Source organism: Oryzias latipes, chromosome 19 (genome assembly GCF_002234675.1).
Source record: "Oryzias latipes chromosome 19, ASM223467v1".
NCBI classification, from domain to species: Eukaryota; Metazoa; Chordata; class Actinopteri; order Beloniformes; family Adrianichthyidae; genus Oryzias; species Oryzias latipes.
In genome coordinates this window covers 11,475,237-11,611,113 of record NC_019877.2, presented here as the reverse complement: position 1 = coordinate 11,611,113, position 135,877 = coordinate 11,475,237, and the positions used below count along the sequence as shown (strand labels likewise).

Here is a 135,877-nt window from a genome sequence, read left to right as displayed (position 1 = left end):
TGCAAAAGAGGAGATGGAATTTTAGTGATAGCAACATAATACCAAAGCTGAGTGAAACAGTAATACTTGCAAAACAGTTTAATTTCTGGACTGATTTAAGATGACAGGGATAACCGGTGGCGAATTGAGGCAGTGCATGAAAACTAAAAGGAAAGAATTAAAGATGGGTGAAAAAGGCTAATAAAAGTGAAACTGATTGAGGTTAAAATACGAAAGAAGTCAAAGAAGATGCACAAAGAACAATAAATTGTAACAATAATTTGTATCTCCTGGTTTGATGGATTAAACGGAGAAAAGGGGGATGATAGTCCTGTTCAACTGAAAAGTGTGCCTTCCTCTTCCTCGTTTGATTGTTAGAAATGGGGGAATTAGACAGTCAGAACATAATTTGTGTGTGCATCCTACGGGCACCTGCGTATTACATGCAAACCTTTTGTGTGCAGCGGTCAGTAAGGATCCAGTGCGCACACCTTACTATTGACTCAAGTGCTACATAAAGGGCACCGTATGACAGCATTATCTGTACAATTACTTCACAATACACTTACCACACACACGACAATGGTACGTTCCATTTTCATGACGTCTCTTAAGGTGGCCGCACGAGCCTTTAGGGAACTCAAAGACACACCCGTGCTCCTCTCTATGACCCTCTATGGACCTGGACAACTCAAAAGCCAGCAGCACCTGTACAGGTGAACCTCCGTACAGGTACTGTGTTTCAATTCCCTCACTACTCACTATTTGGTGCACTTTGTGGGGCGTTCGCCATTTTTGCCTGTCTGAATTTCAAAATTCCAAAATCCAGTTGCCTGGGAAATTTCCAGAAAAACTAGTGTCAATGCTCAATAGATTAGTGAATACAGACTACAATGCATGGTGTTTGAATGATTTGTCACCTGAAAAAAATGTACATTTATTTTATTTAAATCATCCAAGTTTTCCTCAGCATAACACAGTGGATTCATAAATAGTATTGGTAAAAAATTTATTAGGTATTTACTTTGACTAATGAGTTACGTCATACATGTTTGCTGCGTGGTTGTATTAAAATCCAGAACACTAGACAATATAGTCTAGTGAAATTAGTAAAACTAAGTTATAAACAAGTTTAATATGATTCATTTTGCCTTTTAAGCCGTTTTCTTTTCCAACAAGGTCTTTGGATTAAAGGTTTCCCTGTCACAATGTGCTACAGCTCTGTTAAGAGGTTCTGAAGGTTCGTGTGCAATACCCAGGACGCCGGGGCCACGTTAACAAAACCCATCCCTGCATTTGAGGCTTCAATATACACCAGTGACTCTTTAAAAGACACTTGAGCTGCAGACAGCATCAGCACCTGCTGTCCTTTTCTTTAAAGGTCAGTGGAAGTGCTTGTTGAGTGACTCATTAGAGGCCTTGCACAGTTTGATGTGTCACTATGGCTTGACACCGCAGACTGACCGCAACAGCTGCAGACAAACCCTGAATGTTTACATACTGGATGGAAGATGGAGGCAACAGATGAAATGTCTGAAGGGAAATACAAAAAAAAGTGTTTAAATTTCTTGAAACCAACAAGAGGCATGTCAAATGAGAGGGTTCTGACAAAGTTTGTGTAAGAAGGTGGAAGGGGAGGAGAGAGCCAAGCAGTTCATGAGCAGTGCACTGCTTCTGTGTAGTTGGAGTCCAAAGTAGTGAAGGGCAGTAGTGGGCAGAAGAAGCCCAAGAAGACTGGCAACTGAATGGATCACAGCAGGACTTGCAGGGACAAGGACAGTACGAGCTCATCCTGGCGATCTGCCACAGAAGCTTTCAGCGTCAGAAGGGATCCATCATGACTTCAATCATCACAGTGGCCTCCTGTCTGAAGCCTCCTTTTTATGAACTACCGAGCTCTGCGAGCCTTTAATGTGCCTTTTCTTTTACTTACTTCTGTGCTCAGCTGCAAGCCTTTCGCAATTTGCCTTACACAGGTGCAGTCATTTGAAAGGTAGCAGTTAATAAAGCAGGATGTCCTTGCCCCAAGGGTGAACATTTAATTTTAAACAGCCTGAAGGGAAGTCGCTCTGTTTTGTTGTTCTTGTTCATTGTCTGATCTATTAACTGCTAATGAGAGATGTCAAAGTTAATTTCATTAACCCGATCGTCTTCAGATTAAAAGAGGATTTGAAGGTTAGAAGAAAAAGGCTTTTTCAGTGGAGGTATTTTGATATTTAAACAAGCTATTTAAAAAAAGAAAATGGAATCATTTTAAAATTGAAACAAAAAATGACATGAAATTAAGATAATTTCATCATATACAATATGTGTGTTTTTTTATTTCATCATTTGAGACATGATAAATGTGTGTATAAAAGTTTAGCAGGAGAATTGAAGTCTTTAAAGAAACATAAAACAGTCCAAGAAAACAAAAAGAAAGAAAAAAATAGTTTGTGTCTATTAAGACATATTTTTTTATATATTTTCTTTTTCCGGGGTTTACGTCAGTCCCTTTCATGTTTTCATTTTATTTCCATCCATCCCTTATTTTTTCTTACTTGTTTAACACCCAGTTACAGTTTAAAATTGCTGACATAGTAACTGTTGGACGCCATCAGCTCCATTTCCAAATGTGAGAACTACAAAGTGGTCTTCATTAGGCTATTTTATGCCTTATTTTCTATAGTGTTGGACGCTATTATAGATGCTGCTGTTATTCTGCCATACTAGGCACAATGCTGATGAAACGCTGTAACAGTCAAGGTTTTTTCTCGGTGCTTCATGCAATGACATCAGAGCCTGACAGAAGCACAACCAAAGGCTGAAGCTTTAATTAAAAGTAGGATTTCTTTTTTCCTCCTGACACGTGTGTGTGTGTGTGTGTATGTGTGCTCACATCCACATATATACACACAAATGCCCGCATGGTGGAAAAGTACAAAGCAGCTGACAGGAGTTTTTTTTTTCCAGTTCCAAGATTCCTTCCTCGTGTGAGCGAACCTGTCAGACTTGATACAAACCATGCAGACACCTTATCAGCAAATTGTTTGATTGAAGTACAGTCCAGCAGATTTTAGCTGCCTAATCTTTGCCTGCATGCAAATGCACCATAAGTTAACGTTGATGAATAAAGTCAAATGTAGTGTAATTGTTTCATAGCTTCAGAGCTGCACACTTTTACAGTACACTTCCAAAACACAGCATGCTCTTTTCTTCACCTGTTCCTCAGGGAAATGTTAAAGCAACCTCACATCCGACTTCGTCCGGGTTAAGCCCAGAGTGGTTTGACATCTGACAGCTCAGCAGTAGAGGAAGTCAAGCACCATGAAATAAAGCTTTCCATGCGGGTTCAACCCTTTTGAAAGACTTTTTTGTAAACAATGTGGAGTTTTGCCACCATGGCCACATGTTAAATGCAGTAAGATTTCATTTAATTCCAATTTTAATTTTTAAAAACGTGCATATTGCTCTATATGCTACATTTCAATAAATTTCCATCTTAAAATGGCTAACAACCTTCTTTTTTGTACTTTCAACTGTGCTGAAAGCGGTGCAAGCAGACCTTTAATAAACAATCACCACTTCATGGGCTTCACATACTTTGTTTGACAGCGGCCTGCCGGATGCCCAGTACCTAGTATGACAGTATTTTGACCTGCTTGACGAAACATATCATACACAGGGGTTTTGTAACTCAACACTCCTTGGATTGTGATTTTTTTTTAGCCAACATGTCCAGCAGTGATTGTGCTTTCACCAGTCGGGTCTGGTAAAGAACAAAATAGTTTCATTTGGTTCACATCTTGTAATAGATACCAAATTATGTGTATTTTTAACCAAAAACATCTTTGTTTTTCAATCAAAAAATTAGAATAATGAATTTGATAAACTTCACCGACCACTTCACTAAATATGTGTTTTTTAGTCTTTGCTTGTCAACCAAGTCCTTTTACAACAATACAAATAGATTTTTATAGTTTTCTTTGTCTCACTGATTAGTTAGAATTTCATTAGTTTGAGCTAACAGAAGAATTCTGCATTTAGTGTATGTTTCTGCAAGTGGCATAACTCTTAATCTCCACATTTACTACAGCAAGATCTACTATGCATGGACAGAAGTTGTGCTCTAAATGTAGCAGTGTAAACAAACAAACAAAAAAATCAGAATAATAAAGGATTAACAAATTTGTACTGCTGCAAGTGTGGGACTTTGTTTTAACTTGAATTTATTTATTCAGCAGCATAATTATTCAAAATTGGAATTAATTGAACTTTTTTTTTGCCAAAAAGGATTTTTGTTAAACAGTCAGGAGAAAAAAACAATCATGACATCATACTCCTGGTTTGCCCTTTATTATCTTTGATCTAGAAGACCTTTTCCCCGTAGCTTCTAGTTTTGCTATTATTTGGATCAAACCTCTATTGAGTAAGTTAAAGGAAATATGTTAGTCAAAATGTTTTGCTGTTTTAAAGTTGCTCTATTGTCTCAAATTATTATCGTTTTAGATGAAATGACATAAATCACTATGAATGACTATCGACAGCAGGCTGAGCTGGAGGCGCAACAGTACTGCTGTGTACAAGAAGACCTGCAGCAGACTCTACTTCCTAAGGAAGCTGAGGTCGTTTAACCCTTGTGCTATCCAAGGCACTTTGACTTTGGGTCAGTCGGGTCATGTAGACCCAATAGACAGTGCGCTGAACTTTTTTCTTCAAAGGTTTGTGATCTTCACTGGTGTCCATGGATTACATGAAATCTTTCCACCTTTATCTACCTTTGTCATGGTAGGGCGAACACGTCAATGTAAGGGTGGGGTCATAAGATAGCACAAGGGTTAATGTGTGCAGCAAGATGCTGGAGATCTTCCACCAGTCTGTGGTGGCCAGCACCTTCTTCTCTTCTGCTGGGGAAGCAGCATTGCAGTCAGTGACGCCAACAGACTGAGTAATCTTATCAGGAGGGCGGGTTCTGTCACTGGCTGCAAACAAGAAACAATTGAAGCGGTGATGGAGAGGAGGTCACTGAACAAGATCTTATTCAACATGGACAACCAAGACCATCCTCTCCACCCTGTTCTGGACAAACAGCGGAGCTCCTTCCCTGTGAGGCTCAGACAGCTCCACTCTAAAACTGCCCGACACCGGAAATCCTTCATGCCAAACACATTTACACTTTACAATTACTCACAGAGTTAATTCTGCATGATGACTTTTGCTAATTTTTTTTGCACATTTTCGCACATCCTCTCCTGTACTGTTACCTGTACCTGTACCTGTACTGTACTTTAAATTGTTTTTTTAAAATATACCACCTTATTTGTTAACATTATGTAACATTTTAGTTTTTTATATCATTCTACTTTTTCTCTTATGTTTACTATTCTTTTTTTTTTAATAGCTACGGTTACAAACAAATTTCCCACGTGTGGGATCAATAAAGTATTTCTGATTCTGATAAATATTGTAAATTTTTGCCCAAAAAAGTAATCCTAAAACTAACATATAACCTTGACTTCCATACATGTGGGTTTGCTAAATGATAAAAAAGGATGGTCTTCCCCAGTTCACTGTTCCTGTTTTTAGTTTTTTCTCTCAATACACTGAACTTTCTAATATTGCTGTTTGCATGATTTATTCACATCATGAAAAATGGAACAATCACTTTGTAAAAACTTTTTTTTTACCCTGAGCACTGTTCTAACTAGAAACATACATATATTTGATTTCCGAATATTTAGAGCTTTTATTGACTGTTTTAGTGTCTAGTTGAGGAAAAGGAATATAAAGACGAGTAAGATAGGAAAAAGGGCTACAAAAATTATTTTTTACTATTCCTACATAAGTTGACATAGAAATCAATTGGAATATTTCCCCTAATTAAAGAAAAATAATATGAGGGAACCTGCAAAAACTAAATTCATGTAAATAGCTGGAATAAACAATTCTTTGGGTGCGAAAAAAAAAAAAGTCTAAATCAAAAAGCTATGAAGGCACCTTGAGCCATTTTTTAGGCTGAATAACATGACCAAACACCAAAGAGGCGGAATTCTCTTCGGGGCCTGCTCTTTGGCTGCTTCACCTTCATAGCATCCATTCGGTTTGTCAGCTCCGTAATATTTCCCCATCAAGCTTTTGCATTCTGGTGTGCAAAATGGCTGGACTGAGCTGGTATTAGTATGCTGTGGGTGCAGCTCAGCGACAGAAGCTGGAGCTTACTCTCTATTCCTTTCTGCCTCATTGCCTGGTTTCAGATGGAGACTTTTGAAATGTACTGGCGCTCTACGGCAAACGGAAGCTTTTACACTTTTTGTCAAATGTGACAATAAGAAGAAATAATCCATTAAAAAGCATTATACAGTGAAACATTTCAAGGTAAAAGAATCCAGATTCAAAATCTGCTAAAAATGTAGAAAAATGTTAGAAAAATATGGAATTTGATTTCAAATCTCCCTATGCAGAATTTGAATGGGATCTTTTTTGTAATCAGTGTGATAATTCCAACTTGTGTGATGGTGCCTCTAACAGCCACCCCACTCTGCACATGGCTAATGTGCAATTTGTGATGGAGGTGACTGCCAACTGCTGACATTGTTTTGTATCAGCTTTGCATTTTCACACATTCATATTCACCACATTTTAAAGGTCTTTTTAATCCTGGCTCTTTTTCTTAACTTTTTTTTTGTGCCAAATTTGGATCTAAACTTACCCAAAGTTTAAAATTATTTATTCAAACTGGCTTAGATATGGGCATGCTTGTTTTATGTGCCACTGGGGTTCAATAAACTGTGTGTTCCTTGATATTCAGAGAATGTCTTAATGAATAGAACCTGGTTCAGCAATACAAACTGAATTCAGGATGATCCCTTCTCATTTCTCATTTCAAGTGTAGACCATGTCACAAGTCTCTGGGCTAATTTTCCCGCCTCAGAGAGGCAAATAAAATTCAACACTCGAGTGTTAAATCAGTGGTTACTGATCCAAGTCAAGCGCTAAGTTTTAAATTAAAATTCATTTGTGATCATAGAAATGGACATGTTGAAAACAACAGCAACTGGTGATGACTGCAATAAACAGTGTAGGGTTTTTTTTTCTTCTTTTTTAACTAAAACAAGGTTAACATGTTTCTTAAGGTGCTTAAGTATAAGTATTTTACATAGAAGTCCCATCACATTTTCAGGAGATTTAGGTGAGATTCCAGTTAAGTGCACATTTCAACTAAAACAGACAAAAACGACAAACTTGGAGACTTTGTTGTTTGTCTAAGACTCTAAAGGGGATTCCTTCACTGTCATTAGAAAGCTCCTGATATCTTCTGGACTCTATGAATGGATTTAATACACTGAGCAGACTGACCGCCGGCCTGGCCTCAAAAGTAAAGGTTGTCACAACTCGTGTCCAAATGATCACAATTCTGTGGCAACTTTTGACAGGTAAGAGTGCAAAAACCACTGAGGTGCTGTAGCTCTGTGGCCATTCCAACACAAAAGCAAACACCTGAACAATGCATGTTTTCTCACACTTGATTCTAAATTCCAAATCCACCTGCCTTTATTATTTCTGGACATGGGAGGAAGACACATCAGTATATTAAAAAAACTAGGAAAAATATGGTTAAATATGTCTATGAAGACTCTCATTCATCCAGGTTGGTTCCATTGTAGTAGTTTTAGGGGATGTCATCTGGACTTGGTTTTAAAGTTGGAAGACGTTTCACCTCTTATCCAAGAGGCTTTGTCAATTCTGAAATAGCTGGTCTAAGAGCTGGTATATATGCGCTCATGGGGGAGGAGTCAGACCTGAAACTGGAGGTGTTGTCCACTTAGCCTACGTGGTTTCGGGCCGTTAATAGTCCTTTGTCCTCAGGTGGGGGCAGTGTTAATTTTGACACAAAATTTAATTTAGTTTTAGTCTTAGTCCTTTGACTATAATTCTTTTTAGTTTTAGTCAAGTTTTAGTCATCTGATTTGTTTTAATTTTAGTCTTATTTTAGTCGACTAAAATTGCTTGGTATTTTAGTCGACTAAAATAAGACTAAAATCAATAACAGATTTACTAGACAATCTTTTACAATATTTTGAAAGTTTGGTATAGGAAACAAACTTAACCAAAATATATAAAACACAAATTCAACTTTATGTCAATACAACGGTGTCTTTATTTCAAATCAAAAGTTTTTTTGCAGCAACAAACACTGTCATGGTAATTCAAACAACAACTAGCTGCCAATTCACCATCAATAAAAGAAAAATAAAGTTAGGTCCATGACCTTAAAGCTTACAGCTGCGCTGAACAATAACTGCAAACATTTTTAATTTAGAATCTAAAGTGCACTGAACGACATTTTCTTCTTGCTACCATAATGCTGGCAATTCAACCACAGAATAGCAACACTTATTTACCTCTATTCATTTTCAAGAAAGCACTTCGTGCTAAAGTGACTTTTGCTCTGTTACGCTTTCCCCTGGTTAGGTCACCTGTGACACTGAAAACTCTCTCTGCAAAAGCTTGCGAAGCCGGCATAGCTAACAGATCTAATGCTAATGGTTTCAAGCTGTGATAAAATGTGTCACATTTCCCAAGGCAAAACTGGATTCCTGAATCACAAGTAATGGGCTGTGAGAGCTCCTCCTTATACTTGCTCAATTGCTGCCTGATGCTACATGTGGATAACTTCGGTTTAGGCTTTGCACGGCATTTGGACAGAAATCTGAAGACTGGCTGCCTTGAGGAGGAAGATGGTGGTTCAGGGTCAGGCTCTGGTCTATTCAGTTCCTCCACATCATCATCAGGGTGAGTCTCTTGACTCTGAGTGCACTGGACCACATACCCCTCTGCCTGCTTAAAAAGTTCCTGAACACTGTCATCAGCGGCATCAAGGAGAGTATCACACACAGTAGGGTTGAGAAAGAAAGCAGCGGCAACAAGTGGAGAGAACTTTTCATCTGATGAATCCAATACCCAGGCAAAGCGCTGGTTTAAATTTACTTTCATTTTTCGTGCTAGAGTGGCAAAATCCCGATGACTTGTGTTTTCTTCAAAATCAGTAAGGTGGCTATGCAAATCCAAGAGGGCAGGGACGATCAGTGACATAGACATTGTGTCACTCTGAAGAGTCTGTGTGTGTTCGGCAAAAGGCAACAAGAGTTCATGCAATGAGCTGAGCTTCTGCCACTCACTAGAAAGTAAGTTGTCCCACCCCATCTCATTTGCTATTTCACAAAGAGGATCTTTAACTTTGAGGAGTCGTACAATCATGTAATATGTACTGGACCAGCGCGTGGGACAATCATTCAAAACAATTAGGCCGCACTTATCCAAAATCTTCTGTGTTGCAACAGATGACTTGCGAAAGAGCTTCACAATTGATCGTGCTTTGTCAAGGATTCGCTTCACACTTGACTCCTTGTTTAGCATGTGGACCACAAGCTGCAGTGTGTGAACCACACATGGCATCCTTTCCATATCCATCTCCATGTTTTGATAGCTACCAAAAAGAAAGTAAATACGTATCAGGTAAATGAGGTAATACATTAACTTACTGTCAAATGAAATTATGAATAAAAGTGACTTACTTATGGTCTTCAGTCTCCTCTGAATCACTTTCACCTTGGGGGGACTCCTCTTGATCCTCTGAACTAGCCTCTTCTTCTTCTTCTTGAAAAGAGTGTTTAAATGCTGCTACCATATTGCTACCATTGTCTGTTATTACAGTCAGAATTTTGTCATTTGAAATGCCCCATTCCTGCATGCACTTATCCACGCAGGCTTTAATAGACTGGGCAGTGTGTGGATGGGCAACTTGTTCAAGAGCGAGCAGGATGTGTTATGGATTGTTTTGATCAACACAAAAAAAGCAACAACTTATGCCAAGGAATGATGCAGACAGTCCCTTTTTAGTCCATAGGTCAATTCCAATTGACACTTTACGAGCACCACACAGTCGTTTCTTAAACTTTGTCATTTCTTCCTCATAGTGTTTTTCAATCAGATTGTTTATCTTTGTTTTCTTTGGCACTGTCAGCTTCTTATCAAATACTTCTATCATGAGAATGAAGTCCTCATCTTCTACTGTAGTCAGTGGTAACCCCGACCGTCCAATCCATTTTGCTATAGCCTCCTCTTTTACTTGTTCTCTGGCATTGCTTTTGTACTTGTACCTAACAGTGCTTCAGCAATGTTTTGATTAGACATTTTTGCCTTTTTTGCGCTTGGTTCACCGCCTTCATCAGGAGACTTCTGGAGCTGTGACATAAAAAAGGAAAATAATTTAAATATGTTTATATTATGTATTCATTTTAATCACTTTATTTGTGCAAGCAGTAAATATTAAAGCAATAAAAGCAAATAAAAGCGTGAAAAGAGTAAATATTTATTAAGTTGGCAGCTAGGTGGATAAAAAAAAAAGATTTTATAAGGTATTCATTTGTCTATCAATATTGTATGTTTTAAATATCACAATATTGCTAGATTAGTATGTATGATGATAGGATGTGAACAGTTACGTTACATGACTAATCTAGAAATATATCTATGTCTATGAAGAGTCTCATTCATCCAGGTTGGTTCCATTGTAGTAGTTTTAGGGGATGTCATCTGGACTTGGTTTTAAAGTTGGAAGACGTTTCACCTCTTATCCAAGAGGCTTTGTCAATTCTGAAATAGCTGGTCTAAGAGCTGGTATATATGCGCTCATGGGGGAGGAGTCAGACCTGAAACTGGAGGTGTTGTCCACTTAGCCTACGTGGTTTCGGGTCGTTAATAGTCCTTTGTCCTCAGCTGGGGGTTGGGGAGTCAGTGACTCCCTCTCCAAATGGTCGTCTCTTTCAGCGGTTAATGACTCAGGTGGAACTGGTTTGGTTTGTTTAGGTTTCAAAACACTGCCGTAGATGGATGGAAGAATAAACCTGGAAGAATAAACCTGAGACCACCATTCTTATTAAGAGAAGGTTTATCCTTCTTGACAAAGATGGCTTCTTTCACTCCTTTCACTCCTCTAGAAATATATGTGATATTGTCAACAAGTAGAACATTATAAAATATACTAAACATTAGTATTAATCTATTGTATATAGCAGGGGTCGGGAACCTTTTTGGCCAAGAGAGCCATAAATGCCACATATTTATGGCCCGCAGCAGTCATAGACTGCAAGGACCATATTGTAACTGGTACGAGGGTCGAACACTCAAAAAGTCCAAAACGTCAAAAAAACGCGTCAAAACGCCAAAAAATGGGGTCAAAAGTCGCCCAAAGCACAAAACGACACGACAATTGTGTAACGCAACAAAAATACACACACACACGCACAACACCAACGCAAAAACGTCAAATTTGTAATCGCAAAAATGACGACAATAACACGAAAAAGCCCCAAAAAGCCCTCAAAAGAAGGGTTTAAAGCCAAAAAGACCTGCCCAGCCTATAGTAAAAGACAGGCCGCATTGAAATACATAGGAAATCCTAACCGCAAAAACTTCTATATTGTTTCTGCTTCGTTTCATTTTTATTATTATTATTACGTTTCTTCTTTCTTACTGCGTCTTTGAGCTCAAATTTGACCCCCGCCACATACTCGAAAACTCACCAAAATTGGCACACACCTGGGATAAATTGAAAATGAATTTTCGGCAAAGAGAACGTCACCCCCCCGAAATCGATGACATCACAGCGAGCGTTCCCGTAAAAAAAATGAATGGGCCGAAAATCGCTTATGGGGCCAAAAAAAAATATTTCGGAATACAGTTACGAAACCAAAACACGCGTGTTGGAGATATCCCCAAGAAGTTTTGAAATCATTATGGGATGGCCACACGACCTACGGCTTGGCAGCCATTTTGTGGCGAACTCTGAGAAATGGCGATTTTTGTGTTTTTTGACAATATGGTAAAACAACACTTTTGTTCAAGCGATTTTCACGAAATCGGACACACATGCCACTAGCAGGATTCTACAATAACCAAAGAAGTTTCGTTGACCTTTGACCTTGGCAAGGGGCGGCCATCTTGAATTTTCATAAAAAAGCACTTTTAGTAACGGATACAAACGAAAACTCGTCCTAGGGATTTTTTCCGAGCTTTTTGAAACTTCTCGGGCATCAATGGCAAGCTACTGTGGACAAAATGTTGGAATTAGAAGTTGTAGAATTTGAAACGCGTGCGCGTGGCGAATTCGGAACCGTCGCCATTTAAGCTAGCACGCACATATTTTATCGGAATGTCGTGAAAATGAAATATACGATTCCCTGGCCCACACTGAACAAAACGATGTCAGATACGACAAAATCGATAAAGGAATGTGGCCGTGGTAAACAAAAAACCGTCGCAAAAAAAAGTGCTGACTCGGCAAAAAAAAATATTTTCGGATTTTATTTTTAAGAATCGGCTAACGAAACCCAGATAACTTTGTCGGGTATATCCATAGAAAGTTTTGAAATCATTACGTGATGGCCACACGACCTACGGTTTGGCGGCCATTTTGTGCCAAAATCTGCCATTTTGCGTTTTTCGCGATTTTACACGATATGGAAAAATGAACTTTTTTTCGAGCGATTTTGACGAAATTTGACTCTTATGTCCCTAGCGTAAGTGTACAATCACCTCTGGAGTTTCGTCGACTTTTGACCTCGGGAAAAGGCGGCCATCTTGAATTTTCTATAAAAAACACCTTTACCACCGGATTCAAACGTAAACTTGTCGTTGGAATTTTCTTCGATCGTCTCAAAACTTTTTGGGCATCAATGGCAAGCTACTGTGTAAAAAATGTTGGAATTAGAAGTTGTAGATTTTGAACGGCGTGCGCGTGGCAAGCTAGCAAAGTGGCGCACTGTTATAACTCCCATGCATTTCAATACAATACAGTGAAAATTGAATGCATGCATTAATGCCTGAAACTGAATACATTGAAAAACACTGGATATGGACATATAAGGAATGTGGGCGTGGTTAGCATAAACCACTGTTGCTAAGGACGACAAAAAGTTTACTTTTACCGATTTGTCCGAAACTGACGTCAATCTGTTCGTCCTCCCGAGGGCACCAAAACATAAAATGGTTGCTATGGAGATAAAATCAACAGAAAAGCCGCCATTTTGGAAAGTGTTTTTTTTTTTATCAACTTATGACATATAGCTCTCACCAATGGAGGAATGTGTTTTTCTGAGTCAGTTGATGATGCTGATCGCTATGCTAGCACTTTTAGCTATGTTAGCATAACTAGCATAGTTAGCATAATTAGCATTTTTGGTAATGTGTTTTTCTGAGTCAGTTGATGATGCTGATCGCTATGCTAGCACTTTTAGCCACATTAGCATAGCTAGCATAGTTAGCATAATTTGCATTTTAGGTAATGTGTTTTTCTGAGTCAGTTGATGATGCTGATCGCTATGCTAGCACTTTTAGCCACATTGGCATAGCTAGCATAGTTAGCATAATTAGCATTTTGGGTAATGTGTTTTTCTGAGTCAGTTGATGATGCTGATTGCAATGCTAGCACTTTTAGCCACATTAGCATAGTTAGCATTGTTAGCCTAATTAGCAAATCCAGCCTTGATTAGCTTTTAATTTGCGGGCTGTGAGGGCGTTGAGGTCAGCGGTGGTACGTAGAGTTGGGCGTGGAAGGCGGGTTGCGTCTGCGGGCCATACAACGCCGCTTGCGGCTTTATTATTCTTCTTCTTTCTTTCTTCCACTTTGAGTGAAAATTTGACCCCCGCCACATACCCGAAAACTCACCAAAATTGGCACACACCTAGGATAAATTGAAAATGAATTTTCGGCAAAGAGAACGTCACCCCCCCCACGATGATGACATCACGGCGAGCGATCCCGTCAAAAAAATGAATGGGCCGAAATTTGTTTATGGGGCCAAAAAAAAATATTTCAAAATAGACTTATGAAACCTAAACACACGTGTTGAATATATCCCAAAGACGTTATGAAATCATTATGGGATGGCCACACGACCTACGGCTTGGCGGCCATTTTGTGGCGAACTCAGAGAAATGGCGATTTTCGTGTTTTTTCACAATATGGGAAAACGACACTTTTGTTCAAGCGATTTTCACGAAATTACATACACGTGCCACAAACACGATTCTACAACTGCCAAAAAAGTTTTGTTGACCTTTGACCTTGGGAAGCGGCGGCCATCTTGAATTTTCATAAAAAAGCACCTTTAGTAACGGATACAAACGAAAACTCGTCCTAGGGATTTTTATCGATCTTTTTGAAACTTCTCGGGCATCAATGGCAAGCTACTGTGGACAAAATGTTGGAATTAGAAGTTGTAGAATTTGAAACGCGTGCGCGTGGCGAATTCGCAACTGTCGCCATTTTAGCTAGCTTGCTCATATTATATCGGAATAGCCTGAAACTGAAATATGCGATACCCTGGCCCACACTGGACAAAATGATGTCACACACGACAAAATCGATAAAGGAATGTGGCCGTGGTAAACAAAAAACGATCGCAAAAAAAAGTGCTGACTCGACAAAAAAATTTTTTTTTGGATTTTATTTTTAAGAATCGGCTAACGAAACCCAGATAACTTTGTCGGGTATATCCAAAGAAAGTTTTGAAATCATTACGTGATGGCGACACAACCTACGGGTTGGCGGCCATTTTGTGCCAAAATCTGCCATTTTGAGTTTTTCGCGTTTTTACACAATATAGAAAAATGAACTTTTTTTCGAGCGATTTTCACGAAATTTGACGTGCATGTCCATAGCGTAAGTCTACAATCACCTCTGGAGTTTCGTTGACCTTTGACCTCGGGAAAAGGCGGCCATCTTGAATTTTCTATAAAAAACACCTTTACCACCAGATTCAAACGTAAACTTGTCGTTGGAATTTTCATCGATTGTCTCGAAACTTTTTTGACATCAATAGCAAGCTACTGTGGAAAAAATGTTGGAATTAGAAGTTGTAGATTTTGAACGGCGTGCGCGTGGCGAGTTAGCAAAGTGGCGCAGTATTATAACTCCCATGTATTTCAATACAATACAATGAAAATTGAATGCATGCATTAATGCCTGAAACTGAATACATTGAAAAACACTGGATATGGACATATAAGGAATGTGGGCGTGGTTAGCATAAAACCACTGTTGCTAAGGACAACAAAAAGTTTACTTTTACCGATTTGTCCGAAACTGACGTCAATCTGTTCGTCCTCCCGAGGGTACCAAAACATAAAATGGTTGCTATGGAGATAAAATCAACAGAAAAGCCGCCATTTTGGAAAAAGTGGGTTTTTTATCAACTTATGACATGTAGCTCTCACCAATGGAGGAATGTGTTTTTCTGAGTCAGTTGATGATGCAGATCGCTATGCTAGCAATTTTAGCTATGTTAGCATCACTAGCATAGTTAGCATAATTAGCATTTTAGGTAATGTGTTTTTCTGAGTCAGTTGATGATGCTGATCGCTATGCTAGCACTTTTAGCCACATTAGCATAGCTAGCATAGTTAGCATAATTAGCATTTTAGGTAATGTGTTTTTCTGAGTCAGTTGATGATGCTGATCGCAATGTTAGCACTTTTAGCCACATTAGCATAGCTAGCATAGTTAGCATTATCAAAAATGGGCAGTGAGGGCGGTGAGGGCGGTGGTGCGTAGAGTTGGGCGTGGAAGGCGGGTTGCGTCTGCGGGCCATACAACGCCGCTTGCGGCTTTAATTTGAAATTTAATTTCGAAAGAGCCATACAATAATGTAGTGTCCTTTCCCCACACTGAGGCACGGAGACTTAACCTCTTTTAAAGTTCTTTATTCCGATTACTGCAGACCGCAACAAACGCCCTTCAATTAATTCAGCAACTCCTGAATCTCTCCCGCCGACACGAGAGCGCTTCTCCCAACTTTATATTCCCCTGCTCCCGCTGCAGCCCTCCCATTTCCCTTATTCGGGCCATAGCTGAACCCCATTGGTCCAAACTACCTAACAACAGGCTGAACGACAGAACTGAGGGCCAATCAGATCTCTGCTTGACGCGTTCAATGAACTCCAGAACTTTTAACGCGGCCCAACAGCCATCCAAGTCAGTCCGCGACAATTTGTTTAAAACTAAATATACAAATGAATGTGTGCATTTGATTTAATTTTAACATTTTTAAAGTAAAATAAGTCTGTGGATTCTTTTTAATAACATTGTTATTCTGTTGCTAATAAATGATGAGTATTTCTCGTGGTAGTTTTGCTGATGGTCTAGTCTGGTTGATACGTGGTGAGTTTCTGCTTCGTTCAGGCGTTGAGACTTTAAACGTCATCGTAGGTCTGAATGTTCTGTAGATGTGAGACAGACTGCTCACATGCAGACGGGGAGCCAAACACACACTCACACGCTGCAGTGAGTGATGGGAAGCGGGTTTTACGTTTTTACAATCCCTGCGCGATTCACCTGCTGCCTGTCCCCACAACCCCCCACCCTCTGCTTTCTCCCTCACACATCCCGTCCCCGCATCTGCGCGCTCTTTCTCAGAGACGGGAGCGCGCAGTTTTAGGCACGTCAATTCACAGGTTTCCAGCTGGTACAAACTCTGTGAAATAATAGATAATAGTAACTGATAGCGCTGGCGCAGATTTCTCTCTCTAAGCACTGCTACTACTGCGCGCCTCTGACATCGCATCGCGCCCGAGAAGGACTGGTCTAATGAAAAAAAAAAAACTATAATTAAAGATTTGTCTGCGAGCCACATGTGACCATCAAAAGAGCCATATATGGCTCGCGAGCCATAGGTTCCCGACCCCTGGTATATAGCATACTATTACATATTAGTATATGGTGCTCTCATCTAACTTAAAGAAGGGGCTATCTTACAGTGCTTTTCAGTTCGTAATATTTAATGCTTCAACATCTAGCAACTGCAGTCTTCCTATTTGGCTTAGCTCAATAAACAAAAAAACATCGTTGTGAATTTACCTTTGAGAAAATGTCCGGGTGGCTCGTCTGTAAATGCCTTTTTAAATTCGTTGTGTTCTTGCCGCGAATGATCGCTCCGCATGCTTCACACTTTGTTTTTTTTTCTTCTTCGTCAAATGTGAAGTGAGCCCACAAGTCTCCCCTTCTTTTTCTCCCAGCTTTGGACTTTTTGTCGCTCTTTAAATGCCGTCTTCCCGGGAGCTCAGTCAAATAAGTCAAGCTGTGATTGGTCTCTTCTCTCATGCAGTTCCGTCTGTTCCGTTTTGCCACTTGGTTCTTTTGTTCATCTCTCCCGTCTGCTGATTAGATTTTCGTCACAGTCTATTATCGTCTCGTCCTTTATTCGTTGACGATAATGTCAATCAATTTAGTCATAGTTTTAGTCTCCATCATTGACTCATTTTCTAGTTTTCGTTTAGTTTTCGTCAGCAAAAAAATATTCGTGATGAAAATAATGACGAAAATATTTAGTCAACGAAATTAACACTGGCTGGGGGTTGGGGAGTCAGTGACTCCCTCTCCAAATGGTCGTCTCTTTCAGCGGTTAACGACTCAGGTGGAACTGGTTTGGTTTGTTTAGGTTTCAAAACACTGCCGTAGATGGATGGAAGAATAAACCTGAGACCACCATTCTTATTAAGAGAAGGTTTATCCTTCTTGACAAATATGGCTTCTTTCACTCCTCGCTCAAACCATCCTTTCTCTCTGGCTAGAATTCGGACTTCACTGTCCTCGAAAGAGTGGTTTGTGGCCTTCAGGTGGAGATGTACTGCAGACTCAGGTCCACTTGGGTTGGCTCTGCGATGTTGGTAAAGCCGCTTGTGTAGCGGTTGTTTTGTTTCTCCTATATACTGTTCATTGCAGTTCTCTTTGCAGTGGATAGAGTACACAACATTACTCTGTTTTTAGCTGGGAATTTTGTCCTTTGGATGAACCAGTTTCTGTCTGAGGGTATTGACTGGTTTGAGATGAACTGGGATGTTATGTTGTTTGAAAATCCTTTTAAGTTTTTCAGACAGGCCTGAGATATATGGAATTGAAATACTGTTCCGTTTTGTCTCTTGTTCCTTCTTGTCTTGTTTTCCTGTATGTTGGGATCTGGTGAATGCCCACTTGGGATATCCACAGGTTCGGAGGGCTTGGTGGATATGTTGCTCTTCCTTCTTCTTTCCGTCAGAGCTTGTGGGGACCTCCTGGGCTCTGTGTTGTAATGTCCTGATGACGCCTAGTTTGTGCTGTAAAGGGTGGTTTGAGTCAAATAACAGGTACTGATCTGTGTGAGTAGGCTTTCTGTACACTTCAACCTGGAGCTGTCTGTCCTCTCCAGTGATCACAGCACAGTCTAGAAAGGCTAGGGTGTTGTCCTTTGTGTCTTCCCTGGTGAACTTGATGTTCTTGTCTACTGCGTTGATATGATCTGTGAAAGTCTCCACTTCCTGGCTTTTGATCTTGACCCAAGTGTCGTCCACATATCTGAACCAGTGGCTTGGAGTTGTACCTGGGAAGGAGTCCAGGGCTCTTCTCTCAACTTTTTCCATGTACAAATTGGCCACAATGGGTGAGATTGGAGAGCTCATAGCCCAGCCGTGTCTCTGCCTGTAGAAGTTTCCCCTGAATTGGAAATATGTGGAGTTGAGGCACACTTCCAGCAGTTCGCAGATGTGGTCTGGTGTCAGATTTGTTCTGTCTTGTAGCTGAGAATCCTGTAGTAATCTCTTCCTCACTGAAATCACTGCCTCCGTGGTGGGAATGCAGGTGAAGAGGGAAGTTACGTCGTAAGACACCATCGTCTCGTCAGAATCCAGCTGAAGATGTTTGACTTTGTTTGCAAAATCTTGTGAATTCCTAACATGATGCTCTGTGTTGCCAACTAGAGGGGCCAAAATAGTAGCCAGGTGTTTAGCCATGTTGTAAGTTATTGAGTCAATGCTGCTGACAATGGGTCTCAGTGGTATTCCTTCCTTGTGGATTTTTGGGAGGCCATAAATGCATGGAGTGGTATTACCCGGGTACAGTTTGTAATAAAGAGGCTTGTCGATGACTTGATCTCTCTCCAGTCTTTGTAGGCAGTCTATAACCTTTTTCTTGTAGCCGCTGGTTGGGTCTCTTCTAAGTGCTTCATAAGTGGTGGTGTCGCTGAGTAGGTTGGTAACTTTGGCTTCATAGTCCGCCGCATTCAGGATCACAGTGCATCTCCCTTTATCCGCTGGTAAAATGTTGATACTGTGGTCCTTCTCCAGGGCTGTCAAGGCCTTTCTTTCATCTGAGGAAAGATTGGAAGGTGGTGGTTTGGCACTGGACAGTGCCGCCGAAATTTTGAGTCGTAATTCCTCAGCTTGAGATCCAGTCAGATTGTTCCTCTTTATGGCCATTTCTGTAGCTGTGATGAGGTCTACCACGGGGATATGATTTGGTGTAACCGAGAAATTCAGCCCCTTGGATAATACCTCGTTCTCTGTTTGGGTCAGTTCACGGTCGGAAATATTCTTAATCCACCTCTCTCTATCAATCCCTGCCTTAGTATGGTTTCCTCTATTCTCCCTGTTGAGCCTGTCCTTAAGGATCTGTTGTTGGTTTGTGAGAATCTGAAATTTCTTGATTTGCCGTTGCTTGCTTTTGTGGTGTTGTGCCAGTTGTGCTGTCCGGGTGAAGCCGACAATCTTCTCAAGAACTTCTTCCGTAACAGTTGTGGCCAAGTTGTCCTGTAGCTTCTTCATTTTACCTTCCAGGTTGTTGATGATGAAATACGTCTGTCTGATTCTGTCCTTTAAAAGTTGGGTTCTGGCTCTGTGCATGATGTTTTCGGCTCTGTGTCCTTTAACCCCTTTGCCCATCTGTAGGCTTTTGGGAATCACGTTGCTTTGTCTGCATCTCATGTTGAACCTGAGGGGGTTCTTGTAGTCCGCCAATTTCCTAGCTGTCTTCTCCAATTCACGTACCAGCTGGAGGGTATCCTTCCCAAAGTTAGAAAAAACATGTCTATGAAGACTCTCATTCATCCAGGTTGGTTCCATTGTAGTAGTTTTAGGGGATGTCATCTGGACTTGGTTTTAAAGTTGGAAGACGTTTCACCTCTTATCCAAGAGGCTTTGTCAATTCTGAAATAGCTGGTCTAAGAGCTGGTATATATGCGCTCATGGGGGAGGAGTCAGACCTGAAACTGGAGGTGTTGTCCACTTAGCCTACGTGGTTTCGGGTCGTTAATAGTCCTTTGTCCTCAGCTGGGGGTTGGGGAGTCAGTGACTCCCTCTCCAAATGGTCGTCTCTTTCAGCGGTTAACCACTCAGGTGGAACTGGTTTGGTTTGTTTAGGTTTCAAAACACTGCCGTAGATGGATGGAAGAATAAACCTGAGACCACCATTCTTATTAAGAGAAGGTTTATCCTTCTTGACAAAGCCTCTTGGACAAGAGGTGAAACGTCTTCCAACTTTAAAACCAAGTCCAGATGACATCCCCTAAAACTACTACTATGGTTAAATATGTTTAAAATACAAGAGAAAATTGGCAGAAATCCACCGTTTATATGCTTTTATTTGATGTAAAATTGAATATTTTTAAACAATAATTATTTTCAATATTTGTAGGTACATCAATATCACCATACGCAAATACCCAAAGCGATATTGAAAACTATTTTATGATTGAAGAAACTTTTACATTAAAGAAACTTTTTGAAATGTTTATTCTGCTCATAAGACGGGTCAAATGTTATTCGGTTCAGGAGCTAAAAGCACTTTTATTGAGAAAACACATTAACCCTTCCAGTGATTTCATCTTCTGAGCTTTTTTTAGTGAAATAGTTTTTAGAAGGATTTAGGTTAACAACATACGTTTTCTTAAAGACCCAATCCAATGAAAATCGTGTTTTTGATGTTTTAAGATGTTTTTGCAGCATTTTTCTCATGATGGAGGACATATAAAGAAAATTAACATTGAAACTGCTTTTCTGAGTATTCCCTTATTCAAATCAATGTGAATCAGAAGCACCCAAAGAAATACCATATGAAAAAGCTCATAGTTGTTATGTAAAATTTTAAATCTACAATCGGCAGGCCACAGGCCCCCTGCTCTTTTCCATTTTGATCCATTTGCAAACAAATAGATTTGTGGACACCTTTGTTTTCCTCGTCCGAGCTGGCTGTACAGCTGGATAGCTCCAAAATAACAATCCCATTTTTGTTGCACTGGTTATATGAGGTTGGGGTTGTAAGGGGCTGTAAGCTAGCAGGAGAAAGTTCAAACAGAGGATGATGGGAAATAAAGCCAGGCTCACTTTCACCAGCAATCCTGCCCACAACGCAGAGGCAAATATTTGATAAACTCCTGTCGCTTTGCAGAAAATATGTCCAAGAAAATGAAACTTTTTTATTTTATTTTAACTAAAAACAGCATAATCATAACTAAAATACCACTGGAAATGCTTTGAAAAAAGTTAAAAAGATGATTGGAGTGGGACTTTAAAGCTCAATATTTGTTAGCAGCTCATGCAAACAAAGACTGACTTGCATGGACTAAAAAATCTAACAATGCTGAATCTTTAAGCCTTAAAAAGAAAACACTGCACCAAAGTGGCATTGCAGTGAAAAGCCCCCCCAGCTCTTATTCCTCTTGTCCATCCATTAGAAGTGAATTCATGGGTTGCCAAGTTTGGTACTGAACCCTTGATAGAAAGCAGGTAATGTTATCCACCTTGACATTTTCCCAGTAAAATTTAATCTGTGGAATTCAAGCCACATTTCTTCAGAGACAGTGTCCCCCGTCTCTCCCTCTTTGAATCGATTTAATACTGAGACGGGAGCGGTAAAGGCCAGGATGGAGAAGGGCGAAAGCATTTCGGAAACATGTTCTCACCATGTTAGATAAAGATTTATGGCGACAGGACATAAATGGGCTGCATTTAGGGAGGCTTTTCACCTCAGCACAGCACTGTATTCTTCGTTGTTGCTCTCCAAGTGAAGGGAAGGCTGAGTGACAGAGAATGGAAGGGGTCAGTAACTAAATGGACATCACTGTCTGCAAAGGGTGAAGAGCAGAAATAAACAGACAGCTGTTGCCAGAGTTTCTGTCACTCACTGTTGTCAAAAAAAACTTTCATTTCTGCCCTGAAAATGATGATTTATATTAGACAGCAATGCATATTTCAGAAATTTTTTTTTTAATCGCTTGTACTGATGTTTATATTCCTTTTTTCAGTTAAGAAGGGTGCAGGCAGAGAAAATATACAGTTACAAATAACTTGTCAAGGTCCTTAGAAGGAGAGAATAAAGAAATCTGTGGAACTCGTGTGGGCAGACAGTAGAGGTTTTTAAGAAGAGGCTCAAGACCCACCTTTTTAATTTAGCTTTTAGTTGATTTTAACTGCTAATTTATTCTATTAGTTTTAGTATAGGCTATTTTATTTATGTATTTATTTTAATTTTATGCATCTTATTTTCAATTTTATGTTTTTTTTTCTTCTTTTTTATGTTTTTAATTTTAGCATCTTATGATTTTAGCCCCAGTGTTTCTTGAGGGGATCTTTTCCTCCAGGGATTGCCGGCTTGGTCAGCGGTTGTTGCTGCAGTTGTTGCCCTTGCTGGGGCGGCTGGGGTCTAATTTTACAGCTTTTGGCTGTGAAGGGGACCCTGGTGTTGTCCCGGTCTGGGTGGGCACTGTGGCGATGTTACTGTTTCCTCACAGCAGAGCTAAGCCATACTTATTTATTTATTTATTTATTTATTTATTTATTTATTTATTCTTTTACAGTTACATAGTCATATTTCATTGTACGTGGGAGCCATGGGTCATGTGGTTTAATGGAGGGGAGTGGGAAGGGTGAAGGGTGGGTTGGGGTTTTTATTGTAATGTTGTGTGTTTACTGTTTTTAGTGTTAAAGCGCTTCGAGCTGCACAAAGTGCATGAGAAGCGCTATTTTATAAATAAAGTTTGATTTGATTTGATTTGAATTAGCCCAGCATTCATCCCTGGAGGAGAAGGGGTGGAGGGTTAGACCACAAAAGACCTCAGCTCTTTGTTGGGATGTGAAAGATTGACAATGCTGCGACTGTGTGCTGGGAGCAGGAGGCATGCTGTGGCTGGCTTCGAGAGACTGCCAAAGCCTGTCACAATTATGCCTTTTTTGCTGGGGTCTCTCAAAGATTTTGCCCTGACTGCCCCCCCCCCCCCCTTCTTTTTGCTGTCAGCCTCACCTTTCTCAGCCTTGATTTTCTTGTTTGTTTACATGAATGATGAGAATCTGTCCTGCAGAAATTAAAATGTGCCTCAATTTGACTTTAAACGTCCAGGATTTTGTGATTTTATTTGATTAAAATTTAATCTGCTGTAATTGCACCTCCTGATTTGAATTTCTACATTTACTTTAGTTCAACTGGCAGGATATCAATATCAACCTCATATCAAACCGGCATTACATTAAAAATCTTAAAAAAGGCTCTTGTTTCTTTTTTTGGCTTCGTTTTCCATGATTTTCCATGTCATTTCCATGTAATTTGCATTTTAAGCACCTTCTTCTGCTTCCTTTTTATAGGGTTTCTTATTGGTGTCCCAAATGATAAGGAAGGATTTGAGAGATGGGTGTGTGGACTTGTTTCTTTTGCCAGGAACAATCAAATGTGTTTAAACAGACACAATCTGATAGAAATTGGGTATTTGGTGTTTTTAACATGTTCTTCTAGAATTTTTATGGTGATGGAGGACATATGTTCATAAAATTAAGCTTAAAACTGCATTTTGGAGTAATTTGTTTTAATTCAAATTGTTGTGAATCAGGAGCAGAAGAAAAAATGCAGTTGGAGAAAACTTGAAGTTGTAGAAGCTACAATCCGCAGGCTAACATTTCCCTGCCCCGATCTGATGCATCCACTTATGGGATGGATCGCTTCAGTGGTGCTCACCTTTACTACGTTAGATTGGGGGTGTGAGGGACTGTAAGCTAGCAGGAAAGCACATAAACACATGGGTGAAGAAAAGTGGGATCTGGGTTGCTCTGCGCTAGTGATCCCGCCTACAACTCTAATGACCTCTAATGAACTCCTGCCGCTCTGCAGAAACTATGTCCTAGAAAACGACACAGGTCTTTTGATTTCGGCTGAAATAATCCTAATTAAAACACAACTGGGAACGCTTTCAAAATGCTCCATAAAAATACAGAAACATACCAGCCATGGCTTCAAAGAAGCGTTTGTTGACACACATCAGCCTGGAAAGAGTTTCATAATTTAGGGTTTCTTCTGCAGTGAGAAAAATGATCGACAATTGGAAAGCATTTGTGACAGTTGTCAGTCATTTTCTGGAATAGATGTTATTTTGAGGTCATACTGTGAGAAACAAAGAAAAACACAAAGAATCCACAAGCTAAAACACTGCAGGCCTCACAAAGCACATATGTGACAGCAGAGTTAGGCCTGAACCAGCTTGTCTCAGAGGGGTGCCATGAAAAAGCGGCTTCTGTCTACAAAGGACACCAGCTAGAGTCAATCAAAGCGCTTCGAAACAAAGAAACAAACTGCTGGAACAAAATCCCACGAAGAGGTTCTGTTTGGAGCTGGACTCCATTGAGGAGGCGGTGGAAAGCTAAGCTGAGATCCTTCATGAATTACACCTCCCACCTTCATTCTGCATCATGCCGAGGAGGCCCCAAGGGGCTCCTCCAGGACCAGACGGCAACCTCAATGCAGTAAAAAGTGCAAACATTTCTCCCTCTTGAACAACACTACACACATTGAAGTCAGCCTCACACCAATGAGTCGTTTTACACTAAAGCTAAAACAAAAAAATGAACACTTAAAGTAATGCACTGCAATCTCTTTTCATTTATTTTATGATCCCAGTTTCAACTAAAGTTTGTTTATTGTACCTTCCAGAGTTTTATGACACGTGCAGATTTTATTTTTAGCTTTCAATTTTTTTACTCATTTGTGTTCCATTTCTATCCATCTCATTTCATCTAACTGTGTTCAATTTTTTCTCAGACTAAACCAAAAATATGTTTAAAGAAATAACTACCCCAATCTTTCTGGTTTATTTGTGGTTAAGTAAAAAAAACACTATTTATTTTGATTATTTTAAAAGTACCATATTCTTAAAAGACTGGCCTTGCAGATTTTTTTACCTAATTGTGCAAACTGTAGAATCTGGGTAATTCTTCCGGCTCTGCTTTAAAAATGATTCAATTTTGAAAGTTCTGAAAGTTTAAATAGGTCATCTCTGAAGTATTTTTACTCTGTACACTGTTGAATAGAAGTTCAACATTTATTTAAACTGGTAAAGGGGATGAACCTAACGAGAAAGTCTTGGGAACGTACTGTATTAAAAAAAAAAACTTCAATATCCTGTTGTTTTTATGAAGATAGTCTTTAATAAAAAAAAATAACAATAATTGACTCAATGAGAATTGTCACTTTGTTGTGCATCAAAAATTAAAAGCAAAGCTACAGGACAATATCTGTCAGTCTAAATAACTTTAAAGTTTTTTCTTGTCTTCTAATAGCATCATAGGGTTGTTGGAGCCAACCCAGCTGCTGTTAGGTGAAGGTGGGGTTCCCTGAACAGGTTTCCAGTCTTTTGCAGGCTCACACACATACATTAGGGCATAGTAGAGTAACTAATTCACCTACAAAGCATGTTTTTGGACTGTGGGAGGAAGCCAGAGTGCTTGGAGAAAACACACATACATAGGGAAAACATGCAAATGTCACACAGCTGGGATTTGAACCAGGGCCTTCTCATAATGGGTTGAGAGCACTACGCCACAGGGCAGCCTCTTTTAAAAAGACATTATCCAAAAAATGACATAACTGCTGGGTTTCTTAGAAAATCAGGCATGTTTTTGTTAAAGGTTAATAGCTTCTGTTATTATAATCTTTGATCAAAATCACAGCTTTGAGGGTGATTGCTCTCTTTTTAGAGCTCCCCAGAACATGTGTTCTAACATCTTGGAAAAAGTCTTAAAAAGACACGTTTTCATACAGATTTGAAAACTTAACTTTGTTAGTAATAAAGTATGCAACAACCGAAAAATGTAAAATTAAAGTAAAATCATCTTCCCCCTGTATTAAAGAGTTGTATAATGACACATTATTATCTTTTTAAAACACATTTTTCTTGCTAGGCTGCGCGGTGGAGCCGTGGTTAGCGTTCTAACCTCATAGCAAGAAGGCCCCATGGGGTTTCTCTGGGGACTCTGGCTTCCTCCCACTGTCCAAAAACATCTTTCATAGTTGTTTTGATCTCTCTAAATTCTCCCTAGGTGTGAGTGTGTATTGTTGTGAGCTTGTGGCGACAGACTGGTCACCTGTCCAGGATGTCCCCTGCCTTTGCCCGCAAATGGCAAGGATATGCTCCAGCAACCCTGTGACCTCAAAATGGGGAAAAAAAAAGATGAATGGTGAATTCCTCTTGCTAAATTTTACAATACTGGGGATTAATTCATCCAAGCCTGCTCAGTGACATTTTTGAAAAATACTCATCATCTTGATACTAAATCCATTCATTTTCTATTTTTCATTCATTCATTTTCTATTCCGTTTAGTCCCTTTCGGGGTCACAGGGATGCCGGAGCCTATCCCTCACACTCACACCTATGGACAATTTGGAGTTGCCAATTAACCTATGAAGCATGTTTTGGGATGGTGGGAGGAGATCCCGGAAAAAACCCACGCTGATACTAAATCATTTTGTTTATTTATGAGATTTAAGAATAAATCCCAAATTTGCCATTACTGTATCTCATCTGATCAGGAGCCTGATATAAACCTGTCCTAGCTTTCATGATTCCTGATTCATGCTGACAGAGTCTGCACAACCTGGATTCGACTTTGGCAAATCCCAGGAAGCACTGATAGCCAATATTACTGGAGAGATGTCTTAAAATAAACTCATCTGGTGTGATTTGTCACCTACGAGGACGCAGCTTGACCTTGTCTGAGCGTAAATCTGCCAACCAGCAAGTGAAACAGCAAAGTTTTTGAAGAGGTTTGCAGAAAATTTTGTTTGAAAATGAAGTAAAACCGGACAAGATGCTAAATATAGCATGTAATGATTCTGACTTGTTTCTGTTGCTGCTAACATATGTTTTGCTGCTGACCCTGCTGACAGAAGCATAAAGCCTAGCATGTGTTCTGGCAACCTTGCTTGCTTTTCCTAACTCGGGGAATGCTGATGCAATCTGCTGCAGGTAGCACACCAAGCATGGATAAATACCTAAAATTGTACAAACCCCACTTCAAAGAATTGTTTTACAATCCCTTAAAACAGCTCCAGGCAGCTAAGAATTGGATCGTAATAGTGTGCAAGCTGCAGACGAAGCCATTCAAAGCTCTTGAGGAGACCTGAAATAGAATGCAGAGTGCATAAAATGATGTGGAAAAATGTGCTGTCAGATTCACGTGAAGTGCTGATGAAAAAACATGCAGACATAAAGGGCTTTCATGTGAATGTAGCCAAAGAAATCTATGGAAAATGACAGCCTATTTTATAGGTCATAATAAAAAACAAAAAAACTTGAAAATTCAACAATTTACTTAGGGCCTAATTAATGGATCTGAGGTTGCTGGAGCCTATTGCAACTGCTGACATTTAAGACTCCAAATACTGTGACAAACAACTACACACACTTCCTGCAGTTTTGAATTACCAGATTGCATTTGAAACATGTTTTTTGGCTGTAATGGGAACCTGGAAAATCTGCAAAAAAAAACTTCACACGCTGTGAAAGAGCATGCAAACTCCAAGTAGAAATTGGATTGGAACCAGCAACATGGTCCCTTGTACGAAGGTTAAAAAAAGAAGTTGTGTAACATTAAGATGTATTGGAGAAAACAATTTAAACAAAATATGAAAGAAATCTTGAGCCTGTTGGAGAAGGAATGAAGTCTTTGTGCTTCTGCTTTGTTGTTTCTGAGATGAGCAGAAACACAGCTCAGAGCCATCGAAAGGGAATAAAGAGCAAAACAAGGCTGAAGGACATTTGTGTGAAAAGAAAGTGTGCCTACTTTAATTTTCTAGAATTTTCACATTTTGGCCAAAACTACAAGAAGAATGCATTACAGTCTAAAGCAGTCTACAATTCAAAAGCTTGTATGGTCAAAGGCAATTTTTCACTGCAGGAACTTCGGCAATTTCCAAAAAATTTTGAGTCTATTATTCCGTGGACAGAAAAATATATTTTCAACACAATAAAAGCACAAAACATCCAGATCTAAATTGCAATGATTAGAGACAAATAAAGAGTTTTTTAGTTGTAATTCTTATTCATGAAAACACAAAACCAAACCAAATTAAAGCTACAAGTAGCATTTAGCGGGCCCGAGCACGTGCCACCGCCTGGCACGAGCGACCGCCCCGTGAGCAACGCCCTGCTCGAGCCATTCTCGTCGTTTTTTCTTGTCCATTCTGGAGCTCCAAGCTAATGTTAATATGACAGCAGCCTCTGGGGGGGGGGGGGGGGGGGGGGGGGGACTATAATCTGTTGCCTTAAAGGACAAAGACTTTTGCATATAGCATGAAAAAAATTCTTAAATCTAAGCCTCGTTTAGACCTGCTCATTTTCTCTTCAAGTAGAAGAAGGTTTTTATCAGATTAAGAAACAAGCAATGATGATAATTGCTATCACTGTTCCTAAGAATGAGAACAATAGAACTCATTCAATTTCCACTACAATGTCTAGATGAATGTCAGCTATGTCTGATAACTTGGCCAATTAGCTGGACCGGGATCTTACAAAGTGCAGGTGGTTAACGTCCAGTGTGATGAGTCTGTGGACGGCAACAGTACAGCATAGCTTTTGGTTTCCACAAGAGAAGAATTCCTGACACATCTGCCCTAACAGACAACTACAAGAGGAGTTGAAATGTATAACACGGTGAAGGAGTTTTTGTGCAGAAAAAGGTACCATTAGAAAAGCTGGTAGCCATACCTGCAGACGGGGCTCCTGCTATGATTGACCGACAAACAGGTTTCATCACTCACTGTAAAGCTGACCAAGACTTTCCAAAATGTCTGCATTACTGCTGCTTCTTTCACCAGTAGGCCTTATGTGCAGAAGTGATTGGCTCTGGACATATAATGACTCCTATTGTGAAAATCATAAAAAACCTCAGCTGCAAAGCAAAACAGAACAGGATTTTTAAGGTGCTATTGGTGGAGATATCTGCTGAATATGGTGAATCTGAACTTGTATTCTTGACTGACATTACTGGAAAACTAAACCACTTGATCTGCGAGCTGCAAGACATTGGTAAAACTATATTTTTTTATTGACCAGCCTGCCTGAGCCAGTGTTTTTCTTGTGGGGATCTTTTCTGCCAGGGCTTGCCAGCTTGGTCAGTGGATGTTGCTGCAGTTGTCTCCCTTGCTGGGACAGCTGGAGTTAAACACAGCAGCTCACGGCTCTGAAGTGGACCCCGTTGCTGTCCCAGTCTGGATGGGCACTGTGGTGATGTTCCAATGTTCAGGCTGGCTCCTGGTATGAAGAGATTCCCAAGTACCATTTCCTAACCGCAGAGCCAAGGATGTGTTTACATGTTTAGGTCAAAAATGTGATGAACAGCTTCATGTTGTCTATTGATGTAAGTTTAAACCTAAACATGTTTCCCTGTTACTAATCCAGTTGATATGGTTCTCCATCTGTGTCTAGGTGATAGAAAAGCATTTTTTTATATTTAGAGCTCCAAGCAAACAAACAGTTGTCTATATAAGAGCTTTTACAATTGTGGACTTTTAGCCGGTCTCTGAATACATGTGACCAATGTATGGTGGATTTTCACAGACTTTGTGTAAAACTGAAGGTGACAGAGACTTTGGAGAAGTGGCTACATTGCTCTGGACTTCTTTGTTTCATCCACAGAAGAGTAAAATATGTGATTGATTTTGAAAAGCTGCTGAAAAATGTATCTTTTTAAAATTGCAATTTCTAATTTGGGTTTTACATTTTGTGTTCCATTTTTTGTGATTGTATTAGAAAGATTTGTTATTTATTTGGTGTTTAAAGGTGGTACATAATGTATATACACAATCTTCTTAGAGACATTTGCTATATGTTGTGTTTGTTGTCGTTGTAGTTTAATTTCTTTGGATGTATTGAAAGGAAATGAAAAGAAGTTGCAGCATTGATTAAAAAAGCATAAAAGAGACATTTACTGTCTGATGTTACATCTGTAGGAGTGTACTGAGACTGGGTTTTGTTTTGGAGCACATTCATATATTTTGTTTGTAAAAAAAAAAAAAAGATAAAATATAAAGTTAATTGTATTTTGGATGAATAAAAAAGCAATGATTAGTGCTAAGGATGTATAAAAGACAAACAAAACAAAGGAAATTGCTGTATTTTAGTGTTGAACTAGGCTTTCTAACTGTTCTACTTTCTGTCTGCCACTCGTGGCTAATTTACATGTGAGCACACAGCCGGGGGGGGGGGGGGGGGGCTAACTCCACTCCTGCAGCAGGGGAGACTGATGAAAAGCTTGAGGATGTAAGATTGAATAAATAAAATCCTAGAGTTGACCAGTTCATTTTATAAATGTAAATATTTTTTATTTTGGTGCTGATAAACTAAACAGATGTTATGATAAAAATATTTGCTTGAGTCAAAATGTCCAAAAATTTGCTTTCAGCACAATAGGGTGATTAAGGTGGTTAAATGTTTCTCGTACGTATAGTGCTGCTTTTCAAACGTGGAGCTTTGTAAGACGCATCTAATTCTGAAATCTCAGCTTCCTGAGACAAACGGCTGATTTCCTATGAAGCTTGATTATATGATCATGCTTCATGATCATTTATGAACATATATAGCTCGTCCAAAATTGTCATATCCATGGGTTCAGAATGGAAGTTTCATCAAATCTATTTAATTTCAGTGAGATCAGACAAAGAATGTGAACGTGAGAGCAACATTTGTGCATGGCGAGATACCCAACTTCGCCGCTCTGTCACGACCACACCCCCGCGTTGAAAGATTTGTTTTTCATCAGAGTAAACTTCAATGGTTTTTCAACAGGTGGACGTCATTTTGAGGTGTGTTTGCTCATCCTACTTGGAGCAGTGATGCTCCAAGTAAAACATGTCATTTCCTGTTGCCAACAGGTGGCGCTACACCTGTTTCGGATTTTTCCACTGCAGATGTGTTCAAAGTCAGACTACAATCATGCACAACAAATTTGGATCAGATTAGATTATTTATGGCTGAGTAATGGCCATTTTTCTTTTCATGGCGTGATTTCGAAACGACCTCAAATTTTGACGCGCCGCCACGGTCACAAACAACCGTAAAAACTTAAAAGCTTCGCAATTTAAGATCAGACATGTGTTTAGTTTACAAAACCAAAGTTTGGAGTCATTGTTCAAAAATCTCTAGGAGGAGTTCGTTCTAGAACGAGGCCTGCAAAGGACCAAAATAGAGCAAAACTGACATATTGACATCAATATAGCAGACTGCCTGTGCGACTGACAGCTTGGTCCCAAGAGACTTTTTTGTAGGTTTCCATCTGATGAACATGTCCTGTAAATATCAAGCTTGTATGTTAAAAAACATGGCGGGGCTCTCAAAAACAAACATGGTAGGTGGCGCTATTGAGCCGTTTTTTGTTCACCCATGCAAGTGCTGTGTATCTAAGTTGGAGATATGTAAGAGGCCTCTCATTCTGAAATCTCAGCCTCGTGATACAAACGGCTGATTTTTTATGAATTTTTAATTATCTGACTGCAACGCAATCAACCACTTCCTGTTTGGTGGTGGCTTGCGCAGGCACCGTCAGGTGTACACCCATGAAACTTTAGACGATGAGAGAAGACCCTTATGAGTATCTCCTGTTGTAATTTTATGAATGTCGGACAAAGCACAGAGAAAAGATAGGTCAGAATGTGACATAAAATGTATTTGTCAATATCTAGGTGGCGCTATGGAGCTCGTCCAAGATTGTCATATCCATGGGTTCAGAATGGAAGCCTCATCACCTCTATTGAATTTCAGTGAGATTGGACAAGGAATGTGCACGTGAGAGCAACTTTTGTGTGCATGGCGAGACGCCCAACTTCGCCGCTCTGTCACGACCACACCCCCGCATTGAAAGTTATGGCTTTTTATCAGAGTAAACATCAATGGCTTTTCAACAGGTGGACATCATTTTGAGGTGTGTCGGCTCATCCTACTTGGAGCAGTGATGCTCCAAGTAAAACATGTCATTTCCTTTTACCAGCAGGTGGCGCTACACCTATTCCAGATTCTTCCACTGCAGATGTGTTCAAAGTCAGACTACAATCATGCATATCAACTTTGGATAATATTGGATTTTGCATGGCTGAGTAATGGCCATTTTTCTTTTCATGGCGTGTTTTCAAAATGACCTCCATTTTCGACGCGCCGCCACGGTCACAAACAACCGTAAAAACGTAAAAGCTTCGCAATTTAACATCGGACATGTGTTTAGTTTACAAAACCAAAGTTTGGAGTCATTATTCACAAATCTCTAGGAGGAGTTCGCTCTAGAGCGAGGCCTGCAAATGTCCAAAATGAAGCAAAAATGACATATTGACCTCAATATATCAGACTTCCTGTGCGAGTGACAGGTGGGTCCTTTCAGACTTTTTTGTAGGTCTCCATCTGAAGAACATGCCCTGTAAAAATCAAGCTTGTACGTTAAAGCGTATGCGGGGCGTCGGGACAAAAGTCACTGTAGGTGGCGCTATCAAGCCGTTTTTCTGCGCCCATGCCAATCTCCTATAAAATACGAAATTTTTCGCGACTCCTGATGTGTGTGCCAAATTTGGTGAGTTTTGGGGTATGTTAAAGGCCTCAAAAAGGCGACTCTTCCGGTAGAATAATAATAATAATAATAATAATAATAAACATTCGAATTACAATAGGGTCCTTGCACTCCGTGCTCGGGCCCTAAAAAGTGATCCTTGTACATTATGCCTGTATTTGTAAACGAAATGCATTATAACAACACATTCACATTCAGAAAGGCTGACATGGTGGTGAAAGGGTAATGATATGGGTTCTCTAAAAAATCTGAGTTTTAGCTCCTGAGCAAAAATTCAATGTTTAAGAAATTTACATTCATTTCTTACAATGAAACTTATTTATAATTGAATAATGCTTTATTACACCACTAAATGATCAGACTGGCTTTGAGAGAAATTAAGTTAAGGGTAAAAAGATTTAGAGAGCTGCTTATAACTAAACTAACTCTCTCAATAAAGTGAAGTGACATAAAAAAGACAGATGGGTAAAACTTAGTAAAAAATTTGGAGAAATTAAGAGTGTCACTTTGTTTATGTTTTTACTATTTACCGTGACTTTAGCTTTTATGCCAAATCATGGGATGCACTTTTTTGAATCAGACTGCAGGTTAAAAAATAAGAAATGATTGTTTTATGTGATACTCTTAAATGTAAGAGACAACAAAGATGTACATTTGTATTGTTCTTCAAACCGTTTTTGTCCTTGAAACGGTATTTAGTCTAGAAAGCAGCTCCTTACATGGGGTTTTATCTCAAACCTCTGCACACCACAGCTGGGCTGTGGAGGTTGAAAAAACAATAATGTTCAGATTTTTCTTTCTTTCTGCAATTCTGGAGGAATCCTTGTTGTGTTTTCGTTTTCCCATTTAGCTTGACCACAAACATTGATGCATGGAGGTAATTATCATCAGCTGTGAAATGAACCGTGCATGCCGGCACTGATGAACAGACTCCAGGCATTTTGCCTCGTTTAATTTAGTCATTTGTGGGTTAATGGAGTTGCAATTCAATAATTAAATCATGTGACACTTTGTGATAAAATGGAATCAGTAGTTTGTTCACCTCTTCATTCACGCCCACGCTGTCTGTGCGTGTTCAGTATTCATAATGGATCAGTGTCTGCAGAAGTGCTGCCTCAAGGGCAGTTTCTGCCTTTGTGCTGACCTGCAGCAGATGGTAAAGGAGAGTAAGTTTGCATTAAACTCAAACCTGTTCAAACCTTTGAATCACTAAACTTTAGCTGCACTTTAAAACTACTGTGCACACTCATCAAACTTCAGCTGAAGCAATATCAAACACAGAATCAGAATGGTTACGGGTCGTGTATCGGCAAGAGTCTGGCGATGATGCGTATCCCGAAACGCATCCAAGGACACGATACACATCGCAATACTGTACCGGAACACAATTGTTTTTTTAAGAGTATGACTTAGAAAAAGCTCTACCTTAATATTAACACGCCTTTCATTGTAATAAAATGATAAAATTAATTAAATTTAATGATTACAATGCTAAGCACTGCAACTGTATTTTATATAGAAGTTGCTTTTACCCAAGAAAATTCATGGCGCTTTTATTTTGGTAACTTAAAATTTATTTGTTCTTAAAGGGAACAGTCAACATTGTCAGATTTTCACAGCAAACATTTTTCGGTATCAGAAAAAAAATAGAATGAATGTGCCTTAACCTTAAGGTTCTAAAATTGTGATTGCTGTTATTTTTCAATATTGCTTAACGTAGCTTCTCCAGTACTTTTAAACGGTTCAGGAGCCTGAATGGTGCTTCAAAAATAAAGGGAAAAAAAACACCAATTCTTTCCAGAAACAATAAAGTGTGATGAGGCAACACGACAGGGTGCAGGAAAGCGCTTTAACCCTTGTGCTATCTTAGATGACCCCACCCTTACTTTGACGTGTTATTCCTACCATGACAAAGGTGGATAAAGGTGGAAAGATTTCATGTAATCCATGGACACCAGTGAAGATCACAAATCATTGAAGAAAAATGGTTCAGAGCACTGTCTAGTGGGTCTAGATGACCCAACTCCCAATGTTAACGTGCCTAGGATAGCACAAGGGTTAATGTGGCCAGGATGCATTATTTGCATGACAGTCTGCACTGCAACTCTGTTTTCTCACACGCGGTCATAAACAGGTATTTCACAGCTCATCGCTGCAACGTTGGCCTTTTTCAGACCGTTGTACACATCACTCTGATCCATCAGGTCGCTGAACTAGAATCTACTGCTGTGAGTTTCCGCAGAACTTTGACCCACTTTGCTGACAACATTTTGGCTGCTTCACTGCTGCACTGCTGCACTGCTTCACTGCTTCACTCGTTCTTTTCTAAACCCGCTAAAAAACACTGTTATCCACGTTTTTATATGATACTGGCAGTAACTAAGCACAAAGATTTGGTTTGGTACCCTGGGGTTTAAGTGGAAAACAAGGGTCAGACGCTGAAGAATGCTCACAAATTATTAAATAAATATCGTTATGACAGCATTTTAAATCAATAGTGCCAAAAAATATCGCAATACATCGCCAAAAAGATTTTCTCCTACACCCCTACTGGTTACATTTAGTCAGTAACCAAAGGTGACAGTTTTCTTTTTGGGCGTGTGTGAACTGTAAACTGTAATTTTGGAGTGAATTACAGGTAGAATGTCATTTTTCAGTAGCACATTGCAGGGTGAACATTAGAAAATAACAACAATCTAATTTATCTTAGTCTGAGTAAGGAAAAAAGTTTATGCAAATGAAACAAACACTTTTGTGATACCTATTTAGAAATACCGGTAGATACAGGATAAATAAAATATGCATTTCATTTTTTGGTGATGCATTTTTACAGGGAACAATGAAGCTTACCTCATGAATAAGAATCAGGCACCATACAGATACTCTCTGGCTGCTTTGAGTCAGAGCACTATCAGCCGATCAAATGAAGCCAGAGATGTTTCTGAACAACCATGGAGTGACCATCATTCATGCTTCCTCCCCCCTCCACGATGTCATAATGGACAAAAAACAGACTAGCCCATCTTTTATATGCCGCCTGTGTTGGAACCACACAGAGAACTTCTCTCCCAGAACCTACTACAATATAATTGAGGAGTGGACCGTCCTGCTGTGCTGCTTGCCGAAGTGGGAACACACATGGAGGATTTTCCCATCACCTTTTGCCATTGCTGCCTGATTAGCTTTGTTAAGCAAGAAACTCAATCAATAAGGTTAAAGGGAGTAGGTTGAAAACATAAGAAGTGGAAAAAGGTGAATAGTTCAAGATGCATTCAAGTAAATTAGGCGATTAATTAGATTCACTGCAAAAAGCCAATTATTTCCCATTGACAAAGATACACACATTGTTAAACTATTTTTGAATAAAAGCATTAAAGTGTTTGATTTCTGGAGTCCTGTGTGTCACATTATTTTTATTATTTAAGCATAAAAAGTAAAAAATACAAACAAATAAGTTTCTGAAGACAAACCTAAATACAAAGTGAAAATGAAAAGGTTTTCATGCACAGAAGTGAGAAAAAGCTGCAATGTTGCATTGAATAGATACAAAAGAGTTCTTAATTAGTTCTACAGAGTTCAGAGATCATGTTCTGTCTGTGACACCTGAATTGACAGAGGTAAAACAATAGGAACATTTCAAAGACATCTGGATGACATGTCTGTGTGAAATGAGTCCGTGGAGAATGAAAAATGGAGCTGGAGGAAACGGTCGATGTAGAGTGATGGATGAAAAAGAGTTCATCCCAGTGTGAGTCATCATGGGTAGTGGGCAAGCAACCCTTGTGTCAATAAAGAAGAAGGAACTCATATTCTCTAATCTTGAGAAATACCAAGATACCACCACTTCTGAGGTGAAACTTAAAATGTTTCTGTTAAATTGACCTTAAAAAAGAGGTGGGTTTTAATGTTGGATTTTATTAGGGTTACCCCCACCTTGAAAGCAACCCACAACCTGACAGCACAGAGGCGTCTGACTCAAACCTCCTTATTGACTTTAGGTCAGTATTAAGGTGCAGCACCAGCTTTCACTTCACATAGATCACCAGGGTTGAATACCATTTCTAATTAACATCTGCACCACAGTGCAGGCCTTGTGGAAACACTGTAATGCATTATTCTGTTCCAGTAAAAACAACAAACAAGGTTCTGGAGTGACAAAAAAAAAAGAACTGAATACAAAGCCAGGCCAGAATAATCCAGTTGATGAATAAAACATCAGTGGAGGGTTTTGCATTGAGTCTTTATGGACTTCAAGCACTCGCTCTGGTTCAACGCTCTGGTTTTATAGACTTATGCAGGTCTGTTTCTCGCCAGACTGGCAAATGTTGCTACATATACCCCATCACCACAACTTATGGGATAACTGCTCTGTTTGGACAACTCAGAAATCTTTGTACTTATTCTACTTCATGACTGTCAGCATGTTTTTTGTCTTGTCTTGATATGTGTGAGGCATTTTTTATGTTCTGCAAAGCAGGAACCTGCTGAAAAACCTGCAGACACTAATATCTCTCCCAAAACAGTTTAACAATGGGTCAAAACCATGTTTATTTCTCACATGAACAGTCAGTGCCCTCAAAAAGCATTGTCCCTTAGGCAGTGTGTGAGCACTGCAGGTCAGAATGCTTAGGTGTTTTGTCACTATTGAGAGAATTTCATCTACATTGGACCACATATTTTCCTTGCAATGCAGTGAGGGAAGAAACAACGTGAATGTCTTAACCCTCCCTTGCACTGGTCCCCTGTGATGTTCTCACTTGCAACATCCATCCCTTGCAGCAGGAACATTTTCTTCCACCACCACCACACATCCCCACTCCTCCTGCTCCTCTTCTTCTTCTTCCTACAGCTGCTTCTCTTCCCCTTCCTCCAGCAGGAAGTTGACCTTGCTTATGTTGTTGGTGAGGTACCTTTATGTTCATGCTACAAATGGTAGTGGTCCTGGCCCATTTTTACATCTTTGAAAGCATTCAGAATCATAGACAGCACCTGTGAGGTAACACATCTAACTGGTTAATTGAACATGTGAGATATGGAAAACTCCTTATTTGTTGCTATGCCTGTTAGTCATAGAGATTTTTTCAAAGAGAACGGCCATTAGACCGAGAATTGTCTAATCAGTTTAGATCAACGGGATCTAAGTAATCATCAAATATTCTAAACATGGGTTTATTCTGCTAACTCTATGCTACTTGACCAAAACCACTTGGAAAGTTCTCCTACACACTTAAGACATATATTAAGACAATTGACATTGGATGAAATCAATGAGAAATTACATTCTGTTCTGAACATGCACAAGTTAGTTTGGAGATTTGTACATGCAGTTTTGAGAATATCATTTCAATTTCAAGAAATTAGCCAAACCAACTGAGAAAAACTGTAAACTGAGTCAGGCCAGGTTACTTTAAAACCGTAATAAATTGAAAATAAATAAACAGATATGTTTCAGTGAGCTGCTAAGTGTGTTCTTTAAGGTTTTCCTGCAATTAAAAAATGCATGTACAGTATGTAAACCAAGACTGAACAATGAAAACAGTGTGACTGCTGGAATGAAAGCTCCTCACCTCATTGTATACAGTAGAGGACCATGATGCCTCCCTGCAATTTTCCTGCGGCTCAGAGAAATCTTTGAGAGCTTTGCCGTTCCACTCAGCTTGCCTTCACCTTGGTGACCTGCCAAGCCCACAGTTTACATCTATGAGAGGCCCCAGGTTTTTATATTACAACATTAGACATTCCTGAGGGTTTGTTGCACAGTGCTCCAACTGTTCAGAGCTCCTGCCAAGTCCATAGTAACAGACCAGCCTATATTTAGCTGTGTTTACAGGCTGTTGGAAGGCGCTTAAAATAGTTTGGGGGGAGACACTTGTATAAAGCTGCCCCTCAGGGGTCCATCAGACCTTAGAATGTCAAAACTGCATTAACAGCTCTGCATGCCAGCATGCATGGATTGGGGGGGGGGGGGGGGTTAATGTAACCTGAAAGCAAACGTCTAACGATGTCTAATAATTCTTGAACAGGTGAGGGAACTTCCCCTCAAAAGGAATCCTTACAGCTTTATGGAAAATCTCTAATAAAAAAAAATAAAGCTATTGTGACTGACAGGTCTTCACCACCAAAGGTCTAACCTCCTCGTTGGCTCGGTTCTGGATGTTGTGTGACATAAACAGAGCAAAAGCAAACCTCCAGAGAGTGTGCTCCTGAAATTCTCAGACGAGCTTGGAACGACAGCTTCAATGAAGTCAGTCATCTCTCTGCATTCTCAATGAGACTTTGAAAAGCCAGCACAATCTAAAGGCTAAAAGATAATTATGGCATCAAAGGCTGCAGCTGCATTATTCACGAAAAGACTTTGAATAAGCATGCAGAGCTTCTTGAATATTATTGAAATAAAATGCAGCACTTTCCAGGGTGTGTTTAAGATTGGGTGTAAGATTAGGTTTATGACATCTGATAAAAGACACAAAAAAGGAAGAAAATTGCGCACTAGTGCATCCAGAAAAGGGACTGTTTCTGTTGTTTTTGGGACATGAGAGTCACATGTTTCTCCTTTTTGTGTCTCCCAGCAGGCTTAGAGTGACTCGGTATGTGACCCTTTTGTGTGATGGTGTTGGAGGATGTATCAGACAGCTCCTAAATTGTAATAGACTGAAACAGTTTCCTGCAGAGTTCTGGAATAGTTCAGTCTGCTTTTCCCTGCCAAGCCATTGCCCTGATTGGACTCTCCAACCCCTCCGACTCCTCCACATGCTTTGGACTTAAAGAAGTGCTCCAAGGAAGCACGGAGACAGCGATTATGCAGATCATCGTGCGCTGGAAGGGCACCAATTACCCTGAGGTACCTTTTCATGTCTGCATTGGTTGAGCAGAACACAGACTGGTGTCCTACTAATGCGCAACAACGTTGATGTCAGTGAAGGCAGTGCTAGGGAAGGGATCTGAGCCCAAACATTATATGTGTCCTAACAAGCACAACATTTCCCTGTTGTGTCTTCTTATTTGTTCTAGACGGTTTTACAGCAGAGTAAAGGAAAATGATCTGCTCTGAAATGTTAGTAGTTTTGGAAGAATTTTATTTTAGGATCAAATAAGGAATTATTTTACAGAACAAGATCCATCAATGGCATTTTTGAAAAGCTTATAGCTTGAGTTAATATTCTTTTCTTTTTCCACCTACGTGGTTATGTCATGTCAGCCCCGCCTCTACTCTGCTGCTTTGGAGTGTCCACAGCAGCAGCAACACTTTCTCTGGACAGAAACACAATTTCTGTAGTTCATGAAACCAAAACAGTGTCAAATTAGAATATTTAGTAAAACCTGATACTGATGCTGTTTTCCAATCAGACAATTCATCACAATTTGATTTGATCTCATTGATGTTTAGTGAATTCTCCTTTTTTATGCTTTTTATTTACATTTAAGGTTTAAGCAAGGTTTGAGTTTCAATTGTGAGAATGTAAATAAACGTGTTTAAAAAAAAAATACATATATGTACACATATATATACAAAAATATATATATATACACATATATACACATATATATACATATATATATCAAAAGAAAACCTGCGATAACTATGCCCTAACCAAAACATTCAACGCTACTCTGGAGTTCGATCGCTCAATGGAATAAGAAAGTTTATTTTGCAGCTATCTAAGATTAGTTTTTCCTTTTTTCTCAGCACCTTGAGCTCACTTTCCTGCTTTCATTAACTCACTATCTACTTTTCCAGCCAATCAATATCCATTTCCTTCCCTTGCAATTCCTCCGTTGTTTGTGTCTCCATGTTCCTAGCTGTTGCGGAACGCCTCCTCCATCCCATTCTTCACTCTTTCTTGCTTTTGGGAAGCATCATCTGTTCCATCATCTGATCAGAGCCTATCAATCCAAGTACCAGAGTCTAACCTCCAAAAGGACTTCAAATATTGGAATATATTTGAAGTACCATTCCATGTCCTATTGTTCAAATAAATCTAGCTTCATTCTCCTAAGATCTCCACTTACTGAAATGCTTATTGACAACGAAATAGTGGGTTAGCGTAATTAATATTTACAAATTCAGCCCTATTTAACTCTTTAAATGGAATAAGGTTTTGCTTACAACTTTTGACAAACTCTTGATTGTCTTAACATTGATCTGTTGCCAGAGGAACTAGCAGTTATAAAGCTTCATGGTGCCTCTGGCCTGGATCCAGCCCAAAGCACCTCTACAGAGCCATCCAGCCTGAAAAACAATCACGTGTTAGCCAGAGGTCCCCGAGCATCTGCCTCCAGTAATCACACCTGCGCCTGCCCACAAGAGATTTACATGCCGGAGCCATTTTGGATTCCCTTAAAGTATCTTTACTTTTCCTGTCCTGACCCAGTAGGATCACAGGGATAAAAATGTGTTCCAGTTTCAGACAAGACTGAATTGTGCAGCCATAGAGAAGACAGGGTCTTACCCTTGCATTGTTTATTTTGTAAAAAAAAAAAAGAGATTGGTGGAGAAAAATCAGAGAAGCTGCATGAACTCTTCCTGAACTGCAACACATCAAATGTGTGGGAGTTAACTTTTTTTTCGTGCCAAATAGATTATACTCTCAACTACGATACTTTGGAAGATATTTAACATTTTTGACAAATTACTTAGAAAATAATCTCTTAATTTTTTCATTTCTTTTTTTCTTTAAAGCTTTGTAATCTTAAAGATATTTTTGCAGCAGTGCATTAAATACCCACTGTTATAATCTTTTGATCTGAGAAGAGAAAATAAGAAGAGAAATTCACCTCTGAGTTGTGAGTGGGACTGCTGCTTTGAAGCAACCCCCTTCCCCTCACCATTGCTGAGAGCTGTTTTCTGTCACAAAGACTTTTTTTTCTCAAAAGTATTTTTTAAGATGGTTCTGATTTATAAAAATATGAAGAAAAAATACGTAGAAACATAATTTTGAGCAGAATTCCATTAAAACGTGCCATCTATCATCAGGAAAAGGCCAAATGAACATGATAAAAACACCAAAAACATGATTGTCATCAGAGTGTGTATTTAAGAGGACTACACAAAGTGTACAATCCAATTGATTGCAACAGAAACTCACAAAAATGCAATAGAGTTTAAAATATGTTTAGAGACTAAAATTCAAGCAAAAAACTCTGAAGGTCTGAAAAGAATTTGTGTTTGCTTTCAATGAGAAAAGAAAAAATCATTTTAAGAGCAAACAAGAATGTGTTCATTTGCAAATAATGACTCGGCAAAAATGTTATCTTTAAACAGATAATTTTCTATTTGATACAAGCTTGACAATTTTCTTTTGATCCTGCTGGTCAGTTCCCACTTAAAGACTTTTTGGAAGAAAAACAAAATAATGTGGTCAAGCGAGAACATTCATCAAATGAAATATTGTGAAACAAAAACTGGCTGCAAGGACTTTGTGGGTGATGGATGAACCAGGCCTCTGCCCTGTCCCATGTGTTTTAGCCAGAAATAGAGTGTTCTAAACACTACACATTATTACTAGAGAAGGTTTACATTACACTTTAACTCATCAATATGTATGGAATGAAAAAAATAAAACACAAAGACTCATAAAATACCCTTATTTTGGGAAAATAAATCTACTTTGTGGGCCTAAATTTCCTAAATAACCCAAAAACTGTCTCAACTAGACTTTTCCGATTTTTAAGTGCAAGAAATATATTAATGTCTGCTTTCATCTGATCTGTTTTATGGCTGCATCCTGAATGTTTTAACCAATGCTGCGCGTACAAGCAGAAACATAAACCAGAAACCCACACTAATGAATCTGTAAAAATGGAAGTATAAATCCTGCAGCTCCTGTTGCCTCATGGCTTTCCTTACATAAAGCTGCTTTGTCTTTTAACTGAGTTTAATAGATGCTCAAGCTTGCATTTTGCTTGAGCATCTATTAAATGGAACTGTTTAATAGAAGCTACAACGACTGGGATGTAAAAAAAAATGCAAATACCTCTTGGATATTTTATAAGAATGCAAATTTTACATGTTTTAATGTTTATGTTATTAATATTTAAATTTAATATAGATTGACTGCTGTATGTGATAAATTATTTTAGTTTAACACTGTATTTAACAAACAGGAAATGTCTGCACAAAACCTAAAACTTTCAGTGAATGGTATAAATCCCAAGTTTCACTTTTGAAACTAAAATGTAGTATTTTAGGGCGTGGCAGGTCCCAGACTCATGTTGTTTAATTGCATAAGTTTCCATAGCAGCGTAGACAACCTTAGTCGGGCTTCTGTTGTAAAATTTACTGTGCCTTTTAACACCCAGACATGTTTTTGTAGCAACAAAGACTATTAGATAAAGAAAAGGAATGTAAAAAACCAAAGTGGAGAAAACTATTAAACTGAACGAGCCTCCAACTGTGTTTTCTGTTTCACATCTGTAATTGTTTAGTTTTTGTAATACCTGTGTCTGATTTTTTTAATTAAATACATTCATTCATTCATTCATTCATTCATTCATTCATTCATTCATTCATTCATTCATTCATTTTTACAATTAGATACAATTTGTGCTCAGTTCTCTGTGCTTAAATTGTGATGTTTGTCTGTGTATTTTGTTTTGTTTTATTTGCTTTACACTTATTATTATTATTATTATTTACCAAGGCTGTGTCCCACCAAGGTGGGGTAGCCTAGACAAGGCACACAATTTTAGCTCCCTCTGTCTCTTCCCCAAACCCTCCTCCTTCAGTGCGTGAGTGCGTGTGTGCGTATGTGCGTGCGACTGGTCTGAGATCTGCTTTACACTTATACTTGTACATTAGCGTCTTGCAAATAGTGTCAGCTTCCATCTAACAGGTATTAATGCATTAGTGTCTGCTACTGCTCTGCCTATGCTTAGTGTGCGGATCAGAGTTGGGGTTCTTTTATAAAAAAATGCTTTCAAATTGGTGGAAGGGAGCCAGTTTAGCTCGAGGAGCCAGTTTAGCTCGTGCTGGTTTGCGGCGCCTTCCGTCCGTGAAACCAGGGTTCAACTCCAGGCTGCTCCCTGTTCCCTTCTCTACCGCCGGCTCCAAGCCCGGCTTGAGAAGGTTGCGTCAGGAAGGGCATCCAGCGTAAAACATTGCCAAATTTACCATGCGACTTGTTCGCTGTGGCGACCCCTGATGGGAGAAGCCGAAAGTGGAAGAAGAAGCTTTCAAATTGGTGGAAGTTGTGTAAGCTGTGATATTAATGGAAGAGTAAACAAAAGCTAGGAAATGTGTGTAATGGTGTGAGGTTACTAATTGCTATATTTGTGAAACACCAATTCTCAAGTGGCCATTTCTAATATTTGTCTTTTCTAAATTCTGCTTCATTTTGCTTCTCTTCTACTCTTTGTAGTCCTTTGCCATTGCACCTTTCCCATGTAATTTTTAGCAACATATGTTAAAAATCTGTTTTTTACGGGGCATTAGGGAATCCATTTTTATAACAGCCTTTCTAACTGTAGTTTTCTCCTTTTAAAGTTGATTTTGGCATTTGGAAGCATCGTGTTTCTAAGATGCTGCAGATGGAAAACTTAACAAAACAAGCATAATTCAGAGGGTGATAAAAAGATGAAGAAAAAGAAAGGCTGATTAAAAATAAAGTTGTTTTTCACCAAGTGAGCAAAACTTCAGACTTTTTTTCACTCTAAAAACATAATATCTATACGGTATGATTTCAAAAAGGTCATCCTGCACTCCTTTGGAAGATCACATCTGCAACCTCTTTTCATGTAACTTTTTGTATTTTTTGCTTTTCGATTAAAAAAAAACCCTGCAGAACACTGTGCCTACGTTGTAAACTAAGTGTTCTCCTGTAAACACATAAAAAATGAAAGAGGGAAAAAGTTGGAACACGCACCAGATGTTAGAGGACAGTTCCTCAGATTTATTTGAAGCAAATCCAGTAGGAGAGAAACTTAACCCTCTAAAGCCACAAAAGTGCTGAAAAATTGCTTAAATGTGCATTTTGTATAAACTTGAGTGTGGAATGGTAAATGTGGGGAAGTCATGGGCTGTTTGAACTCACTCCGTCTGTTCTGAGGGACACAGATCAGAGCCCACTTTGAACTTCATGGCCTAGTTTCTCACTGCGGGACGCATACGTGATTATCTCAATGTTTCCCCCCACAAAAAACCTTGAAAAATCTCTGACTTATCTATCCAGAAAAGCATTTAACTTTGCTGTATGGTGGCCTGAACCCCGGGGAGGAGAAAACTATGTGGGTAGACACTGCTCTCAAAGCTGTAAATAATTTTTTTTCAACTTGTCTTCCTCTCTGTTCACTTTGCAAACTGCCTCTCCCAGAGAGTGGCTGAAAAGACGCCGCTGCTCGAGGCTATGAAATGAAAATGACTGACATAAAGCCATCTGCCTGTCTACAGGAGTCCTTCAAACGACTGCGATGAAACCGGGATGGAAAAAATTGTTTAGATATAGATGTAAAGATATAACAGGTTTTTATTATTTGTCTTAAACAATAATAATTGGCTGCACCAAATTATTCTCAGAATAATATCACTATTACTAAGAAAGAACACTAACAAAACTTTTATTTTAAATTAATTTGTTTTTTTGAATTGTTAAGTTAAAATAAAACATTGATGTGTATAAGTGTGGTGTCTCTATACTGGAAAAACATAGGGCTGAATCATTAAATTGAAGTTTTGTTAGTAAAATAATATACTTGCTAAGCATTTTATCAAGAACCAATACCTAAAGTAGCAAAAGGATGCCATCAACAAAAAATTGTGATGATGCAGACGTTAATGGAAAAGGCTGTGCACTGAATTATCTTCACAATGTGCTTTTGAAACAACAGTGCACATAATCAGAGGTTTCTTCCTGACTTCCATGGCAGTCACTTTTGAAGCAACTGCAGTGATTTTTATTCAATCACTTTTAAAACACCAAAAAAGTATATTTGACCTTTGAAAAGTAATAAAGTGATTTTAAATTTAACTTTAAATTCAATCTAGAGGGGAAGTATTAATTTTGATTAAAAAGAAAGAAAGAGTAGCAGGAATTCTCTATCATTTAGCTGTTTTTAAAGAAGGTTTATCAAAATTTAGACAAAAGAAGACGTAATCAGTACATATTCCCGTGAGAAGGGGAAAAAGGATACTAAATCGATTTCTTTTTTGGTTAGATATGCACACTGCATGCGTTCCTAAGCAGTTTGTGTGCAGTAAATTATTCCAATACCATTTGAGAAAGCATAGATTACTGCTAATTCCACTCCAATGATAACATGCTCTCCTGCAGTGCCTGAAAATCTGCTGCCGATAATGAGAAACACACAGCAGTCATGACACAGCTCAAGGATGACAGTGTTGTTCCATCGCCGCTAAAAGAAGGAGAAAAATCCATGCATGTTGTTGTAAGTGGGTTTATTGAAGTGCACAATGAAAAACAGTGTAAAGCCTGTACGGTGTGGATCACATCAACCTGTGCCTGCAGGGAGGTCACCTCTTTTGCTGCCTCTGTCAATGAATTTATTTCACTTTTTCAAAATTTCTTATGGTTCATGTTGTTTGAGATACACATTTTACTGCCAGTTTCAGAGCCAGGAAATCAGTTATGGGCCAGTTTGACTGTTTAAATCCTCTACTCACAGACTCAATCATCTGCAGGTTTCAACGTCAATCAAGTGTAACGGAAAAGCATCAGTATAAATGATCTCTCAATGCAGGGTTAAGTGGATAAATTATGTTTGGGCGATTTTAACTTTGCATTTATACATTAAAACATTTCAAAACCCTCACTAGTCACAGATTTGATGGTTTCATTCAATTTTCGAAGTCATTATTTAAATTATTACTATTTTGTCCATTTGTCCAACGTTTCTGTTCACATGTTTTGACTGTACAGAATTAACTAAATTATAAATGGCTTCTTTAATCAATCAGATTTTTAAAATTCCATTTAACGTGGAATATGATTTCCTTAACCAGGGTCAGGGTTACAGGAAACCCAGAGAATAGACAACATTCCACTTTCATCAGGAAAAGGAACTGGGATCGATGGTATAATATGTTTGTGACCCTGAGCGAAAAATATGTAATACACTTGAAGTTTTATTTTATTAATTGTATTATTTCATTACTTACTACTTTAGACCATGTAGTGTAGGAAGTACACTCAGTGAATGCTTCTCCAGAATACATTGGAAGATATTAAAGTTACTATATGTAGATAATATAAAAAGTAAACTTCAAATATACTGCCTCACCTTTAGTATAGACTAAGTATACTTGTAGTATATTTAAATAGAATACCATTTTGCAAAGGGGAGGTATAGTGAAAATAGGGAAACCAGGTGCATTTATATGTTTTTCTCCAAAAAAACTGTATTTTTATCAACATCAAAACACACTCAATGTGTGTTTTTGGGTTTCTGGGTTAGCGTTAAACCTTTTAACACAAATTAGGGAGTTGTCCTTCATCAGAAAAAATCTTTATTGTTTACCTTCAAAGAAAACATTTACAACCTTCATCTTTTTGTTGGATTGCATTAACATATTTATGATATTAAAATCTCACATATCATGTTAATCACAAGCTTCTTTGGAAAAATTAGCCGCACCTTAACAAAAAGTTACCTTGCTAAAAGCTTATTTTATTTTATTGCTTTGGTGCAATCCCACTCCTCTTTTGAGTATTCTGTGTAGCAAAAATGTATTAACATGTATTTGTTATGTTTTACTTTTATATTCTTAAAAGAAATGTGCACATATTTAGTTTATGAATTATAATTGTGTCAAAGTGAAAAAAAAGTTAAAAGTTTGCACAAATGTATTACCATTTAAATGTGTTCTAAACGTATCGCCAGTCACAGATTTGTTGTTTCATAGAGTTAAATGGTTAAAAAACATTTTTTCACGTGACTTCTTTTCAAAATGAAATAGCTGATTGAATTATTACTTGAAGCATTCTCCCACTGTCAACTATAGGTTTTCAGGGTGTGCTGGTATGAGTGTGCTTTTCTCACAGTCAAAATTTGCAACCACTAGTAACAATAACAGATGAGTCATTACTCAGACTAATAATTAGCCACAGCTCTTATCGTCTTAACTCCTAAGATTAATGAGTGATGTCAAAAGTTGATCATTTTACTAAAATGGATGATTTGCTATGTTTGTTTGTGTTTTTGTCACTTTCAGCTCCACATTCACACCGTTTTATTCCTCTAGTACCAAGTGAAGGAACTTGGTGATAATGGTAGATGTGAAGCAGTGGCGGTTCTACCCTGAATTACTCCCCGGGCGAGACCCTCCTCTGGCGCCCCCCCCCCCCCCCCCCATAGAGTCACTTTGTCCATTTATTGTAACTGAAAATACAGTTAGGAAATATTTAATCAAACACAAATAATCTGAAATAAATATTATAAACTACAAATCACACTAATAATACACTAGAATAAATAACTGCAGCACTAAGAACAGAAAACACTAACTAAACCTAACCTTTGTGGCCTTCCTGATGCAAGCTTGTCAATAACGTCATCATATGAAATCTGCTCCCCCCCTGAATGATTGATACTAACAACAGCAGGTTAGTGAGTTGCTCCTGAGACATTGGTGATCTCAGGTATGACTTGATCAACTGGAGTTTTGAAAAGCTAACAGCAGCAGCAGCAGCAGCAGCAGCAGCAGCAGCAGCAGCAGCAGCAGCAGCAGCAGCAGCATCAGCATCAGCAGCATGCTACCATCACAGCTTATTTGACATTATGAACTAATATACAACAATAAAACACAACAAAAACGTTGTGTTACAGCAGAGCAGACAGACACACGAATCATAACTAATGTTACAAGTTAAGGCAGAGCAAACATTTAAGAATAAATATCTTAAAAATGACGTTATTTGCAATATTTGGGCCTACTTCAGTTTTGGTCATGATAGACCAAACAAGAGATTTTTCCTCTGCAACGTTGTTGTTGTTGTTGTAGGGCAGGTAGCATTCGAATTTAGAAAACGTGCATCCAGCTATGCGATAATACCCTTTTCTTTGTCTCTTTTCTCCTCTTCTTCTCTTTTCTTTCTAAATTGGGCACCAGCTTTGACCTTTTTTCTCCAGATTTCAGATGTTTTTGCATTTAGCATAAATGTCCTGACATAGGTATCAAGTCTGTCGACTAAACCAACTGTCATCTAAGTGAAGAATTTTTTTTGTTTTCCCATTTTTTATTTGGGCATTTCACACAAAAATAACCAAAAAAGCATGATTTTTTTATACCTTTTTTATACCCGCAGCCCCCCGTTCGTCAAACATTTCCAGCAGGAGCGCGTGCAGCTGCACCCAGGGGCGCCAATTCGCTACATGGCGGCGCAATTTTTATTTTCATTTTTCATCAAGCACTGAGCCGCGGCCCGCGACCGTTGCCCCCCTGGAAGAAGATCCAGCCAGGTTTGCGCATGCGTTTTGCGCTCCGTGCTCACCTCTCAGCCTGCACCCTTCAGCCCGCGCCCCCTCCCTTCTCCTTCTCACACACATTTGCGTCTACTTCTCAAAGACAGGAGGGAGCGCAGCTGCGGGGCGGGGGCGCCGCCAGGTTTCAGGCTGTTACAAACTCTGTGATATAAGTAAACCAATCGTGGTGCATAAAGTATTTTACAAGAGCTGAGCCGCTGGCGCCGCCCCTCCGTCATTTTTCCGCCCCGGGCGATCGCCCGTATGGCCCGTGCCTAAAACCGCTACTGATGTGAAGTCACACCCGTGGTCTAAAAATGCAGGTTGGCACCTGTGTGAAGCAGCTGCCACACTGTTTGGGACGGACAGATTGCAGTTTGGGAGCCTGGGACGGGTAGAAATCCTGCTGGGCAGAAGGCAGAACCCTGGATATAAGCCATTCGGTTAATCTTCAACACCATCAGCCTCACAGCCGTTATAAATCAGCCTTCACTTGGAGCAGATTTACTCACCCGTGCTGCCAACCAGTTGCACCAGATAATCCTGTCCGTTTCCATCTGAAACAGGGCCCGGCCACATAAATCATGTCCGTCTGCATGAATGTCTATTGTAATTTGATAGAATGATCTTTTGAACAGGAGTTGATTTTGGCTGCGCTTGAACAATATGCTGACTGCCCACAGTCTGAAGTTATTCTGTATGTTCGCATGAGTGCATGCTGAGACTGATGATCTGCTGGTTCAATTTATTTCCCTTCTGGCAAACTTGCTTAAAGACTAAATATGAATGATGACCTGCGCTGACTTTTAAACTACTGTCTAGAGAGCATACATATTAAATAAACAGATACTTTATTCATAACTTGCTTTTCAAATCAATTTTTGAGTGATAAACTACCGGTACATGTTTGCTAAAGTCAGAAATTAGTTTTACCCTATTTATAAAAACATTTTTGCTTTTCCTATGAAGTCTCAGAAAAAGTAAAACTAAAACGTTCACCTAATTGAAGAAAATGACTCCTTTAAAAAAACAAAAAAACAGACCGACACAAAAATATACATAATTTGTGGCATTTCTGATCATTTTATGCGTCATTGCTTCAAACTTTTTGTAAGACATGAATGAGCGGACATTTAATGGGTAAAGTGATTAATAGTGCTTCACATTGATTTATTACTGATGTAAAAACTAGTTTGTACTGTGTTAATCCAAACACCAAATCCACTCTAGCAATGTAGTAGGAACTTGTTATTTTTTTTTTTACAAATAATGTAATTTTTGTAAGTATTTTATGGAATAAAATAATGTCTATTATTAAAATTAAGAATCTGAATATGATACATAAGTTAAAAAAAGAGTTAGGTAAAGCATAATAGAAGTAGCATTAAATACATTTGTTCATGCCCTACTCCCTTTTAAAGCAATTAATTACCTGTTTGACAAACTTCACATTTATTGGATTCAATATGTCACACACTGTATGTAATAGTGTAAACTTGTGTATTTAGAGTAATTATATTGGCATCATTTAACTGTGAATGTTAATGTAGTTACATGGAAATGCAATTAAATAAAGACTAATCAATGTATTTGATTTTTTTTGTTTTGATTGCTTGAAATGATAAATTGCCTTCTTGTTTTTATTTATAAATCTTTTATCAATTTCTGCTTTTTTTCTTGTGTTTTATATTAATTTTTTTCAACAAATGTATCCATTAACTCTCATTGTGTCATTATGCTCAAAGTATAATTTGGGGCTGTTTTGTGTAAATGTTCATCAGAGTTTCCAATCCTGTTCCTGCTGGATATGACACAGTAACTGGCTTGCACTTTTTTATATAATGCACACAAGACAGAGAAAATGAAAAAGTTATGCCGGATGTACATTTAGACAGATTCTGGATCAGTTCTGTTTTCATTATATTTTGTTTTAGAAAAGGGTCAGCGTTTTTGTTTTGCATTTTTGAAACCAGCGGTCCTCTCTTTTTTTTTTGCTTTAGAGACACCACAGAAAATGTTTTTTACATACAGTATTTAGAATTTTTTCCCCCAGCTCATCCTATGCTACAAAGCCTCTTCTTCTTGCATGTTTGTGATTTTCATGGAAAAACTCTGAAGTAAAAAACAGATGTCTGTAGGTTGAGAGAAACATGCAGATTTTTTTCCCGACAAAGCCGCTTCCTCTATGGTCCAACGTAGACGTGAGGCATGTTATCAAGCTATTAATGTAAAAACAAAACAAATCTTTTGGCCAGAACATTGATGTGGGCTTGTGCTGCCACAATCAACTATAAGCCTATTATTTGCATGGAAATTGATGTTGATAGGTCAAAGTGGCCACACTGTCCTGAACTGAGAATATTTCTCAATGGTTCTGTTCTCTTATGCGATCTCTCAAATATGTGGTTCTACCATCAACAAAACCATGGGAAGGTGGGACGAGTCATAAGGAGACGGTGTGAAAGGAGCTGAATGACGAATCTAGATCACCGAAAATAAACTGTGGAATTAAAAACTTAGCTTCACTAAGAAAACCTGTGCCTCTTGCTCAGTACAAACATAAGCATCAGAAAAATCTACTCGAGCTGTGTCTGTGGCCACTTAGCCAGCCGCACAAGATTGGTGGCTTCTTGTCAAGAAATTAATTCAAAAGGCCAAGCTAAAGGTTAAAAATAACTGTCTTGCTGACAGTATTCTATAAATTAAAATGAAAAATAAATAAAACCAATACAAAACTCCCTTAGTCATCTTAAACCTAATTAAATCTCCATTTAACAGCAGGAGTAGAAGGTCTGCAGGTCCAGCTTTTTCTCAGGTTGCGTTTGTCCTGGTTCTTATTTAAATATATATTGTCCTTTGAATAAAACATGTTGGATACATTTGTATTGCACCTTTTTGCAGTTTGAATTTCTGCATAAGAAAACATGTATGTCCTACAGAATATTAATATATTGCACTGAGTACAGCTAAAACTTCATGTCCTTGAGCATCAATTATAACAAGCTAATTTCAGAACACATTGTAAGTCTTTATAAAAACATCACAAATCAATAAAAATATATGTTTTTAGGCTTTAAAGTCCCACTCCGATCATCTTTCGATCTATTTTGAAAGCCTTGCCAGTGGTCTTTTAATTGTGGTAATGCTGTTTTTAGCCTAGAATAAAAAACTTTTTGGCTTTCTAGGACAAAGTTTCTGTAGAGTTACAGCAGTTCATTAGAAATTAGCCACTGAGTTGTAACCAGACTGTTGACATGGAGCAACCAGCCCCCTCTTCCCCTCCTTGAGAGCTCTTTGTTTTCATGTTAGCTTACAGTCTCTTACACCCTTTCTTGAGCCAGATGCCAGTTCGGAAGAGGAAAACAAAGACAAACATGGATCTATTCATCTCTAAGTGGATGCATCAGAATGGAGCGGAGCAGGGAGCTTGTGGTCCCACCCAGGGTATTTTTTACGTCAAAAATACGGCCTTTTTAAAAATGCATTTTTTCATCTGCTCTTGATTTACAAAATTTTTAAAATAGAAATACCCAGACATGTATTTTAAAGCATCATTTTCTCTATGTATGTCCTCCATCATGAGAAAAAAAGCATCAAGAACATGTTAAAACACCAAAAACAATATTTTCATCGGATTGAGTCTTTAACAGACTGGAAAAGTTCTCCATTATAAAAGCATAAAGTTTTTCCACTGTGTTTCACCGTTTGAGTTTTAAAATTAGTATCTAAGGCCTTTTAAAATGTAAAAATAATAAGAAAAGAGAAATTATTTAAATTTAAATTTAGATTTAAAACAAATTATTTGAATTGAATTTATTTGTTTTTGCCAAGTTCCAATATAGATGAATTATAAAGATTAGAAAAAAATAATGAAGCCTAATTTAACTGGGGGCAAAGCAAGCTTTGCCCTCCCCACTTTTTGGTAAGGTGCTTCTGGATAGACTAGATGCCTTTGATGACTTAAGCTGATGAATTTAGAACCAGGGGCAAACCATTATTGCACATGTTAATTGGGTTTAATCTCCCCGGGATAATTGGGCTGGACAGTTGGAGGGAGACACTGTGGGCTACCTGACGCCACGGCGGACCATGCATGCTCAGCACTTCCCAAAGCCAGGACAGTGGATTCAGTGTGTTACTCTGCATTATCTTTTTCATGTCTTATCGTACATTGGAGATCTACCTCCCTATTAGGGGGGAAAAAAAACGCTATTTTTCTCTTGCAAGAGTCATTAGAAACAATAAGCAGATCACATGTTGACCGAGCTGAGCTAAAAGAGCCATTGGAGAAAATAAAACAGAAAGGTTTTCTCATTATAATCTACATTGGATTTATAAAGGGTCCCCTTTCATGTCCTTTTAAGAAAGACTTCTGTTTTTATTCCTGGCGGGGTTCTGTCTCAGGGGAGAAGCAACACAGCTAGATTTTGCTGTGCTAAATCGGATGTCATACATGGGTTTAGAAAGCAGAATCAACAACAGTACAAACACACACAAACACATTCCTGGCATTTTGCAAAAACAGCACAAAGGATGAGTATAATGTATGCGTGGCAGCTGAAAAGAACACAGAGGTGATAAGAAAATTACAGACTGTCGGAGAGCTGCCCCAATTAAGTCTTCTGCCAAGGCAAACACTTGCGGTTGCTGTTTTTTATTGCTGTCTATTTGTCTCCCAGCAACTACAGGAATTGAATTTGTATTCTGGTGAATTTTCTGCATAGTTACATTACAACAGCACTGCCCTTGAAGGGAAATAAGTGCATCTAAACGTCCTCCAGGTTGATGAAAAGAATTGTCTTTGCCAATTTTCATTTTCCTTGTTGTGGAAAACAAACAAACACATTTAAACTGTTTTAAGTAATGCCAAACTTTCTTTAAAGCAATTAAAACACCTGAATTCAGTAGATGTAATGTTTAGATATTGAATATTCTAACGTCCTTTTAAAAATGAAAAAACAACTTTGACCGAAGAGCCTTCGATAGAGATGCTGTCAGTCAATTCAAATGACTGACAGTAGATTGTAGCTTAATGTCTTTAAAAAAAAGTTTCTTTAATTTGTGTCCATCAGTGCTTTAAGCCAGTCCTATTTAAAAAAAAGGGAAAAAAGCATCTCCATCTCAGTATTTTTTGCATAGATGTGCCCAAATACTAATGCCCAAAGACCCTTAAATGTTGTTGTTGGAGCACAGAATTCCTTTTGTCCTGCTTTCTATCGTCTTGTTTTTGGAGGGGAGATAATCTCTGTTCTTATTCTTAAAGTTGACTTTAAAAGTATCTGTAATGTTTGCATGGTGCTAATTCGTTCAGAATGTAACCCTGCAGAACCAAATGGTGCAGTTCCTCAAAAGACCAGCCTCTGGAGGTAATATTTCCTCTTATGCTAAAATCAATGTTTTTCCCCAGTTTTTATGGTAATACTTTGAATGCAACCTTTTGCACAAGTTCATATGTTTACACACTGTTTCACTCTATTTTACTCATGTTCATTTGCACAACTTAATGTGCTTCTATAACATTTAACCCTTCATTTTTTTCACAATTGGATATTTTTTTGTATATTTTTCCTCTTAAGCACCAATGTTAACCCTTTAACGCTGGAGATGTCGCCGGCGACACCTCACAAGCTCATTGACATACCTCCACACACCATGTGGAGGAATTAGCTGAGTTATGTCGACTGCGAAAGCTGCAGACTGTCTCCCGGGAGAACTGTGTATCCAAGCAGAGGAGTGGCTTTGGAATGGTGTGTGAGCTGGCAGAGGTGGCTTTTCAATGCAGGAATGCCGCTCCACGCAGTCCTGAGAAACCATGTAAATAATCATGTGGATTTGTGTTACCAGTTGTGTCCAGACAAAATAAAGGTTGATATTATTCCCACATATTTACGTGCAGCCAAGATGCACATTGTAGCATTGACCGCATGGATATTAAATGTTGTTGGCACGTATTAACCTAATCCCTACCCATCTTCCGGGTCCGCCTGGCCAATAATAAAGTGCTGGCCGCACGGATTTAGAAAATTATGAGCAAAGAGGCACTTAATAATAATCATAACAATAGTAAAAGCATTTTTAGAAGATCATGTTGCTCTGGGGCGGCTGTGGTGCAGCGGTAGGGCGGTCGACCCATGATCGTAAGATTGCAGGTTCGATTCCCGCCTTGCACGCCCATGTGTCGAAGTGTCCTTGCAAGACACTGAACCCCACCTTGCCTCTGGTGGGAGGTTGGCGCCAGTGTTTGGCAGCGGAGCCGCCACCAGTGTGTGAATGTGTGTGTGCATGTGTGTGTGGGTGAATGGGACTGTGACTGTAAAGCGCATTGGGCCTTCGAAAGAAGGTAGAAAGCGCTATATAAGTATACGCCATTTACCATTTATGCCACAGTTTTGTTTGCTTACAACGGAACTTGCTATTTCTTCTTCTACATCCGTTTCTGGTATTTTAGAGTTCTGTGCACGTCAAAATGATTTATTCCAAAGTGTGGCATGTTTAAATGTTTGTTATAATCGGATGAAGGTTTTCTGGGCCTGTGTACACAGTTCTATTCTAATCCGATCCTTGATCCGATCAAAGACATTTTACACATGTAACTGCAGTTAGTAGTGTTTGTAAGGCTGCTGTAGTGACGCTGTTTCTCCCCCTGAATCAACTAAATCCATACGAGAAAGTACTTAAAAAATGAGGCCAAAGCAAAGTCCGTTGGCAAAATTCCCTTAAATCCAAGTAGAACTAAATCGTCCCACTTTAAGGTACTGTAAAAAAGGCCTACGTAGCCTTCTCTGAGAAGAGGGTTCCTATTCCTCAAATTGCAAATGCCTGATGCTTCCTTTTTTTACCTTCTCTGACATAGGACACCCCAAACACTCCTTCATAAAGTTATAAACAGTTCATTTTAGGAAGCTGGGTCACTTATTCCTGCAGCCAAAATGGAAAAATCTATCATGAAACAAGTAGAAAATACAAAATCTTTACCTAAAAACATGTTTTTTGCTAAAATGTCAACAATTACTGAATTCCTGCAAGTAACTGTAGTTTCTGCTGAAGAAAAAGAACAGTTTAGCCTTGCAAAATTACAAAAATTCAGTACATAACTTCACATTGTTGAGAATAAAACTGTCAATCTGAAATTAAGAATAACACTTTCCAACAAGAGCGTTCATGTACTTATAGTAAGCAGAATAAAAGAGTATCAGAAAAAATGGAAATCTTCAACAATTTTAAACTGAAATCCTAACGGAATAGATGTAGAGTCAAAGGTAAAAGAAATTGCACGATAAAGCTATGAATTCAAACTTGTTGTGTTTTTTAAAAATGTAATAAGCATTTAAAATAGGTAAAGTAAAAAAAAATATTCAGAACCTAAATATGTTTTTAGATTAGCTCTGAAAAGATAAATCCTTCAACATGAAGTGAAAGAGATGACTTACTCTCAGGCTGGAAAAAGTATGCAGCAGCCTTCTGTGCTCTAAGGAGAGGATTTATCAATGAATACATTTACACACAGCAGGACAAAAATAATGTTACTTTCATTAAGCTTTTATGACCGTTGCTACTGGAAACTTTCTGTGGTCAATTTTTGGAAATGTGAATCCTTTTGAGGTCAAAAACTGTTGAAATGTCCCCTGCATAAAAGTCACTAAGGCCTTGACTTCAGCCTTTATTTTAATGATATAGCTCTATGTTCCTGTGTGACTTCATTTGCACAAGATAGAATAAGCAAATATGTTTAATGTGCTGTAGATTTTCATGGCCAAACACATCACCCTGGACGATGCCTGGTCAAAACGTAAGCATAGCTGGCGATCTTCATACTGTGGAAACGACAGTGTTTTAAGCTTGAAACATTAAATACATAAAACAAGCTTTACAGTAATTGTATTTTTAGTGATTTTTCAAAATTTTAATGGAAAATGAGGCCAAGACTGCCTGTTGCTGATGGGTATAAGTGACTACAGAGGTGGGACACACTCATAATAATACTCATGCCATGAATAACTGAAGAGACAACTTGCCAATAAACACTCACCTCTTCAATTAGACGGTCCGGCTAGTTGATCAAATGGAGATGATGCTTGAATGAGAAGTGGCTCAAAGCAGTAAAATCCATACCGTGGTGAAATAATGTTGTTGAAAATCTTTAAGGTCCTCCATGTTATCTATTTATTGTAATAAACCAAAATCACACTCATATTGAAACATTTTGTTGGCAATAAAAGATGTTGGACTTGGGAAAGTAAAATGTGAAAAAGTCCAGACACAGCACTATGATTATGATTGCAATTACCGACCATGCAGGCAGCAGGAAGAGAATTACAGCAACATCACAGAAACAAGATGTGAGACAAGGGCCTGCTCAGCTGGGAAATATGTTAGTGAAACCCCCTGCAGACACAGTGGTGACCACAGGCTGCACAGTCATATTTTGATTAGTTTCCCTCCCAATAGTCCAAATGCATCAGGATGAGTTATGCCTCATGTCTCCACTGGACATCATTATGCAAGAATCTGTGGTGAAAAAGCACTGGAGAAAAATAGCTTTTGCTGAAACTAACCAGGTTGTTGACCATTGTCACTCCCTTTTGTCTCTGGTGCCACTTTAGTCTATTCCTGTAGAGAAATAGACAACAGCAAATGTAAAGTTCCTTTTTATTTTTTCTTCCAAAAACCATGTAAAAAGGACTTGGTCAGCCTATTAAAAAAATTTGTTTTTTTTGGTTTTGTCAGCAAACCAATAAAGTTTCTTTTAAGATGAGATTTGAAAAAAAGCTATGATGCACATTGCCCATTTTAATTGAATTAGGGCTTTTCCCGTGATCCGTTGCCTGAGTCTGTCTCTTAGAAGGTCTGCTTTAGTCAACTCTAGTACAAGCTGAAATCAAAGGCACCCTGGCCCAAAACAGTCACAAAATGACTCTGGTCCAGATCAGTTAAAGCGTGAATGAAGATGAACTGTTTTTCAATCGAGTAAGACAACAGTAAATGACATACTGTCATGATCCGAAATCGAGACAGACCCAGATGCTGAAACCCAGAAGGAGGACACAGGTAAGTGGTTAGGTTAGTAATAAGGATTTATTTATTTATTTATAAGGATTTATCCAATGAGGTTTTGGCGTTTGGCGTGGCTGGAGGTTCTGATGTAGTTTGGAGTTTGTGGCGTGGCTGGAGATCTTCGCGAGTGGTGTGGCTGCAGATCTTGAGGAAGTGTTTTCCTCTGGGGATTCAGGAAGGTAGCTGGTGCTCGAGGAATAGTCTGATTCAGGTGACTTTTGGGGCATGAAGTCCTGAGGCAAAAACAAACAAAGTTAACGAGAGAACAAAAACAAGGGGGCCAGACGTGAGTCTAAGGGTTGACTAGGCACCATCAGGGTTAACGAACTGGTGAAGAATGCTGGAGCTGGGTCTCCTTAAGTATAGCAGGGTGTTGATGAGATGAGTAGTCACAGCTGGTGAGTCAGGAGCAGAGCAGAGCTGGGAGGGGAAGGAAAACTGACAGAGGCACCATGACACATACACTACAAACTATGTATACTTGCAAAGATTTGAAACCTTGTTTTCAACATTCAAGATATGTTACAGGTTCTTCTTAGCGTCTAAGCTTTTCTCAAAAATCTCAAAAAATAAAAACCACTGAATTAAAACTAGCAAAAAAATACTTATTACTAGACTATATGAAATTAAATTTTGTAATAGCTCTATCAAACAGTTTCCTTTCTATTTTCCTTTTTTAAATGCTTGGAACTCCTTGTTTCAAGATTTTGATATTTTATAATAGGATTTCTTGTTAATTAAAAATACTTTTTGCATGGACAGATTATTTTTCTGAATTGTAGTGCTTTTTCAACATTAGTGTTCTTCTCCTACTCTTAGGCTACATTTTTTTGCAGTGTAAGTGGTGGGCCATTTGAAGGGGAAAAAATTGGTCAAATTTTAGGTAGCTCAAAAAACAGAAAAGTTCACAATGTTCTGTGAATAGATGCGGTGTAGTAAACAGGTGAAGGCGCTCTCTTTTCTTTTTGGTCAGGGCCATCTGGTATGAGTGGGCTATAGGAATGAGCAGGGTGAGAACCGTTGAAATGTGTGGGATATTAGAACGTTCTCCCCCTATGACAGAACAAAACTGACTCTCTTGAATGTTTCGATCCCTTTGGTCATCCTTCCTGCAATGTTAAGTCTAAATTTTGTTAGGGCTTGACATGGTGCGTGTTTGGTGCGATCACTAAATGTTCCTCCTCAACGTGGTAACTGAGTGAATCGTCTGGTGACTGGAGATGAAGGTAAGATCTTCTGCTCAGAAGAGGAGGAAGAAATTTCAGTAAAATAGTCCGTCTTCGGTTCTACTTAACGTAAAACCTGGCAATGATATTGTGTCTTACTCTCTGTATTTCCATGTGAAGCCACATCAGAGGTGAAGAAGAATAGTTGAAAAGTGTTTGATTGTAACAGTCCAAATTGATTTACCAGGAAAAGATGGAAAGAAACAAGGGGAGGTTTATAATAAATTGTCCAAGGGAGGGGGATCTAAAAGAAAAATCTGTAATGCGAGCCAGGTTTGGTAAGATTAATCCACTTACTACACAGAATCGATCGATGACCAGGTTGAAACAATAAGAACTTGACTAGAGGAAAAGGCTCAAAGGCGTAGGTCAGCTACTGGCGATTTGATAGACTTTGAGTAAGGAATAAACAGTGCTAAACACAGAGGATGTACATGAGCACAACCATGGGAAACCAGCAGGACCAAAAAAAGGCCAGGAGCTGAAAACCTGTCGCTTCAATGATTCAATGATTCTCCTTAAATTTTAACTATTCTGTTTAATCCAGAAACAGCATCTGCTTATTTTGTGGGACATGAAGTTGAAGCCCAATCCCTGATAACATCACAGCCTGGTTGTGTCAGGAAGAATATTGATTCATGCAGCATCAAACAAGAATTCTAATTCTGGAGGAGTAAAATTTTATCTCTGACAGAGAAGTTCAAAGTCTGATTGAAAAAATATTTTTTTCCTGTCTGCTTCTGGAGTCTATACAGTTACAAATATCACAGAGAACTCCTGTTTTATTCCAAGGAAGTTTGTTCTCTGTTCAAAATTTGTTGAGCTGTCAATCTAATTTATTTGGATTAAATAACCTTTAAGCATTTGCCTCAAAAATGGGCAATTTGACCTGTAGTACAGTTAAATGCGGTGATCCATGGAGATAAGTAAAAGCTATAAACTATTTTTTATCGCTTTTATTTAATTTTATTAATAAGGGAAAGTTTTCATTTCACATTAAAGCCCACATAAATCTATTGGAATACTTCAATCTGCAGAGCTGCGTTCTATCCAGAAAGTTCAGTCACACACTTTATAAAGGTCTATTCCAGATGTTTTTAATCTTTGGATAGTAAAGACTTGCTGTGTATTTTTAGTTGTTGTTTGGAGTAGTTGCCCTCATCTTAGGCTATTCCGCAGCTGTTTCCATTCTGATGCCCAGAGAAAGTTGAAATAGTTGCTAAAATAAAACTAGGAATTGGCATGGCCTATTAGCTCAGTTAGAGGAAAATAAATTAGATTTGGGAACGTTGTCAAAATGTGGCAGAACTGGCTTAGATGCAGATGGCTGCAACAAACTGATTAGAAGGCACTGATGTTATTGACTGGAAGCAGAAACTGATTAAAAAAGTCACTCCCATAGAGAACAAGGGGGGGGGGGGTGGCTGTTGTCCTTGTAATGACAAATTTTGACATTTGTAATAAAATGTTGAGTTGAACTTTGACAGTGAAAACAGCTGTTGAGTTACTTTTGATTACTTTTTTGTGCGTGCTATTGTTAAAAAATGAGTGATGATAGAAAATGTAAAAATGCATAGAGATGCTCTGAACTTGGCTAAAATGAAATCTTTTGTAGACGTTTATGTTTAACCCTTGTGCTATCTTGTGCTATCAAAGGTGGATAAAGGTGGAAATATTTCATGTAATCCATGGACACCAGTGAAGATCACAAATCATTGAAGAAAAAAGGTTCAGAGCACTGTCTAGTGGGTCTAGATGACCCAACTCCCAATGTTAAAGTGCCTAGGATAGCACAAGGGTTATAGGCAATTCTCCAACACTTTCTTGATGTTGTTAGTTTTTTTTAAGCTAAGCATCCATTACCAGTACAAGGCAGATCTAAAACCGACAGTGCTTTACAGATATGCATTTAGATAAGACAAAATGATGAATAAAAAAAAATAGTCAGGAACTACAACTTTTGCAACCTTTAATGCTAAAGTTTAACCTCATTGAGAACCGAAAAGTCCCACTTCATTCTTAGGATAAATACAATTTGTGGCCATTAAGCCTTTTGTTTATAAAATGTAGCTTTTTAAAATTTGAAATAACATGTATAACAGATTTAATTAATTTTACTTTTGACAGTAGCACTTACAAGTTCCTTTCATAATAAAATACATCCTGTGTCAACTTACTAACTAACCAATTTTTGCAAAGCCTTTGGATTTTTCTTTCAAGCCAAATAACCACAATGGAGGAATAAAATAGACACACGTGGCCTCAGGCTGCAGACCCCTGTTTTTTGACAAAACTCTTTTAACTCCACAGAGTGAAAAAGTTAAATATCACTTATATGATGAATTCATACTACAGCTCAAAAGAGGTGTGCACTACAAATAAGTGTTTATCCCACACCAGGTGAATTGGAGATTTCCTTTTAAGCTATTTTTAGCAAAAAATATATTAAAAAAAAAGATAACATTTACTTGTTTTTGATAATATAAATGATGCAAATAAAAATTAAGGATCTTATGTACTATGACTTATTTGTTTTCAATATGGAAATTCATTAAATGAATCAATTCAAGTCATATTCATAATAACCTTTGTTTACTTGTTATGATTTTAAGTTAGATTTATTTTTTAAAATCCAGTTGTAGACTTTTGCCTTTTATTCGAGAGGATGTGTGAATCTTGTGATGATGATGATCGTGGGGGGTGGGTGAGGTGCAGTTCCCTCCCCCGTTCGCACCCTCTCCACCAGCGAAGCCGGAGACGCGGAGGCTTCCGCAGCTCACAGCGACACCTCCACCCGTGCGTCACGGCAGAGACGCGTCCCTGCCGGACATGGAGGAACATTGATGCGCATCAGATGAAAAGGTTTACGCAGATTCCGCTGAAGGATGGAAACACCGGCGCCGGGAAGTTCCTTAATCCGGTTGTGAGCGCTTTCAGGGAGTGAAACTCACGGTAGGTTGAATGCTGTCTGTTTGCGTCAAGCAGCGTCTGAACGGCTCCTCATTTGGATGAAGTTCGAGCCCCGGGTTTGTACTGCGGGTCTCTGGGCTTGGGGGAGCGTGCGCACACATGGAAAAGTTTTTGGCTCATTTTGGATGTGCGCGTTTGTGTGCGTCCTCTCCATAGCCTCAACGCGGAGACAGACAACCCTGAAATAACGGACTCCTTTCAGAGAAGAGGCGCCTGCTGCTCTCATAGGGAATGAATAGCTCCCTATGTATTCAAATCGAGCATTTAAAACATTTGATTTAGTAAAACTCACACATATACTATAATATATATTTTTTTGATGGAATCTGATTTGAACACATTTTGACTTAAGATGTGATTCATGCAAAAAGGTTGCAGCATCCAAGGATAGAAGGTTTTAGCTTCCCCACCAGATGCAGGATTTTCAGCCAAAACAAAAGGGGTTTCTTCTGACCAATGAGAGCAGGAAAAGCCCCCCAGAGGAACTGAATGGTCCACGTAAAAAACAACAATCTAAAACTTATTTTTTTTAGTTTAAATAAATGTATCAGGTATTTACATCTCACTTTCATACTGGAATCATGGCACATTTCTGATGAAGTCATCATGCACCTACTCAGCAATCTTTCCCAAAATCATAAACTTTACATTCATTGAACTGGCTTTGAAAGCAACCGATGGATACGTGCAATCAGGATGCAAATATGACGGCAGGCTATTTAGAAATGTCATAAAATATACAGCACCTAACTTTAAATGTGCTCTTTGCTAAACATTTAAGAAGTTAACACAAATTTTAAAATGCTGCAAGTTGATGAATCTCACTTCTGGAATTTCACTTGTGGAATTACAAAAAATAGTGCGTTTGCATTTTCAATCAAATCTTCACATTTAATTCACTTCAAATGACTCAAATTTACCCAGCAAATAAAAAAACAGCAAAACTGTAAGTCCTTCTTGTAATTGTATTAGGTCAATTTCTTCCCCCTTTTGTAAACACAGGAAAGACAAACATGTCGCCACCCTTTCCTCTGCCGCAGATAAGCAGTGAGCGGACAACAAAGTGAGTGATAAAGAAGCAAATAGGAAAGATTTGTTCACACAGATTTCTGGGTAAAAGTGGGAGTGTATTGCCACTAAGTGAATTGGTGCATGTTGATGGAGACTTGTTGATGGAGTAAATGTTTTTTGTGCATTGCTTTGCCACATCTATAATGAGAACACTTAACAGTTTTTAATTCTAGGATATGTTTTTATATTTTCTATTTAAAAGATTTCTATACAGAAAGCTTAAAGACACAGTTTTAAGAAAATCGTGTTTTAGGTGTTCTTAACATGTGCTTGGGGTAGTTTTCTAGTGATGGATGATATATAAATAAAATGAAGCTTTAAATTGCATTTCAGAGTATTTCTTTGTTCAAATTGTTTGCAAATCAGGAACAGATGAATAAATGTCGTTGGAAAAAGCGTGTTGGTGTGGTCTAGAAGCTACAAGCAGGCTCCCTACTCCACTCCTTGTAAACTAGATCTATATACGTCTTTGTTTTTCTTGTCTGAGCTGGAATCTGGCTCAAAACTTTACGGCTGGATAGCTCCAACATTGCTTGCCATTTTTGTTGCACCGCTAATGTTAGGTTGGGGTTGTGAGAGGCTGTAAGTTAGTGGGAGAGAGTGTAAATAAACAGATGATGGGAAGTGGGGTTGGGCTTACTACGCAGCTACAGTCTCTCCTACAACTCAGAGGGTGAATTTCTAATGAATTGCCGCCAATCTGTAGAAACTATGTCCTAGAAATTGATACTGGTTTCATGATTTTGGCTAAAACGGCATAATCACAATAACAAGACCTCTGGGAAAGCTTTGAAAATAGCTCAAAAGATGATCGGAGTGGCACCTAAAGTCTCATAGAGTCAAACCGGGCGTTTGATAAAGGACACATTTAATCAGTTCATGTTTTTCTACTGATATGAACATACGTTTTGCATATCCTGAGAAAAATTTGCAGCATTCTCCAAGTCATTTAAGTCTATGTGGGCAGCTGAGACACACAGTGGGCGCTATGAATGTGGCGAGGATTCTGTCTCTCGTTACAATATATTATTATCCAGATGGTGGGATGGCTGATTAGGATGATTTACACAGGGTGTAGCGTGCGTGGCCTCCAGCAGGCACGCTTTGTTTTGCTTGTGCTCATTTCATCTCTCCCACAGCAGATTTCTGTGGAGTGGCTGAGTCACTTTGATGAATTGCTCTGTCCGACACGAGTGGAGCCGCAGAGCTTCGCTCCCTCCAGCCTTACTGTTGGCTTCATTGTCCATAGTAGTTCAATGAAGTATTAATTTACAAAAAAAGTACACCGAACTGCGAATGGAAGAGGGTTCACGCCATAGCTCAGGGGTCGGGAACCTATGGCTCGCGAGCCATATATGGCTCTTTTGATGGTCACATGTGGCTCGCAGACAAATCTTTAATTATAGTTTTTTTTTTTTTCATTAGACCAGTCCTTCTCGGGCGCGATGCGATGCCAGAGGCGCGCAGTAGTAGCGGTGCTTAGAGAGAGAAATCTGCGCCAGCGCTATCAGTTACTATTATCTATTATTTCACAGAGTTTGTACCAGCCGGAAACCTGTGAATTGACGTGCCTAAAACTACGCGCTCCCGTCTCTGAGAAAGAGCGCGCAGATGCGGGGACGGGATGTGTGAGGGAGAAAGCAGAGGGTGGGGGTGAGGTGTTGTGGGGACAGGCAGCAGGTGAATCGCGCAGGGATTGTAAAAACGTAAAACCCGCTTCCCGTCACTCACTGCAGCGTGTGAGAGTGTGTCTGGCTCCCCGTCTGCATGTGAGCAGTCTGTCTCACATCTACAGAACATTCAGACCTACGATCACGTTTGAAGTCTCAACGCCTGAACGAAGCAGAAACTCACCACGTATCATCAACCAAACTAGACCATCAGCAGAACTACCACGAGAAATACTCATCATTTATTAGCAACAGAATAACAATGTTATTAAAAAGAATCCACAGACTTATTGTACTTTAATAATGTTGAAATTACATCAAATGCACACATTCATTTGTATATTTAGTTTTAAACAAATTGTCGCGGACTGAGTTGGATGGCTGTTGGGCCGCGTTAAAAGTTCTGGAGTTCATTGAACGCGTCAAGCAGAGATCTGATTGGCCCTCAGTTCTGTCGCTCAGGCTGTTGTTAGGTAGTTTGGACCAATGGGGTTCAGCTATGGGCCGAATAAAGGAAATGGGAGGGCTGCAGCGGGAGCAGGGGAATAGAAAGTTGGGAGAAGCGCTCTCGTGTCGGCGGGAGAGATTCAGGAGTTGCTGAAAGAATTGAACGGCGTTTGTTGCGGTCTGCAGTAATCGGAATAAAGAACTTTAAAAGAGGTTAAGTCTCCGTGCCTCAGTGTGGGGAAGGGACACTACATTATTGTATGGCTCTTTCGAAATTACATTTCAAAATATGTGGCATTTATGGCTCTCTTGGCCAAAAAGGTTCCCGACCCCTGCCATAGCTCTTCTCCCAGTTATGAAAGCAAGGCTTTCTGTCAGACTCTGATTTTGTTGAAATGGAATCACAGCGTCACAGTTCAGCTCTCCAGATGAACTCTTTCTTTTTAAATCTGGCCACCAGAAATTGCTGTGGCGATGCTTCCTCCAATAACAAAGCAGCTGTTGACTTTTAATTACAGCTGCACAAAGAGTGGAAGGCTTTGTTACTGAAATGTTTTTTTGGACAATTCTCGCGGGAAGATCACAGACCAAATCAATGTGAATTGGACTTCACACGACTGCTTTTAAGAACACTTTGTCAGGGAAAGCTTGGAAGCATTTGGCAGCAAACACAAGCAGAACCGTGCACTTTTCAGATTCATAGTTTAAGGTCAGTCGAGAATGACGACTGTTTGAACCAAGCACTGATTTAATGCAATTTCCCTTCAGGTTTTTGCCCAGCAAATATTAAACTCATTATTTGACCACTGATTTCTCCACTTAAATATTTAGTTTAGCTTTTTTTATTTAATAAAACTTATAAACCAAATTTCTCAACAGGTTTTCAGCACTTATAACACAGAGTTTCATGACCTGAATTTCTGTCAAAATCCTCTTGCCTCACATCTATTTCATTTCTGTGGCAGCACAGGCTTTTCTGGGACGCTTTGCTCCATTTGGAGCAGCTGAGGCCATGCGTCACGTCTCCAGAATCTCTGTAACCATCGTGGTGTCTTTGCCCACTGACGAGCCTGACGTCTTTTTTTCCGCCTTTTTACATGACCTTTTTCAGCCCGCCTGAAGCAGCACTCTGCATTTCTCTAATGAAGCATCTGACCTCCCATTTAGGGGTCTTTCATTTCGGTCTCTGCTGCAGGGCGCAAAAGCAGTCAACAATGCATCAGCATCTTGACACGCCGTACGTGCCACTCCCTCCTGACTTGAGCACATATTTTGCACGGCTTTCCAGTTAACCCAGGTTTCCCATAATCAGCTGTGCCGTGGCAGGTTGTCCACAGCAGTCTCTTTGACCGCTGTTGGTAGCTCAAAATCTTAGGGAAAACTGCAGTTTTCTATTTAGTAGCAGAGTGAGGGCACGGGTCTTGTAACATTTTCTTGACAGTATTAACACAGACAGCTATGGGGTTTGTTAGACTTTCCACTTAGAGCCTGAATGGAAAAATTGAGAAAGAAGAGAGCTGTGTAATGAGATAGACATTCAGTCCACAAAAAAGTAGATCCTTTCGCGAGATGTACCATGTCTACCCTCCATACCCATCTGTTAGGCTCAATTACTTGTGAAGTGCAGTTCAGCATAAATAAACTCCTTCTGGTTGTTTTAGTTCAAATTGAAGAAGAATTTTTGTTGTTTAATTGATGTTGTGTGTGCAGTTTCAGGCAGATGATACACCTACGGTAGACTGCATTCTCTTAGCTTAAAGAAGCAAAAAAAAAAATAAAAAAAGACCCCCCCCCCCGTGAAATATCGTCCTCTTTGCACCAGACTGCACACACACTCAGTTATATCCAAAATATGCGGCAGCACGGCTGTGACCAAACTCAGAGGTATCGGCTTGATTGCAAATGATGCTTTGCAGTCAAATGTTTTTGTCTGCCATTAACTGTTCCTGCTTGTTTGGCCTAAAGCTACCGGGTAGCCCTGTAGTGGGTAAAGTGGAGCGCTTTTAGTGCACGGGTTCTGCGCTTGAGGTCATTCTGAATATCTATCTCATGGAAAAAAACAAAAAACATTTGTCTGAATGAAATATTTTATTTTTTAAGATTTGTTGTAGATGGGAGAAACCTGTTGTTTCTAGAGGCTCTACTTCTGGGGTTTATCTGAAAAGCAATCAAAGCACTTGACTCTTTTGATTCTTTTGCATGTTTTTAAGCCAATTTTACTCTTTGATGAAAACAAAATGTTTGGCTCCTGAAAAGATTTCTTCTTTTTTTTTTTTTGCTCACTAAAGTCAAAGAAATTCTGCCGTCGGTGGCCTGCTCACTAAAAGGAAATGGAAATATTTCCAACAGTGCTCCCACCAGTAAAGTTAGGTTGGGGGGGGGGGGGGGGGGGGTGATGAGGCTGTGAGCTAGTGGGAAAACGCGTAAGCAGATGGGTGATGGGAAGTCGGGGCGGGGTGATCCCAATGGTCCCACCTGCAGCTCAGAGGCAAATTTCTAATGAACTACTGCCACTCTGCAGAAACAATAAAGGTTCTTTTTTATTTAGCCTAAAAACGGCATAATCATAATTGAAAGACCACTGGAAACGCTTTGACAATAGATCAAAAGATGACTAGAGTGGGACTTTAAAAAGATCAGTCAAAACGTCACGAATTTAGTTGATGCAGTTGTTTTTTCAACTGAACTTGGCTGGAGAAATGTATTTTCTTCACTTTCCTCTTTTATTTAAAATATTTAGTCTTTGTCATCATTGTTTATACTAAAAAATAAATAGAAATATTTTTTCTCTCCATGTTTTTCCCCATTTCTTTTTACCGACTGCAACTCTTCTTTGTTCTGGCAAAACCTTTAACCAATTCAATATTTATCAAGCAACTTGGAAGTTTTAGCAAATATTGAAGCTTTTAAAACATTTCCTTAAACGCAAAAAATAAATGAACAGATCAAGCTTTTAGCCTTCACATCTGCAATTTTACAGAAAAAAAAGAACGTCTCTCGTTCTAAATTGTGATATTGTGTAACATTGGTGATCCTTTACTCTGGAAGTTGTGGACAACTTTTAATCTCTCTTTGGTTAAACTGTAAAAAGTATTATGAATGCAAACCAAATGTCAAGAGTTACAAAGTTCTACGTGTCAAAACCTTTGTGCTTTTCTTCCAAATATCAAGTTGCACAACACTTTGCTGTACATTGACTGCAGTGGAAAGCACCTGTGTTAAGTCAGCAGCACGCTGACTAGCATAGTCAGGTTTCACCACAACTGATAATCCTTGGTACTTTTTCTGTGCAACGTGTTTCCTGTGACTCAAACCTGCAAAAATAGCACTTGCAGCTTTGATTGTCAGGTTTAAAAGATACATTGCACTGATTTACAAACTCTCTTTGACAACAATATTCCTAATTATAGGATATGTAGAAAATATACTGTAAATGTTTATCAGTATTTGTAATGAGTACTAAGGTATTGCAAAGATTTCTCAATAAAGGCAATGTGCAAATTTGTCACTGGTACCAGATTTCAGCACTTCAGGCTTTTGTCTCTGTATAAAAGATCAGCTTTTCTGAAAAAACTTAAACAAAAAAAAGGCAAAAACAAACCTTTATCAGATGAACCAAGTTTCTAAGATGACATTTATTCATGGATCAGTTTTGCTCCATCTGTACGTTCGACACACTGTCAAAACCCAGAGATAGATCTGGCTTAATGGAATGAAAGATTGATATGAAGTGGACAGTGTCTGGCTTTGTCTCTGCTTCATGCACAGACATTGGACTCCAACAGTAATGGTGCATGCACATCTTCCAGTGAAGGATGGATTCTGTGATGAAGGTGTATGTTCCTGAAGTGAGTCATGAATCACTGATGAAGATTTACAAAGTCGTGGATGAAGATTTGCTTTAGAAGGGGACGTCTGCAGAAAGTGGCGACCCAAGTCTACTTATCATTGTGACCGATGAGCGTCCGTAATTAAGTCACTCCGCTGACAGACATTCATCTGCATCACTGACTTGAGTGAGTGACTTGGACTGTTAAGTCATTTTTCCAGTGTCCAGCCCTTGTTGTAACTAAGGGGTGACAGTTTGGATGCACTATTTATTTTGCAATGTAAAAGATTTATTTATAACACACTTCATCCTCAAAATTTCTAACAACAGAATGCTTTTTTTTAAAGAGTCGGAAAATAAATGAGTAGAATATGGATTATTAAGGAGGAGAAAGAATTTGGAGATTCAAGTCAAAAGATAAACAATGTATTATTTTAGATTTTAACTTTTTAAATTATGGTAAAAAACATTTTAAAATGTAAGATAAGATGCAAGAAACCCTTTTTAGGGTGTTTACTCAATGACCCACAGTGGCTAACTGCCACTGCAAAAATTAAGGGTCGTTGTTTGCATTATGGATGCTTGTCAAACTTTAGCTTTATTCCCCTCATCATCTGCACTCAGCTGTGTGGATGAAACTTGGCAAATCCCAAAACCCTGCTATTGTTTATAGTTTGATTAACGGAGGTCATTGCTAAGCCATTTTATAATTTAGAAGATTGCACTTTGAGTCTCACTGACAGTCAGTGGTGAACCTTTTCCAGAAAACAACTCATGCTCAACTCATGACAGCTCTAAACGGTTCCTTTCACTAAATGTCATGACATCACATAATGTTAGTTTCAGACCTCCAAACCTAGACCTCATAGTGGTGAAATACAAACAATAAGTCCATTTGTTCATCATTTATTTTGGGGTCACAGGGTAGCTGGAATCGATCCCAGCTGCTGTTGGCCGAGGGTGGGATATATCCTGGACAGGTCATCAGTCTGTTGCAGGACCTCACATTCACACCTAGGGACAATTTAGAATCCTCAGTTGACCTTACGCATGTTTTTGGACTGTGGGAGAAAGCCAAAGTAGTAAACCTGCAAGGGGAGACCATTCAAACTCCACATAAAAAGAACACAGCCAGAATTTGAACCAGAACCTTTTTGTGAATGAGATTGCTAAACTCTATATTTGGTAATGATACTCAAATCACGTTCTCAACTTGAGTGCATAAAATAAAAACCTATAAAAACCTTCACTTTTACTCTGGATGGAGGAAACCTTCAAACCGCTTCAATTCCAACTCAGAAATTTAACTTAAATATTTCAACTCATATTTAACTGTCACCCATTTTTCTTCTTTTGGCTCACCATTATCACTCAATATTCTGATCAGTTGAGTACACATCATACGGTCTACCACATCCTCTCCACATATCATCTTTCATTTTCATAGCATTTTCTGTGAGCTTCTGATCAGAGGAAGACCCTCTGGGTTTACCGGTTTGCTGATTGAATCATCTTGTTGACACATTTATTGTGACATTTTTTGCACAGCCTTCAAATAGAAGAAACAACATCTCCTGTGCTGCCTCTCCTGAGAGTAGTTGTTAAGTTAGCTGTTGGGGAGAAAATTTCACCCTAATCTTTTCCTAATTTTTGGCTAAATTGATCAGCTACATTACTGGCTTTGTTTTTATCAATACCTTCAATGTCACTTTTAACAAAACCCCACCCCTAGCTTCTGTTTTCTTGCCCTTTGGCAGAAAGGTTGAGGTAAAAGTGTTGGTTTTCTTTGAATGAATAAATTTCCTCATCCATTGCTTGAATCCATTGCTTTGAGTTGACACTATATTGTGTGCTTGGTATATATATAGATGCTGGGTAGGACTAAGCTACGGTAGAGTGAATTCATCTCTGTCTTTGTTGTCTGTCAGAAAATCACGTAACCCTTCAACAGCAGAGATGGCGTCGGTGACACCTAAATAACTTACCTTCTTTGAGATACCATAACACTTCAACCATTCACGCCATCAACATGAAGCAGTTGATTCTGATGGCTGTGAACTTAAAGTGTTGCATAATGGGGCAAAGCTGCTTTTTGCTGCATCAGAATAAGGCTTATTTACGTTGACTGTGTAGCACTTCCCATCTTAGCGCAGGGTGCTTTACTCCGCTTCAGAATCCATTGGAACTATGTTCATTGCGTCAAATGTTAAAGAGTTACGGTAGTAGAAAGAATGTAAACACTGGAGCTAAATCATTGGTGTAAAAGTGTTAAATGACCAGCTGGCAAAGACGCTCACTCGCTACTATTGAGGTATTGACCTCCAAACCTGCACTTTTATTGATAAAAACAAACATCATTGTTGGCAACAACTCAACATTCTCATCCATAGGCATATTTTCTTCAAATAATAAAAAAAATCTGCCAACGCAGTAAGAAAACTGGTCTTACCGAGAATTTTTATAGGGAAAAATACTAGTCACTAAGAGATGTTTTCTCAAACTAAAACTTTATTGATAAGATATTTTTTCTTGCCAGAAAAACATTAAAACATTTTTTTGAACAAGGGTCCCTTTTTACTTTCTTAAGATTTAGCTTTTGTAGTAAATGGTGCAAATTTCTCAACACCTGGGAAAGAATAAGTGAGCAAAAAAAAAGATAAATTAATTAGTTTGTCATTTTAATTTTAATTATGTTTTAATTAGCCTCCAATATGACCTAACTGAATATAATTAACAAGTTTTGAAAAATAAAGAAATAAAACGAAAACTCTTAATTCCTTCATCATATCTAGAATAAATATGCAAAGAAATTGGTTAAAATGCAAACAAATTAAAAAAAAAGATATTGGTATTATTGGCAATAAATAGAATTTTATTGAAGAGGAAATAAAGCAAATCCTTTACTTTTTGAATTCAGTTGAGATATTAAAGTGTAATTTAGACCGTGTCCACATATTTGATTGTCAGCAATCAACAAGTTCTTGTTGGTAAAGGTCACAACACAGAAATGATTGACGATGACCTTTATTATAAGAGAAACAACATCGGTAATTGAATGAACAGACGGTTGAGCTTCATGACTCAAACAGATGTTTTGTTTGAAGAAATAGTACTGTTTTAGTGTTAAAATGCAATAATTAAACAATGATCCCATCTAACCTAATTGAAAATGTATTTCCGATGACGTAACTGCACTTTTTGCTTGTATTATTGTAGTATGCGTTGTCCACCCTGTCCTGAAAGTGCTTTGATGGTCTAATGAGCTGCTATAGTTTCTTTTTGAGTGGCCAAAAGAGCTGATACAAGCAGCCGTGCTCGTGAGTGCCACTCTAACATTATTTATCCAGACAGTGCTCTAATGGGCCGCTGCACAGACCTGTGGCAACCTTTAACAGTGAGCAGCAGCACAGAGTGATGTGTTCATTTTCCAATTACCCCATGGCAACTCTCTATAAATGAGCAACCACTCATGAGCCCAGCTGTTGCTGCGCTGTTCTCTTTTTAAATGACCTACAAACCACAAAGGCTGGATCTCGCAATATTCCCCAGTAGGCTTCTGAATCATCTCAATGTTGATATGTTTACCATATGCAAGTTATTTCCTTTGTTGGTAATGCGCCTGGTTGAGGTCAGAAGTCAACATCTGCTTTGCTCTGGCGCTGAAGTTTCTTGTAAGAGGCAATGTTAGCGAGAAGACACACTCTGGCTTGGTCAGGATTTTTCATGAATTGATACAAATGTGGCTCTGATTCGGTGTGCTTATCCCTGCCAAGGAAATTTGAAGTTGGAGCCTCATATCTGTGTTGGCAGCTGTTTCCAACAGGAACATTAGACCAGCTGTGAAATCTTAATGCTTATGCAAGATTGATGTGCAGCTGTAGTGCATTTCTCATCCTGCCACTATTTAATAGAATTTGGCCTAGCAGGTCGATGCTTTAAAAAAAAAGTTCAGCAGTAATCTTCAATTAAGATATTCGTTTGGAGCAAAATTTATTACTGTGGATTATCGGAAATTCAACTTATAACATAACTAACACAAATATTAAAATGGTAAAGCAAAACCCTGGAATGAAAATCCTACCTGTAATTTATTAATAAGTTAATTCACCTGACTTTGCCCAAATCTTCATTATTAAGGGGTCTAATTTTGCAGTACAGAATCTTATTAGGTGAAATTTTACAGTTTGAGTGGAGTTTTCGGATCTACTGGGATGCCTTCAAATGTTTCTATCAGAATGGCGTCCAAGTGAAGGAGCGGTAACTTTGGCAACTCTGTTGTCGCTCACACTCTTTTGTATCACACTTTTCATTGGCAGTCCTAGGCTAACACTCAATCCATGCACATTTTTCCATGAGGCACAAGGCTCAGCACATTTGGAGACGACTGTTGACTGGGTGTGAAAGGATCACTGTTCACCTCCTCGAAAACATTTCTAGATCTGATGTTTAAGGCAAGACCTTTGAAGAAATTTCAACAAATGAAGTTTTTCCTGGTTTTTCATCTTATTAAAGAAATGACTGAAATTTATGGATTTAGGGGAAAAAATCCCAGTTTTTATGTCTAAGTTGGGCAAAGTTACATCGTTTAAAGACCCACTCAGGTTTTAAATGTCATTAACATGTTTATGTGGCATTTTTCTCATGATGAAGGACATATTTAAGACATTTATGCTTAAAATTGCGTTTCTGAGTATTTCTTTATCATTAATATGATGGGAAGTGGGGACGGGCTTACTCCACGTCAACAGTCTAGCCCACAACTCTAATGAACTACTGCTGCTTTGCAGAAACTTTATAGTATTTCACAGTGGGACTTTAGCATTGAACACAGTAGGTTTTTAATTTGCATTTAGATTTTACAAATGAAATTTTTGAGTAGTAAAACATTTGGTTTCAATTTTCTCTTCAAAATTGCTGTTCTGTCACCACATGTTCTGTTTTTTTTTTCAGTTTCATTAGTGCTACACTAGATCATTTGTTATCTTTCAGTGGATACAAACCATGAAAGGTTGAAAATCAAATCCTGGGGCTGTGGTTGATGCTTACAAGAAATGGAAAAATGAGTCATTTGTGGAAGAAAAATTACAAATTTTCACATCCTTTTTTCTTGAAAGCCACGAAGACGGTTGACATCTTTTTCCACTTAAAAAGTCTCCACATCAAACAGCTGAATGACTGGTCACAGCTTATTGACACAGTCTGTTTGGGAAATCAAGCTCAGCGGAATTTTATTTATAATTTTTTTGTCAGCATTAATCTTAGTTTCATTGTTTTGAAAGCAATTAATGTGACATTAGCTGTCACATTTGGATAATATCTTTCTCCACACTCATTCATCACTCATTGCGGATTCAATGGGCAAACGCTCCTCCTCCTTTTTCTACACCCACATATGGAGCTCTCAGCTCTCAACATTCTCAGATTGACTTATCCAAAGTCCCCTTTCCACCCCACCAGTGTCTAAACTCTCTTTGGTCCTCCCTCCCACGGATTCAGTCATTTTTCCTGTGAACATCTACTAAACTCTTTTGTCACAATACATTTTTAAGATTCTAAGACTCCAATGATTCAAATGTGTTTGGAAATTGTGTTGATTCCTCACTTCATCTGTTCATCATACCTTATTTCTAGCAGTGCGGCTCCATTTTTGTCTTAATATTGTTGCATCAAACACATCCCGGAAGAGACTGGAATAGCTTGAGTAAATTATCTCAAAACAATTCACTGTTTTTTGTTTTTCTTAAAATGCAGTCTGTTAATGTCAGTTCAGACCAAAGTAAGGCAGATACTAGAATCTTCTGAGATGCTGACAAACTTAAAATCACTTAAGTTTCAAAAATGTAAAGACTAAACTGAAGCAATTAGTTTTAGGAGGTTATCTCCAAAATAATGTAGAATAAAAGTAAAAATAATTGTTATTTTGGGATGAAGGAGTGTAATAAATGTAGTATTAAAATAAAAAATAAAAGTTTGAATAAACTTTAGTCTTCAATGTCACTGTTTTTCCTCAGTTTGATTTGAAGTAGACAGACAGACAGACAGTGTGTTGAATTCCATGGCTTACACCATCAGACCGCCAGACTAGACTGTAACCAAAGCACAAAGCTCATTTATGCATCTACAGACTTTCTGTTAAGAGACTTTTGGACTCTGGTCAACCGAGTGGAGGTTTGGTTGAACTTGGTGCATGATTTCACAACACTCAGAACCATCGGTGGAAAAGTCCTACAGCAGCTGGAACACGGTTTACATTTAGACATAGTCTTGAAAGCGCTGCCCACAACATCTGGTGCTTTTGCTGTGGAAGTGTTGTTTTGCTTTGTCCGAATCTGGTTGGGAGTCACAGGATAGGAGTGATTTATGGTGCTTTGCAGAGGGTCGCAGAGATTACAGTGGCTCACAGTCGCCTGTCCTTTTGCTCTTGTTAAAAAGATCATCAACAAAAGATTTGTGGAGATCTTGACCCTCAAAACTGGAGTTGCTGCATACTTTAAGGTTGTTTCAGTGTTCTATCCTCAGAGCTGGCTTTCTTGTACATTTGTCACTATGACAGCAGACTGGGTTTCATCCCGTTTGGAGCCAAGACAGTGCTTGAGAAGTGAAGGAACAAATTCCTTTCATCACCCACATTTTAACTCTAACATGTAGTTGTCTCTGGATTGTTCTGTTTTTAAACCCGTCCTGTGGAAAAATTCAAAATGCGTGTTACTGAACGACTGCAGATGCTCGGTGTAAAATGTGAGAGGCTGAATAGACTGTTGACAAGTCTTTTAGGTGAAAAAGAGAGGACAAAGAAAGAAATTTGTTCACAAGGCACCCAAAGATCGAATCTTTCTCTACAATTTGACGATTTTGTGGAAAAGATGGTATTTCGTGATATTTTTCTTCTTATCAGCCTTAAATTTGCTCACAAGTTCCTGTCATGTCTTTTTTTCTGCTGCATTTAAAAATCTGTCAGCGAGACAGATTTGACATTTAGAAAACAAAAAATGAAAGACAACATCATAGACTTTTTCTGAAGGACCAAACGAGCCACAGATGCCAATCTGAAGACTTTGATCATCTGTGATTTGTATTTGTAGGAAACCTCATCAAAGTTTCTCTGAAAATTTCAGGCCTGTTTTTCAAATAATTTTAATTTTTTTAACACAAATCTTGTGTTAAAAGATGCATCAATAGATCAACGAAAATATAAGCCTAAATTAAGTTATTTTTCTATTAAATGATTCAAGAGTACAGTCAATCTAACTTAACATAATTTACGATACATAAAAACTTGAGTTCAATCAGTGTTTAGGAATAAATATTCAGAATAATTTCTGTTATGTAAACATATGTAAGGTTTGCAAATGAGTGAACTTATTCTGTCAATTGTGATTTCAAATGTCGGCAATGATCTTTTTTATTGGCCAGTAACTGAAAATGCACTGCCAGATGCTGCTGCTTTCAAAAACCAGACAAAAAGGAAGGAAACAAATCTTCACAGCTTTGCTGGATAATCTGCATAAACCTGGCGCTTTATCCTCTCTAAATCTTCACTCGTTTCTTGGATGTTACTGTCAGCCACACTCTCTTTGTGAGGATCTCCTGTGTGTAAATATGGGATGGTAACCTCATTAGGTTATACTTTTTTTCTATTTACTGTCAATGGATGTGGGAACCCTTTTGTTTTCAGGGGGATAAACACAAGTGGCGAGATGTAATGTTGCAATAACACACAGTCGTGCATTCAAACGTTAACAGCAGCACCATGCTTGCCTTTCTGGACGAACATTTTTGAAAAAAATAAACAAATTAGACTCAACTTGAATATTCAGCCAGTTTATTTGTGTTTATTTGCTATTAATTGATCTTTAATTATGAAACGAATGAAATTAAGTAAGAATTGGGTTCTTTTTGGTTTTTTTTGTTTGTTTTGATGGTTAAAATCATCACGGCAGTGCAAATTATCAACAAAAAAACAGCCACCTTTCTCATCAAGACATCAGGCCGTTTGACACTGCCGATGAAGTGAAGACATTTAAAGATGAAAAGATAAGAAGTGACCAACAGAACCATCTCCTCTACTGCAGCCAGACACTCTAGTGGTTGTGTATAGATACTTAGTAAGGTCAAGGGCAGGCCCTTTAGTCTAATGAGAAAAAGAGGTGTACCAGTCTTTGGCTTTTTTTGATGAGAGTAATGGATTACTTTTTTCTGGTCATTATCATGGATTCTCTTTTAAAAAAGGACAAAATGATCTCTCTTCTGTCTCTTTTGTCCTTCTTGAGGTCATTACCCTCTTTCCATGGTTCTTTGAGCTGCTGAGAAGACTTTAATGGATCAGACAGGCCACACATTTTAGTCTATTATTAATGGTCTGATTGTAGACATTTGCTCTCCACCTCTGGTACTCTTAAGGTTTTACAAAGAATTACTTCATGCTTTGTTAGTCTCTTGTGGCTCTCATTTTATTTACACTCATAATGAAATTCATTTTAATCATTCAAAGCTCATTAATTTGTTAATGAGCTGGTTTTGCTTTTGGCATCTAATCAATAAATAAATCAATAAAATTTTTCAAATAGTCTTTAGAAAAATTTAAATGTAAAGAAGGAAAACGAAAAAAGATTGTTGTTTTTTATAAGTGACATTTTGGCAGCTTTTCATACAAAAACATGTATTAAAAAAAACTCAAATTTTAATTTTATAATCCAGAAAACTTTCATCATTAAACACATACAGAACTCCACATGTTATATCTGTATAATTTACTAATAATGCCAACAATCAAAAGGTTTTTTTCAGAGCAAACTGTGGTGACTAAAAATGAGAAAAATAGCACATTTATATTTTTTGACACCTGATTACCAGGCTGTTATTATTATTTTCTTTTATTGAAGTCTATTTGAAATTTGGAATCATTGAAAAGTTCTGAAGTTTGCCAGATTACTGGCATTTCTTCCTGCCCTTTCACCTAGAAAAGAAAGTGGAAGTAAAGGAGTTAAGCCTTTAACTACCCAACCAAGAAAACATAATACGGTACATGAAAATATCTCCACTATTTGGTTGAGTTGGCAGTTAAATTGTCAACCATCAATTAGGACAAATTGAAAATTACCGTAATTTTTTTTTTGGGGGATATGCCAAACACTGTCATCTTCAAACACCGTCACGGGGCTTCTACTCCGTCACGCGTCAGAGCGTGTGTCACGCCTGCCCCCCCTTACACTGGCCTCATGGAGTTCCATAATTATCAGCGACCTGGTAGAGAAGAAAGTTTTTCCTGCTGACACAGCACTGATGGACCCTTTGTTTTTTTCCAGCTACTTCTGACACATTCCTGCCAGCACTCCATGAACTTTTAGTGACCATCATCCTTTTGTCTTGCACTTTGTGGCTTGTGCAAGACCAGTTAACAATAGAGCGGACGAGTTATTTCCTGAAGAAAACTGCTTACAACGCACATTCTCAGTAATTCTGTCATTATTTTTTTAGTAATCATCAGCAGTTTCTGTTGAAATTGTCAGAACTTCCACGCAGAAGCTTTTCTTGTTCAGTAAGTTATCCAAAAATGTGGCAAAGCTTGTTGTTGTATTGACTGAATTGCAGTGTGGGGTCTTTAAAAACATGATTTTCCAGGCAGCTGCATAGAAATAGAAATAGAAATATCTTTATTTGTCATTGTACATGTACAACGAAATTACAGTGCAATTTTTTCCGGTGGAATAAAAAGTCAAGTAAGAGTAGAAAACTAAAAACTGCGAAATAAGACAATATAAGAAAGATATGTTAATATCTTCTGCATGGACTACTAAAACAGATTGCCTTTCTGTAACATCTCCTAACTTCCTTCTCTGTTGGATTTCTGTTCCACTTGGGGTATTTTGTTTTGTTCCAGTCTTTCTGGCACTCGTCTGTTTGATGATGCTGTTGTTCTTTTTCATCCTCCACCATTCACACGAGATTGGAGATGCTGTATCCAGTTATTAACTTGTCTGTGAGGTTGTAACAATTTTGCTTTGACTTCTCATGGCAGTATAGATTAGGTTTTCTGCGGTTTATCGACCTGTCTCAGCAAAAGCCCTGCATGTGCAGGCTGTAATCTGCCTGTTGCTGCGGCAGATAAATATTAAGCTGCCTTGCCATGTAAACAGCAATAAATAATAGACGGTGGTGCTGACATTTAAAGAGATGTCCTTGTTTTGATCATCTATATGTTTATTCTTATTCAGAATGGAATCAGACTTTTACAGTGACAATTTTCAAATAAAAATCTAGTTTTTCTGCCCTGCTGAGAGAAACATTTTTAATCTTACCAAGTTGTTATAGATGAAGTAAAAAAAAAAATCTTTTTTTTATTCTGTGATCTCTGAGCTATATACTTCTGTCAAGTTTGCTTTCAATCAATTGGCCTCATCGGCAAGTTATAACATTTTTATTCTCTACAGAGAGCTGGGGAGGTAACACGTTGATTTCCATCAGGTGGAATGTTTTCCCAGCCAGGCACAAGGAGAATTCCCTGCTGTGATTTGAAGAATCGATGATTAAAGGGTTGCACAGTGTCGTTGGTAGTTAAACAAGAGTGCTGAGGGATTTGGAAACTGCATCTCTCACACCTTAAAAGGAAATGATACAAAGTTAATATTTTTATACTCAAACAATTCTGCATTAAAATGTTGACATTTTTTATTTTGAAAAAAAAAACCCAACAACTTATGCTATTGATTTTAATAAACACATAAAAAGCATGTTTCATGTATCTGTGAGGTTATTCACTTAAATACATATATATATTTTTTTCAAATGTTCAGACTCTAAAATAATCAGTGTGATAATTTGTTTGACTCATTTGTGCCTAAATGGCAGGCTGTTCATGGAGAGGCCTTTCATGGATGGGTTATTAAAACCCCGGCCAGACTCATTTGCATTGCACAGGGGTGTAGCAATCAGAAGAGCATGCTGGGTATTATGACAGATGGATTGAAGTCAGTTATAATCATGGCAAAGTGGACTCCAGTATGTGCTAATATGGCAGTGTATGATCTCAATGATGGACTCAGATTAACTCTTTTTTGTGTTATTTGTCATTTTATTTACAATTCCCATTAAATGTTTGGATTTCCACCTATATAAAACAAAATCAACTTCAAAATAGATGATATGCAAATCATCCCGTGACATCTGTTACATGCGTGAGTTCTATATTTTGAATATGTGGATGAACTCTTGGCGCATATCTGCCTCCCTCCCAACATCTTATTTGTTAGTTCCTCATATCACAAAGCAACTGCCAAACAAAACCCGTTCTGTAAAAGCAGGGATGTATAAGGGTCAATTGAAATAAAAGTGAAAAAAGCCTTGTGGTCGACTCATTCACGCATAGCTATGCACATTTGTAAGACATTTTCAGGCCATTTCCCATCAAGCTTCTTTCAACTGGCGAACATGCACTAGTAAACAGTAGATTAAGAAAAAATAACCCTGGTTGTTCAGTGTTAACACTATGTTCTGAATGTGTGTTCTTAAAGCAGTGTAATAGTAGCATTAGTTAGATATGGAAAGGGATTGTGACTGGTGAGAGGTGTATGACAAAAAACATTTCCTTTTTTGTTGATTTGACCTTTTAATGTAAAAAAATGCTTGCAAGAATAATAAGCTGTTGAGAAAATATTCAACAACCTTTAAGAGTTTATCAGCATCATGCTGTGTGTATTTGCTGATTTTCTCCTTAATCAGATAATTATTTCTAGTTGCTGTTTCCTTCTCATGCAATTATCATCATTTAAGAAACAAAAACTAGAATCTAGTTTATTGATGTTTTTTTAAAACTATTTTTATACTACTTTAATCTCTCTTAGAAGTGCATCAGTTTCAACTTATCTGACAAATTCAAATGCTAAACTTTAGAACTGTCAAAGGGAAAATCAAGACACTAAACTTGTTTTCTCTGAATGTAATTCTATTTGAGTTAAGTCATTTCTTCAGGTCAGACATTAACTCTATAAGAAGAATATATCTGCCTAGCTGCCAGTCACCCACTGCTACTTTTGGTAGGCTGATTTAGACGCAAATACCCTTGAGAATAATCTTTTATTGTAAATGGCACACTTCCCATTTTCCTTCCTCCTCTTAATCTCTTTTTAATCTTTTTTATACCTTTCTTCCATCTGATACAACCTTGAGCCCCAACAATTCCATAAAGTTAGAGGAGGAGTGCATCTGTGCATCTTTCGAGCTGTGACTGGAGTATCCAAGTTTAGGATAAAACATCCTGAAAGTTTCTTTTTTTCTTTGTTTTCTTTATCATTTTCAGATGGAAATTTAGAATTGCTGAGATTTTCTTGTAATTAACTTAAACGTGTTCAGTGTTGTGCATGTTTCTTCAGTGTTGCCTGTTTGATAACCTTCAGAATAACTGTTGCCGTGGAGATAATGCTGACAGCCTTGCCGAGGGTCAAATGACATCTCTTGAGTTGCAAGTATTTGTATACTGACCTGCACATACAAAAACACGGTGTTCCACGTGGCATTCTTGCAGAGCCGGAGGAGTGTGTGTCTGTGCGGTGAGTCAGTTTTCTAATGATGCAGCTTCAGGTGTGAACCAGCCCTGATGAGCTGAACAGCCCCATTTCCAGCTTTAAAAAGTGTCCTTGGCTAAGCTTCAACATCTTTTTGTCCTGAATTAAACTCACATTGCGATTCAACTTCAGACACAAAGACAACCGGAAGGATGAAACTGTCATTTGCGGATACACCATCATTAGCGATCCTCCATTCTTTCGTCCCTTAAAGACGCCTGCCTTCCTTTTTATCTGCGGGTGACAATTCGTCCACGTAAATTCATGGGGAGGAATACTATTTTCTGATAATATAATCCCTCCTATGAGTCAGCCTGGCTATCTCAGATATTGGTGCTCCTACCCAGGAGAGACCAACATGCTTCATAGTTTCCAGGCTAAAACCTTTCCACATCCTTATCACTTGGTGCATATTGTGACTTAGGCATGAGGAGAATGGCTGGTTTGACTTTCAGGCTGGGTTGGGTGTCTCTGTGCCGTCAGATTAAAGCAGGAAGAGTCAGGGGAAACTTGTTCAATTAGCTTCAACCTGCTTTACGTTTCTTTAGCCCTGCATTTTACCTCTTATGTTTACCTCACAGGTTTAAGTTGAAGTGATCAGTGCTATGGAAAGAGGGACAACTGAAAAGACTAAAAGTAAAAAACTAATAATTTTAACCTTGTAAAGCCCACTGCATCAAACAATTAATTTTGATGAATTAAGATCATGCCTTTGATGAAATCCACACAAAATAATTTTTTGAGACATAATACGTGTCAATTATGAGCCGTTGGATGATTTGGTGAGATTTACTCACAACAATGGTAGTTTAAGGTGCAAACATAATGACATGAGTGTTTAGAACAAAAGCACCTTATTTACCTACTGTCTCGTATTAGACACGCATTTTTGAATGGTGTAACTGCATTAAATAAAATTAATTATCAACAAATTTAACATTATTTCAATACAGCACACATGTAAAAGCATGAATGACAATAGATGCGTTATTTTCACTGGAAAGTTTTGAAAATGAGCAAAGCTTTTCCCGCTGTAAGTGTTTTTAAAATTTCAAGGAAGCAGCAATTTTGAACAGGAAAAGCCCTTCTACTGCCCTTAGTGGAATGAGGATGCACTACAGGGCACAAAACATATACGAGGTATATACTGTAAGTTTTTATGGAGAGATTTAATTGTATTAATGAGATAGAGATCCCAGAAATGTGCATCAGATATGATATGAATGGTTATCTAGGGTTAATGAAGTGATAACTTTCTGTTAACCTTGTTTTCACCTTCAGTCTGCAGGTGTCTGCAGATGAGGCCAGCTGTTCTCCATAGTCCATCATCGACATAAGCTACGCTTCCTCAACACTGGGATGCTCTGCACAGTCATAAAAACATACTGCATTATTGTCAGCCCAAAGTTGGACACCATGACACAGATGGACTACAAGTACAGCCTGCTGGGCCCTTCTTTGGACGACTACCGCAAGAGGCCGCTGCTCCTGCAGGTGGACAACACGCCCATGAACCCTTTTGCAGTCCTGGAGGTGAATAGGGACGCACAAAAGCGTTCCAACAACCAAGGCTGCTTCTGCAAGATCCGGGTCTATGGCATCCTGTTTGGGCTGGCTGTCATGTTCGTCATCATGGCTTCGTACGTTCTTAATGGGGACAAAAAGGGCCTCCTCCTCACTCCATCTCCTTACCACTTCAGCACTATGGTCAACCCTGGACTGTTTGCCTTCAACCTTTCCTCAGAGAAGGATTATGCACACATTAGACTTGTAGTCAAATCCATTAAGTCCAAGGTGGAGTTTGGCAGCAGCAGACACAATCCAGAACTGAATGCACTGATCAAAACTGATCCACACGTGAGTAAAACTAAACCATGCCCTACATCTATTTGTTGTGAGAGTTTGTCTAATTAATCTTTATGTTACTTGTCTGAATTATTTGGGAGAAAGACAGAAACTTCCTCATATGTCCTCACACAATTAAAATGTTTTACACCATGTGTCACTTAGATCCAAAATGGCTCCCTCAGCGTTTGCTAGACATTGTTTTTCGTTTTAATGTTTGAGGTGTGCTGAAGCCACAAAATTAATAACAAAATGTATTTTTTATTTTTGCTGATGGTTGTTGCAATAAATGTCATTTATGTAGTTCAGATAGAAAAGGAAATTTCTGAAGTTACTCAAAACCCAGAAATGTTTTCATTTGATTGATCTATTATAAAAACACAAACCTTTGTTAAAAAATTCAATTCAAGTCAATTCGATTCAATTCAATTTTATTTGTATAGCCCAAAATCACAACAAAAGTCGTCTCGATGGGCTTCGAAGTAAAACATGAACTCAAAAGGATCATGAATACAAAGAGTTCAATAGGAAAATACTAAAATGAACTAACAAACTGACTAAGCTATACTGACATCCCTGCCCTTAGACCCCCCTTCGCAGTAAGGAAAAACTCCTAAAAAAACGGATTCCGGAAAAAACAAAGAAACCTCAGGGGTGCCCACATGAAGGAGGGATCCTCCCCCAGGACGGACAGGCGATTTACCAGAACTCTTAGAGAAGAATTAACTTATCTAACACTACAACTACATATATAAAGTCCAGCAGACGAGCTTCATCCAGCCGTGGTTGGGGGGACAGTCAGGGGCGCGAGTCGAGCCTGAGACAGGAACCACAGCCAGGTGTAGGAGCAGGAGCAGAGGCGAGGTACTCGGTCGGGTACAGAGCAGAGACGAGCCAGAGGCAGGATCCATAGCCAGGTGTAGGAGCGGGAGCAAAGGCGAGGTATAGGGTCAGGAACAGAAGCACGGATGAGCCAACTGGAGTCTGGAAGCACTCCCACTCCCCAGGAGGGGAGAGGAAAAGAGTGACAATACCTGAATCGCACTGCACCAAACAGAGGCATGGAGAACTAAATGATAAATGATGATCAAAAATAGAGAAGAGTGGAAGGGTAGAAGTAGATGAGAAAAGAGGACAGAACCCCAATGCACCATGGTTACCCCAGCTTCAACTTCTAGCAGCCTTTTAAAACAAATAGTTATTGTTATTAAGTTTAATTTAAGCACATTAACATTAAATTAAAAAATCTCTGAATACTAACTAGTCTGACAATAAGCCTGTCCAAAGAGGAATGTTTTCAGTCTAACTTTGAATATATAAACTGAATCGGCCTCTCTTACAAGAGCTGGGAGCTTATTCCATAAAACAGGGGCTTGGTGGCTAAACGCTCTACCTCCAACCATACTTTTACTAATTCTAGGAACCACAAGTAGTCCTGCATTTTGCGAGCGAAGTGTTATTATTGGATGGTAAGAGACTATGAGGTCCTTAATATAGGACAAGGCCAGTCCATGTAAGGCCTTATAGGTTAACAGGAGGATCTTGAACTTGATTCTAGAATCAGCTGGGAGCCAATGGAGCGAAACTAACACAGGAGTGATTTGATCTCTTCTGCTAGTTCCAGCTAACAATCTTGCTGCTGCGTTCTGAACAAGCTGGAGACTTCTTAAGGAACTCTTAGGACACGCTGCTAACAAGGCAGTTCTACATGCCTAAGATATGTGAGCCTTAAATGATAAGTCCTGTTCAAATAAAAAAATTCAAGCTATCAAAAAAATAAAACACAATGTTCTTGTGTTTTTATGATTTTAGCACATTATACGTTTGTTTTGCTCATTAAATATAAATTAATGTGCTTTTTAGTTGGTTTTGTCTTGTTTCAAAAGGTTTTAAACCTTTTTGTTTTTTTTCCAGATGTTTTCTGTGATTCCACACAAATTTCTACCTGGTATCAAGAACCCCTGCTGGTACGAGGAATACACTGGAAACAGAACTTCAGACCCGTACAGGACAAATATGTACGGACGCTACTCACGGCGTTTCAGGACAGTTTTTCAGCACCTGCGGAGCTCCTTCCACAAACATTTGTTTTATCGCAACAAGAAAATCTACCGCATGCGTTGCCTTCCATACTTCTACATTATTGGCCAACCCAAGTGTGGCACAACAGACTTGTATGACAGATTGAGACGACATCCAGATGTCAAGTTCACCACTTTTAAAGAGCCTCATTGGTGGACACGCAAGAGGTTTGGTGAGTCAATCCTCCTTAATTCTGGCTAAAAAGGCTGATGATAAACTGTCAAACATGACTAATCAGATTTGAACATGGATGTTAGACTTTTGAAAATGTCTTAAAAGTATCACAAGCACCATCTAATGCACCTTCTTTAGCAGTTCTATGTATGCACATCCTCTATTACCTCATTACAAAGTGGGTGCAAGTGGGGATTTATCAAAGCATAAAAGTAAACCTCAAACTTAGGTTCAGTTCAGTCCTCGGTGTAATTTCTGTGCAATTACCTCACAAATGAATATTCAACACCCGCTGTGTGATGTGCATGAGAATAGGCACCGTTTATTTTCTACCTGAGGGTTGTCGGCACCAAGTTTACAGCCCTAATGGTGTATTTGCAGTTGAAATTGCCTTCACCATGCAGCATTTTGAATGCTAATCGCCTCCCTCCCACTTTCTAGGGCCTTGTGCGCCATCATTAGTATCAAACCGCTGCAAGTTTCCATCTTCAACTGTGATGATGTGGCTCATTAGAGTCTTGTGTAAACTAAATGTTGAAGAATCTGGAGCAACTCTAACCGTTAAATGAGACAGAGATCTGCTCATCCAACTGACAAACCACCAAAAAGAACACACAAAAAACCTGTTTTGGAGCTGACTAGCTCTTTTTTTAAACATCTGTCGGGTTTTCTCACCATGTACTTGTTGCTTAAGTTGCTGCTCTCTTTTTACACATGCATGCATTCGAAAGGGCAATTTGTAAACCATGCATTATTTAGTTACACCACAAATATTTAATATTCAGTGATCCAATCTTAGGATGCAACCTCTTGTCACCATCTGGGTTTGGCATTCTGTGAATTTGAGCAGGTGGCAAATAAGTAATTTAGTCAAACAAAGAGAAAAACATTTGGCACAGAAAAGGGACCGCCGCCTTGCAGCAGACATCTGGTCGTGTGGCAGCTCTGTTGTGTAAAAGTGCAGTCGACTTTGTGGTTTTCCTGTTGCATGAGCATCTGCGATGTTTAATCAACTACCGCAGGAATCCAGATGTCATTTCAAGTCACAAAATATCCAGTAGTGAGAGTTTGCTTGTCCTGTTGAAATGAAATAATCAAAATCAACCTTTTTGTTTGAAGAAGCGCAGTTTCTTTGGGTTTAATTGGGATTTAGATACTTCAGTGGAAGTCACCAGGAGTTGCTGCATTTATTAGACAGATGTTAAGAAAATGCTCAGAAAAGCTCAGTCAAGATTCCAAATCCATCTGATGGATCTTTTTAAAGTGGAAACAAGGAGCATGGACTGAGGCTTCAACAAAATACTTGTGTATTTTGCAGAATTTTGCAGTGTAACACCAGTTTGGTTTGAAGTCTTTATATGAAAAGATAGTTTAAAAAATTAACTGCATTTAAATGGTATAAAATGTTTGAATAAATCTTTAAAGAAGCAGTTCTAACTTTAGAAGTAGTTTATTTATTTAAGAAATTGCTAAATTAAATTCGGGATCCTAACCAAATGCCTTTAGTTCATCAAATCATTGATTTTGCCCCCTAATCTGATACCATTCAGCCTCTGGGCTGATCAGTCTGCATTAATGTGCCTTTGTGTAGTCCAAAGAGACATTTTTGTTTTTGTCGACATGTATTTGTCTTATGTTTTTGTATTCTGCAGCTGTACCTCAAGGACGGAGCTTTTTTGTTTAGTTGTGGTCCCCCTGCATTCACTGGCTTCCATGTTTGCTGTCACTGAGTCGTTTTCCTTTCTAACGATGTACCTCAGGCTCTGCGCTGGTAATCAGTGCTTTTTTTCTGCAGACATCCTTTGAAAACACCATGAATTCTAATGGCCTTGTTTTGTATTTATTTATTGTGCTCCCCTTGAGGCTGCGCTCAGTCCCTGCATAGAAAAGGTGACTTGACGCGATCCATGCCTGATAACTTTCCTCAAGGAGCGGGCTGAATCTCAAGCAGATGTTTCTGCAGAGTACAGTTTCTATTAAAAAACAACTTTTTTAAGAACTCCATGATGCTTTATTCATGCTAAAAAGCAAAAAGAAAAGGAAAAGCCTGGAAGCAAGACATTGAAGTTGCCATTACTAAGACTTTGCCACTGATGAATAATGATGAACTTGAGTTTTCTAATCACGTTTTCCTATGAAACGGTGAAAAAATGTTTTAGCGCAAAGTGTTGCTGATAGGCAGAGGTAACTGATTCATTTCAGGAACAAAAGACTGAATCAAAACAGGGTGCTTGGCAGTCATACTCTTAGGTATTAATATAAGCAATTACGTGCAAATACACATTCGTGTCAGTTTTAGTCAGATCTTGTCATAAGGGTACGAACTTTTCATTATAGAAGATTACTAAAAACCTTATTTTGTTTTCCTCTCAACATAGTTCAACCTTAGATTGATAATTAGGTTTTTAGATGTAAATAATTTGTGATCTTTTGGTGAATATTTTGGATGTTTAGCTTGTAAAACATTTACATTTGCAAACAATTTTTAATACTATATTTTTAAGGGTAAAAGTCCATTTTGTTTTGTATAGTTTGGCAAGGGGTGCGACATATGCTGCGTTCACACCATCGGTGTGCTGAAGTGGTGACTTCCAATAAAAAGTCTGGGTTAATGTGCGTTTTGGGCTTCCACATTCAAAAATTGGTAGGAAAGTCAGTTTTTGAACTTTCTGTACTAATAAGCACGCTATCATTGGACAGAGTTAAACCAGTTAAACTCTGAATTTTTTTTAATTCATGGAAGTGCCAAATAGATCATGACAGATAAATTAATAAATGCGGTTTGTGGCGGGTAGGGATTAAACTACACCAAGTCTTTCATATTTTGGAATAGAGCGGTGAAGAGCAGGATTTGTGAGATTTGCACCGCTATGACGTTTGGCAGGTAGCGACAGTCCAGTGTGAGGCATGTTCAAGAATGCCAGAGCAGCGCGTTCTTGAACATTCCCGATACGTAGTATTGTCTTAGATGCCTCCAAAAAATCTGGTAAAAGTACCTCTTAAATCTGATAATGTCAGTCCCGTAGTTCATTCCGTGCATTTTTGCTTCAGCTCATTTGAGCATTTCTCACTTTCATCCAGCAATAGTCTGAGATTTGATTGGAGTAACACCTTTATTTGTCTTTGCTTTAATTCTGTTTTCTAGCGCACCACATATCTTTTTGCCAACCATTAAAAAAGTGTGTTCAGCTGCAGTATGGCTGCATGAAAAAAAAAAATCTTCTCCATTACCATGCTTTACAATCGATCTGAGGTGTTAACGCTGATTTACTGCCTTTCTCTATTTCCTCTGCTGAGTTTCACTTTCAGCTGACTCAGCATCACCCCCCCCCCCCCCCCCATGTGGTCCGATCCAAATGGGATTTTACCTCCTCTCTTCTACATCCTGGATATTTTCTGCAGGACCTGTTCACTTGGGTGTCGTTTTGGCCCATTAGAATAGAAATAAAATGTATAGAATGCAAAAAAACAAACAAACATTTAGATACATATGTTCTGTAAAAAAATAGAATTAATACCTTTTAAATAACTATGTTCAATTATTTCAAATTAATTTAGAAGCTGTAGCTAATACTTCCCATTAGGGCTGCACGATATGAGGAAAACTTGCGATATGCGATATTAGTGATCAGTATTGCGATGACGATATAACTTGCGATACTTGAACAAATAGCAAAACAACAAAAACATTTCCATTTCACTGCAACCGTTTAATTTAAATAAGAGTTAAAATATCTTAAATTATTCTCCAAATGACCCTGGTCTACATAGGAGGCCAACATCTAACATAAAAGCTCCATCCGATTGGTCCACAACATCAAGGGCTCCATCTGATTGGTCAAATGCATAAAAGGATTTCTGCGATTCGTTAAATAGTTCAAGCTGCCATAAGATTATTTTAGCACATTTAAGGTTTACCATTTATTTTCGCCAACTTTTGCTATATGGATATTGCACAGCTTGAAATCGCGATAACGATAAATTTGCGATTTATTGTGCAGGCCCACTTCCCATAGTGGTAATCATGTAATATACAGCATATAAAAGCCACACCTAACTGGCAGAATGGGAAAAACCTTGTCGTACTAAAAAAATAATGAGAAAATGGTGGTTTATTAAACTGGTGCAGCTTTTTTCATAATTGAACTGTCACAAAATTTCCAGGAATAACTGACACTTTAAATTCTAAGATGTTGCTTTTCCCCCCTCATTTTTGCTGCTAATGCACATTCTGTAAAACTGCTGGCTGGTCTGGTTTTGAGGAGACTGGCAGCTGTCTCAAATTGTTCTCACCTCATTATTCTTCTTTCCGCCCCGTGGGGCATTGATGGGGCTGTAGAATATAGTTTCCGAAGGACAGGGACCCCTGACACCCAACAGGAAAGCAGAATCAGCAACATGAAAGATGATTCGCCATCACAGATGGTGTTTTAAATATTTAAATCTGTGCCTCATACTTTTTTCTGTACCTGAGGGTGCTGTTTACCCAACTGACTGTACATTTCTGTGATCATAAATGCACCACAAAGACAAAGTTATGCTCCAGTCTGCACTTTCGGTCTGACAGCCTGCATTCGAGGGGGCAGGGTGGAATGAAAACACGCTTGATAAAACCATCTTTGACTGTTAATTTTCAGTCAAAGACATTTTCAATTCAGGTTTTTTTTTTTTAAATCTGAGGATGAAAACAGGTCTAATGTGTGTCTGGTTCCTTCTGGCAGGGATCATCCGTCTCAGTGAGGGTGTCCACGATCCATATCCCATAGAAGATTACCTGGATTTGTTCGATCAGACTGCTTACCAAATCCAGGGGAACCTCACAGCAAATGACAGGGGTTACCCCAGCCATCCTAACATCATCATAGGTAAGCAATATAACATCCCACTGATTTAGTAATGTGTTTAAATAGCCACTACGATTATTGCTGAACTATCGTAAAAGGTTGTGGCCCATCCAGCATAATTTCTACGTCACAAATACCGGTATGCACTTTTTCCAAAGGCATGTTTTCATCTGCTCCTGCTTCATAGGGATTTGAATATAAAAATATTCAGAAATGCAATTTTAAGTTTAATCTTCTTTATGTAAGTCATCCATCATCAGGAAAATGCCACAAAAACATGTTAAAAACACCCAAAACACAACTTTTATTACTGATGTTTAAAAGTATAAAATTAGGAAAAAACATCAGCAATGACCATTCACAAAAATAGTATATTCTCGGTTCTGTTTGTGGCTTAAAATGTACATTTATTTGTACCAGTGAAACTGACAAATATGTAAAGTAATATGTAACTAATAAGGAGCAAGACAGTGGGATTCTGCTATTTTTTTCTTCATATATGATTTTAATTTACAATTTTTATAAAAAATAAAGAAAAATATAATTAAAAATATATATTTTTTATTGATCAAGTACAATAATTTTTTGAAGTAGTTGATAATGATTGTACAGGTATGCGCACCAAGAAGATAACCTGACTCCCATAACAAAATCAGCTGATCACTCTGAGGAGACGCGTCAATTTTAATTCACGTTCTTCCTTTTGATCTACTCCTTTAAGTCAACTTGACGTCAAATGATGATTGCAATACCCACCTGCAGTCTTTTTCAGGTGTTTTTCACAGGTTTTGTGTGTTTTGTTGTAGTTGTGTCATTGTGTCGCATTTCTGATTCACCTCACCTGTTCTAAAATATATTCATAATATTATTACTTTGACCAAGAAAGAAGGCATTCTTTTCAAAAACACTGAATTTATAACACACTTTAAAATCAAAAAAGAAAGGGGGTTTATGGAAAATTAAACTTTCTTAAAAGTGTTATAGGAAATCAACTTTAAATTCTTTTATTTTGAAATAATAAAAAATGGTCAAACCCCACTTCTGCTCACTAAAAAAACATTATTTAGTTTTTTTATTAACATTTAGTTAACCATATTATTCCCAATTAGATTAAAAAAACCCTTTTGAAAGGGCGTCTTAGAAACATAAATTGTTGTTACCTTATAGAAATACATGTAAATTGGGTTTGTCCAATTACTTTCTGGCTCCTCCATATTTATTAATAATACAAACCTGTATGGAAAAATTAGTTATGAGTCTCTTACTCAAGCAAAGGAAGCAAATAAGAAAAATTTTTACATTTTATTAATGTAAACCTTTATTCAACAAAATATATTTCACATCATTTTTGTATAATTTAATCTGTATTAATTTTAGTTTTGAATCTTTTTATATTATTGTATTAATTTTATTTTATTGAGTTTATCAATTCATTATTTATTTTATTTTATATATTTTTTATCATTTGTTTTTCTTCTTTTCTGTTTAAATTTCATGCCTTTAATTCAAAGTGAAGTCCTCTCTATAATCTATAATAAAATTTAAGCGTGTGATTCATTTATTTTTTTGGATTAAAGCATGCAAAGAGAACTTTTGTTTTTCGTCTCTGAAAAGATTTAAGCAGCTCACAGGAAGTTGCTTATCAAAGTCCCAGTGAAGCTCCACTTATCTATTTGATCGGTATCTGAAAGATGACATTTCAAAAAGGAGTTAAGAGCTGAAGAAGCACAGGAGATTACGTGAAACACTGACTGATATCACATCTCCAAGCAGGCTGCAGAAACATTTCCTGTTCAGCAAAATCTCCTGCTTCCTGTTTTGTCAGGGCAGTTCTCCTCCATATTCTGACTTTTGTTACTTGGGTCATGCTGAGAGTCTGCAGACTCCTGCCAGTAGCATTTGGCTTTACATGAGCCAACACTCGTCTCAAATTTTTTCTTGCAAGCCTAGTTGCAGTGCAACGTTCTGTCATTACAGTAACAGGTGAAGCAGCTGAAGCACAGGCCTGCTATTTACCGTCCACTTTCACTTCACTAGAGGAGAGTCATTTTTATGAGCCTGTGACTCGGGCCTGAATTGAAGCTCTAACAGTTTAATAATACCGGACTTCCTTATGCCTCATTTAGCCTTTTCACTGGAAGTGCTGGATAAAAGAATCTTTGTTTTCTCTGTCAGGACAGCAATAATGTCCCCAGCGGGGTGGACAAATCTCCCGAACCTCCTTCCTCTATCAACATACCCTGCTCCAGTGTGTCTACTCCTCTGTCTGTTTGTGCTCTCTCCTCATTTTACCTCACGGCTGTTGAGAAAACAAAAATGTGTCAGCCGTTATCTTTTTCGACGGGTTCAGGGTGTTTGGTTTTGTTTCATTTCTTGAAACAAGTAATACTAGAAAGCAGGGAGTTTGCCAGGAAGGCCTCTCATGATTCCAAACTTGGGCTGGGAGAGCCCAGCAAGTTGCAGGCCGTCGGCCAGAATCCCAAGCCTCTGATTTTCTTCAGCCAAGTCCAATTCACAATGGAGGAGCGGAAACATGCTGTGAAAGCAGTAATAAAGCTTTCTAACAGACTCAGAGACTTGATCACAGAGTGCTTCATCATCATCATCATCACCTTCACAGGGAACCTGTTTCACTTTGAAGAAAAAAGCTCCTGGATATTACACCTTCACCGAGGAAAATAGGAAGATACGGGTCGTGCTGCGCCGCCACTGAACGCACGCTAGCTTCACTTAAAAGATAGGAGGATAATGAAAGCACACACAGACTAATGAAGCGTGAACATCTTTTCTAGCACTGCTGGATGAAGATTGCGATCATTATGGACTGCACAACTGACTGCACAACTGACTCCACAACTACTTCTGCAGTACCTGCTGCTGGTTTTGTGCGTGTGTAAACCAGAAGTCTGTGATGCTGCATTCACACCACCCTCAGGAATGGGCCTTCTAGCGGCCACTTCCAATCAAAAGTTTATGTAAATGTACGTAAATGTATCTTTGTATATCGGAATTGAACTGTAAAAGACTTGCCCAGATTTGCACCGCTATGACCTTTCACACCAAGCCTCCTCCAACTGGCGGACATGCGCCAGTAAATAGTATAAAACGAAATAAAAAAGAAGCCCCTCCCTGTTTGTCCTGTTTAAACAACTTATCAATGGCCTAAATACAAAACCTCCTGTCTGCAAATTTTGAGTTTTTACATTGACTGAGGATAACAAGGATATTTTCATATTTTAAGTAAATCTGCAAAAGAAAAATCTTGACATTTTTTATTACATAAAGGTCACAAGGGAATAAACCTTCTATCTGCATTTACAGGAATATTTGAAACACATTTTTCTTGATTTCTGAAAAAAGGATTTTTCCAGATAGGAGGTTTAGTATTTTGTCCAATTGATATGCGTTCTTGAATGCACTTCACATGCCCGGTGTGAACGAAACATTAGTCAAAGCCTGGAAGGAAACTGAGATAAGCTTAGGATTGAGTAAAAACATTTGCTGAAATTGTCAAACAAATATTGTAGTTTCAGGACAAAAAATTTTTTTTTTGTTTTTGCTTTTTTGTATTATTTGAGGGGGGGTTAAAATGTAAAACATCATTAAAACTTGATTTTCTATCCTTCACCAACTTAAAACTGTTAGTTGTAACAGCCTCATTAGCGCCGTCTATTAGGTTATATCAAAATGGTCTCTTCCATCAATAGTATGTTAGAAAACCTCTAGGAAGATGAGCTTGAGAGTTGAAAGAAGCAAAAAAAAGTAGCAGTTTTGAAAGAATTTAACGGTCTGCTGCAGCTCAGACATTACAGATGTTCTTTTGTGTGGGTTTTTTTTTTTTTCAGGAGAAGCCAGCGCTTCCACCATGTGGGACAACAATGCCTGGGTGTACTTTTATGACAACACCTCAGAGGGAGAACCTCCCTTTCTCATCCAGGACTTCATCCACGCCGTGCAGCCTGATGCACGCTTCATCGTCATGCTCAGGGACCCGGTAGAGAGGTGGGAGGAATCACAGCCGCAATGCTCCCCACTACGTCTTTTTGAATCTGCCAGGGATGATTCAGAGCGCAAACATACCCCTGTTTACTCTGCTGACACGGACCATTACACCTCTGGTTTAATAGAAACATAAGGCCTTTTGTAACAAAGGCTGTATTTAGGTTTCAAGTGATTGCTTTTAAAAAACACTTAGAATGCTTGAATGTTGTTTTTTTATTCAGACCTAGAGCACAAATGCTATAATTTTGTTTGTCAGTTATGATGCAACCTGCTCTGTAAAATGAAACATGCATTTTTATTATTAAAAGAAAAAAAAGAATTTTAAACCTTTGTGTGTGCAAAAGTTTTATTTTTGAATAATTGAGTAACTTAACAATTACATTTTTGCAGTAAGCATGTTTTTAAGTTTTTGCAGAGTCTAAAATATGTATATTATTTTTTTTCATGTATTTTCAATAACTTGCAGGCTTTACTCCGACTACCTTTACTTTGGTATTGCCAACAAGTCTGCAGAGGATTTCCAGGAGAAGGTCTCGGAATCGTTGCAGCTATTCGAGGGGTGCCTTATGGAGTACACGATGCGCTCCTGTGTGTACAACACCACTGTCAACAATGCCATGCCAGTGAGTGCCCCCTCCCACACGCTTTGTCTGCCTGCCCTGCTTTAAACCCATTTTTAGCTACCAGTTTATTAGAGAGTAAAAAAGAATAGTGAAAAAAGCAAATTGAGTAAAACCCACCCGTCTTTAGCTCCTGCTAAAACTAGCAGGATGGACTTTTCAGAGAGATTGGCATTTCTGTTGACCTTCTCAGTGTCCCCAACCACTATTTTAAGCTTACAAGTCTGAACTTTTTATATAATCAGTCACAGTGGGGCTCTTGCCCAGCTTTTCCCATGGTACCAGGATGCAAGCTGGGTAACAAGAGCAAGAAGAGGCGAGATGCTCTCTTTGACTTTACACATAGGTGGCCTTGTATTCAGAAATCATGCTCAATACGAACTTTATGTCCCCGCAGGACTGCACTTGTTCTCTGCAGCTGGCTGAAACAGCCCTCTGCTAATATAGCGGTTATTAATTTATGCTGAAAGCATCACCAATGCCATTGCACAGTCTCTTTCATTGCTTTACCTCTTTGACTGCATAAAAAATACATGCAAAACGAGCTTTGGTGGAAATAAAAAATGCAAAGGGACAAAGCCACAATAATTATTTAAAGAAAAAAAACGCAGAGTGGAAAATTGCAATGTAAAAAATGAACGAGATACCGTCACAATGCAAGATTCTGAGGGTTAATTGTTTCATACAAGCTTCCCCGTCTTCTGCAGGTGAGATTGCAAGTTGGTTTGTACATCGTATACCTTATGGACTGGCTGAGGGTCTTCAACAGGGAGCAGATCCTGGTGCTGAGACTGGAAGACCACGCCTCTAACAGGAAATACACCATGCACAAAGTCTTTGACTTCCTGGGTCTTGGTGAGCAACCAATTGAAAAGTATAAATAAAAACAACAAACAACAACTGATTTTCTGCCATGTTTGTAAAAATAGGAATATTTTTCAGTTAAAATTATAACTTGAAAATGTCAACACAAATTTTAGGACACAATAAAACAAGCTTTGCCTATTTCTTTCAGAACTGTTGTTCTCTCTATTAAATAATAGAGCCTGTTTAAAAAGGTTAGCTGTTTTTATAATTACTTGGGCTGTTGCTTTATTTTAGTTTAGTGCTTTAGACAAAAAACAATCCAAAACAGTGATGTGACAGAAGTGTGTGTGTTTGTGTGTTTTAGGGCCATTGACAAAAGAAATAGAGTCAGAAATCACTGAAAGTCCAGCTTCCAACACCAGGAGGCCAGCTGACAAAAACCTGGGACCAATGATGGCCATCACAAAAGAGATCCTGCGAGACTTTTACACGCCGTTCAATGCAAAACTGGCTAAAGTACTTCAGAATGACTCATTTCTCTGGGAAAATCCCTGAAGACTCCAAACAGCTTTGTTTGATCTGTGAAGAAGAACAAAAACCTTAATGCACCTCCTTTTTTTGGTTATCATCTTTCTCAAGTGCCCATGAAAAAAATCTGTTATTTTTTTAATTGTAAATTATTTTAATTTATAAAAGCGGAGATTAATCAAAGATAGATAAAAGCACAAGCAAAAATGTTGATTTTGTGAGTGAGTGTGTGAAGAAAAGGAGAGTAAATGAGTAGAACTGATCTTGATTGTCTTCTTGTTACCTGGTGTACAGAATTAAACTGATTTTTGAGATATAAAAATGACTCTTTTTTGTCTCAATAATTTGGACAAGTTTATGGAAAACATAGAGCTGTAGAAGAAGATTTCAGTTTATAATGTTTCTTTTCTACAGAAATATTAAAAAAGAAAAAAATTTTAGTTCTACTGTATTGCAAAAATCTAGGTACATTAGAAAATGAAACAACACTACCCTCTACTGCAAAATAGTTGTAACTGCAACTATTTTGAACAAGTTGCAAAGCAAAATCTGCAGATTCTTACATTCAACTTTTAGATTCATTTTCTCTCCAAGGACAAAGACTTGTAGCGATAATAAAGGTTACTATGACAATGGCTTAAATATTTTTAAAAGGCAGACGAATCATTGAAATAAATTAAAAGATAAATACACAACATGATAAACTAATGAGTGTGGAAAAACACATGTATTCCTTGCACCAGAGGGCAGACAGAACCCACAATGTCCCATAATGAACTTTAGAGAAATCAAATAAAATACTCCAACAATTATTTCTGAACAGAAAAAAATTGATTTCAGAGTTACAGTTTTTCCTGTTTGGAGCTTTTATACTCAAAAGAACATTTAAAGAAAAGCATGTAACCAGTTACTAAAACACTACTGCAATTCAACACATTTACCTAGTTGCACTTGTTTGTGCTGTTTTATTTTTTTCACTGTTGCTAATTGTTGTGCAAACTGTCCCACTGTTTCTCACTTAAATCTAGACTATGTGAGTGGAAAAAGTGAATAGAAGAGATGTTTCATTGTAGTTTTTTTAAATGTGTCATTATTTATTTAATTTTTATATTTTAAGCAGCAAAGATGCACCTTCAAGAAACATTTCTAACCAACTTAAATATCCCTACAAATTTACAGGTACTGGCAATGCTGATTACATGGTTGGCTATGCTGGATCAGAGAAGTGTGACAGAAAATCTAGAATTAAAAAACCTTGTTTTATTACTTTGGTACTTATTGTTGGATCAGAATGGTCTGTTTTTTACTTGAGGCTGGCAAAAAATATTTTGAATTGACACTAAAAGGCTTTTCTGTCCTTGTTTTTTTTAAGGGGAAGCTTCAAATTTACCTAAAAATGCACCGAAGGGGGAAACAAAATGATAAATTTTTGCATCACAATGAGTTTTTTTCTTTTAAAGCTTAAAAGGAAAGGTTCCAAAAGGAACAGAATTGAAGTTGAAGCTAAAAGAACATGTTCTCAATTGTATAAACATGAGATGACCTCAACAAACAATAAATATAAAGAAGTTAAAGTAGCTGATCAGTTTTTCGGATACTCAATGCAATTTTGAGTTCATCTCATTCTGAGTTTAATTTAGTTAAAAACATTTTAATATGACTACATGTGTGTCTGCTTCCACTTAAGCATGTTAATACTGTTCCAAGACTCAAAAACCACACCCTGACATCAACTGGGCCGTTGCAGCACGTCTCAGGGCAAGTCTGAACCTAAACAATGAAACAAAGAAATTACTTTATTCCCAACTGAATTATGAGGTTTGTGCTCCAAACTGAAAAAAGTTGCAATGTCATACATTTTTTTTTAAAGATTTCAAAAATTGTTATACAGATTTCTGTCATGGTTTGTGTTTTTTTTTTGTCTTGGTTTTTGCTTTATTTCTTGTTCTGTCATGTTTGGTTCTGTTTCCTGTTTTGTTTTGAAAGGTGTTATGTTTTGTCATGTTCCTGAGTTTTACTTCCTTGTCCCTATCTGTCCTGATCTTGTTCACCTTTGTCTTGTCTGCCCTGTCTGTATTTAAGTCTCGTCTCTCCCTTCCACTTGTGCTGGTCCATTAGCGTCTTGACGTCTTCATGTCGTAGCGTCATTTATGTCTTGGATGTTGCCATGTTTCCTGTTCTTGCCAAGCCACAGTGAGTCTAGTTCTAGTTTTGTTTCCTGCTCTGCAGCGCTTTTTGTTCAATAAACCCTCTTGCCTTGGAACCGTGTGCCTCCTGCCGCTGCGTCTGGGTCCTACCTGCTCTCCAGCCCCCCAACCCTTACAATTTCTTCCTTAAGAATGTTTGAGCTAAGATGGAAACATCACATTACTAGCACATTACTAGCAGCTGACAAAATGATCATTCAAAGGCAAAATAATCTGACAAGTTTTTTACGTTATGTTGCAAGTTTAGCTTAGTTTAAATGCAGTTGAAGTCCACTCTAATCCATTTATTTCATGTTTATAGCCCAATGTTACATGTTTACAATTAAATTAGTCCTCATATTCTAAGCACCTTCTATCTTTTAAACCCGCTTTATCCCTTTTGGGATCACGGGATTTCTAGAGCCTGTCCCCGGCTACTGTTGGACGAAGGTGGGGTACACCCTGGACAGGCTTCTAGTCTGTCGAAGGGCCACACAATCACACACACTTACACATGCACATCTGGGGACACCTTAGAGTAACCAATGAACCTATGAAGAGTGTTTTTGGATTGTGGGAGGAAGCCAGAGTGGCTGGAGAAGACCGATGCATGCATGAGAAGAACTTGCAAATTTCACACAGAAAGGACCCAGCTGGGATGCAAATCAGGGCCTTCTCGCTATGAGGCAACAGTGCTGGCCACTGCTCCACCGGGCATCCCCATCATGTTCTATATTATTTCAAATCTTGAAAATTAGACAAAAAGTCCCACAGAACTACTGTAATGAAGTTTATGTACTGTAAAGAGAGACTGAGGACATGGAGGAGCTGTAGTGAGCTTCTATGAACAAAGTCATCAAGACCTGGTTAAAAACATCAGCTGTTGCAAGATTTACTCTGTCGTAGTAACTTAAGCTGGACGTTGCCTCAGGTTGAGCCCTTTATTACTCTGTTACGTCAATCTAAACCAATTCAAAGTAGTAAACTCAAAATGATCAAAGTCCAAATCAAATATTCCGAACAGACCCAATAAAGATAAAAGATCCACCATTTCTATCACATCCAGGAGACAACGATTTAATGGAAAATTTCTGGATAGGAGTCACATCTGGATAAACACGTTTTTGTCATAAACATTTGCAGTTCATCGGGGCAGGGAAGTGCCCAGCAGCACTCGTGTGAGACCCATCATGCCCACTGATGATGACGGGGAGGAAGAATGCAATGAGAAATAATGTTGAGTGGAAAAGAAAAGTCCAGCCAAAGAAATATAATCTGTGTTTTGTGAGTGTTGTGAGTGTCATCCCAAAAATAAGTGGAGGAAATTGAACAGAGGAGTGGAGAGTGGAAATTTCTATTATTTTTTCAAACATTTGTTGGATGGGGAAAGCCCAAAACATCTGTTTGTGATATAGTATTTAGCTGCTTCATCTGTTTTGGACAAATCCTGCAAGAATTGAGAAGGTTCTCAGTATTTGGATAAATGTTTGCCATCTGTTTTTTGTTATCACCCAAACAGCTCTATTTAAAATGGACAGATCTTTAGGTAAATGTTTGCATATAGTTTTTGTTTTTTCATGTAGGTGAATGGAAAACTACATTTTTATTTGTATTTCTTTGTCTTCCTTTGGCCTCCTGCTCCATGTGTCCCTGTTCAACAAAGCTCAGAGCACGCAGGCTTCATTTTCTCTCCATTAACTTTCCTCTTAAGCTCCATCCATTTGAGAACTGTTGCAAAATTCTAAAAGTCCTCGGTTCTGGGATTGGACAGACCATCTTCTGAAAGCACTTAACTAACAGCTGCTTTGTTATAGGACTAACACTGCAGGACAATAACACTTTTAGCATTTTTCTTTAGATGCAGCTGCTTTTTCGAGTCTGAAAACTGTTTTTTAAAATGTTATCTTTAGTTTTTTATTACACCCTATAAGAGACATTAATAAAACATAGGTTATGCGGCAGATTTAATTTAGTTTCAGACTTATTTTATTTCCCTCTACAGCTGCAAACATCTACCCTGCTTTAGATCAATTTAGCCATGAAAAAGAACAGAAAACTTTTTGTAAAGGAAAAAATCCAGCAGTTGAAAAGCATTAAAATCCAGGCCCCTGTGTTGTAAACTAGAAGCACATGATAAATAGATAAAAGTTCCTTTTTATTACAAAAATTCCCTCAAGGGGATAAGAAGTCTGGGAAAGGAAAGCAGACACATGAAAAACTTTCCAAAAATCTGGAATTGTGAAAAAATATATTTATATTTAAATCATGTACTTTAGAAATAACTGGGCAGAGTTGAAGCAGGAAGGAGGAAGTCATAAAGTAAAATACGGTCAAAGAAAAATAAGATGCTTATAAAACGTTGTACAAATATTCTGAATGATTACAATAAAACCTTTTGCTTGGTAAACTTTACATTTTAAAACGGTTAAAACGTCTCTATTATGAAATGTAATTTAGAAGAAAACAAACAAAGGATTTGTGACCAAAATGGACAAATTGTTAAAATTTACTACGTACTTTACCTTAGATTATTTCTACTATTTGTGGTTTTAAAGCCTCACTCATTTCTAGTATTTTTTTCTTTCCTCAAACATGAAAAAAAAAACAAAATTTTTAAAAACAAATTATAAGTAAAACTTAGCAAACAAATGTGTTTTATGAGAGCCACAGAGCCCCAAGCAGGTGGATTCCAGATTCATGAATTCTTATTCTTGAAGCACAATATTATTCACTAATACAGCAAAAAGAACATTAATCAAGCATTAAATATTGTCTCAATGGAATGTAATCAGGCTGAAACATGAACATCCTCAAGTCTATGAAAGAAAGAAGTTCATAAAACATAGTTTAAAATCCTTGGATGCTTTGCTGCACCTCAAACAAGAACTCTCATTGATAATCTTTCAGCTTGATCCATTTCGACTTCTGAAACAAGCTGGAACTAAGAACTAAAAATCCCAACGCTTGACTCTCCACCTGTGTGTTGGCTTGAGGCTTCATCTTTACACTTTACCGTTTCCAGGGAACAGGATAGGTTTTGCTCAGATCCAACCCCAGTTTGTTAAATCCGTCTTGTGTCCACAAAGTCATTAGAAACAATCAGTTGCAAACAAAAAAAAGCTGCAGAAAGATGTTCCATTTTTGATGAGTTTGATGGATGAAAGCTTTCTGTAGAGGAAACATGATGTTCAGTTCATTTTCATTAAAATCACAGCAGTTAAAAAGGGAAAAAGGCAGACAAGTGTAAAACAGGTAAACAATAAATAGCACTTTTTATAAGGCTGATTTAGAATAGAGTAGAATAGAATAGAGTAGAATATTTATTCTAATCCTGAAGGAAATTCAAAACGGTCAGCTGCTTGCATACATAACAACACTAGAAAAAACACATCTGGAAAAAAACACTAAAATAAACAATAAAAGAATAAAGCCATAAAAAACATTGAAAGGATAAAATCTATTAATTACAAATACAATTACGCCAAGTTTTAAAACTAAAATAATAAAACCATAGATGTTGCCAAGATGATGCCAGTAGTTTAAAATTTAAACATGTATTTCATGATTGTTTGTATCTTTAAGCAACAAAAAGGAATCTTCAGTTTAAAAAGCTGAAAAAAACAGTTCTTCCCATCATAAGTACAGCATCCTTTACCATTTACTGTGTTTCCAACCAATTTGAGAAATTTTAAGACACTGAAGTGTTGTTTTGAAGACCCTTAATTCCACACAAGGGTCAGTAATAGATTCTTTTTAATTTAATTTTGAAAATTATTTTGAACGTACCTTCTCCAAAAGCTCAAAAAAATATTCAAATAAAGTCTTGGCATATCGTTCACAGAGCATGGATAAAGAAGTGTGCTCAAACTATCACAACTCACTGTGTTTTAGACTTGCTTTTGATTTTTCAACCATTTTTGCACACATTCAGGTCATTATGATGATAAAAGAGGCAGAGTTTCCCATAACAAGCTTGCCATCTGTATATCCAAGTTTTGCTCCCATATATAAATGCTTTTTCATGTAACACTGCTTGATCTAAATCAAATCTTAATTTTTAAATGACAGAGGGAATTTTTTTAGTTTCTCCCTGAGCTGGTTAAAGTGTGTTTATATATCACAAAAGAAAACAGTTCATTTTTCTCTTATTTACGTGATCTTCCGCCGCACAAACAAGAAAACTCTTGCAATTTAGCTCCCAACCTACGTTTTCCCATTTTTCAGGACAATTATCACCAAGTTTGAATTGTTTATCAGAGGCAATTTGCCCCTCTTAACATGTCCTCTTTCAGTATTACCATTCTCTAAGTCACCCCCACCTTTTCGTTAATTGCATAGTGACAAAGCTGCATCAGGAAGGTGTTTGCCACCCAGCCACAAAGCTGTCACCCAAGGCAACGGGATCCAATTAACGAGCATTTTCTCCAGGTTTTGTTTTTCTACAAACGATTATGCAGAAGCCATCACTCGAAGTTTTCGTCAATGATGAAGACGAGTATTGTCAAAACATCTCTGCCTAAAGCCGTCTTCATGAGCAACAGTTTGATCTATTTTCTTCATACAGCAGATGCTAAAAAACAGATCAAACTGTTGCGAGCAGAAATATTTTGGTTATAAATGTAGGCTATGTCGAACTCTCCTCTAAAGTCAGGCTTTTTTTTTAAACCAATGTTTCCTGTGGCTCAGATTATTCTAAAAAGGCTGAAAAACAAGTTTTTTGCCCTTTATTATGCCTTGTAAAAACACCTCATCTTCTGTCAGAGTTTTCAACTACTTTACAATAAAAATAGTGAAGAAACAAACCCATTTTAAGGTAAATGTTGCAGAAAAACAACAAGAATTTCTCTAAAAATATTGGAAATTCCCTAAAAGAATTAGACATCCAGCTGGGAGTCATAATTATTACTCAAATCAGGTTTAATCATGGCACAGCGATAGAGAGGAACAAAAAGAACCTTTATAGGCAAATAAATACAACATAAAACAGCAAAAACCAAGACAATAAAACCAAAGGTGCTGATTTTTTTTTTTTTTATTCTTTTGATCCTGAAATGAAACAAATTGCAGGTTTTGTTGAGAGTTTTTGGACTATATGACTGAACCAAAACTCCATGTGTGGATGATGACAGGAATGTTTCAAAATAATTTACCTCCTAAGAACATTGATTGGACATTATTTTTATGCTTGATAATGCTTTCCACACACAAATTGTGTGCAGCTCTTGAATATTTTGTTACTTTATGTTGTAAGTGAATGTTAAGCTTTTTACTGTGATGAATCCTGTCATGATCAACTGTAGAATACAATCTAATATTGTTATTTAGAGGCATCATGAGCCACACTGGGTCCATGTGTGTGAGGTCTTAAAGCTGCACAGCCAAAGCTGCTTTTAAGACATGCAGCTAAGAATGTCTTACAGTCTTTTGCAGACAGTGAAACAAGTAAAGATCCTGGCAGCGTGCTTCTTGTGCCTCCTTCGGTTTCTTCCTCCTCTTTAATGGGTGTAGTATAAATGAGAAGTGGGCGAGCAGTGCCTGCTTAACTGCAGAAGCACTGTGCCAGAAGAACACAAAGCTTCCAGCCCTGAGCTGTCCACCCACTTCAAATCCTGTTCCTGCGATGAGCCTCAGCCCCCCTCCCGCCTCAGTTCAGCTGCTCTTTCAGTCTCAGGTGTAAATCAGATTTCCATGCAGCCTTTTTTGGTTTGTCTGACGTGTCTGTGTGCATCACTTCTGTGTAACGAACCGGCGCCTTTAAATTGGGCAGGATCTCAGGCCTTCCTTTGTCTTGCCTCAAGCTGATAAGATGTCAAAAGCAGAGCTTAAAAAGTTATGCAACGGTTCACTGGAATCAAAACTATTTGCTATTAGGTCTCAAGCTGTTGGGTTTATGTTTCCTCAAATTTCTTACAAAACACTAGAGGTAAAACTTTCCTCAAAATATTTGCTGGGAATTTGGTGTTTTAGCCAAAATATTTTATTTAGTTCGTAAATTTGATCATAGTTAAAGGGCGCTGTCTATTTTAGAAAAGAGAAGAGAAAAAGCTTCATAAGTCAGAGACGGAGGAGATGAGCATATACACATTGCTCATTGTTGAAACATGTCCCAATACCTCACGAAGAGCTTTTTTGGACTGCAGCCTCAGTGAACTGTGCAGGAACACACTCCTGACTTTAGATATTACTTTCAGATAAAAGTGATCAACATGAATTATTGAGTTCCAAAAAGTACACCACGCCAAAGTGTTAAGAGATTAAAAAAGAAAAACAGAATTTTTTTGGGGAGAAAGATTTATATGTAGAGGCAGAAATGATCCAAAAGTTTGTGCCACCTGCCTGCCTTGCTCCGTCAGCTCCCGCTCTTGTTGTTTCTCCCTCCCCTCACAGTGTTGTGTTCCCAGACTGACGCATCCGTGGACCCTCTGGCTCTGCTGCTTTCGTCAGTGACTTGGAGTGCTCTGACAACTTTGTGAACTCTTTGTGTTGGAGTGAGAACGCAGAGGCAGGAGAGCAGTTGATGGGACGCAGTCTTTGCAGCAGCAGCAGAAGCAGGCTCCTCAGGAGACTGCATCGGGTCTTCCAGCTGGAGTTAATCCTCCTCTCCGGGCCATGACAAGGCAAAGCCCCAGCTTTCTGACCCCCCTGGCTCTACTTGTACTCCTTGTGGGTTTTGCGGACCTTCAGCTTGGCTCTGTTGGTGCAGATGAGGATTACAATGTGCAGGAGCTGCTGACAAGAAAAACATTCAATCAGGTTCACGAGTTGGAGAAGACTGCTTCTTCAAAGCCAGGTGAGCATGAACAAGAAAGACAAATTCCTGCAAAGATTTCCAAAGAAAGGACACCACAAAGCACCAAGAAGGCCAATAAAACCCCAACAGACACGAAATCAGGTAAAAGCATAAACATTTCTTTGGTAAATTCCACAAACTTTGTCAAATGTAAAGCTATGCAATATGTATATAGATAATCTCAATGTCATTTTTAAGATATGATTGGAGTTTTTAAAAACTCCTTTACAAAATGTTACAAATGTACCTTTTAAACCTAAAACTTACTCGAGTTCTTTTTTCTATCAGTGCAAAAAAAAAGTATACATTTGTGTTTTTCATAAACTCACAGAAACTACAGGTCAAGAACAAAAATGTGTGGAAAAACAAAACCTTTAGTGAAAAACATCTTAAAATGGCTTCACAGCTTCACCCATGTGCCCAAATTCATGTGTCTGTGTGGTCTGCAGATTAAAGCCCCATGGACTGCATAAATCATAGGGAGGCGCTGAAGCACATGAGAGGGAAGCAAGTGAACGTCCACGTGGTGGAGTGCAGCAAAAAATCTCCCTGGTCAATGTTTACTAAAGTTTTATTTAAGAAGTCAGTTTGCTACTAAAGCAAAACCTGAACCAATAAGAACAACCTGCTGAGCTGTTCCTGAATGATGAACTTTTGAGAAACTAGTGACACTTGTCAGAATTGAAAAAAACAAAAACTGGGGTTTGTGGTATTGAAAGGTCTACTTTCTGCCAAACCACAATTTTTCCAAACTTCATGTATTTTGTAATGTAGAATTGTATCCTTTTGCTTTCTCCTTAATAGCAGTTAACCACTAAAAGCTGAGGAAAGCATCAAGTTAAACCTCTAAAATAAAGATCTGACCACATCTCCAAGTTTACCTCTGGAAACAGTTAAGTAGATCCAGCTTGCCTGCATGTTTTTAAGTTGGGTTGTCCAGAATTTATGAAAGGATTTCCTCCATGCACATAAATATCTCTTATTTTGATGCATGAGGTCCTAAGATCACAGCCAATTAGGGCTCTTTGTGAGAATGGTTGGTACTCTGAAAGTGCTATGGTTTCTGTAAAAAAAAGGATGAATTTTCATGAAGATGAGCAGGTTTACACACTTTTTTTAAGGAAACAGATTCAAAAACAAGTTTTACTTTAGATCATCTGTTTAAGTTACGTAATAATAATTTGCTTACACAATATTATCACCATGATATGATTGTCTCAGTTCTATCTTTCAGTAAGAAAACAACGACCTGAAAAGTTCATATTATACAAGAATATGATGTTCCTGTTGTTCCTGATTAAATTATCCATGATCATGTCTGCAACCTTCAGGTTTCAATAAAAAAAGAGGCTCCATGCACTAGGAAGGCAGAACTCCTCTGTGACAGTTCGCGCTGTGACAGACTGATTCTCCTTCTGCAGGAGTCTGACAAAAATTCTCATCTCCTGTGTGGTTCTTCTCTTTATTAAGGGAAAAGTCATAACCCTGACATCATCCTTGCCTTTAACCATGTATTAGGAGGAGAACCGTTAAAACGTTCTAAAAGTGTCCTCTCATGATTGTTTAAGTTTAAAATTCTAAATCCTTAAGTTGAATTATTTTTTATTTCATGACATCATATTTATTCATCCCGTCAAATCACCATGTGTGCTGCACACCACAGTCTCTCAGAGTTTGGGTCGGTTCTGTTTTTGATGTTTTTATGGAGCACATCTGCAGCTCAGATCACTGTGGAGGATTCAACCTGTCCTCATAATAAAACCGGGAATAAAACTATCAGATGTGAAGAGGGTGGGTGCAGCATGGGGTCCTTTCCTGGCCTGGAACTCAGTCCGATAAAAAGCAGGATACAGGATGTTTGAAAGCTTGATATGAGCCTGAAGGCACTCATCTTTTACATCACATGTCAGGAGGAACGCTTCTCAAATAGGATGCAAATGTTGAAACTTTGTCCCTACAATAATTTTTAACTTTCCTTTAAGATTCATCAAAAATAAATCAAATAATTCAAATTTGATCCAAATAGTTGTTTTTATTGAGCTTTTAATCAAAAAGTCAGAAAGAACCAAAAAAAAAAAAACCTTGAATAACCAAAGCAGCCCCTCTAAAAAGGAAAGACAGGGGGCCTTGTTTACACATCATCCTTTATTTTTCCTGCTGCAACCTCATTAGGTGGCATATGAAATGATGGGAGAAAATCTTACACAAAGACTTGCTAAATGAACAACATCTCAGACGTCTGCAATCACTTAATTGCAGACATCTGTTTAGAGTCCAACTCCCTCCAGCCATGTTGGAGTTGTTTTGAAGCTACAGTGTCCTCAGCCATCATGGAACAAAGGACTGCAGAACACCTTCAAGCATTAGTTTGAGATGTCGCTTTTAGCGCTTTGGAATGTTTTTCTTTTGAAAACGTAAACCTCAATGAAAGATGAGCGACAGAAGAAAGTCAATTTTGTTGGTCTCTTTCCTGCCCTGGGGATTGTATTGTTGGAAAACATTATGGGCATATTTAGTGAACAGCAAGTAGCTTTTATTTTGAGAAATATTTTAAATCAGATAAATATATAAACTAATCCAAATTTTCCAAGAAAACCAGATCCTATAAATCTGTGTGTAATATAAATAATATTAACTCAGAAATAATCTTACTCAGACGCAAACCTGGAAGCTGTTGCACCTAAATGGTCTGCTGATGACATGTTCCTTTTTCTCAGCTAGTGATGCAGCGTAATGATGGACAGTAATTACATTTCCTGGTGTTGGGTCAAATTACAACAGGAAACCTTTTTGCTTATTTCTGTATTTTTAAAAAAAGCTCACAGTACACAGTTATAATTTCTTACCCATGGCAAACCTTTTTGGGATTCAAACATTTAATTTCTAAAACTTCTTCTCTACAGATTTAACTTCTTTTCTTTTTTCTTGGGAATTTAACACTGTATAAGACGTGAGTGTCAGAAGAGCACCTTATTTACACACTGTCTCAAACGCCATCCACACATTTTTAACACGGTGTAACTGTATTATAAAGACTTAATTATAAATATATTTTGCATTATTTTAATACAGTAAATAGTCATTTCAAAAATAACTATTATAAGAGTTAGTCTCACCATAAATTTTTTTAAATTAGCCAAATCTGTCATGCCAAAAGTGTTTTTGAGATTTCGTGGAATAAGCGGTAAAAGCTCTTCTACTGCCCCTAGTGGAATGATGATGAACTACAGGGTAGAAGACATTGACCAAGTTATATCAAATGGATTTTTAAGAAAGGTTTGGGTCATGCTAATGAGATAGGGGCCTCAGAAATGAACATTTCAAATATATGAATAGTTGTTAGTTATATTGGATTAATAAGAATAATAAAAAATTGAGTTGATCTAAACAGAAGTCCTCTATTTTTAACCTAAACTTTGGTTTATTTTGAAAAAAATAAATAATTTCCTGATGGAAACAACTTGTTTTTACCCATCTGAACATAAAAATGTGTGTTGCCATTTAGTAAAGCTATTAACATATGTACTTATCCTGATGCAAGATTTGTGTGATGGACAAAACAGTATCCTAATAAACTATAATTCACATCACATTAAACTATCATCACAGGGCAATTTGTCTTTATCCTTACCTAGAATGCCCTCCTATGGGATTGGAATCGCTGAAGATTGATGATTTCCAGCTTCATGCTTCGTCTACGAAGCGCTACGGCCTCGGTGCACACAGAGGTCGCCTCAACATTCAGGTGAGACAGGAATGCAAACTGCTGGCAGGTTTTCCGGATACGTAGAGGCACGCATCAAACCTTAGGCTATTGGAAGCTTCAATGTTCTAAAATGTCTACTTTCAAAATAATATCAGTGGGAAATCCACAGTTAATATGACTTCCAGCTCAATATTATGTCTTAGCAGCATGATATTGATGGAAACACACATCTTCTGTCACCAAGGTTAAATGAATGCAGACGGTGATAGATTACTGAATCAATTCAGGACCACCTTTCCAGACCAACGAGGAAGATCTGGAAGCCGGGGTATTTCCTGCTCTTTGAGGGAATTAGCCTGCACACAGCTCACTGCAAACCTTATCCTCACCGAACTGAGTTGCTCCAAATCCAACACAGTTAATGAAACCCACAGGCAAAACAAAGGCTTTTGCTTTCTGGGGTATAATGAACCTTTATTGTGTGTTGATGCAGAGGTTGTGGGAAAACAAGGAAGAATAAAGAATGAATAAAGAGGCAGAAAGGATCAGATCTGTGCCAAAGAAGTTTAACTTATTTTTTAAGTTTTGTGTGTGCCCCAAATCGAGTGATTCAAAAAAGAAATATGAGAAAATGAACACCCCCTTTGACTGAATATAGAACTGGACTGAGTGGCGTCTTCCCCTCACGTTCCAAGAAGCCAAAATCCTATAGACTTCTGGTACCTTTTTCAAATAACATTCGAAACGTTTGATTGATTGTGTGTTAGTGGTAGTTGTGCGGATTTCCAAGAAGCTCACTCCTGACTGGCGTTTGTCATAAAAATATGATTCAGAATGATTCAGACCAATCACTACTTACTGACATCATCTGACTGCAAATGGTGACATCTGTACCGCAACACTGGGGACTGAATTGACTTCTAATAAGTAGAGCCAGAAGTAAATCATTTGCCATGGGTGACGTCACACTCAGTGCAGTACTCATACACAATCAATGCACACAACCAAAGGGTATTGAGTATTTTACCAATGCAAATATCTGACAGAGTTTAGAATGTATTTATTTTATTTGAGAAACAAAAAAAAACTTTTTATAAAAATTATCATGGGAAAATTGTCACATTAATGTAATAAGTTGTATTGCAAGTAAGAGGAAGAATTTAGCTGTGAGACAATTTGTAATGAGCCTTCTGAAAAAGCTTTTCCATAACTATGATTTGGGATTCTGAAGCAGTAGCCACCACTACGTTTAAAATGGAGAAGATTGGAATCATCATAAGACTTTTGCCTTTTGCTAACATTCATGTTGGGTGTAGATCCAGAGTTTTTCTCACAGGGTTGAACTAATATAAAAGGAGGATAGATCAATCACAAAAGCTTTCTTGATTTGGTAGCATCATGAAGAGGGTCATGGGTGATTTCCCAAAACAAATGTTGGAAACTAAACAAAAATGAATTCTTGCTTGATTTTAGCATGTACAGGCTAAAAAAGCAAGATAAACAAAGTCTACTTGAAGGAAAAAAATCCTGACTGATGCACAAAAGTTAAAATGTGAACTCAGATGTCTGAAGAAATCCAAACATGGTCGCGCATGAATGCTTTCCAGCTCCTTTCAGCTAAAATATCTCTGGCCTAAAGTGAATTTTCCAAACTAAAGAAGTGCCAGCCTCATCAGATAATTCCTAGGAAAAACTGAGTCTCCATTACTAGAAAATTCTCCAAAACCCTGGCTTTACTTTGTCAGTGATAATGATATTCATTGATTGATTAGTGGGGAAAAAACCGTAACCCTTTAACGCTGCAAAACTTTCCGTTTTCGCGCTATATGTAGGTGAAAGCTGTTTTTCCGGGAAAAAAAGCATTCACATCTACAGAAAATCCTTGACTGTGAAAGCCAGATTTGTGTGTGAGTGAGTGCACACAGACAGTCCCACGGTCTGCATCTGGATATCAATCAGCAGTAAAAGAAGTCACAAAGCCAAAACCTCTGGCTTGTTTGATTTGTCGTTCAGTTTTTGGGATAGACTGACGGCTGACATAAAAGCAGAACACTTAACAGGCTCATCTTGAGTAAAACAGTTTGCAAACTGTGCCGATCAATGTTCAGCCAGGGAAAATGCATTAACCAGAGTCTCAACAATTTGTGAGGTTGACAACTGTCAATAAAAGTTGTCTTTGATGATGTCAGGGAAGATCTTTCTATTCTTACTTTTTTTTCCCAAGCTTTCTGTGCTCAACTGTGTAAAATATACAATGTACTTCCAAAGATTTCCATCTGTTTTGATAAGGAGCTGGAATTATTCACAAAGTGCAGTGCATCATTATAATATTTGAGCTTGGATGAATCAGATAAGCAACGTGTGGCCTGTCAGCGTCCCGCTCTGAGCCAGCAGCATCAGCTGGTGCAGTTCATGCTTTAAAGAAAAGCATCGTAATCCTTTTCCTGTTGTTGGACAGAGCCAGTGTCAAAAATGTTCTTCAAGTGGTTCCAACAGTGAGGAAGCGTTGTTAGTTGGAAAGACTGGTGGATTGTCTTATGGATGGAGCCTGTTTGAAACGTGTGCTTTGGATTTATGTCTGTTCCTCATGTAGTCATTTTTCTTGCTTGTTTGTTCTTGATCATGGCTTATTTCAAGAAAATTTTTCCAAAAACTTTATGTCTACATATGCAGTTTAATGTTGTTGAGAAATGCAATGCTTTTATCCAGCTGCTTCAAGGTTAAGAGGTTTGAAGTCCCACTCTGATCCTTCCCAGTGGTCTTTTAATTACAATTATGCTGTTTTCAGCCCAAATCAAAAAACCCATATCAAGTTCTAGGACATAGTTTTTGCAGAGTAGCAGGAGTTCATTAGAAATTTGCCTCTGAGTTGTGGGCAGAACTATTAGCACGGAGTACCCGTCCCCTTCCTATCATCCATTTGTTTAGATGCTCTTTCACTAGCTTACAGCCCTTCACAACCCCAACTTAACATTACTGGTGCAGCAAAAATGGCAAGCAATATTGGAGCTATCCAGCTGTACAGTTTTGAGCCAGATTCCAGTTCGGACGTGGAAAACAAAGACACACATGGATCTAGTTGTCTACAAGTGGATGCATCAGAATGGAGCAGAGCAGGGAGCTTGTGGCATGCTGTAGTAGCTTCTATGTCACACTTACACGTTTTTCAAACACCATTTTTTTCCATCTGCTCCAGTCACAACGATTTTAATAAAGAAATATTCAAAAATTGAATTTTGCGCTAAATTCCTTAATATATGTCTTAATATATGCCACAACAAATGCTAAAAACACCCAAAATAGATTCTTATTGGAGCGGGTCTTAAAATTTCCAATAACTCCCTCTGGGTTTGCCTTTTTTTTCCCCGTATTTTCTGCTAAAAAGAGGTTGTGTGCTCAATTCATGATCTTTTTGGCTGTTTTTGTCGGCAGGCTGGCCTTTATGAAGATGATCTTTATGATGGTGCCTGGTGTGCGGGGAGAGATGACCCTCTTCAGTGGTTTGAGGTGGATGCCAGGAGGCTGACCAAGTTTACTGGGGTCATCACACAAGGGAGGAACTCTCTTTGGTCGTGAGTATGCAGCCAGCAGGCATGCATGCATAGAGAGTAAATGTTAAATGAGATTTTCCGCCTTTTTGCCTCTTCTATCTGGTTTGTTATATATTTAATTTGTGGACAAATACATTAATAAAATAATCCCTTCATGCCCTTTTTTACACATTTTGTTCTAGAGATTAATTGAATGCAATACGCGTCTATGCCATTCCTTTAGGACTAAAAATTTGTTCTAAAACTGGAGTAGTTCATGTTAATAAAAAAAAATCATAGTTAATAAAGAAGTTGCAAATTCTAATATTATTAATACAATCCAAACACTGGACACTGCTTGAAATCTGAGTGCAGATATATGTCAGAATAATAGAAATATCAAAACATTTGAAAACACACAGATGAGAACAACATTTTCAAAAAGTTAACTTTTTTTCTATTAAAATGTAGAAAATTAGACTGCAAAATAAATACAGAGAGGTTTTACAATTTCCCAGATTTTGATTTGATTTGCTGAAATATCTTACACCTAAATAAAATGCAAATGCACAACAGGTTGTCCCTTTCATATTTTCTAATAGGCAACTTCATCAATAAATTAATGTAGAGTAGAATTTAAAGTTTTGAGATTTTTGTTGAAAGAAAAAAAAGGCATAGGTGGATTGTTTTGTTTTTATACATTGTTTGTCTAATAACTAATATCTATTATAAGTATGGTACGCTTTGCAAACTCATGACACAGTCTTATATTCCCACCATGTTTCAGCAATAGTTTGAACTCAAAGCTCCCTTGTATGTTTCAGAACTTTCACTTATGCTTATGCTTTACAATATTTTAACAAGGCTACTTATGTAGTTTTACACAAGCTGCTCTAGTGTGCCTCCAAGTGGTGTTCTAAGTTCACACATCATGCTTGAAACTGTACATGTTAAAAAAAGGGCAGATATCATTCCAGGTCAACAGATTTCCGCTCTATTCTGATGCCTTTAAAAAAAAACAACTGGGTGGATTCATGGATTGAAAACCCCACATTTATTCATTCATTGATGTAATTAAAGCTATGATGATTAACATGGAAAAAAAGGTTAGTTTTGCTTGATTGAGACCAAAGTTTTTTTAATCTATTTTCTACTAAATGTATCCATTTTGAGATTTACAGAAAACTTTTTGGTTTTAAAGAAGATTAATCTCTTTTTGTCAAGTAAAGAGACAAATCAATAAAAGGTTTACTGTGTTATGGACTATAGCAGCTTTTGTCTCAGTAACTTATTTTCAAGATAAAATGTGTCATCTTGTACTGTGAGTCATTTTTAATATCTAACTTTAATGTGTTTGAATAGCAGCGGTTTAAAGCATATTTCTATTTTTGAGTGTTGTGCCAGTGACATTGATCCAGACAGGGAGTTGTGGTTCCTGCAATAAAAGAGCTGAATTTAAATTCCAAGTCTAATTTTTTTCTGCATCACTTTGAAGTGTCTCACCATAGGATTACTTTGATTTTTCCATGGAGGTATCAAGATGAGATTTAGGTTTAAAAACTCCTGCATATAGACAAAGAATAAATAAATAAAATCATAGTGTTTAGACATGTTCAAGCTGTGACAGGTTTGAACAAACAAACAGTTTTTTTGTCAGATGTATCTCTGCCATTCCTAAATTATATCATGAAAATGTCTTTTTAATAGCACTTTAAATCAGAAGCACTTGAATAATGATTAATGGAGGTCATAAAGCCGTTAACTTTTGCTTCGCATTTTATTAACCATCCATTAGGTGAATCAATTGAAAGGCCAGGGTATGCCAAATTCATTTGTGAGAGTCCATTTTTTTACCGACGAACATCGAGGCTCTTAAATAATACAAATAATATAATATAATACAAAAAGGCTATAGTGAAATTTGTCAGGAATTAATCAATCAAATGCAATACTTAGCTGCTACATTTGTGATGGTAAACTGTCTAACAGAGAAACAGAGTCATTTCAATTATATAGTAGTTTAATAAATAAAAAAATGTAATCTTAACAAAAAGTGAAAAACTCGTAAAATAAAATGAATACAAATAAATTTGGTTGTGGGAATCATTTGCTCACTAAATGCTGCAGATGTCTACATTTTCCTCAACCATCTTTGCAGCTGGATCGGCAATGATATTCAACAATTTCTGGCCTTTATGCTTTTTAATTTGCCCACTCCTGGGTTGTAAGCTGCAATACAGTTTGAGAGAAAGGAAAGGTTCTTTAATAGGCTGTATTTATGATTTGCCTTCAAGGCCAGCACTATGTAAAAGTTGCAGAAGACAACAAGGCTTGAGACAAGATTTCTCTGCAATTAGCTCTGCAGGGCATGCAAACTGTCTGCAGTGCCAGCTCCCGGGCTCCTGTCTGCAACATCGCTTTAATTAGTAGAACTGGGAATTCGAACCAGGCTGGACTAGCACCGCTCTGACATCTTTATCCAGAAGCAAACCAGTCACTGCCACGCTATGTTTTAACTTCTGGTTCTAAGGCGCCTGATGGCATGTTGGGTTAGTAAGCCATTAGTGAATTCTTAAATCATAGATGATGCTTCCTTTCCTAATCGCTGATTTTTCTCACCTCCCTGTGTTATAAATAAAGTTTCTTCCACTTTTTTCTTTGATTTCTCCGTCACTTTGGAGAACTTCTTGTTTACGCCATAGAAATATAGAACTGAACAATCTCCAACTGATAATCTTAGAAGTACTCAAAGACTTCTGACGGGCAAAAAGGAAGTGGTCGTATGAAATTTTCCAAAATAATGGGCGGGACATATTTCGTAAGATTCAGTTATTTTCAATAAAAATGTAATGGTCACCAAGCTGTAAATATGTTTAATTTTGCTGTACCTTTTAACACGGTAGTAAATAAAATTGTTTTCTTCAAGTTTCTGCCTCTAGTGGTCAATTTGAGGAACTGCTAAATTTGATTTTGCACTCCCTAACTTGCTCAAATAAGGGAACAGAATTTCACAGTCTGAGATTTTTTTTCACTTGTTTTTTAATGTGTTACAGATTAAAAGTAAAAATATATCAGTGTTGTTCGGTAGTCTACTGTTCTTTGTTAAAGTTGTTGAAAGTCGTCCGATTGTGTGTGTGTTTAGTAAAATCCAAAAACATACCAAAACATGTCCCATTTCACAATCAAGGCAAATCAAATGTGCAAAACCTTTCAAAATAATGGGTGTAAACACCATAACAATAAGAAATTCATCCAAAACGAATAAAAAACTGGTGTACAAGTAAAATCCCTCAATCAAAATTGCATAATCACTACAGGTTTAACCTAAGTGAGGAAAAAAAATGTCTCGTGTGACTTTTCAGATAGTGACAAGCTATTACATTCTTTGGATTACAAGCAAGTGTTGTTTTTAATAAGCAAGATTTTATTGTTGTGGTTAGTTTATGCCTCATCTTTGATCAAATGTACTTATTGGCCACTTTATTGGATACACCTTGCTAGTATTGGGATGAACCCCCTTTTGCCTTCAGAACTGCCTTAATCCTTGATGGCAGAGATTCAACAAGGTACTAGAAACATTCCTCAGAGAGTTTGGTCCATATTGACATGACAGCATGTCAATGCTATCACGATATGATAGCATTGAACCTGTTATGGTGCCTCTGGCAGTCTCTCCTCCCCCTCCCTTCTCTGCTCTACTGATTGGAACCAGCTGTGGACACTCACCTCATCTTCTACCAGCCTTCTTAAGGAGATCCAGCCCCAGAATTCATCACCAGTTCGTTGCTCCTAATGGTGCTGAAGTCTGGTCACCAAGTTAAGTCTGGTTTAATAGTTACCTTGAAACTTACCTCGCCTTGTCACTCCTCCTCAAGTTCTTCACCCCGAGTGTCCACCTGGAAATTCTCCTCTCCATGAGCTGCCATCTGAATTACTCCAGCCACGCTTACTCCATCCACACCATGTTCCAGCCTCGCTCTCTCCAGCCACACCACCACTCCGGCCAAGAATCACGACAGTCACGAAATCCTTTCGCCACGCTTCGTGTCCAGCTCCGACGCCATTGAAACATCGGCAAGACTGTTTACTCCGTTTACCATTATTCTACCCATGAACTCTTACTACGCCATTACCTTTCGACTCTGGAAAAATAAATCTGTTAACTATCTACTTTGCCTGAGTTTTGTACTGGGTTCCAGCATCTGGGTCTGCCACATCATACAAATCATGACAGAACGAACTGGCGATGAATGCTGGGGCTGGATGTCCTTAAGAAGGCTGGTAGAAGATGAGGTGAGTGTCCACAGCTGGTTCCAATCAGTAGAGCAGAGAAGGGAGGGGGAGGAGAGACTGCTAGAGGCACCATGACAGAACCAGTCTGGCCATTCTTCTCTGAGCTCTGGTATCAACAAGCTATCCTGCCCACAGAACTGCTGCTCAGTGGATATGTTCTCTTTTTTTCTGACCCTTCTCTGTAAACCCTAGATATGGTTGTGGGTGAAAATCCCACTAGATCAGCAGTTTCTGAAATATTCAGACCAGCCCATCTGGCACCAACAACCATGCCACGTTCAAATTTACTTGAGTCCCCTTTCTTCCTCAATCTAATACTCGGTTTGAGCTGCAGCAGATCGTCTTGTTGCTGCCATGTTATTGGCTGATTGGAAATTTGTGTTAGCAGTCAGTTGGACATGTGTACCGTATAAAATGGGCATTGAGTGAGGACAATTTTATTATAAATGTATTAATAAATGAGTTCACAAAGCCTAGTTGAACAAGGAAAATTATATTTCTTACGTTTCAAACTCTTAAATGATTTCTGACTTCCTTTTACATACCATTCAGACTATACTATAGCTTTTAGAGAAAAAGAGTCTTATAACATATTTTACTTTTCATTAAGAGTAAACAATGTCAGGAAAAAAAAGAAATTATTTTCATTTCCTGATTTTTCCAAATAAAATAAACGACTGTTCTTTGTGTTTCATTGCATTAAATTTAGCCAGATGCTTTTCGTTGATTGACCTTGTGTTTTTTTTTTTTTATATATTAACAGGAGCGACTGGGTTACCTCATACAAAGTTATGATCAGCAACGATAGTCATACCTGGATGACGCTCAAAAATGGCTCAGATGACTTGGTGAGTGAAAACCATGACACTAATAACTCTGACATCCACAGCAAACCGCACTCACTATCACTCAATTAAATTGAACCGTGATCACTTTGTTTTTCTGCAGAGAGTCGTGTGTTTTCGTCTCCACTTATCTGAAACTTAGCAAAAAAAGTAATATCTGCTTAAGTGTTATTACTGAGGGACATTTAGAAGCCTGCTTATCCTCTGGCTTAATGAGCTGTGAGGCGGTAAATGCAAAAGATGCCGGAGCAGATGGGAACTCATCCTGGCTCACTGTCAGAGCCGTGTCGTTTTCGGATTTCTACATGAGCACTTGATCTAATTAAACGAACAGAAGCCAAATCCAGCAGAGCGGAACAATCACAGATATTTTTGGTCTATAGTCTGATTACGAATAAACTACTAATTTTACTGATTTTCTTTTTTTTTTCTTCTTTCAAATTTGAGTCATAATTCCGGCTCCCTATCTCAGATCACATCTGATTTAATGAAGGTTTCACAAACTGCGCACTCCTTTGGCCGGTGACTTCATCTGTGTGGGAGATTAAACCCCGGCAGCAATTTAAATTCTGCTACCAGTCCCCCTCTCACCCACTCACTCACCCTTTTAGGCAAATGTCAAACTATTCTACTGGTCAATCGAAAGGTTTGGAGGATGATTCTAACACTGGGTGTTGAAATTTACAATGACTTTCAGAGGAAATGATAGCTTAAAAACACTGTTCAGGTGTATGGACACCTCTTTCCACTTTTTCTTTTATTTTTTTACTCCATGCAACATTTAATATCACAAGTATAACTTTTTCTTCATGGAATATGAGTCTTAAATGAACTTTGTTCTGTAAATTTGTTCATTTTCTTTTCTGTGTTTGCCTCAGTAGATATTCAGGAGCAACAGAGAAAAAGAGATTCCCGTTCTAAATATCTTCCCAACACCAGTTGTTGCTCGATACATCAGAGTCAACCCTCAATCCTGGTTTTCCAGCGGCAGCATCTGCATGAGAGTGGAGATCCTAGGCTGCCCTATGCCAGGTGATGCATGCTTCTCATCCTGACGTCATGTGCACACACCATCACTCTTTGGTTCAGCACTGAAAGTTACAAAAGTCTGAAAAGCTCTGAATTGAAAATACAAAATATGTAATAAGTAGTCCAGCAAAGATAAGTTATTGGTTTTGTGCTAAAAACCTCATAAAACAAATATCCTAAAAAATACAGTGACATCCTCAAAAGTAAGATGATGCCTTTAAATGTTTTAAAATCTCAACTCATCATGTTGAACTTTTTCTTTTGCCCAGATCTTTCAAAATGCCACAAACTATTTAATTTTTTGAGTATCTGTGAATATTGACAACTGTTGCAAATCTGATTACAGATCCAAACAATTATTACCACAGACGCAACGAAGTCATAACAAGTGATGACTTGGACTTCAGGCATCACACCTACAAAGAAATGAGGCAGGTGGGTCATCTTATTCTGGGATGCTTATCGCCACTTTTTTCTGCAGAGTACAGATGAAATAAGTAATGTTATGATTACCATAAGCTAATGTCAGTCAATGTGTGTCCTTAACAAAAAGGAGGCATATGGCAGAACAAATGAAACATGTGCACATAGCAGCATAAAGATCCATTGAGGTTTTTCAGGGTTTTATCATTATTTATTCATATACTTGTCATGAGCAGAAGGTTTGTGTGGTGGACAGCTGTGTTTGTGGACAGCTGTGTTTGTCAGTGTCCAACATGCACCTGAGCAGCAGTGATGTACAGGAGAGGCTTTGGAATGTTTCTGTGAGCTAATATTCTCCCTCTGTTGAGCTGCCAAGCCCCCTCCCAGGTTAGACCTTCTCCAGGTAATCTCTAATTTTTATGAAATCCCACTCCGATAATCTTTTGATCTATTATAAAACCGTTCCCAGTGGTCTTTCAATTGTGATAATGCCTTTTTTTTGCCAAAATTTAAATGAAAAACTGTCTTTTATAGATCATAGTTTCTGCAGAGTGACAGAAGTTCAATAAAAATTCACCTCCAGGTTGTGAGCAAGACTGGATGGCATGCAGTAAGCGAACAGCCATTTCCTGTCATCAGTCTGTTTACACTCTCTCCTGCTAGTTTAGCTCTTCACAACCCCAACCTAACATTAGCAGTGCAACAAAAATGGCGAGCAATATGGGAGCTATCCAGCCGTATGTCACTGTTCTGTCACTGCTACAAGCTTTTTTCAACAGCATTTTTTCATTTGCCCCTAATTCATAATGCTTCGATTAAAGATATACTCAGAAATGCAATTTTAAGCTTAATTTTTGAAATATTTGTCCTCCATCAGAAAAATGCCACAAGGACACGCTACAAACAGTTGTCATTGGACTTTGTCTTTTAAAACAGTTGCTTTTGCCTTATAAAACTTTTTTTCTGGCAGGGGTTAAATGTGTCTCATTCAGGGTGTCCAGCTTCAATTGACCTTCTCGAAGGAAAGGAATTTAAATAAATCTAAAGCTCTTCTTTTTTTTTTTTTAAAACCATGACATGTTAGATTTCCTTGGCTTAGCCCATGGTGGCATCTCAAGAAAAAAGAATCCAACCCTATGGGGTAACACCTTAAAAACAAGTTGTTCTTTCTACAGCCAAATTATTGCTGTTTTGGGGAATTGATGTCACAAAAGCTGACGCAGCCAAAAGAACTTTAGAAGAAAGAACGTTTCCCACTTTCTTTGACTGATAAGCTGCATTAACTATACATAACGACAGTCATTGTGCTTCTTCTTCCTTTGACTCCTCAGGCAAAGCAGATTTAAATATTATCTCTTTCTTTTCAGATTGATGTTTCTTAGGGGATAATAAATATGTCAGTTATGCACTGAAAATGTATGGATCTAAGAGAATCAGATTTTTCTCTTGGCTAACACGTTTTTCTGCTAGAGGAGATCCAAAGGTACATCCATGCCAAATTTGGTGCTTGTACCACAAAATCCACAGTTTGTCTGAAATATCAACCTAACTGGCTCAGCTAATATACTTGCAGAAGTATAAGAATTCTTAGAGAAAACGTTGTGCAGTGACTCCGTAATTGTGTAGCCACTGCACTGCTATACTAAGGGAACCACATGCTTTATTAAACAGAGTACAAATTTCACCACAGTCTATAATTCTTTAACCCATCCACAACACCTGACATTTGTTCGGAGATTTACTCGATTAGTTAAGTCAAGAGTAAACCTAGACTTAATTAAAACTCCATCACACCTGACAGGCTAATGACTTCAGTAACAGATGCACACATGGCTGCTTTCACTCAACAACTGCTCTTGGAGATTTTTGAATGTTACTGGGATTATATTTGAAAATAAAATACTAAATCTGTCTTAAATTAAGCAAAAGTCTCAACGGCTTCGATATAAATTTTAAAGTTTTTGTTATTTCCAGCAAATATGTCTTCCATGCACTACATAAGAACTTAAACTTCTCTAAATTTGATTTTTGTGAGCCGAATTTTTGTTTTAAAACCCTTTATGATCTATTAAAACTAAAATATTTACAAATGATTTGACTTTGGATTAGATTTATAAGCAAAGTCCTCAGCTTACATGCATGGATAGCAGCATATTCAACTGAATAACAATTGTATTAGTTTTCCTGGTGTCACGGGAGCGGATCAGGGAGTACCCAGGTGCAGAGAAGGAGAGGAGGCAGGAGGTTGCAGGGGAACGGGGGCTTTGATAAACAAAACTAAAGACACAAAACCAAAACCACTGCATACGGCAGGCTAGAAACTTGAAACACTAAACACTCGAAAGACTCGAAACAGGGAGAGCAGACTTACATACTATGGACCAGCACAGGAGGAAGGGAATGACAAGACTTGAATACATACAGACAAACGAGACACAGGTGGAAACACTCAGGAAGGATGGGGACCAAAGTAAAACTCAAAACTACAACAAACCAGGAAACACTACAAAATAAAACAGGAAGTTAAACTCAAAACATCACAGAACAAAAAGGAAACAAGGCACAAGGGCAAAGAAACAGAAACCGTAACACATGGTAGTTAAACCGCATGGTAAAAAAGTTACATTAAATCAGAAAAAAATGATAAAATGTTACTGTATTAACTTTCAAATTAAAAGATATGGTCTTAAGACTGACTTCATAGACCCGCCAAATTCATCTTTTAAAGCTATTTTAAAAACATCCCCAGCGGTTTTAATTATGTTAAAGGTTTTTTTAGCCCAAATTTAAAAAACTGTTGTTTTGTAGGACATGGTTTCTCCAGAACGGCATTAGTTAATTAGAAATTTTCCTGTGAGTTATGGGTGGGACTGCAATTTTGCAGAAATGCATTATTATTCTGAATTTTCTTTATATATGTCCTCCATTATCAAAAAAATGCCACAAAAACATTTTTAAAACACCAGAAACACCGTTTTCAGAGTGAGAAACTTTGTTCCTCTGGTTAAAAAATACCTTTTAGTTTTTCCAATACCTTATCAGAACTTCAATGAAAAATAACTAATACAGTTTGTTAGCTTGCACTTTTTCTTCCTAATGCCTTTTATTTATTGTCCGCAGCTCATGAAGGTGGTTAATGAAATGTGCCCCAACATCACGCGCATTTACAACATAGGAAAGTCTCAGGGGGGGCTTAAACTGTATGCCTTTGAGATCTCAGACAACCCAGGAGAACATGAAGTGGGTGAGTGGAGGTCTTTTATGATGATTCCACCACCATAGTTCATCGCAGCTGCAAATCTGACCTCTTTTTTTCTCCTTCCTCTTCCTTGATGGGATGCTGTTGTCCAGGTGAGCCAGAGTTTCGTTACACAGCTGGTTCCCATGGTAACGAGGTGCTGGGACGGGAGCTGCTTCTCCTTCTGATGCAATTCATGTGTCTTGAGTATCTGTCCGGCAACCAGCGAATACGTCACCTGGTGGAAGAGACCAGAATCCATCTATTGCCGTCTGTCAACCCCGATGGCTATGAGAAAGCCTTTGAAGTGGTAGGTCTGTAAGACAGCCATTAGTGACCTCACATCAGCAGCTAGTCTGTGGTGAAAACAGCTCCATATCTGCCTAATTGGCACGTCTGCTGTGAAATTGCACTTTGTGCAGATGCAGGCTAGAAAATTAGTTTGAATGATCCACACGGACACAGAACATAAACTATAAATGCACACATGGGCTGCTGTTATTTTATGTCATTTTACATGCTTTGTGGCTTAAACTAGACTAACTAAACTCCTGAAATAAAACCAATTTTGCACCAGTGAACCACAACCAACAGTAATCGATGCACAAGACAAGGCTTTGATCCCTCACAGTTAACTTCACACTTTCACATCCAGGAATTTCCTACAACTTTTTCCTGACAGGGTTCAGAGCTCAGTGGCTGGTCTCTGGGTCGATGGAGCAACAATGGAATTGACATTCACCACAACTTCCCTGATCTCAGCTCTGTTCTGTGGGAAGCAGAGGCCAAGAAACTGATTCCTCGCAAAATGTTCAACCACCATGTCCCCATTCCAGAATGGTACCAGTCACAGAACGCCTCAGTGAGTCTATCTTTTGGTTTCTTACTTTATCATTTTGTGTTCCTGCCTGTAAAGTGATTCTTTAGGAAGAAAATCATCAACTAAGGCTTTTTTACGAGATCTGAGACTAAACAGGCAACATTTTTTACTAATTTGACTTTTAATAATTAACTTTCCAAATATATTACTAGTTGATGAGTAAAAACAACGTAAAGGTAATTTTTTCAGTTAAATTAAAAATAATTCTAAAAGCATAATTGTAAACTTTATACAGACGAAATTTTTTTTTTGTTCAAGCAAATATGTACAGAAATATAAATCAGGAAAAAATCATTTCAATAGAAATTATAAGATTGTAAAATTAATACTGTAGTCAAATATTTACATTAGGCATCGGCTAAATCACATGTGTCAAACTCAAGGCCCGGGGCCAAATGTGGCCCTCCATGTCATTTGATGTGGCCCGCGAGAGCATAAAAGTTTTTAATTTCTTAGAATAACAAATTAAATTTGGTGTGTATTTATTCATATCTAGGGGGAATTGGACTTGAAAGATCGGACTGGGCGACTATACATTAGAACTCAAACTGTCCATATAACCTAACCTGATAGAATCAAATTTAAAAGGATTTATGCTAAAGTAACAAGCAAACATATGTTTTCTATGCAACTGTAACTGCCACTTTAAAAGTTATAATAAATACATAAATAATGAGTTATTCAACATTAAGGAGTAGTTACATTTATTTTTCATTACATTTAGTTACATGTACAAGTTATATCTGGCCCTTTAAGGACAACCACTTTGTTGATGTGGCCCTCGGTGAAAATGAGTTTGACACCCCTGGACTAAATGGAACAATTACCAAAAACTGATGTTGTTTTGACAACTGATAATATTGTTTACCTCATTATTTTTATGTTTATTTGGAGGAGCGAGGCTCAGCTTTTGTCAGCTTATTGTGGTGGCTTTATTATTGTTGTTTTTTAGATTGTTTCGCTTTAAACTTAACTTTAAACCACTTTGACCTGCTAAAAACATATATACACATATAAAATTACATACACGACTTTTTTAGGCCTTAAACGCTGTCCTTGTTACTCAATACCTTTTTTTTCCCCCCATATCCATATCAGTTTATCCATTAGATTCTTTATACTTTGGTATCTAGTCTGGACACACATGCTTTGTGGATTTGTGTTGCTACTAAAACGCATGTAGAAATACTATTAATAATATTTTTTTCAAAGTTTACTTATGCCTATTTTCCCGTATCTCTGCATTTTATATGGTATGTTTCTATTGCAATTGTTCTTTTGCATGATAATTCATTTTGTTCTCATCACGCACCTCCTTCAGAGGAGCCAACGCACAGCGAAGACCGTCAGCCGCATGAAAAGGGTAACGCAGTCACGAGGGCTCACAGCCTATTTTGGGAGAAGCGGATTTGTTTGCTCTCTGTGACGAAAAAGGCTGTGAGCTCAAATATACCCCGCAATCTAAAAAAAGCTCATCCTCACGAGTGTTTTGACGTTGCTGAAACCCATGGGTGAGTCACACCAAGCACCCAGAATAGCAGCCGCAGCTGTAATACTGGGATTCCCATCTGTGCTCAAAAAGCTGTGAAACGTATCCCTGCTTGCCCCATAGATCGGTTCAACTACTACTTAGAGATAAGAGGACTGGTTTCATTACACCAGACACAACAGCAGGGGGAATTCTTGTTCATGCATGCAAACACAAGACACCGGTAAAATGGATTCACACTTCAAAATAAAAAATATTCGTTGCCGTCTGTGTCTGTTTGCTTTGCAGTAAGGGAGTTTATTTAACCGTCATAGAGCTGAGGTGATCGCATTAATTGCATTATCCATGCCTCTTGTGTACCCCTGCTGTAGGTTGCCTTGGAGACGCGAGCTTTGATGGCATGGATGGAGAAAATGCCCTTTGTGTTGGGTAGTAACCTCCAGGGAGGCGAGCTGGTGGTGACCTTCCCGTATGACAGAACTCGCTCCCCGGGGGTGACCAGGGAACAGACCCCCACCCCCGATGACCACATCTTCCGCTGGCTGGCCTTCTCCTATGCGTCCACCCACCGCCTGATGACTGATGCTAGCCGAAGGGTCTGTCACACAGAAGACTTCGCCAAGGAGGATGGCACCATCAACGGAGCATCATGGCACACTGCAGCTGGCAGTTAGTGTCCAAACCTGCCAGGGGGTTTTGAAAGGGATCCAGTTTTATGTGGGATTTCCCTGCCAGGCAATAAACTGGTTTTTAGCACTGAAATAATTTTTTCAACCTAAAGCATCATTTTTAAGACAAAAATTCTTGAAAGAAAAGAGCCCAAACTTCAAAACTATGTATTATCACTGCAGTTGTGTCAAGTTCTGGGGAAGTTTTTATTTATGAGTTGATGTTTGCCAACAGATTTTTTTTTCTCCTGGCAGGTATGAATGATTTTAGCTACTTGCACACCAACTGCTTTGAGCTGTCGATGTTTGTGGGTTGTGACAAATTCCCTCATGAGAATGAGCTGCCGGAGGAGTGGGAGAACAACCGAGAGTCTCTTCTGGTTTTCATGGAGCAGGTATAGAGGCAAAGGATTCCCTGCAATAACACATATGCAAGACAGAAAATACAAAAGAGTGATGCAGCAGTAAATGACAAACAAAACTTTTTTTTTTTCTTATACGTTAAGTTTTTGAAATTTTTTATGGAAATGACAAAAAAAATCATAGTAAAAAAATATAAATGATAAGAAAACCTTGATTTTTACAAAATACAGATTTATTCAGACTCTGTCTCTATTAGCATTAAAAACAATTAAGCTTGTTATGCATGTTTTGTAGGAGATGGATTTTATAAACTATCTTTGGCTGTGAAAAGAAGCAAAGTTTTGACAGTTTTTGTTCTGTGTAAAGGTGCACCGTGGGATCAAAGGTGTTGTGAGGGACCTGCAAGGTCGTGGACTAGCCAATGCCATCATATCTGTGGAAGGCATCAACCATGATGTTCGCACAGGTAAAATGTTAAATTACCATTAAAGGCTTGATTAATCCACATTTAAATCCTGCTCAAATTGGGTGGCCTTTATTTAGTAAAATGCTCCTATGTTTCCTTTTACCCAAAGTGTATCTGATTCAGAACAGAGGGCACTTCTTTATTCACTTACCTGCATAGAAGTATATTGTAGTGAATTCTGACTCTACTAGTCAACATTTTTGGGTTTCCAAAAAAGTAAAAAATGTCACAACCGGCTCATATTTGTAAAACAATTTTTGAACAGTATTTAGTGCACTACAGGATGCACCGAATAATAAGGCGCACCATCAACGAATGGTCTATTTTTGAACTTATGTCATGGAAGGCAGACGAACTAACAGGTGCATTAAGCAAGACAAAAGAGTCGGAGACAAGTCTGTCAGACTATATTAACTGTGTTCATGGTGGCTGTAGAATTTGTTTTCTAAATGCTACACGCCAGCAAGGTTAGAAGTGCTAGTCACATACAGTGAGACAAATAAGTGATTGAAAAACCCAGTGATTTAGCCAGTTCTCACACTTAGTGTGAGACGTATTCTAAAAAATCTGGAAATTATATTATTTTTTAAAATATTTTTTTTGTATGCAACTGCTGCAAATGAGCATTTAAACACCTGTCTATCAGCTGGAATTTTGACCCTCAAAGACCGCATTTAAATAGTCCACCTCCACTCCACTTATTATCCTGTTTGAGGTTGTTCGCTGTATAAAGACACCTGTCCACCTCATACAATCAGTAAGACTCTCACTACTAACATGGCTAAAACCAAAGTTGTCCAAAGACACCAGAAACAAAATTGAAGACTTTCACAAGGCTGGAAAGGTTGTGGCCTAGCCAGTCTCCAACCTCAACCCAATATAAAATCTTTAGAGGGGTCTCAATAATCTGTTTCTCAGCAACAGTTCAGAAACCTGACTGATCTAAGATCTGTGTGAAGGAGTGGGCTGCCAAAATCCCTCCTGCAGTGTGTAGAAACCTGGTGAAAAACTACAGGAAATGTACGACCTGTGTAATCTCAAACAAAGCCTATTGTTCCAAATATTAACATTCATTTTCTCAGGTGTTCAAATACTTATTTGCAGCATACAAATAAAATACCTAAAAAATCATGCAATATGATTTCCAGATTTTTTTTAGATGTCTCTCACAATGAGATGAAAATGTCAGAACCCTCCATGATTTCTAAGTGGAAGAGCTTGCAAAATCACAGGGTGTTCAAACACTCATATGCCTCACTGTAAGCATTTTCACAATACCTGTAAGTCCCAACCTTGTTTGCACCAAAATACAGACCGATACAGATAAAACAAACTTTACTGTGGCTAGATTCCGACCTTAACGGTAAAAAAAATAAAAAAATAAAAACAGTTCGAAATTGTTACACGTTAGCCACGTTAGCGCATTTAAAATAACACCCAAACTTGACTGATGTTTTACAAATGCGCCATGAACCTCTCAAAAATTCCTTTGACATCAGTAAGCACAACTAGAATAAATCAATTTATAAGGCACTCCAGATTACAAGGCGTACTGTCATTTTTTGAAAAAGGTTAAGACATTTAAGAGCGCCTTATAGTGCAGAAAATATGATGTTTGAATGTAAAAAAAGTAAAGACATTAGATTAGAAGTGCTCATTGACCAATTGAAACCTATGACACAGAAGTGCATGTTGTTTACTTGCTTTTGCATTTCTCTCCAGCTGCAGATGGTGACTACTGGCGCTTGTTAAACCCTGGAGAGTACAAAGTAACAGCCAGAGCCCATGGCTACGCTTCTGCCAGTAAGAAGTGCGAGGTTGGCTATGAGATAGGCGCCACCCGGTGTGACTTCAAAATAGGCCGGCCCAACTTGTCACGAATCAGAGAAATTATGGAAAAATTTAACAAGCAGCCCATCAAATCGCAGGTGAGGCAACTTCAAACACACAGGTCTGGAGAGAGACTTTTAGGAACATAATGGTTGTATGAGGGAGAAGAATTCAATGCAAATATCTGCGCTGATCTGATCAGTCTGGGGTTTAGGACATGCCTGGGTTTGGAACTGGCTAAGAATCTGTTTGGGGGTTTTCTCTGAGAAAATACTGTTGGACCCTGGAAACCTGGATAATTTCCAACCATTACTGGAATTTAGGTTCTGTTTGGTTTTCTCTTTAGATGTTTGCTGAATTGTAGTAAAATATTTCAAAAAAACATTTAAACATTTTATAACATCAGACCAAAAATGTTTTTCTACATACAGTACATGTCACATTTTCCGTTTGAAATTGAACAATGACATTTTATTGCACTTGCAAAATACTACAAAAGACTATATTGTTTTCAAACATTTTTGGTCCATTTTAGCTGATATATCTATTTTCTAAATAAACACAATTATTGCTGTACTTCTTTTCATATTGGTTAAAATGATAACAAACCTGCATTGGGCAATTCTATACACAGCCATGTGCAAAGAACTCCCAAAACTCTTTGACAATAATAAAACACTACAATGTTTGTTTTAGTTTTATGACTGATTAAAGTTTTCCAGAACTTGTACTTTATTTCTTGTTTTTTTTTTTTTTTAACACGACGGGTAAAACTGGGCTTGTACCAATAATTTTGTGTCACTTGCTGGAACACTTTAGCAGCTGTGTTCAGTTTATGAAGAGATCTTGGAGCAGAAGAAGAGGAAAAGCTGAGATTGTTAACAAAAACACAACAAAAAACCCCACATGTGTCTGGGCTTAGAGAGCTTTATTCTTCTTTTTTTCTTTTTTTTTTTTCTTTTAACTGGAAAAGCTTGAGCACTTGGAGTTAAAAAGCTCTTGAAAGATAAAAGGGACAGGTTTAGAAATTCAAATTGCAAACATTTGTACCATCTATATTCTAATCTTAGATTTTTTTTCAAGATTTAGGTGTTTTGAAAGCTAGAACATGTGTTGGGACTTGTTTTAGAACTTAACGTTCATTAACATTAAAACAAATTAGTAATAAAGAAATAAAACCACATTTTAAGCATCAACAGAGACCATTGCACTTGAAAACAAAATCTGAATCAAAAGTTAAAAGACATAAGGAAGTGGACGTTTCCTTTTCGAAATTGCTATAAAACAATAACATGAATGGGAATAGAAACTTTTGAGTGTTCGGTAAAAAAACAGTGTGAGAGAGTAAGAGGGAGCAGTGAAAAGTCAAGTTTAATTATTGAACATTTGGTATGTGGAAAAAGCTAGAAAACAACTCTTTTGTTCAAATCTAAAGTCCTGACACAGAAAATGGGACCCATTGGCTCCTGCTTGAGACTCTGAAGGTAAAATTTGGGGTTTAAACTATTAAAATGGTTACCAATTGCAGCTGTGAGGCAGTTCATCACTCTCCCTGGGAATAAGTCAAACGCTGGAAACAAATTTCAGAAGATTCATTTGTGAGTGACAATTTTGCAACTGTCACTTTAACTTTTGGCAAAAGCAAAAGATATCAGGATCTCAGATATCAAGATATCAGATGTCAAAGGTTGTAAGCTTTGTAAGTTGGTCAGGGGTCTGACTGATCCCAAAAAAACATATCAAAGTGTATTTCAATTCTTTAGTTTACATCCATTCATCCACTTTCTGTACTCATTTATTCACATTTGGGATCATTGGGTCTCTGGAGCCTACCCAGCTGCACCCTGGAGGGTTTGCCCGTCCATCACAGGCCAGATTCTGTTGCAACTTTGGAAATAGAGACTTCACAAAGAAGGTTTACCACAACTTTTGCAAAGCCTTTTTTCCCCCAAACAGATATGAGAACTTTTGGATGCCTTTAACAGATAATTCAGATTACACTTCCCTGTTTGAGTTTGACTCTTCAGATGGTGTTCAACAGCTACTTTTGTGTTCTTTTGTGTTCTGACATTTAGTTTTTCAGCCTCCTTTGGAAGTAGAACTGACATTTTACTTTGAGTAACATTTGTTACTGCAGTGTCATCTGCAGGTTGAACTCAAGAGTTTTCAATAGAAGATGTTCAGTCTCCTCTGTTTTTAGCTTTCTTTGTCTTTGACAGGACAACTAACTTTACATGGAAGGGATCCGAATTTTTTGTTTCCAGCTGCTTCTCCAAATCTAATCTATGCCAAATGTTTGGCATACGTTTTTTGACATGTCCAACATGAAATTCAGAATGTATTTTCTTGTTTGAGATAGCCTTTTCATAAAGAGTTTCTTTTTACCTTCTCAAAGCCGGACAGACTTCTGCAGGCTTTGGGTTTGAGTTTCTCAACAGGAACTAAAGTCAATTTGTTCGCCTGCCTGCCTTCCTGGAAGCGAACCTGACATTTCTCTCAAAAAAACATCTGTAGGAGAGAAGTTAACAGCAGGAACAAGAGAGGTATTTCCAGTAGAGACGTTGGATACTTTAGATTTCTTTGTGAGTTACTCAATTTGCTCAGGAACTGAAGATTGCTTGTTAGGATAACTGTGAAATGTGACTGAAGAGACGCAGCTTCAATTTCCTTCACACAGATTGCACAAGTGCGATCAGCAATCTCAAGTGTTTCCTAAATTCCCCCAACTCCTCCTGGAAACTTGGAGTAGAGGTCCTGTCCCATCTGGAGGAGGCTCTGGAGAACACCTGAGACACTAAGTTTTCTTGGCTGAACTGGGAGGTCCTTTGAGGTCTCCCCTGAAACAATGGGAGGATGTTCTGTTGAGATGAAGGTCTAGGCATTCCTGTTTGGGTTGCTTCCCAACCCACCCTTGAGATCAGCAGAGAAGATGGATAAATAAATGAATAGAAGGGAGGTGTATGTATTTTTTGATTTGCTTTGTTAGACTTACTTTGTGTACATTGGACTTTCACTTTCAACTGACAAGTGACAACCCAATCTCACGCATTGCTGCACAGTAATCAAACTGTTGTTTACATTGTCAAAATGTCAGAAATCAAACGAGCATAAGGCTCTTGCACTGGAGCAGAACTGTCCTCGTAGTTGTAAAAACAAGCTTCTATGAACAAAAAGACTGCTCCCCACTTGTGAGATGCATCTGCACACTCCATGATGTCCCTGGCCTTTATGCACTCAGATTTTATTCTTTTCAAATGTCTGAGACAAAACTCAAAGTTTTGTCTGATTGGCAGATTCTGATTTTAGTATTGCTGCTACCTGATAGATCGGTCTGTTGGTTGGTTTTAATTAGGTTAAAAATGAAAAATGGACCTATAGCTTCACAGTTTCATGTTGTGCAATTAAGAGGCTTCCCTGATGAAGTAGAAGGAGCTGGCTCTGAACCAGCCGGGACCTGCTTAAAATAAAAACACTGACTCTTTCACAATTACGCGCACCCACATGCACACAGACAGATATGTGCTTGCAAATGCAGATTCGGAGGATGCAAAGTGTAACAAAATCCCCACAAATCTGAGAATGGCAAAATGTGAGATGCAGCAAGTATTCCAGTTCTGACTGACGAAAGGTAAGTAAAAGCAACAAAATGGGAATTAATGTTCAAATAAAATAACAAACAATAACTAAAAAAAGGGAAACTATTTCAGACATTTTAAACTAGTGCAAAGTCGGCATAATTTGCCATAAATATATTCATTTCTGATTTTGCCATCAGTTCATGACACATTTACTATTATCAAAGTCCATTTTAAGGTCATGAACTTGCCCAGGAAAACCGAAACAATGCAATCAATAAATGCTACAGAATGAAATGAGTTAAATCTGTCCTAAATGTTCAAAGATAAACAATTTTAATTCTTTTCTCATTTACATACAATATTCCGTTTTGAATTCACCATGCTCTGACTTATTTTGTTAAGTTGTAAGAATACATGGACTTTCTAAAAGAAAAATATTTTTTCTAATTTTTGTTTTCTGTTATCTTTCTTCTTAGCTGGATTAGTAGAATCACCTTAATTGAAGGACAACTAGTAGGCCTAAATTATATTACCATGACTTTAATGACTGTGCCTATAAGCATCATACTGGTCAATTTTTACAATTCTGAGACTGTACTTTGGGGGTGTCAGGCCAGAGGGTCCACTTAATAGAGAGCTGCTACGGCTTTTACAGATTTACTCTGACAACACAAGACTTCCTTCTCTCAAGCCAACATGTAATTAGAGGACAACTTTAGCCTCCCAGAACGCCCTCCAGGAGTTATTGAACCGAGGAGTGCACACCTACTATCATCTGGAAGCCAAGGATAACACGGAACTGGTTAGATTTGTTTAACATGCCAGCACTTTCTGCAGTTTAATCATACAAGTGATGTAAGGATGTAATGCTATAAACAGAGGAGAAATAAAACCTTCCACCCGACCCACACTTTCTTTTAAGCTTTGAAAGGTTACTTGTGTTGTTCATGAGTGTCTGCTTCATGGGGAAATGGCCTCACCAGCATTCACAGCCTTTGATACACCTGCTGGTACGGAACATTTACAGTTATTATGGGAGTTTTAGTTTCATCTTCACTGCAAACCACAACTGGTCCTAAGTCAAAGGTCCATAAAGAGAAAAACAACAAACATTCTTTTGTTTTACAGTTTCAGGTGTCCACTTTTCACCTTGAGACGAGGTTTTTTTTTTGCTGCGTCGGGGAGTCTGTGGGTTGAAGCTGATCGTTATTAAGCTGTGTGTCAGGGTCGGCACCACCCACCTGAAGATTATGTCTGGCTCCTGGTGTGGTGGTCAGTGTTCAGCCTTTTGGGGCTAAAGCTATCTAGTGTTGTTTCATTACCACCTGCATTGTGGTATGAACAGAAAATGGTCTTTCCCTGAGAGGAAACGACAAACTGAAACTTCATATAATTGTTGGCAAAAGCTTTTATCTCCACCTTCTCCACTCAATTATAAGACTATTGAGGTTTTTTAAGATGCATTCGTCAGTTATTGATGATCAGACAATGACCCTTAATGAATATTGGAATATTTATATTTTAAAAAAAAGCTGAACTATCCTGAAAAGTAAAAATACGAACCAACTTCTGTCAATTTTTAATAAAAAAAAACATGTTTTCACAACTATACTTGTCTTTTAAATCATTTCAATTACAGGAAATCATATTTACTATTACCGGTATGTACCAGCAGATGAACTTAGACAACAATGAAAGTTACCCACAAAGATTAAATTAGATCTTTTTTAAATTGAATATATACGGGACTCCAGATAGTAAGGCCCATTGTTGTTGTTTTTAAAAAAAAAAAAGGGTTTTTAGTTTATAGTGCAGAAAATATGGTATTTAATATTAGTACTTAATACTTAATTTCTTTACTGAAATGCTCATCAGTGGAAAGTAAACACATCAACTTATTCACTAGATACTGTAACAAACTATAAAAAATAATTATTTGATTATTTTTATTTATCTGTTTCTTACTAAATACAACATAATATGCTGGGGGCAAATTAAAGTATTTACATCAGCACTTAAAGCTGATGTAAACATTATTAATGAATGCCTTTTACATTTATAATTCCAGGCAGGTACATTGTTTTTATTATCAAAAGATTTTGAGAATGAAAATGAAGGAAATTTTGTCTGAAGCGAGCATACTAACAACCCCTTTTATATTAGAGGTTTAGCTCAGATTTTTATACATTCTTTTGACTATCGTAACTCTTTAACCATTTAAGCAATCCAAGTAATTTTATTCTGAAATGGAAAAAGGCAGCCTTGTGCTGAAATGTAACACTTTACAGCAGTGAAGTGTTTGTGTAATGAATCAGCTGATTCTGATTCAGAGAAAAACAGCTTTTTATAAAATTCATGTTGATCACATGTATGGTAAAAGATTTACGGTATGTCAAAGAACCTGTGTTATTTAGTTGTCGTCTGTGACATCTCCGGTGTTAAAGGGTTAAGATGCTCAAATTATTTCAGTACAAATATAAAAACATCTGGGAATACAATTTAATTCTAAATGATCTCACCTAACGGTATCTCCCAAAAAGGTAATGTTGCAGCTGATTTGTGGCTGAGAAAGCCTCAGGGCCCCATAGAGTTCACAGCCTTGATCCATATCTGCTATACAGACTTAACAGTTTAAGCTGGCCAGAGTGTTTCATGAAGATATCATCCTTAAAACCAGGAATCATGTTTAGCTCAAAATCTCTTAATTTAGCAGCAGATAATGTTGTAAAGTCCCAGGATTAGGTTTTATATTCTTGCAGTGACTATTGCGGCATTGAAAAACTCTTTCACAGGATTAAACTTTCGTGCATCGTTGCTTGGGTCATTTCTGTTCTATGGAACATTTAGTTCAGGTTCACTCTACAACGCTTTATTTAATTTATGTTGTTTCTGTCACATTGAGCAATTTCATCTTCCTATTCAGAGGAAAGGTACAATCGTAATTGATAAAGAAAAGAAAGAAAACCTTTTTTCCCCTTGTTTTGGCTTTGTTGTTTCCTTAAATGAAAAAAAAAACACATCAAAAGGAAACATCAGTAGGAAGCATAAACTGCTTTATAAATATTCCTTTATAAATATCCAATTAATACATTTACTTACTATTTTTGGTTAAAATATCAAAACGATTTCTGTCATTAAACCAATCAACAAATCACATTTAACAAAAAAAAACAACAAAGCATTGCTTTTATCATATAAAAAATAGAACATAATCCATTAATCACGCCTGAAATTACATCACCACTGCTGCTTTTTCTATACACAGCTCCAGCAGCTTCAAGTCATAGATTTAGTACCTAGAAGAACAAAAAAACTCATGAGGCAGTCAAGTCAATCACCAACAAAAAAGATGTGGTATACTACAATCATCTCATTGTCACCAAAATGCAACAATAAAACACATTTGCATGAAAAGCAGCACATTCTGTAAAACTTAAACACAGTGTTCTAATAAATTACAATTTCATACATCAAAAGACCCAAAATACTTCTATATCTTGCACCCAGTAAAATCTTTAGCCTGTTTTTCTTAAAATTAAAAGCTGTCATCAAAGTCAACAATTAAACAATATTAAGATTTAACAGAGAAATTTAAATTGCTAAATGGTAATTAAAACAAGGTAAAGAAAAAAATACACCAAAAAATATCTTCGTTTTGAGAAAGTTTTTATATTCAAGCCTTTTATGTTTACTAGAGTTTTAAACTACCATATTTTGTCCGAATAAAACTTTTCAGTCGTGTTTTATTTTGAAATGCTACTAAAAAGTGGGGAATCATCACTTACT

General features: G+C 38.0%; 4 protein-coding genes and 1 pseudogene across 5 annotated transcripts in view; 2 read left to right on the top strand and 3 right to left on the bottom strand.

Annotated features, from left to right (window-relative positions):
* Window positions 1-7,993: 7,993 nt before the first annotated feature.
* LOC111946468 (zinc finger BED domain-containing protein 4-like) lies at window positions 7,994-17,368 on the bottom strand. Its single transcript, XM_023949826.1, has 3 exons — window positions 16,877-17,368; window positions 9,534-10,203; window positions 7,994-9,445 (listed from the first exon to the last, which is right to left on the bottom strand). Exons 2-3 carry the CDS (start codon window positions 9,707-9,709, stop codon window positions 8,353-8,355), a joined length of 1,269 nt encoding a protein of 422 aa, XP_023805594.1. The 5' UTR covers window positions 9,710-10,203; window positions 16,877-17,368; the 3' UTR covers window positions 7,994-8,352.
* Window positions 17,369-17,499: 131 nt separating this feature from the next.
* On the bottom strand, window positions 17,500-19,892 carry LOC105354123 (annotated as a pseudogene).
* Window positions 19,893-62,059: 42,167 nt separating this feature from the next.
* Window positions 62,060-97,099, top strand: chst15 (carbohydrate sulfotransferase 15). 2 transcript variants are annotated; one of them, XM_023949652.1, is made up of 8 exons: window positions 62,060-62,280; window positions 83,157-83,732; window positions 85,635-85,974; window positions 90,698-90,841; window positions 94,666-94,822; window positions 95,289-95,445; window positions 96,150-96,297; window positions 96,614-97,099. In XM_023949652.1, exons 2-8 carry the CDS (start codon window positions 83,235-83,237, stop codon window positions 96,802-96,804), a joined length of 1,635 nt encoding a protein of 544 aa, XP_023805420.1. In that variant the 5' UTR covers window positions 62,060-62,280; window positions 83,157-83,234; the 3' UTR covers window positions 96,805-97,099. The 2 variants fall into 2 exon arrangements, with proteins under 2 accessions (XP_023805420.1, XP_023805421.1); XM_023949653.1 differs by lacking the exon at window positions 62,060-62,280 and adding an exon at window positions 78,830-78,853.
* An 8,015-nt stretch (window positions 97,100-105,114) lies between these two features.
* On the top strand, window positions 105,115-129,243 carry cpxm2 (carboxypeptidase X, M14 family member 2). The gene is made up of 13 exons (XM_004080563.4): window positions 105,115-105,855; window positions 109,389-109,498; window positions 112,892-113,031; window positions 118,046-118,130; window positions 119,009-119,159; window positions 119,503-119,591; window positions 122,700-122,823; window positions 122,931-123,127; window positions 123,500-123,679; window positions 125,558-125,855; window positions 126,110-126,249; window positions 126,584-126,683; window positions 128,406-129,243. The coding sequence occupies exons 1-13, from the start codon at window positions 105,573-105,575 to the stop codon at window positions 128,660-128,662; spliced, it is 2,154 nt and encodes a 717-aa protein (XP_004080611.1). The 5' UTR covers window positions 105,115-105,572; the 3' UTR covers window positions 128,663-129,243.
* A 4,852-nt stretch (window positions 129,244-134,095) lies between these two features.
* Window positions 134,096-135,877, bottom strand: part of LOC101174140 (G-protein coupled receptor 26) — an 8,118-nt gene continuing 6,336 nt past the window's right edge. Inside the window, exon 3 of the mRNA XM_004080562.4 lies at window positions 134,096-135,877. This exon is cut by the window's right edge and continues 2,695 nt beyond it. The gene's annotated coding sequence lies outside the window, so the exon portion shown is untranslated.

What these genes read in the sequence shown, in the direction of transcription:
- LOC111946468 (XM_023949826.1), bottom strand. Translation starts at nt 9,709, where the DNA reads ATGCAGGAATGGGGCATTTCAAATGACAAAATTCTGACTGTAATAACA. An exon ending in GAGGAGACTGAAGACCATAA is followed by an intron (nt 9,446 to 9,533) that starts GTAAGTCACTTT and finishes TCTTTTTGGTAG; the next exon opens with CTATCAAAACATGGAGATGG.
- chst15 (XM_023949652.1), top strand. Translation starts at nt 83,235, where the DNA reads ATGCTCTGCACAGTCATAAAAACATACTGCATTATTGTCAGCCCAAAG. An exon ending in CCATCCTAACATCATCATAG is followed by an intron (nt 90,842 to 94,665) that starts GTAAGCAATATA and finishes TTTTTTTTTCAG; the next exon opens with GAGAAGCCAGCGCTTCCACC. An exon ending in CTTTGACTTCCTGGGTCTTG is followed by an intron (nt 96,298 to 96,613) that starts GTGAGCAACCAA and finishes TGTGTGTTTTAG; the next exon opens with GGCCATTGACAAAAGAAATA.
- cpxm2 (XM_004080563.4), top strand. Translation starts at nt 105,573, where the DNA reads ATGACAAGGCAAAGCCCCAGCTTTCTGACCCCCCTGGCTCTACTTGTA. An exon ending in ACCAGTCACAGAACGCCTCA is followed by an intron (nt 123,680 to 125,557) that starts GTGAGTCTATCT and finishes CCCCTGCTGTAG; the next exon opens with GTTGCCTTGGAGACGCGAGC. An exon ending in CAACCATGATGTTCGCACAG is followed by an intron (nt 126,684 to 128,405) that starts GTAAAATGTTAA and finishes ATTTCTCTCCAG; the next exon opens with CTGCAGATGGTGACTACTGG.